The 106357-nt window shown below is 32.3% G+C and overlaps 11 protein-coding genes across 16 annotated transcripts; 6 read left to right on the top strand and 5 right to left on the bottom strand.

The window, feature by feature from the left end:
• Nucleotides 1–19274: 19274 nt before the first annotated feature.
• On the top strand, nucleotides 19275–23332 carry LOC100799031 (BURP domain protein RD22). Its single transcript, XM_003522636.5, has 3 exons — nucleotides 19275–19480; nucleotides 19908–20013; nucleotides 22243–23332. Exons 1-3 carry the CDS (start codon nucleotides 19442–19444, stop codon nucleotides 23121–23123), a joined length of 1026 nt encoding a protein of 341 aa, XP_003522684.1. The 5' UTR covers nucleotides 19275–19441; the 3' UTR covers nucleotides 23124–23332.
• Nucleotides 23333–35312: 11980 nt separating this feature from the next.
• LOC100807189 (uncharacterized) lies at nucleotides 35313–39213 on the top strand. The gene is made up of 4 exons (XM_003523680.5): nucleotides 35313–36494; nucleotides 36599–36774; nucleotides 37136–37359; nucleotides 38183–39213. Exons 1-4 carry the CDS (start codon nucleotides 35588–35590, stop codon nucleotides 38973–38975), a joined length of 2100 nt encoding a protein of 699 aa, XP_003523728.1. The 5' UTR covers nucleotides 35313–35587; the 3' UTR covers nucleotides 38976–39213.
• Nucleotides 39214–40076: 863 nt separating this feature from the next.
• LOC100798503 (uncharacterized) lies at nucleotides 40077–41123 on the top strand. Its single transcript, XM_003522635.4, has one exon. The coding sequence runs from the start codon at nucleotides 40288–40290 to the stop codon at nucleotides 40633–40635; it is 348 nt and encodes a 115-aa protein (XP_003522683.1). The 5' UTR covers nucleotides 40077–40287; the 3' UTR covers nucleotides 40636–41123.
• A 6286-nt stretch (nucleotides 41124–47409) lies between these two features.
• GLB3 (2-on-2 hemoglobin) lies at nucleotides 47410–48411 on the bottom strand. Its single transcript, NM_001250415.2, has 3 exons — nucleotides 48065–48411; nucleotides 47743–47887; nucleotides 47410–47668 (listed from the first exon to the last, which is right to left on the bottom strand). Exons 1-3 carry the CDS (start codon nucleotides 48330–48332, stop codon nucleotides 47563–47565), a joined length of 519 nt encoding a protein of 172 aa, NP_001237344.2. The 5' UTR covers nucleotides 48333–48411; the 3' UTR covers nucleotides 47410–47562.
• A 3596-nt stretch (nucleotides 48412–52007) lies between these two features.
• LOC121174775 (glycine-rich cell wall structural protein 1) lies at nucleotides 52008–53588 on the bottom strand. The gene is made up of 2 exons (XM_041014862.1): nucleotides 53116–53588; nucleotides 52008–53013 (listed from the first exon to the last, which is right to left on the bottom strand). Exons 1-2 carry the CDS (start codon nucleotides 53288–53290, stop codon nucleotides 52268–52270), a joined length of 921 nt encoding a protein of 306 aa, XP_040870796.1. The 5' UTR covers nucleotides 53291–53588; the 3' UTR covers nucleotides 52008–52267.
• A 3893-nt stretch (nucleotides 53589–57481) lies between these two features.
• Nucleotides 57482–61180, top strand: LOC100797975 (serine/threonine-protein kinase AFC3). Of its 2 annotated transcripts, XM_041014860.1 has the most exons (12): nucleotides 57482–57763; nucleotides 57845–57971; nucleotides 58168–58194; nucleotides 58287–58440; nucleotides 58541–58589; nucleotides 59007–59121; nucleotides 59294–59385; nucleotides 59471–59618; nucleotides 60259–60323; nucleotides 60415–60512; nucleotides 60698–60803; nucleotides 60927–61180. In XM_041014860.1, exons 1-12 carry the CDS (start codon nucleotides 57671–57673, stop codon nucleotides 61062–61064), a joined length of 1212 nt encoding a protein of 403 aa, XP_040870794.1. In that variant the 5' UTR covers nucleotides 57482–57670; the 3' UTR covers nucleotides 61065–61180. The 2 variants fall into 2 exon arrangements, with proteins under 2 accessions (XP_040870794.1, XP_040870795.1); XM_041014861.1 differs by lacking the exons at nucleotides 57482–57763; nucleotides 59007–59121 and having other exon boundaries at nucleotides 57849–57971; nucleotides 58168–58440.
• Nucleotides 61181–61997: 817 nt separating this feature from the next.
• On the bottom strand, nucleotides 61998–65282 carry LOC100806657 (putative pentatricopeptide repeat-containing protein At3g15130). The gene has a single exon (XM_041014859.1). The coding sequence runs from the start codon at nucleotides 64175–64177 to the stop codon at nucleotides 62114–62116; it is 2064 nt and encodes a 687-aa protein (XP_040870793.1). The 5' UTR covers nucleotides 64178–65282; the 3' UTR covers nucleotides 61998–62113.
• A 373-nt stretch (nucleotides 65283–65655) lies between these two features.
• Nucleotides 65656–68322, bottom strand: LOC100806128 (tRNA (guanine-N(7)-)-methyltransferase). Its single transcript, XM_003523678.4, has 2 exons — nucleotides 68168–68322; nucleotides 65656–66642 (listed from the first exon to the last, which is right to left on the bottom strand). The coding sequence occupies exon 2, from the start codon at nucleotides 66625–66627 to the stop codon at nucleotides 65860–65862; it is 768 nt and encodes a 255-aa protein (XP_003523726.1). The 5' UTR covers nucleotides 66628–66642; nucleotides 68168–68322; the 3' UTR covers nucleotides 65656–65859.
• A 6917-nt stretch (nucleotides 68323–75239) lies between these two features.
• Nucleotides 75240–75692, top strand: LOC106798460 (uncharacterized). The gene has a single exon (XM_014775046.1). The coding sequence runs from the start codon at nucleotides 75240–75242 to the stop codon at nucleotides 75690–75692; it is 453 nt and encodes a 150-aa protein (XP_014630532.1).
• A 6165-nt stretch (nucleotides 75693–81857) lies between these two features.
• On the top strand, nucleotides 81858–84803 carry LOC100805060 (NAC domain-containing protein 92). Of its 5 annotated transcripts, none has more exons than XM_003523676.5 (4): nucleotides 81858–82103; nucleotides 82346–82562; nucleotides 83092–83363; nucleotides 84021–84803. In XM_003523676.5, exons 1-4 carry the CDS (start codon nucleotides 82098–82100, stop codon nucleotides 84594–84596), a joined length of 1071 nt encoding a protein of 356 aa, XP_003523724.3. In that variant the 5' UTR covers nucleotides 81858–82097; the 3' UTR covers nucleotides 84597–84803. The 5 variants fall into 5 exon arrangements, with proteins under 5 accessions (XP_003523724.3, XP_006578207.1, XP_040870792.1 ...); XM_006578144.4 differs by having other exon boundaries at nucleotides 81860–82103; nucleotides 84018–84803; XM_041014858.1 differs by having other exon boundaries at nucleotides 81860–82133; nucleotides 84018–84803.
• A 4973-nt stretch (nucleotides 84804–89776) lies between these two features.
• LOC100797435 (uncharacterized) lies at nucleotides 89777–102190 on the bottom strand. The gene is given in 16 exon segments (XM_041014857.1): nucleotides 89777–89952; nucleotides 96345–96479; nucleotides 96603–96664; nucleotides 96766–96846; nucleotides 97533–97688; nucleotides 97768–97916; nucleotides 97919–97928; nucleotides 98076–98138; nucleotides 98297–98359; nucleotides 98440–98493; nucleotides 99655–99711; nucleotides 99805–99873; nucleotides 100887–101000; nucleotides 101079–101150; nucleotides 101361–101488; nucleotides 101939–102190. Coding segments are annotated over 15 exon segments (1335 nt in total). The 5' UTR covers nucleotides 102102–102190; the 3' UTR covers nucleotides 89777–89952; nucleotides 96345–96385.
• Nucleotides 102191–106357: the final 4167 nt, after the last annotated feature.

The following is a 106357-nucleotide window of genomic DNA, read 5'->3' as shown; positions in this document are numbered from 1 at the left end:
CAGAATTTTTAAAATATTTAATCTTTTCTAGTTAATACTTAACTTTTTAATTAATATTTCCTTCATTCTATTTTATATGATGTTTAAGATTTTAGTATAGACATTAAGAAATATAATTAATATTTTAAATTTCATACAATATATTATGCAACTTTCTATTATATTCTTTCATCTCCTATTCTCTGTAATTAATATTTTTTTGGGGGGGGGGGGGGGGGGGATTAATGCTTTAATGATTTTACAATAACTAATTTGAAACATTTTTTTATATTAAAACGTAATAGAACTGGGCAGTATTATATACAATTATTTATTTGTATATTGTCATTAAAAATATTTTTATTATTTAAAATATTTTTTGATGTTTTAAAATTAAAAGTTCTAAATTAATGCTTTAATACTTTTATGTGGTTTTATTTTTATAAATATATATATATATATATATATATATATATATAATTTTATTGAGTAAGACAATTAGTTTTAAATAAATTTTAAAATTTTAAATATTTTTTATCAAATAAATTTTAATTTAAAAAGAATTTTAAAACTGAAAAAAAAACCTTCCACTTTTTTTATGCTTAACCTGTACTTTATTTTTAAAGCTTTTATTTTAAACTTTAACTTTAAAATAGCTTCCTTTCACATGAAATTTTATATGCTAATTACTTTCTTATTCATATTCTGTATGGGTCTAAAGTATAAGTTTAGAACTTTATGCTCTATCTTTTTATATAAGCCAAAAATTTATTGATAAAGTATAAAGAATATTTCAACTCATATATATATATATATATATATATATATATATATATATATATATATATATATATATATATTTCAGAGTCTGTTGAGAACCTGCTAACTACATAAAAAACAAAGATACAAATCAGTCTATAAAAAAGGTTGGTGCAAAAGCTTGCTAAAGGAGCTTTGCAGCAATTTGAAAGAAAAAAAAAGGGAATTCTTCACTAAACTTACAAGAAATCTATGTCTATCATCTATTTTTAAAAAGATATAATAGATAAAGAAAAAAAATTGGTGCCTAAACTTAATATTTTTCGTAAGATCAAATATTCGAACCAAAAACTATTTACTTTTAATTTCTCAAGAGTTAGCATTTTTATAAACAATAAAAATTTAGCATGTGTTCTGAATGCATGTATAGGGATTATTTTAAGTGAAACATTTTTAGCTAGAGTACGTAATTAATTAACCTAGGAATGAGAACGTCTTTTGAGACATTAAGAAAATAAGAAAAATCACACTCTTACTTTATGAGGTTTAACAAATTATTCTATATAAATAAGGATAAAAATATGATAGGTGACTCATCAAGAATTTCTGGGCTAACTTACACAAAGTTGATCTAACCTATTTATTAGATAAGTTAAGTTAAGATGTTTTTTTAAATCTATTTAACGAAAAAAATGAATTTAGAATAGCATATTTTTTAATATGTTAATAAAACGAAGCAATCCCAGCTCAATGTAGTGATTAAATTTTCATTTGGAATCATGAATGTATTCGAAATATGTATTTTTTTTCTAATATAATTTATTTTATACCCAAATGTCAATTATGATTCAAACATTAAATTAGTTGGTTAAGAGATACAGACCATTAACACTTGTATTAACATTTGTTAGTTTTAGGATAACACATCTAAAAAAGATTTTTAAAGCCTGAGACCTATATAAAATTATAAATGAATGTAAATAAAATAATTTACTGTTATTGTTATATTATTTTTTTACTGTAAATTTTAATATACTTATTAATCTATTTAGAGACTTAAGCCGACAAGTTTATATGAGTTTCGGCCTATTTATTTATTTAAAGCAAGTTTGTAAGCTTATTTAAAAGTTCTTATGACAAATTAAGCTTTTATTTATTTTTTTTCTAGGCTAAATTTGAAAATAATAATCCATATCAAGTAAATAAGCTAAGTTCGAGACTTATATTTGAAAAATTTATTACTCAGTAAAGTATGACCCATTTTAATTAGAGGTGGCAAAATACTTGTTCAGCCAACCCTTTTAATCCATTCTTTTTGGCATGACAGTTTAAGATTGGCCAACTTGTTTAACCTGATTTTGGAGGAGCAGGTTAGTTCGATAACCTATTTTTTTTTCCTTAGAACAATTATTAATTAATAATTTTTAGACTTAAATACATATTTTATCACACCATTATTATTATTTTACAAATTTTATCACAGATTTTTTTCTCACCATATTTCAAATTTTCGTGTATTTTACCAATTTAAATATCTAACGAAGTGTTGATATGTCCCCAACAAAACAATGTATTTTTATCATCAATTTTTGTAAAATGATGTAATTTTGTTACCAACTTAAAATAAAATGCACAAAACTTGAAAAAATGTGATGATAAAATGTGCGAAAAAAATGTGAGTGATAAAATGCATAAAATTAAAAAATATGAAGGTAAAATGCAAAAAATAAAACTTGTAAAATAGTGATACTTGAATGGTAAAACATGCAATTAAATCTATTTTTTATGTTAATAATATTTTATACAAATTTAATCCTTATTATAAAGTCCAAATTAAAAGTATAATTTTATCATTCTTATAAGGTCTAATTTAAAATATCTCTTGCATTATTTTTTATTTTTTATTTGTAAAAATACTCTTTATTAAAGTCAGTTTTAGAATCACATAACAGTGAAAGAAATATAACCCATAAATATTTGTTATTTTTTTTCACATTGAAAAATTTGGAAACAAAATATATTAATTTAAGATAAATTTAATACTCTCAACTAAATCAATCAAAATCCTTAATCATGATAAATTAATTATTTGAACCTTATAAGGACCGAAAGTAGTAATATTTTTATCATATCTAATTAAATTTTACTAAAAAAATAGTTAATAGATAATTTTTGTATGAAAGTATGTATAGATTATTTATTTTTAGTGCAGGTGGACCATTAATACTCTAATAACTTTCTCTTCCTCTTTATCTTATTTTATGATATTATTAGTGAACCAACTCATCGTAAAATGAGGCAAACTAACTATTGTATACGTGGACCAATTAATAAAAATAAAAGATTGTTTCAGGTTAATAAGTGATGGTGAGTCCGAGTCCTAAACATATAATTAGGTTAAATTCTTAGGGAAAAAAAATTCACACATGATAAAAAATTCACTATATTTTTTAGATTTAAATATGTTTTTGTCTCTAATATATACCAATTTTTGACATCTAGTCCTTAATAAATTTTTCCTTTTAATCGGGTCTCTAATATTTTAAAAGTTTTGTCTGAGATCTTTGTCGTTAGTCAGAATCCATTAACTGCATACATGATCGTTAACGGAACATGTTGACATACAACGTGTGTTGTCACATGTAATATTTGTGTAAGTGAAATTACACGTTGAAATTTATTTTTTTAAAAGGTAAAAATGACGTCATTCTTCTCATTCTTCACTCACTTGTTATTGTGTCTTTGAAATGGGTAAACAAGTATTGAATTCCTTTCCTCCCATTGTTTTCTTCTTCATTTTGTTTTCCATTGTTTCCGGTGATGAAGCTTCCAAGACCTTCATCTTCTACGTGGATTCCCAATCCAAGCCCACCATGTTCCATAGCTTCTCCACAATTCTCACGAGCCAACAAGTTATGTCTATAAGCCAACACCCTTCCGTCCTTGCCGTCTTTGCAGACCATTATCGCCAGCTCCACACCATGCGCTCCCCGCAGTTCCTCGGCCTTCCCAATTAGTGCAACCACTTCTTCTCGGAGGCGAAATAACCTAGAAGTGGGGTTTGGGTTTTATGATGCAAAATAACCTAGAAGTGTTCATCGGAGGCGAGGGAGTGGAATGCCGAAGAAAGTGAAAATCGTCACCCCCTTCTTCTCCAAAAGGACCATGCACAACCATCACTATCGTAGGGCCCATCGTCCTTGACAAATCCCAAGCAATGAAACCACATGACCTCGTTCTCCTCGTCGTCGTTGCCCTCGATAAGCTCCGCAGCAGCACATGACCTTCATCAGGTTTAGTTGTTGAAGATGGGTATTTCGAGCTTGGATGTTTCTCTAATGGTGGCGTGGAGTGGGGTTGTGATTGGGGTTGTTGGGGTTTTGGGGGTGGTGGTGAAGACTTTGTTGGTGATGGTGAAGAAGAAAAGGGGTTGTGAAAGAAAGGGGTTGGAGGAGGAAGAGGAGAAGGAAGATGGGTTTGTGCCTATGTTGAATTTAAAGGTGTTTTCTTACAAAGAGCTTCAGTTGGCGATGCGTGAGTTTTTTGGAGAAGATTGAGGGTGGTGGTGAAGACTTTGTTGGTGATGGTGAAGAAGAAAAGGGGTTGTGAAAGAAAGGGGTTGGAGGAGGAAGAGGAGAAGGAAGATGGGTTTGTGCCTATGTTGAATTTAAAGGTGTTTTCTTACACAGAGCTTCAGTTGGCGATGCGTGAGTTTTTTGGAGAATATTGAGCATGGAGGGTTTAGGATTGTGTTTGAAGGGGAGTTGAGTGATGCTTCGATTGTGGTGGTGAAAAGGTTGTAGAGGTCGAGGGGTGGGGAGGAGGAGTTCAAGGCTGAGGTGTCCATAATTGGAAACATTCAGCATGTGAATTCCAAACACGATGTTGTTTTTACCTTTTTTTTAAAAAAAAAATCAACATGTATTCTCACTCACATAAATATTACGTGTGGCAGCACACGTCGCATGTCAATGTGTCCATTTAACAGTCACGTAAGTAGTTAATGGATCCCTACTAATGATGGGGACCTTGGACAAAACTTTTAAAATATTAGGAATCTGTTTCGAAAGAAAAATTTATTAGAGACCAGATGTCAAAACAGGTATATATCAAGGACCAAAAACATATTTAAGTTTTTTTTATATTCTAAAAGTTGAAGGAGGATAGTGTAATGTCAAATATGGGTGTTCACGGGTACGGGTCACTCGTGAACCCAAATTGACCTAAATCGATTCAAACAGTTTGGGTTGGGTCATTTATGTATTTGGGTTAAAATCGATCTAAACCAATCAAAACTGTTCATGTACGGGTTGAGTCACAGGTTTAGATTTATAGATTCGATCAAAACCAAACCGAACCAATCAAAACAAATCAAAATTTTCAGAGTTGTTTGATTTGACTTTAAATACTACTAATATTGGAATTCCAAGGGTTTGAACTACAAGTGTTGAAACTTCTTAAAGTATTACTTTCAAGTATATTGTTATTTGTTTTACCCCTTTTCATATTTTTTTCAGTCATGCTTATAATATTTATGTATCATTTTTTGTTCATTTGTTTCAATAAATCTAGTTGTAACAAATCTGGTTGTAGCAAAACTTATTGCAAGAAATTAATTTGTAGAAAATAGTTGTGATTCAAACTATTATAGTAATTTCGTTGAAGAATATTTTGTTTTAATTTGTATTAATCTATTTTAGAATATTATATTGGTGGTATTAAATGAATCAATTTTACTACTTTCAAATATTTAATAATATTGTGTTAATTGTATTGAATATTTGGATGGATCATGATATAACACAGTAGTTCTAAGAAAAAAAAAAGATCAAAATTAAATGGATAACCCGTTGGCCCGAACTAAACAAAACCTTTAACGAATGAGTTGAACTGAACAAAACCTTTAACGAATGAGTTGGGTTAGGTTTGAAAAAAGTTATAAAAACCAAACCGAACCGATCTAATTTGATTAGAGAGATCCCAAATTTGACCAAAATCGGTCCAAACCAACCCACGAATACTTCTAATGTCAAAAAGATATATACAATCTTTTTATAAAAAATAATAATTAATGAGTGTAAATTGCAGTAAAACAAGCATAATCAAGTAATGAAATTGGCATTCAAACGGCATATTAGAACTTGGGGATTATTTAGGGCGATGGAATGCTTTGATAAGTGATAACCGTGTCCATGCCAGATGAAATGTAGGGTTGTTAAAATAGCGTCCAATAGAAAGGGGAAAAAAAAGAAATGGGCCTATAGGAAAGTTATTGTTAACAACTGGACATTAAAATGTTTTAACAAATATTCGGAGAATGGCCAATTAATGGAATTAGAAGTGGCCACCATTTTTAAAGAAAAAAAGTGGCCAATATTTTTTTTATTTGTTATGGAAACTTAATTTATTTATTTCATTTCCGTTAATAAATTTATGGTTGATAATATAATGACAACCAACTGGGATAGAGCTAAAGATTAAGAAAGGGATAAAGTTGCCAATTAATTATTACAACACAAATAAAACAAAAGAGAGGAAAATAAAAAAGCGGACTGAACTTGTGTATTTTCTTTATTTATATTGAGTGTGTTTAGTTGAGAACTTATCTTATATTTTTTTTACTAAAAAATTATTGAGATTTAAAAATAATTATTAATAAAAAACACTTTTAATTTAAACATGTGTTTATTAGTCAACTCATATATATTGTCCCAATAAAGGGGGAGGGGCTATTATACTAGCCTTTTTCAATCAATATTAATCATCCAAATTTAATTAGATATGGCATGAATTGAGTGGAAGCGGGGTGGCAGCTGGCAAGAATGCGGCTAAGTAAGAGAAAAAAAAAGAGTGTGGCGGGACTGGGAATAAAAAGATTGAATAAATTTACTTTTTATTAAAAAAATCACTTACTCAAATAAAAAAATAATCTAGACTATAAACTCAAATAAATGTTGACTTATTAGTTAAGTTAATATGTAAGTTTTTTTTATCACAAGTATTCTATTTCAGAAACAATCCTATTTAATTTGAGACACAAACACACACTAAATATAGACATCTATTTCGTTAATTAAGAATTCAAAACTTGATTCTTCACATTATAAAGGACTAGCTCTGATCCAACCCTCATTAAAAATATATGTCTTTATAATTATATAACACCTCTGAATTGTCTCATTAATATGTTAGAATATTATTGTGTATGTTTCGGATTCACGTCAAATAATTCAAAATCGTGTTAAAATATACGTTGAACTGAATTTTAGATAGATTTTTACATGTTTAATTTCAAGTTAAGAACTTAATTTTGACTTGAAGCAGCTTATGTAATTTTTGTATTAGATTAAAAATTATATATTAAAATTTTCTTCTAGCTTATTGTTAAAATAAAAATATTCAAACATAAATTACATTATCTCAAAATTAATTTTAATTAAAATCAAATTTATAAATGTCCACCCAAACTCACATGGTTATAATTGGACACGGTTGTGAATAGGGTTGTGATTTGAAGAGAATATAAAAGATATTTGCACTAATTAATAGTGTATATATTATTCACTCAAAAAGGTATCATTTGCAAATTAACAAAAAAAAAGAGCAAGATTGTCATCGAATTCCCATAAAGAATACTTAGTCTCTCTATATAAAACTAATTAATTGTTAACTTCCGTGAAAGAGATAGATTGAGTTGTGAGTTCAACAAAAAGAGTAAATCGAAAGATACTGCTTGTACAAGCTTGAGTACATCTTTTGCTTTTGTGTATATTAAATTGAAATTTGTCATACAATTCTGAACTAGAACTAGAAGCACGACTCATTAAATCAATGCATCAATTACTGCGGAGTTATTTTGTCTTAATCTCAAATTCTAATTTTTGATATATATATATATATATATATATATATATATATATAACTGTATTACATATTTGAAAGAAATTTTTCATCATATATAATAATCTCATTAACTCAAATAAAATTGTATTATATAAAATATATCCGTAGTCTATTAAAAAAATATGCGATACAGTAAAGTGGCCTTTAGACCTTTGGATGTTATTTCTCTCTTTTTTCTTTCGGAGATTGTTGAATTTGCTTAAATAACTGAAAACAATATAAATATGGATTTCACTCCCAAAACGAGATAATAATGAAACAGGTTCATCGTTCCATTTTGTTTCCAAGAATTTTGTCTAGCTTTCGATCTTTGTGTTTGCATATTTTATAGGGATTTCAAACTTGTTTGGTTTAATGTTGAAAAATTAATTGATTAATTTTAAAATTGATTTTAAATATATTTTCACATATTTAATTTTATGTTAGAAAATAATTCAAAATTAATTATGTGTCTGAGAGTTGATTATAGATTGAAGTAATTTTTAATAACTTTGGTGTTAAATCTAAAATTTTATACTAAATTTTATTTTTAACTTTATTTTATAATAAAATATTCATACATAAATTATATAACTTCAAAATTAATTTCATTCAAAATCAATTTCATCAATATTCAAACACACATTAAGTTCACCTCCAGCAATGGCCAATGAGGGAGAAGCTATTGAATAGGCAAACCGCCCCACCATTGTTGGTCTGCCAAATGTCATCCAAACCACACCAATGACCAATTTAACTTGCTTTCATGGACTAATATAGCATGAAGGAACCAAAATAGCTTCAATTAGTGGGTTCTACTTTCCCCACCAAAGATAACCAATTTAAAATATAGGGTTTCACTAAAGCCTAACAAAAAGACACAATAGTGGACTAAAGTGTTATTTTTAGCTAAATACTTGGTAGTTATTAGCTGTGAGTCGTGCCCTTTATGAGTTAAAAGAGAGAGATATCTGTGACCGGGGGGAGTGGGAGGAAGGGTAGTGCCTAGTGTAGCTATTGTGCTTTGGAATAGGATGAGAAGCATGTTCAGTAATGTAAACTTTAAAATAAACTAAGTTGCCTAACTCATTGCTTGGCCACGTACGTGCTTTGAGTTTCATGTGAGGTAAACCACGAGTTATCTATAACTTGTTTGGTCTTATCTAGGGTGGTACTGATACTACCAAGCACCCAACTCAATATTAACCGTTTTTCAATCAATTGGTAATAATCAAAATCAACTTTCGATTCTGCAAAACAAACGGACAGAAGACGAGGGAGGGAAAAAAGGGTGCCATATTTTTTCTTTCTTGAGGAGGTACACAAATCAATCAAGCCAACCAAGGCCCAGAAAACGATCCAACTGCAGTGTTTTTTCTTGTGAACGGAAGCCCTTTTCTGATGGTTGGGCCATATTAGAAGTGTTACCCTCTGATTCAAACCCCGAAAATAAACGGCCAATGCTACTGACACTTCCTTTTTGATGTTTCATCCCCCACATGTTTTTGTACTTTTTTAATACACCTTAATATGGTTTAGGTATAACTGAGATACCTTGTTTTCAGCTATATAAGTAACATATAAGTAAAATATTGGCTCGTTTGGCCTGTGTTGTGATTGTTAATTGTGACGTTGTCGATCGTTGCCACCCTACGTTTTCCATGAGAATACTGAGTGTATGTTTGATTTACAGTTAGAAATGTTATGACACACATTCCAATGTAAATCCAATGGATAAACACAAAACAAGGATCATTATCCGTTGACAAAATTGTTTTTTACCTCAAACGTAATTTTGTAACTGAAACCAAACATGCTCTTCTATAAAAGGGTACTATCCATGGGCCAATGGCTCCTTTTAAGTACCTAAACTGTTTGACCCAAGAAAGCATAGAGTGAGGGCTTTTGTTAAACATACATTCCAATGGCTCCTTTTACTTATTTTATAATTAAATTTCCAAATATATCCTTCACATTAGAAAATTAGTGCACCCCCCAACTCCTTTTTTATTCTTCTTCACAATCAAGAATAGTTCACCACCTGGCTAGAATAGTAGAGAAGCCACCAAAAACATATTGGCTGCGCCACCTAAAGATTGCACTGGATGAAGAAACTAGAAACATCGCCTCCCCGCACCAACATTTGATTTCTAAAACATTAAACTTGTTTTTGTTTAGCATTTAGGTTTATCATTTTATTAATATAAATTATGCCTGTAAAGGGCTTCTTATATACCGCTTGAATTCAATTGAATGATTGAAATCAAATTGTGAAACTTTTCTTCAGTCTCGTGTGCGTTAGTGTGAAGCAATTTTCTTCTCTCTCGAATTTGTTCGTTTCCTCTGCGCATGTTTGTGGGCTTTTTAATTTCTATCCCATTGATATCACCAACATTTTCTATGTTGAAAAAAAAAACGAAGATGGAATGAAAAAAACAGAAGAAAGTTATTGAAATAAGATGCGATGAGTAGGATCGACATGGGGTGTACTAATTTCTAGAAGAAGAAGAAGAAGAAGAAGAAGGGATATGTTTAGAAAAACAATCACAAAATAAGTGAAAGGAAGGTATGAGATTAAAAGGGGAGTTATGTTTAGCAAATGCCTAGAGTGATAAATGTTGCTTTAAATTCTAATAGGACCAGGCCCATTTCAAGTCACCTCAACCCAAATTCTACTTAGACCAATTTGTCTGTAAGTAAGCGCTTTAGTTTGCTTTAGTTTAAAATGTAATTTTCGTTCTATTATTTTTTTTAATATGCAACCTTTGTCCCCTGTTAAAAAGATAAAGACATTTAGTTCCTTAATTAATTATCAAAAATCAGAAAATTCGGTCCTTATATGTATAAACATTATTAGTTTAATTACTATCATCATGCTATCATCTCTAACAGTCCTACATTCACTATTAAATTCCTTACTCATTTTTAATTTGATTCTTATATATTTAACGTAATTCTTAGTTTGATGCTTATATATGTAGCCTATTCTTACAAACAAGGGAAATTAATTTTCGTTGTATAGTTAATTGATGCAAAGAAATATCAACCTATATTATACAATAAAGTTTAGTTTCCATCCAAAATATTTTTATGAAATAAATAAATAAAAGGCGAGAGCTACAAATATCAAACATTACATAACTAACATACACTAGTCGTGTAGTGATTATTATTACGAACACTCCACTCTATTATTATTTTTTATTAGTCGTGTAGTGATTATTATTATTACCCCACAAAAGAACATAGACCTAATTTCTAAATACCGTAAGTCAAGCCTGTTCAAGGTGGACAATCTTTTATTAGCTAACAAAAATTGAATAAACTAGCTCATTAGTCAACCATGAGTACACGAAAGTGCCTAAGCGAAAAAAAGGGGAGAAGAAATATTTGACAGCAGTTGAAGTTTGCTTGAGCACTTCAAATTTAGTATTAGAAAAATGTTGTCCCCAAAATTACATTTGCCATCATAGTATATTTCTTCAACCAACTCAAACGAATGATGATGGAAGGGTAGAGCAAAGTTGACAACAGATGTCAATGTGTCTTAGTCATCTGTGTCATTTACTGAACATGGTAAAAGAAAGAAAATGTTTTGTTCATATCAACAGGACAACACATACTATATAGTATATAACAATATTAATTAGCAGGTGGTTGATTAGCCATTATCAAATAAATGACCGTATCAAGCTATTGGTTTCTCTGTAGCCACGTCCGTCACTCCATGTCCACGGAATCCTCAACTTAATTACAGGACAAGAAGTGCACGTCATCTCCACCTCTTCAATTGCCCAGAGATTTCTCTCTTTAGAAAGATTCAAAACTTAACACAAAACTGTTACATTTTTGTTGTTATTAAATATAAAATTATTTATAAGCTGCACCAAATATCTGATTTAATATAAGAGTATTTATACCTAAGTGTCGGGCATTCAATTAGATCTCTTAAAACTATAAATTTTCAGATTGTTGATTCTGATCACGTTTAAATTTTTTTAATTATGCATACATGCATAAGATGGTTTTCAAAATGTTGAGGTGTTTACGTGGAAGAAGATTCCACTTACTTGTATGACAGTTCACGATGATCCAAGATAAATGTTTCAAGTGATGACATACAAAGACATGAACTCTGACAATCAAGTCAAAATATGAGTAGGAATGAAGTTGTGTGTACTTGAAAACATACTTGGTGGTAGGAACAGATTCAAGAATACATCAAAGGGATGGAGGGTCAAAATATTTTTCATATATAATTATTTAAATGTTGAATTTTAATAAATAATAAATTTAACAAAATATTTATTATTAATTTTATGTGCAAAACAAAAGATAAGATTCGTTAGTAAAAGAAAATTAAGTGAATATTAACTCAAATTAAGTGAATATTAACTCAAAATCTATTTTTCCATAAAAGATAAGATTCGTTATTAATTTTCTTCATTAATGTTTTTTTGAATTTTAATTTTTTTCTCTCTCATATACAGAAAGAATTTTGAGGAGCTCCAACGTTCAATCCGCCACTGCTTTGGCAGGGAAAGCTGTTAGGTTTGTTAGATATCTCATGGGAAACCACGTGGCGAGATGCGTTTGGTTACTTGTTTGCACAAACTCATTATCTACTCTTAATATACTTGCACGAAGTGCATGTGTCGTCTTTAGCTATTAGACATAATATATTTTAAGGCGGTTTTCCTCTTGCTTCAATTGTTTGAGTATCTTGATTCGAGATAAATATGGAAAGTCATTGTAACCTTCATAATATTTGTTGCTTTTGGTCAGTTTTCCTCTTGCTACGGTTGTCTAATTAAGTATCTTGTTTTGGGATTAATATGAAAAGTTGGTGTAACCTCATAACAGTTGTCCTCTCAATATTCTCTTGATTAAACAATGTTGACTAAAGAGATCAAACAAATATTACTTCCATAACAATCATCCTCAAGTTGGTGTTGCATTACTTAAGGAATGTTGGCTTAAGAGATAAAACAAAATATTACCTTCATAACAATTACTTTCAAGTTAGTGTTACTTTACTTAAGCAATACCTGTTTACCTTAAGAGGCAAGATGAATATTACTTCTATAATAGTTGTCTCTTAAGTTGGTGTTGCTTTAACTTAAGAGATAAGATTAATATTAATTACTACTATAATAATTGTTCCAAAGGCAATGATGTTTTAATTCAGCAATGTTAGCATATGAAATAAGACAAATATTATCTATAACAAGAACAACAAAAGTTGCATGGATTTAAAATTTCAAGGTTCATTTAATCCTTATAATTGTTCCCATTTGAAATTTTAATCTCTACGTAACAAAATTTTGAGTTTTAGTACTTAAAATATTTTATATAATGATTTATCACTACATGAAATTTTACACTACCAACAAGTGTTCTCCAACGTTAGTAATGAAAATCAATTTTATATATATATATATATATATATATATATATATATATATATATATATATATATATATAAAAGGATTAAATTAAAACTTTAATTTTCTAATATAATAAATACAATATAAATAAAAATTATACACAAATAGTGTAAAACAATTTTTATATTATAATTTAATTATAATTCATTATATAAGATAAATTTATTGATTTTTATAATAACTATTTTGATAAGAATGAAATCAATGATAATTTATAATTGAGTAATAGTACAAAATTATTTTATACTGTTAATATATATATAATTATTAAACATAAAATAATTATAAAAACAAATGAATAATTCAATCATATTGTAAATTGAATTTAAACATGAGAGCATGAATCAATAAATTATTGATTAAAATATACTGAATTCGATTCTTAAGTAAATCTTAAATTTAAGGTTTGTGAATAAAAAAAAGTTGATTAAAAAAGAAACTTTTTAAAGGTGGTCAATTGATCCTGGTAAAGATTATACACCAATATCGTATTGGAAAAAAAAAAAAAACACGAGGGCACGAGGGAGTTCCGCAATTGTGGCTTGTGAGTGACCAGATCGATGGTAACTTGAGGTATTACATGGACGTCATGCTTATACCAATATATATTGCAAGACAGCAAAAAATAGAGAGGAAGGGCGGATTAGATTTTTTTCAGTATAATAATTTGATTAATGAAAAAAAATGCTTTTTTGTTATTTTTTTTGAAAATATGTTTGTTAATTTAAATTATAATAATTTTTATAATTTTAACAAAAGAAGCATTTTTTATGATAAATTAAATTTTAAAATTTATGATTAAAAAGTTTATAACTTATTTATTAGGTTTTTTTTTGTTTTTTCGTTTGATTTCCAAACTCCCATAATTAATCATTTAGAACAAATCAATGGTTATAAGCAACTTATGAAAGAGAAATTTTTTTAAATAATTCAAATAAGACAAATTAGTTTTAAATCATTAATTTTTGCTTAATATATTTAAATATAGAAATTAATTTTCTTTTCAAAAAAATAATAATTCATACAATTAATTAGATTTATAATCAATTATTAAATATCTTTTTTATGATTAATTCAAACACAAAGAATCCCATTAATGAAGCAAGACCCACTCCATTAAACAATTATAGGTAAATGAAGATTATTCTTACACCTTTCATATCTTAATAAACAAACAATGGATAAAAGGACGGAAACAAAAAGAATTGTCCATAAATAAGCCAACAAAATCTAAATAATAAATAAGGCTTATTCAACTCGAATCGGGGTATAGTAGATATGCAGAGAGTGAAAGAAATTAAGAGATAAGACTTTTAATTATCGTGAGAGATTGATAAAAATTAAATATAAATTATTATATTATATTTAAAATAAATACAAGTGTTTTTTTTTTCAAAATAGATATGTGATTATTATTAAATTATAACTTTTTTTTTACAATTAAACTAAATTATAACTTGAGGAAGCTATGTTTTAAGATATTTTTAAATAAAATTAAATTTATAACTTAGTTTCCGTTAATAAATATCTTATTCTTAGTAGAAGAAATGAGTGTCGGTATCCACTTTATTTACTTGAAAATAAGCACTAGCTAAAATTTTTAACATGTTTTTTAATTAATTAAAATTTATTTAAAATTATAAAATAAAAAGTTCATTAATAAAATGTGAGATTCATAAAATTATCATTTTTAATAAATTTAACTAATAAAAAAGTGTGTTCAAAATAATGTGTTTCTATCATTTAATGCTTTTTTTATTTTATTTTATGAGTCTTGCTAACTAGTATTCTTAAGATATTAGTTAAAAATTAAAAGAAAAAAGTATTTATTATAAAAATTATAAACTAATATCTCAAAAATAATAGTTAACATTTATTTTATTTTTTTACTAATTAGCATGTTATAATTATGAAGTATTTATCGACTTTTACTAATAATTATAATTTTTATCAAAAAATTTAACCAATTATCATTAATAATAGAATCTATTCTCCTAAATACATTTTTTCATTAATAAAATCAAATTTGAGATCTTATTTTAATCCACAATGAGTTGATTTAATTTCACTTGGATCAACAATGAGTTAGTAATTTTTCTCTTTAATTTGAATCAAAGGATACTAATATTTACTTTCTTTATTTCTAATTATAAGATGTTTTTAACTAATTAACTCCCCTTAAGAATCATAATTAATTTAATTAATTACATTAAAATTATCAATTATTTATACTATTAGTATAAAATTATCTTTTTTTTTATCTCTGTATTTACTCAATTGTTTCTTATTAATATTTGAATAAAAAATTATTAAATAATAATATATAAAAAAATAATTAATACATCTACAAATTAAAAAATATTAAAAACACAAATCAATTAGGATTACAAACTAGGACTGGGAAAGAAGAAAGCCACAGTGTTCGCGCAAATCATGATACACAACCCCTAGTGAACCTTTAATAAATTTTTGTAGTTGTTTGTTATCTGGTACATCGTAAATCATATAAAGTCAACAAAATTAAACCATGCTTTAATAATTGCCAGTGACATCAAATCAAATCAAATTGACGCTTTGATAAACAGGTTATGTTAATAATTATTTTCATGATAACATACGGTTAAGAAATTTAAAAACAATATAATGTTTTTTTTTATCAGTAAAGTAGTATAATGTTAGATGTTATAAATAAATTTTTATAAAAACTTTTAATAAATATTTTTTTATTATTTTGTAATATTATTTTCGAGATAATGAATAGTGAAAAAAATTATACATATAGTGGCCGTAAATGGCAGTTAATTAATCTCCAACCAATCAACAAATTGTCATTTGACTGCTCTAGTTCAGGGCTTAGTTTTATCATCAACGTATGATATATGTATTAGTTTTATATATTTAGTTACTTTTTTCACACACATAATTAAACTAACCATGGTTGCTCCTCCAAATGTGTAGACCTTTCATTCGTTTGATGAGTTGCTTCCATATTTGCTCGCTAGACCTAGCTAGTGCAATCAATTGAATGAGAAGACTCTTCACTATACAACTGGGAACAAATTGGGACTATTGAGTAAGTATGCACGTACTATATGACAGATGTTTGAAGCCAAGTCCAGGGGCATGCATGCAGTAACACCGATCCTGAGTCTTGCCTCTTGTAATATAAGTATATGTACAAATTTTTTTACAGAACCTGCTCTGATAAAGTTGAAAAAAATGAGAGTACAATAAGAGTAGAAAAGGAAATTAACATGATAAGTTCCCTAAGGCTCCGTTTGATTCACGACGTGATACAAAATTAAACTAAAGGAACAACACAGCACAACCTAGCGAGACACACAACAACATTTTAGATTGTACCCCGTTTGTGGAATAATGGACAGCACACAAGTAAGAATAATGAATTTACCAGTATATCTTTTTTTTTTTTTTTAATTTATCAAAAGACAGCGCACAATGTAGATTTTTACTTTGTCACTGGCGTTCAAAATCATAGGCGGTGAACATCGCCAGCTGCCAAACCACCGCTTCGACATCACCGTTCACGACTGCGGCGCCGACGACAGTATCTAAACCATTGTCCTGGAATGGGTTTAAATTGATTCTCCCTAAAGAATTATTTGGTAGATAATATCGATGAATTCAGTGCAAAAGCTACAACTTAAAAAATGGAGAGTAATTTGGAGAAATGATTTTAAATTTTTGTGTAGTAACCCCAATCAAATTGTTTGAGATTCAGAAGCGAAGGGAATCATTTTATCTACCCACGTTATCCGACAACACCGGAAAGGACACGCGACTCTTTATCTGGTCCGTAAAAGTCATGGGTAACAATCTAAATTCTTAGAATTTAGTTTCTATCGAATTTAATTGTTAGTTGTGAGCAGATTTTAAGTTTTATTTGATTAAGATAATAGACCTGTTAATTTTCTCTTTCTTCTATACATTTCAATCTTTGTCATTGTGATTGGCCATGATCGACGCAGGTTTCGTCATAAACGAGGCTATATCAGAATCAGCAAATTTATTAGAATGATAACGTGTTTCAGAATTTAACAATGGCACTCGGTCTGAGAATATGGTCAAGACCAATCGAACATTAGTGGGAACTAGAGCTGAATATAGTAGGCCACCACACAAAAATCTAATAATGAAAAAAAAAAAAAAGTGAATAGGTGGACGGTGATTAGGTTAACAAATTAAATAGCATCAGTGAGTCGTAGGTTTAATTAATACCAAAGAGTCACTTTTGTCTTTAATGTGTAATTTATTGAGGAATAACTTTGTCATTTTACGTGGATTGTTAGTATAGGAATATATTTGTGATAATATTTTTTTTTCATTTTTTCACTCTGCTGACAAATACATTCTTGAAAGATGAAAATATAAAATTTAGTCTCCGAAAGTATAAGAAATACGATAAATATATCCGGATGTTAATAATGAATTATATAAGAGAGAAATTACCAAAAAAGGGATTAAAAAACAGTAAAATAGAGCTTAAGATTTGAACTATTATACTTTGATTATCTATCTATTTATCCATCTATCAAATTGTTAATTAGTTTTTTAATTAATCAATATAACTACTTATTTTCCAAAATAAAATAAAATTCTTTAGTTTTATGATATTAAAAAATTGAGTTACCATTTTAAAAAATGAAAGCCTTTTATTTCTTTAAATTTTTTGTTTTTTCAATTAATTATTAATCTTTATTACGTACTATTCTGTCACAGTATGTCAAGGTCGTTGCAGCCCCTAAATCAGCGAGAGATACAACTCTACATTCCAAAGGCGGCAAAGAATAAACCTGTGTATTAGTTTTTTTTTGTTTTAAAATTAACTTTTGTATTAGTTTGAGCATTATTGTATTTTTTATTTAAATTTATTTGAGTTTTTTATTTGTTAGTAACTACTTTCATTTCATTCATATTATGTATAATAAGTGCAGTGTTGTCTCGAATGAAAGCACATAAATTTTATCCAATAGATTTTTTCATATTTGAGATATATATATATATATATATATATATATTATTGATTAAGGAAAAAGATTTATAATTTCACTTTATCTAGTTTAAATTTTGTGATATTTTTTTTAAAAAAATAGTTGATTAAATTCTTTTTTTTAAAAAATAAATAAATTTAGTCTCGTTGTCGGTTGTGTTTTTTCTACTCAAAACTTTTGATATATTATTTTCAATTTAAATATGAGGGTACTTAAGTTGAAATTGTAATATGGAATAATTTTAAAGATTAAAAGTGATAAATTTAGTAGAGATTTAATAAAATTATATGATATAGGATAATTTTTTTAACAACAAAGATTAAGGTTTGACAAAAAAATTAAAATAATAAAAAATATATATTAAAAGAAAATTTAAAAAATATATTACACAAGTATTAAACGAACAGAAGCAATAAATTATAAAAAAATAATAATAATAACAATTAGTCACAATCTATTATTAACGTCCGTATATATTTATTGCACTTTATATTTGTAGTAGAGTGAGAAGACGAAAAGTTAAAAAAAATATTATGACAAATATATTTCAAGGAACACATTTATCAATAAATTAAGATAAAAAAATGACTATTTATCCGTTTAATTAAATATAATCTAGACTAATTGAAGGCAATGTGAAAACGATTAAAACAGCTTGTTCCACGGTACACGAGTTTGTACCGTGATTCAGACAGTAACAAATTTTTTTGCTTTTGTTATGTCCCGTATTTATTTTGTTCTGTGCGGTAACCGCTTTACAAATCAAACGAGGGACAGTAAATTTTGTCCTGTCCTTTCCCCCAAAATTTTGCTAATCAAATGGGGCCTAAATATTAATGGATCCTTAAAAAGTAGTAAATATTACAGTAACTTTCTGATCCTAAATATTACAGTAACCTATTTATAAATTGACCTATTTTTAACCTGTTTTTAATTTTGTGTCATAATTATGCTAAAACCGTCGAACGTAGCATAATTAACCTAACTGCACTTATTAAAACATTTATAAATAGTGTCGCCGCCTACCCATTCAATTCTCATGTACACGTTCTCAATGACTATCTCTATCTTAAGTTCATTATCTCTACCTACTTATTTAAAGACACTACTACATCAGTGAACCCGGGGCAGTTGAGGTATTTAATTAAAATGTATGATAATATTGGTGGTAAGTTAAAGTTTAACTGTTTAAGAAACCGATTCTAGAACCTTTTCTTAATTAAGTGTAACTGTATATTCGGCATATAAATATGCTGTGAGGGCAAGCCTCTCTCAGAACATCTTTCTCCCCAGCTTTGCTTACAGTTCCTATAATTTTTTTTCTCCATTAGATTACCAAGCTCTGCAACTTTGCTTCTCAACATGGAGTATCGTCTCCTACCCATTTTTACTTTACTCAATGTGAGCTTCAACATCCAAACAACCGAAGCATGCATGCTTATTAGTACTTTATTTAGAGTTGTGGTTTCCTTTTTCTTCATAAACTAATTAATATAAAAGCTTGATTTCTATTTAGAACGGGGATTTTCTTACTATAGCCACAAGAGTTATAATATATGGGATTTTTTTTTGATAAATTGTAAACATTTACTGGTATTAATTTTATCATATATATATATATATATATATATATATATATATATATATATATATATATATATAATTAAATATGATCAACAACAAATTAATATTTAACACTGTATCCTACATATTTTTTTTAAGAGACTGTATCACATATCATGAAAAGACCAAGGGTGCTGCATAATCTGTTTGGAATGTATTAAATGTTTAATTACGAGATGTTTTTGTATTTGACTCAAACTTGCAGATTGCACTGGTGGCAACCCATGCTGCTTTACCCCCTGAAGTTTACTGGAAGTCGGTGCTTCCTACTACGCCAATGCCAAAAGCCATCACTGATATCCTTTACTCTGGTCAGTGCACCATAGTATACTGAATTTCAAACTAGCTCATATGCAATGTTACATATACATTTGAAAAATAAATTAGAGAATCTTGATTAGAAATACTCAATGGTGTAGTGAAATATTTTTGCTTAATTAAGCATATACACTCAATGGTTGTAGTTGAATTGAAAACATAAGTTGAGTTTCTAAAAAATGGAGTAGGTTTGATTCCGCATAATATATTTTTAGAAAGAAATGAAAAACTTTAAATGTGATTAAATTTTGAATAGATAATTAGTTTTATAATTGACCTAAAATTAAAGTTTATAAGAATATCTCATACTTCTAGTAAGGAACCTAAGACTCTAATTATAATTATTAAAAAAAAGCTTGTATATAATTACTAGTAGTATATTCAATCAACAAAAATTAGTAATTGACAAAACTAGTAGATACTATACAATTATAATATGATATCTAAAAAAATTAATCGTGTGAACACATTTTTGTTATTATTGATTGACATTAAATTTATCTAGAGTTATAAAATTTTAGGAATCTCACTTATGATTTAATAGGTTGTACTTATAATTTTGAAATTTCAAACAAATTTTAATTAACATTAGAAAATATATTAGAAAGAATATGGGCAGAAACACTTCTATTTAGGAAAATATTATACATATACTTTTTTTTTCTAATTTTTTTTTATCTTTTTCTTATTTTTTTTCATTGTATCGTTTGTCAAATCTATCCGTTTATCTTTTTATTAATTTCTTTAAAACTTAAACAATTGAATATACGAATTATAGAAAAATAATTTTTAATTTATCTTTCTAAAATATAAAAAATTAAAACTTCAAATATATTTTAATATATATATATATATATTATATAGAGTAAGATATAATATATTTGTATCTTAATTAGGGAGGAAAGTATATATTATAACACAACATCGAAGGGAAGCCAATGTAACACTTGCATGTTGCATCTCTTAGGAGAATCAATTTGTTTAAATTTTAAAAAATATTATAAACTGTGATTTTTAAATTAATAATTTTTTAAGAGGCGTATCATAGTTCTTCTTTAAAAAAATAAAAAAATAGTTTAAAAACAGTGTTGACAAATATATCGAAAAAGGGAAAAGTTGTTTATTTTATTAAAAACTGTTTTTTATTAAAAAAAAAAGCTTAACTAGTCCAATATGTGTAATATATACATGTATTTAAGTAATGAATTTTAAACAAAATGTTAACAAAATTTTGACAGAAAATTTAAAACTGGAGAAAATTATTATACACTCTAATTTATCAGGGAGAGAAGTGTATAATTAAATGTATATCTCTATGGAGAGGAGTGTAATTTCCTGTATATTTAATGATAAAAAATGCTTAAAAGTATTTAAAATATGTGTTATTTTGACTCCTGTCAACTTATTAACTAGTTTGTCCTACTGGTACGACTTATATGTACAACTTCACTGTCTTCACATGAACATATAAATCGACCCACATTAATAATCGGACCTAGTCACCATAAATGCTCTGCTTTTCAAATGTGCAATCATATAGTATAGTGAAAAAAGAAAGGTGCAGTCATACATGACGTCTTTAGTCGGGGATAATTAAAAATAAATGGTAAGTGAAGATATTCAAAAATATAATTATTTTTTATTGTTTGGTTAAAGGAAAAAAAATAAAGTGACTTTTATTTATGTCTCCTTTCTTTACTCATGTTATATTTGGTAAAAAAAATATTATATATTTATATTTGGTAAATAAAATAATATTTTATAGAGTTAAAATGAATATAAATATGATACAATGAGTCGAAGTTTAATGGTCATCATAGGTAATAATAGTTTGGTACCTCTCGGAATGGAATAAAATAGAAATATTAAAAAAAAGTAAATATTCTTGGAGTTTATCTTACATGTCGAATATGAATTAATATTCTCTTACATATTTGTCAATAAACAGACATTTTTTTGGAATATATTTAGAGAATTCATGTATAATTACTTGTGTGTACGGGAAGTAATAGGAAATGAGATCTCATTTAATTGGTTAAACATGTAAATTGTTGTAAAATTTATGGCATTAATTAACACATTGATTTTAATTCTTGCGGAAAAAAAATGGAAAGTATTAGAATTGCAAAAGAGTAAGTGGATTACATAGGGCATAATCATAACTCGTTGTAGAATGTAGTTCGGCTGTTAAACTAACAATAAGTTAATTGATAAATTTGCAGATTGGGTGGAAGAGAAAAGCAGCTCAGTGCATGTTGGAGGTGGAGGCGTGAACGTGCATACAGGAAAAGGAGGTGGCAGTGGCACCACTGTCAACGTTGGTGGAAAAGGAGGCGGAGGCGTAAACGTGCATGCAGGCCACAAGGGAAAGCCAGTGCATGTTTCAGTTGGCTCAAAGTCTCCATTTGATTACGTCTACGCCGCCACGGAAACTCAATTACACGATGACCCCAACGTGGCACTCTTCTTCTTGGAAAAGGACTTGCATTCTGGAACAAAGTTGGACTTGCACTTCACCAGGAGTACATCTAATCAAGCCACGTTCTTGTCACGCCAAGTTGCGGATTCGATACCCTTTTCATCCAACAAGGTGGACTTTATATTCAACAAGTTTTCTGTCAAACCCGGGTCAGAGGAGGCTCAGATCATGAAGAATACTATTAGTGAGTGTGAAGAGGGTGGAATCAAAGGAGAGGAAAAGTACTGTGCCACTTCGCTTGAATCCATGGTTGATTTCAGCACTTCCAAGCTTGGAAATAATGTTGAGGTTGTGTCCACAGAAGTGGACAAGGAAACGGGATTGCAGAAATACACCGTAGCACCGGGAGTGAAGAAGTTATCAGGGGACAAGGCTGTTGTGTGCCATAAGCAGAACTACCCTTATGCTGTTTTTTACTGTCACAAAACCGAGACCACCAGAGCTTACTCTGTGCCTTTGGAGGGTACTAATGGGGTTAGGGTTAAAGCGGTAGCAGTGTGCCACACTGACACATCAGAATGGAACCCTAAACATTTGGCCTTTCAGGTGCTCAAAGTTAAGCCAGGAACTATTCCTGTCTGCCACTTCCTTCCTGAGGATCATGTTGTTTGGGTTCCCAAGTAGATTTGCATTCAAGTCCTTTTTCCATATATGTCCTTGAATAACTAGCTTCAATAGCATCAGCTACAGAACTCGATGCATGTATTTGCTCGTACTATATAGTTCTCTAGATATGTATACTTTTTTGCTGTTTATTTAGATGCTATGTGTGGCTTCCTATGTATAAACCATGATGCATTAATTATATGCGACTTATGTGTTTGAATAGTAAATCGATATATATAGATGTAGTAATGCGGCGTCCTCGGTCTCTTATTTAGATGAGAGATTGTTGTTATGCAAATCACGTTATGAGTTTAAATTTGCCTCGATATATATATATATATATATATATATATATATATATATATATGCTCTGGATCCGGGATACCACATCGACCTGTTGAAATCCCGCGTAATTGTGCTGGCGAAGAATTTTACTCGTCTTGAAGTTTGACTCTAGTGAAGATTTTGTTATTGTGGCCCGTGGTGAAGGAAGCATACTTGAAGTTTCATATATATCCACCAAAAATTGATTAAGGGATTTTGTAGGTTGATCTTTCCAATCAAAATGACTTAAGTTTGGCAACAAATGAATGCCTAAATCATAAGAATTAAGAGACATGTTAAACCTATGTTGCAGAAAATAGATTTCTTTAAATCAGAAACTTGCATCAAATTTATTCTCTTTTATTCTTGATCCGAATGAAACAATTTTTTAATATATTGCTTGCCTAAGAGAGACAACTCAAATCTCTCAATCAATTGTAGAAAATGTAGACTCAAAGTAGAGATTGAAACAAATGGAATTTTGTAAAACCCGCAACATGAAAACATTTGATCATCACACACTCTTCAACCAAATTATTTGATTTTTTACAATTAATCAAAACACATAATAACAAAACCCCTCAGTCATCAATTTTAAGATTTATGAAACAATGTGAGAAAAATCAAACACAAAAATTTTAACATTATTTGAAAGGTGTTTTTAATTTTTATAATTTTAAATATTCCTGTGATAATTAAAAATGGTCACTTGTTAATTGAATGAATAGGAAAACATTCAGGCTTGAAGTATTATTTTATGATAATTTTGAATCACTATTGTATTAAATTATCAATAGCATTAATTCTACACTAATAAAATGATCAAATTGAATTAAATATAAATGATGAATGACTAAATATTTTTTAAAAGATAAAATGATCAAATTAAATCTAAACAAAATATAAATAACTAAAAGTGAAATTTAGCCAAATTTTTAGAATACTTACTTTGAATTCTTCATTAATTTTTTCCTAATAAATTAATCTCTAAGACAAATCAGCAAAATTCTATGGGTAGTTATGGTCCTGCTGCTCTTAATGATCTTACTGAAATTGCCTTTTGCTGGAGCCAATGATGGATCAATCCATACAAGATTGTTTCGTATGATTTCGAGTGTCCAGATGTATTGACTTTGGTTGTGACCTTTCAACAAGTTAGAAGAGACATGAGTTTTGCGTCCACGCAATTAGTCTAACTAGATTCATTGTAATGCAAACCCTCTAAAGAAGTTAATGTAAACACCAAACAGACAATTCTTAAAGATAAGGCGATTGACACAGACACACTATACAACAACGAGAGGTATTGGTCATAACTCACAAGTTAATGTTTAAGGAACCGATTCTAGAAGCTATTCTCCTAGGAACTAGTATATTCGGTATAAATAATCTGTGAGGACTCTGAGAACATCATTCTCTCTGGTCTTTGCTTACGGTTCCTATATTTTTTTTCCTTTCTTCTCTGACATCACTAAGCTCTGCAACTTTTCTTCTCACTTTCTCAGTATGGAGTATCCCTTCCTACCAACTTTTACCTTACTCAACGTGAGCTTCTTCATCTTGACAACTGAAACATGCTTATTACTTTACTTGAAGTTGGCTTCTTTTTTCTTCGTAAACTAGTGTTAAAACTCCTCTTCTATTTGGAACAGGGATTTTTCACTATATAGCCACAAGAGTTATGGGATTTATATTTTGATAAGTAGTAAAATATATTACTAGGTATTAAATATATGACCAACTAGACAACGACATATTAATATTTGCCTCTTTATCCTACATATTATTGAAAACAATAAGGGTACTGCATAATCTCTTTGTCATTTTCAATGTTTAATTATGCAAAAATTGATGCTAAAAACAGGTCTTTTTGTATTTTTATTTTTACTTAACTTGCAGCTTTCGCTGGTGACAACCCATGCTGCCTTACCTCCTGTTCCTGTAGTTGGAAGACCGTGCTTCCTACTACTCCAATGCCAAAAGCCATCACTGGTATCATTTACCCCAGTAAGTACATAGTTACTACATTTCAAACTCATCCTGTGTTAACATATGTATACATTTACCAGTGATACCGGAATTGATTCTAAGAAAGATTTTAAATTCAAAAACTTTTGAATGAAAAAAACTTAATTTGAAAGAATAAAATTCATCAAAGGTAATAAATTAGGTTCTCTTATAAATATTAATCAACAACAAAGTAAATAACATGATAAAAAAATATACATTTAAAAAATACTTTTTAGAATCTGGATAAGAAATTCTCAAGCACCACATCAAGAATATCGATATTTTTATTAATTAACTTTAATTATTTAAAAACGAGAAAACAAACTTTTTATATATCAATCAATTACTATTTTCTATTTTAATATTCCCGACTTATATTTTTTAATCTGTACTATTATGGTAGCGAATTCTTTTTATTTAAGCATATTATTACTTATATATGTTGGCAAGCGTAAAATATTGGACAAGATAGTTGATTAAATTGCTGGAATTGAAGGTATGTCATCCCATTTATTTGAAACTTATTATCTAAAATTCCTCAATTTTAAGATGAAACTACACTCACACTTGTGGGTATTTAGGAGAATTCCATACATACTGTATGGAATGAAATTGTTTTTAATGCACTCATCCCATGCTTTTCATAATTTTGTTCAAAAAAAAGAGAAAAGAAACGATTGCCACACATGACAGTCTCTGACCATTTTAAAAATGAAACTTAAATTATAATTTTGAAATGTTGAATGTAATTAATTAGAGGGAATTTGGAGAAATCTTCAAATATTGAGAAACTTGAAAATTGATCTTTTTCCAAATTCATGTTGAATGTTTTTCTTGTTTAATGTGAATCTTTCATTACATGGATATGTGTTTTTATTTTATTTTTGTTGAATATGTGTGTTTATTTGTGTATATAGATTGAGCCTTCAATTTATTTTCAATGTTTTATTGATAAATGTAACTGTTTTTGTTGTTGTACTAAAATTTCATTGATCTTCTTGACCCTAAATCATGTGCAATAAGTTTAGTTCTACTTAGTTTTAAATTTTTTAATATCTTGTGAAATTGTTTCTCTAATTGTTTCAGTTAAAAATATTTTTAACAATTTAGATAGTCAAAAGCTTGTTGGTCTTGTGAAACCTGGTTTAGACAAGAAAGAAGTTAGCGGAAACTTCATGGAAAATAATGAAGCGGTGGCTCTTTTGGGCCAAAAAAAAAGTCAACCTTTGATTGAAAAATCAGATGGCAAATGTTTTGGCACATTAGTTAGAGAAAATGCTGATTCTAAGTCGTTGTTGGGAAACAACCCTACTTGTAGCACTAGTGTAAAGGAAACAAGTAAACCTGCCAATGCTTTGCATACTATTTCCAACAAGAAGACTGTGCCTCACGCTAAAGTTGAAGAAAGTAGGGGTCGTAAGGATTCTTTGGTTAAACAAAAATCATTTGCTAAACTATCACATGGTTCGACAGCTGGTTTGGAAATGTGGGAAATAACTAAATTGGATGATGGGAGTGGAAATGGATCTATTGAGAAGAACATTTTGATGTCTAGGGTTGATTTAAAAAGGGGTGATCGCGATGATGTTGGTGTCCTTGCTTGGACAAAGTAAAAAGGGATTAGAGGAGGAAAAGGCTTCCAAGAAGGAAAAACATGGTGGTTTTTGTAAGGTTTGTAGTGTGAAGAGGAATAATAATGGGCAAAATCGAAGGCTTATTACCTATGATGATGACGACACGATGATGTGAAGACTATAGCTCCATCTTCATCAAAGGATAAATATAAGGTTCAACGAGCAATGGATTCTTGTGATGTGGAGGAACTCCCTTCCAAGATGTTAAAGATTGACAAGAAGCCAACGAAACTCACCCGAGGCAAGTTTTGCAAAGAATTTTCAACGATTTCACCAAATGTGGAACCTAAGCTAGATTTTCATCCAATGGAAGTTACTCGAAGACCAAATGATGTAAGTTGCACTGCGAGCACTCTATCTTTGTCTTCATAGTTCTTGTTCTCTTGGCACTTCTTGTCAAGAGACTACTTCACCGTACGACCAAATGAACAAGATAGAGTTGTCAAGATAAGGCCAACCTCCAAAGTTGGCATTTAGCCTAACCATGCTTTTAATGCCTAGCTTAAACAACGATCTTGTTGGGCTAGACTTTCATAACTAAGCTTGGCAAACTATTTTTGAAGTTTAAATTAGATCCCCTTCAACTCTCGAGCCAATTTAACTTGAAAGACAAAGGGGTTCAGTTGTTTGATCCTTGTCAATTCAGTTCCATTTACCCATTTAGGGCTTAATTGGGGCTTCCCCAACTAAAAAAGATGCGTTGCTAGGGTAAAAATATTGTCTAGCCACTATCAAAACACTAGAAATTTCCATATCGCACTTAATTCTTTTAGTTTTTTTTAAATGGGTTGCATCATATGTTACGCTTACAAGTTCATTTTACTATCAAACTAATAATGGAGATGAAAAATTTCTAGATGCAAACCCTTCTACCAAATGAGTGATTTGTTCAAGTGATACATTCATGATTCCCCTTAAGCATGGTCTTCAATTCAAGCACTGTGTATGAAAAAAAAAAATCCCTTTTCGAAGAGCTAGCCTCATTGTCTTGCGGATGTTTTTGCCTCGAACGAGATTGCCTCTTGTGGGAGATACTGAGGTTTAGACTCAGAAAATATACCCGGTATTGTGAATGTCCTAATTTGCCCAACATAAAACCGCGGTTTTGAATCCCAAATAATGGCCGACCCCAAAAAAAATGCTATAGCGGGATAGCCCCTATTTGGATGTTTTTTATATTATATATAATGTATAATAATCTGCTCTGCTACAACATCCCTTGTAGAGGGCAAGGGTCGGTCCACACCACTGCATTAAACCAAGCCCATACTTATGGAGCTTAGTTGGGCTGTTCTCATTATTTAATCACGTAAGCTTATGAAACGACTAACGACTCTTCTATAAGTTTTGTTTAGCTTTTTTCAATAAGTTTCTTGGTGAGATTTAACAAAATAAGCTTATGTTAAATAAATATTTAACTAAGCTTCCATAGTTTAGGTTCGCGTAAGTGCTCAACCCATTTGACAACTCTAATACAACTTCCAATTTGGGAATGGTGAAAAATTTGGTGCTCATTCATTTTGAATGCCAAAGCTACTATTTTAAATTTGGATCTCATTCATTTTGGCAATTTCTCATGAGTGTGTTTTCCATTGCTTTTGGGTTATCAATCTTGTTGCTTTGGAAAATTTGGTTGACTTCTCTGATGTTGAGTTTTGGTTTAGGATAAGTTTTATCAAGTCTTTATGAAAGATTGGAAGTCAAGAAGGAATGTTGGTTTGAATGATTAATGGATGTACTTTAAGGCTATCCTGACGAGCTTTCGATTGAATATATCCATGTAAGTTTTGAGGATACTTGGGGTGAGAAATTTGTGAAGGTGAGACTAAGAACTAGTAAAAAATGCTCTGAACTATCAAAATATGGCCGGAGCATGCCAAGACATGGCTCGGTTCGTTGGAAATTCATCATGAAATTGGTTTGGGCCATCGGGAATGTGTAGGAAAAGTTGGGAATAGATTGGAAAAGCAAGGAACATGTTAGAACCAGTGTTGTCAAAATAGGACCAAACTAGCCTGTCGGATCGGTTGATCTAGGAACCATGCCTTTGTGAGAGAAGTTTTCTCGTCCATCACTTGAGATCTCATTTAGTGCTTTGTCTTGTTTGAGATGGAAGGCACAACTAGAAACTAGTTGAAAATGGTGTGAACTATCAAAAAATGGCATGAGCATGCCAAGTCTTGGCTAGGTTCGTTGGAAAACCGTCAGGAATTGGTGAAGGCCATAAGGAATATGTAGGAAAAGTTGGGAATAAGCTAGAAAAGCTAGGAACATGTTAGAATCGGTGTTGTCAAAATCGGACCAAACTGGTGTAGTTGGATGGGATGACCTGGGAACCATGTCTTTGTGAGAGATGTTTTCTCTCACCTCACTTCATTTGTCATGTCCTTTGTCTTGTTTGAGATGGAGGGCTCAACTAGAAACTAGTAGAAAATGGTGTGAATTTAGTGGACAATCCTGTTGTGAAGTTTTTAAAAGAAATTGATAGATTTTACAATTTTTGTTTTCATATATTTTTTAGTAAATAATGGCATTTGTTTTTTGTCAATTGTTTTAATTATTTAGTTGATATTGCTGCATGCTTCTTCTTAACATCAATCCAAGTAGTTTGGTACTTTGTCTTTAGTGTTCTAATGCAATTTTCCCCGCTACTTTGTTACAGGAGGATAGAAGCAAATGGTTTAAGGATATTGTAAGTTCTTTTTCTCTCTCCTCTTTCAATCCCTTTCTTTAATTGAATTTGCTTGTAGGGTGTAATGAACTAAGTATCTCTCATTGATGTTGCCTGTTTTGGCTGATGATGTTTTTGACTTAGATAAAGTGAAATAAAGCTTAACATGTTATGGATGATTTTATATCATTTTCAGCTTTGGGAAGAAAAAATGAAAACTGCTTATGAGCAAGGAAGGCTTATGCTACTTCAAAACTTGGATCCATCTTTATCTTCATCAGAGGTACAGGTAATAAGCATTCCAAATTTATGGATTCTTATGGATTACATGGAGAGCTAGAATACAAATCCATAAAAGGACCGTTTAGAGTTAATGCGTTTAATCCAGTTGTGGAATGGTTAATTTGTGATTTAAATCCATGAATTGGTGCTTACTTGTAATTCTTTCTTGATTGTATTTGATTTGAAATTTGGAATAGAAATGATCTATTTGCCTTTATGCAAATTCAATTATGGATTTTGATACTTTTGAATTGATGCATTTTTGTGTCTTGTAGTAGGTTTCCTTTTTTTTTTTTTATCTTTCTAGTTTTTTATTGTTTCATTGGAGATATTTTTTTCCTTTGGTGATTCTGTTTATAGAACAATTTTTTACTACTCTTACGGTGATTCTGTTTCCTTATTAAGGCCTTATATGAATGCAATTAAGCTAAAAATTTGGACAATATATCAGAGTGCTAGAAATGAGACAATAAAAGCTATGAATGAGTTAAGACGCAACCCTGTTGAAGAGTTTTACTGATCTTGGGACAAGAATAGAGAATATATGATATACAAGGTTGCCAAAAATAGAGAAAGGAGGCACGACCCAAATATTTTGAAGAGTTTTACCAAGATCTTGGAACAAAGAATAGAGAACATAAGATATACAAGCTTGTCAAAATAGAGGAAGGAAAATAAGAGATTTGTATCAAGTAAGATTTATTAAGGATGAAGAAGAGGTAGTTTTGTGTTATAGTGTGACGGGCTACGGTGGCCACCATGCTGGAAGCAAAATAAAGGCTTTAGATTTTACAGTTTGCTGTGTGTCAATTAATGTTTTCATCCAGTTTGTTGTTTTGTTAATTTGCCGCCTGTTTACTAATATGGTTGACATATTTGTTCTAAATAACAGAATATTATTTGGATTGGCTTTAAAGAAAGTTGACTGCCTACTCCAGCCCTCATTCATTCTGGTTAGAACTAGAATCTTTGTTCATCTCTCTCTCTCTCTCTTAAAGCTTTTCAAACCCCCGTCATGAGCTTTGGATATGACAATGGTGAAATATTTTATTTATGATATACGTAAAGCTTTTGTTATATTTAAAAAAAGTGAAACAGCAGAGTCGGTTGTTAGAAAGTTAGACGAGGGCTGTCTCTTAATGTCAAATGGGCGGTATGTATACAAAACAAAGTTTATAAAGTTAGGATTGCTCTCCACTTATATAATTTATCTCGGTACTATCTTTATTCCATGGGAGACTTCAACATGTTCCATTTTTTCTTATGACTATCCACCATGTGAGACTTTCAACACACCCCTCTATCTAGGTGTGACCACTTAACCACCCTCTATCTAGGTGTGACCACTTAACCACTTAACTACATTGTCAAATAGCATGGATTCCACTCTCTCTCCTGTGTGTGTGCACATTGGAAAAGAGGGAAACACTTACTACTGCATTTGCAAGACTGGCAATTAAGTTTGGATGTTTTAAACACCAATTTATTATGTTGATTAGACACTGAACGGTAAATTTACTTTATCAGCTTTTAGAAGTTTTAAGTAAATATATATGAGCTAACAGTGTTTTACTTATAAGCGTCTAATTTTATTACTTGGTAGACCCCTTGTTGCAAGCACTGGAGTTCCTTGCTTTCCAAAAAAGAAGCCAATATTTTATGGTCATCATGTTGTCGATCAACTTCAAATGATGCAAATGCAATGAGAGATGGTACTGGATCTATCTTGTTGTGACCTTATTTTGGAAACGTTGGTTAAATAGTAGGTTCGTTTTCATTTATTTGTCCGTATGATTTTGGTTGTACAGAAAGATGCTGTATCTACTTCACATTGTTCTCGGCCCAACAATATTGAATATGATATGGGCATAGAGTGGTGCTTACTGCAAGAAAGAGCAAACAAATCATGGTGAATGTTGTATCAGGTATTTAATTTTTGAATAATGTGTCAGAGATCACTTTCATTTCGGTTTTATTTATTGCACGTTGATTTTTTTTTTATCATGTTTTTATTCTTAAAGCGACAAGGTGGAGAGTTGAGTAAACTAACAGCTAAGCTGAAGTCTAAAATTTTTGTTGGTAAGTTCTCCTTCAAAGAAAGTTTTCTTGCATCTTCTGTTTCTATATTTTACAGTGCTGGATGTTTCTTTGATTGATATCACTTTTGCAGCAGCCAACATTTTTTGGCTTATGCTTTTGACTTTTGGTTTCTGGAGCTAATGAAGTTGTAAGTTTTCTGCTTCTAGTAATGAATTTCTGCTAGTCTCATCTCTCTCTTGCGAACCACGTTTTGTTGTTTGTTTCCTCTTCGGTTCTCTGTTATTTGTCACTCTCACTTTAGTATTTAGTCAACTGGGTCTTTTTCAATATTAAATTAAGATGGACATTTTTAATCTTTTTTCGGGTAAATAGATATTACAATGGTATTAACAGTTTGATTATTGTTACTTAAACTTGTAGATTTCTCTCCTTAACACTGGCTAGTGATTTTTTTTTCTTCAAAGTTTTGTGATCTTTGATGTTGTCTATACACTAAAGTGAGATGATTTACAATACTAACATTATACATAGCTGATAGTTGGCTATTTTAAGTGAATTAGGTCTGTTCAATTAAGTATTTCTTAAAAACATTTTCTTTTAGAAATTTTATTATAATTAGATAATATTTTGTGACCCTCCAAATAAAGCAGTTTATGTGTTTGCTTTTTCTCATGTTGGAAAAAAGAAGTTTTGGAATAAAAAATGGAAAGAAAAAAAGATGCGCTAAAATTTCTGTTTAGTTTATCAAAAAATACACTAAAGGCGTGAATGGGAGAACAGGGTCTATGACTGGATTTGGATTTGGAGAGCTTGGTATTTGTGTTTTTTTATCCCCCATGATTTTTGAATTTTGAGAACTGTGTTTTGATCAGAAGCCTGCTCCTAGGTATTTTCTAATGGGTTTTCAAACTTTAATTTGTTTTGAATCTCTAACTCGCAGAAACTGGGATAGACTTGTTCACTGAGGCAGTGGCATGCATCTGGCAAATTTTGGTTTAGAGCAGTTGTAAATATGGTTTTATGGGGGGTTGGGAGTTTTAGGAATGAAAGTTTGTTCCACACTACATTGCAACTCCCTCCCGATCAAGCTGTTATTTTGTTGCCTGGTATAAATTTGCTGTTGTTTATTATATACATATACACTGTATGGCCTTTTGGTGGGAAATGTGAAAAGTTTGGTTATAGCAGCAGTTTTGCCTTTTTTTAATGGCTAAAATTTGTTTTAAGTATTTGATAAATTATAAATTTTATTTTGGGTCTCTAATAATTTTTTTTTAGGTTCCTGCTATTAGGATTAATCTTTTAAGTGGTGATGTGGTGGTTAAAAATTACAAATGACCGTCATCTTTGGCTGTTTAGAGACGGCGGCTTCATTTTGAAAATCAAATTACAATTTTTGACCGCTGGAATAAATTAAAGAATGAAAAACATAGAGGCCAAGCTTAATATATTATTCATTGAAGATATTTGGCAACGATTTTGCACATAATAATATACATTACACAAGAAAGAAAAACAATTACAAAAGTAAACTAAGACCATAACATGACATTCTCATATGTTTAGACATCAGATAAAACTAAAATCCAAATTCCTTACTCCATAGAATCTTCTTTTCCACAGACCCAGCTGAACTACTATACATTCATCAGAAAAAAGAAATACGCATACATTCATGAAATTTATCTAAAATAATGAAAGAAACTGCTAAAATTTTCCGCCTTTTCTGTTACTCTTGATCTCGTGATATTATTGGTTTGCTTTTGATTGCGATCATTTGTGCCCGTTTTTCAAATTTGCGTATTTTGTCGAGCATCTGGTGCATATAAATCAAAAGATTCGATGCAGACTAGGGACTGGGTGTAATTTTTAGAGATGAGAAAGGTTTGGTTGTGGCAGCAGCAACAAAATGGTTACCTGGTGAGTTTGAAATCCATATTGCCGAAGGCTTTGGCTTATCGTTGGGGGGCTGGAGTTGACACAACATCTATGTCTTCTTCGAGGGTTATTTTTAAAACTGATTGTGAAAGGCTACAAGTTCTGGAAAAGGAAGCAAGGGTCGAATAACAACTATTTGGAGTTTATTGCTCATTATTGTCGCATGTTGATGCAAGCTACTAATTGCACTTCTTTATGTCTGGTCCGTAGAATTGCTAAATAGTGTGGCACATGGTTTAACTCGTTCTGCTTTAAATTTATCTTCTGAGCAAATTTGGATTGAGGAATCTCCTCACCTGATTGTTTCGTTATTATTAGCGGATGTACAGGCTTTGCCTTTGGTTCATTCTGAAAATAAAAAAAAAAGTTTCACTTCTTTAAAGTGCTTTGCTATAATAAGTTGTCTTTCCGACAATTTATCAAACTAATTTAATTAACTTGATAACATGTGACAAATTATAATAAATGTCATTTCAGCCAAACATAATATCCTTAGTAAAAAAAAAAAAAAGCTTACAAAATGCTCCTTTAGTCTAATAAAAGGCCTAATTGTTTAAACTTAAATAAGTGCTTTTAAAAAAATAATTTTTGAAGAAATACATATTCTTAAAAAAACATCAAATAAATTACTTATTTTAGTATTTTTTTTAAAATAAACATAAACGAACAAACCCAAAAATACTTTAAAAAATTAAAGTGATTTTTTTTCATTTGAGAAATTTAACTAGAATAAATTCAAAAAGACCAAGGATATATTTTAGCCAAAATACTTTAATGCATAATGCATAGTTTAAAAACCCAATCTAATCAGATAGGCATAACCAGGATCCAGTGATATAATCGGTCGGTTTGATTATTGGATCGATCATGTATCTGGTCCAAAATAATCCTGTCGGTTTGGGATAAGCTTGACGATCCGATCCGACTTTTAAAATTCATTTCGCGCAAAATGAAAACAACAAAAAGCTCCAAAATGTTTCAGAAAAAAAAACCTAAGACTTGTATAATTGTATTATTGAATTATTATTTGTGGACTTATGTTATCAATTTTAATATTTCATTTGTTATTTTAAATTTTGGAATATAAATAAATTTTTCTTAATCTAAATAATTAGTTATATATTTATATATAATAAATATATATAATTTTAAATTTTTTAATATATTCAAGATGAAATCAGATCAATTAGTAATGCTGACTATCTCAGAGTATCTCAGCCGGATGAGTGATGGCAATGGATTTCATAACTTTAAAGTCATTAAGTGTGTTATTTAGAAGGGAAAAAAAAAATATGACCGTTAATTTAAAATTGTCTCAATAGGGACAGCTGGTATCGAAATTGGGCGAGTAGGATCCGAATTCTCAGTCGCAGCGAGTAACCGAATCTATGTTGTTTTGCACTGACTCACTTAGCAGCTCAACACTCTGCTACTTCCCACCGCTCTATGCTCTGCTGCCTCTAAGATCTCCCATTCCCACACGACGGCGTTTTGCTCCCAAACTCACATCTTCTTCGTGACAACTCTCACACACACCCATTTCATTCTTTGGCACCAACCAAACAACCTACGATTTTTTCGAAATGGGTTGCGCACAGTCCCGAATAGACAACGAGGAATCCGTGTCTCGCTGCAAGGACCGCAAAAACCTCATGAAAGATGCCGTCGTCGCTCGGAACGCCTTCGCCGCAGGCCATTCCGGCTACGCCTTCGCCCTCAAGAACACCGGCGCCGCCCTCAGTGACTACGCCCACGGCGAGACCTACGACCTCCACGTTCCCCCCCTCGACCCTCCCTCCTCCTCCGCTGACCCTCCGCCTCCGCCTCCGCCGCCCATTGACGACAGCCTCCCTCCCCCTCCGCCGCCTCTCCCGGAGTTCTCCCCCGCGCCGGCTCCGCTTGCTCGCTCCGTCACCATGCCCGCCGGTGTCATGCACCACCACCACCGCAGCCCCATCCCCCTCTCCATCGCCGAGGAGGACGAAGAGGAAGAAGCAACCCCCAAGCAGGCGAAGAAAACCGCCGGATCGCCGCCGGAGATGAAGACACCGCCGCCGCCGCCTCCGGAGTCGAAGGGCATGGCTTGGGATTACTTCTTCATGGTGGAGAACATGCCTGGACCTTCTCTAAGTGCTGAAGATGATAATGATAGTCATATTCATGATGATGATGGTGAGGGTAAAATGGAGAATGTGGTTGAAGATGAGGTTGAGCCTAAGACACCAGAGAAAGTGCAGGAGCATGAAAATGTAAACGTTCATGAAGAGCATGATGATGAGATAAGTGAGGCGAAGAAACACATTGAGCACTCTAAAACTGCTCCAGCTGAGTTTAGAAGAGCTATAAAGGTGGTTCCTTCTGTTACTCTTATGCAGATTCTCAATGTCCTTGATGATCACTTCTTGAAGGCCTCCGAGGGTGCTCAGGAAGTTACCAAGATGCTTGAGGCCACTAGGTTGCATTATCATTCCAATTTCGCGGATAATCGCGGTAGGTGTGGTTTGTTTGTTTCTTTTTTAATGATTTGAAGTTGAAGTTTGTTGAATTGTTGAGAATTGAGATTGTTTGATTTCATGTGGTGGTGATGTGGACAGGGCACATTGATCATTCTGCTAGGGTTATGCGTGTCATAACGTGGAATAGGTCCTTCAGAGGTGTGTCCAATGGGGATGCCGCCAAAGATGACATTGATTCTGAGGAGTATGAAACTCATGCCACTGTTTTGGATAAGTTGTTGGCATGGGAGAAGAAACTTTATGAAGAGGTCAAGGTAGGTGTCAATGTCCATGATCTTGTTGCCTTTGTCATTATGTTTTTTGTTTTCTATTCTTGGTAGAGTATTAAGACTATCTATTCAGTTCAATTTTGATGCACTGTCTGTTGTTTTTAAAATCTACCTTGTCAACCAATCAAAAATCATCGTTAGTATGATTTTTTAAGGTAATTTTTTTATAAGGTTAACAAACGTAACATACATACATGACGGGATTTATGATTAAATGACAGTGTAAAAATTCTTTACACGGCCTGTGCATGCACTATTTTCTCATATTTTGTTGATCTATGATTTTCTGAGTCACGTCAAATGTTTAGAGCTGATTTGTCTACGAAATTTCACTCCTTGTCAACAGCAAGGTGAGCTTATGAAGTTTGAATATCAGAGAAAAGTTGCAATTCTAAACAAGCAGAAGAAGCGTGGTGCCAGTGCTGAATCCTTAGAAAAGACTAAAGCAGCTGTTAGTCATTTGCATACAAGATATATTGTTGACATGCAGTCAATGGATTCAACAGTTTCAGAAGTGAACCATATTCGAGACGCCCAGTTGTATCCGAAACTTGTTGCTCTTATTATTGAGTAAGTATTGCCGACAAGAAATACAAGAGATGTAATGGTTTTATTATTGCCCCAGTTGATTATTTTGTGGCATTTGACATCTTAGTGGTGGTTTTTTAGTTGCTAACTTGCTATGCTAGTCCGTGGAAGAAACCACACATTATTGTGAGCTTCCTTTCACTGTTAGCAGCATCCTGAACTTGTAGCTTGTTGGCCGAAAATATTTTTAAATGTGAAACATTAGAACAAAAACACAATCCAGCATCCTAGTAATTAATGTTTCATCTTAAAAGCATTTTATGCTGCAGTTTAGTACTTGGCAATTTATGTGCCATTTAAATTCTGAACTTGGATACTGAAGTGCACTTTAATAATTATAAAAAAGATAATCAATCCGTATAAGAATTATGTTACTCTACATTTATAGTTTTCTAGTTGTGAATGCCCAGACACTACTAGATCCTTATTTTTTAACTAGTGCTTTGTGTTCGACTGTTTTGTTTTATCTTGCTACTAATTTTGTTTTATCTAACTTGTTTTTTTTTTTTTCTATTTCTGAGGGTATACACTGATGTACATTTCAATATTATTAAAAATATCAATTTATTATTATAAGAATAAGAATGATATGACATGTATACTTTCCTAGTTTTCAATTTGTTCTGATACTGACTACTACTGGATCCAAAATTTTCTGTGATTGTTTTATCTTTGCTACTACATCCACTGTGTTTTGGATTTTTATTCTAATAAAAGGGTAGTGTAAGGAATTGAACAGTAGTGTAAAATAACTATTTGCATCATGATTGGATCCTAATCATGAATCTACTTTATTTCTCTTCAGGATGGCAAATATGTGGGAAAATATGTGCATACATCATGACAGCCAGCTGAAAATAGTAACAGACCTCAAATCTCTTGATATTTCTCAAGCTCCTAAGGAAACAACCAAGCATCATTACGATCGCACTGTGCAACTTGAGAAAGTCATCCAGGAATGGCATTTACAATTTGAGAAGCTTGTAACTCAACAGAAACATTACATCAAAGCTCTTAACAGCTGGCTAAAGTTAAATCTCATTCCTATTGAAAGCAACCTAAAAGAGAAAATCTCATCCCCTCCAAAGGCACAGAATCCACCAATCCAAGCCCTTCTCCATGCATGGCATGATTATGTTGACAAGCTTCCTGATGAGCTTGCCAAATCTGCTATTTCCTCCTTTGTTGCCGTGATAAAGACAATCATACTTCAGCAGGAGGAAGAGATGAAGTTAAAGGAGCGATGTGAGGAAACCAGAAAGGAATACTTCAAGAAGAAACAAGCATTTGAGGAATGGTACCAGAAGCATTTAATGCGGAGAGGGCCTGATGAAGCAGAACATGAAAGAGGAGAGGAAGTAAACGCAAACAATCCTGTCTCAGAGAGGCAGTTTGTTGTTGAGAGCTTGAAGAAGAGATTAGAAGAGGAAATTGAATCTCACCAAAAACATTGTGTTCAGGTGCGAGAGAAATCACTGCAGAGTCTCAAAACTCGCTTGCCCGAACTCTTCCGTGCTTTGTCAGACTATGCTCATGCCTGTGCTGATGCTTATGAGAAACTGAAGTTAATCACACAGTCACGAGGTGGTGAGGCATGAAACATGAAGCTTTTTTTGTTGACTTTTGTGAAGTTTGTGTTTTGAACCTATGTAGTCTGCTGTTGTCCTCACACAAGAAGGCATAACATATTTTAGCTTGGCATGCAGATTTATCAATCTTGTGTGAATTTTTTGCCGTAGCTTTTAAAGTTCTAACCATCCTTGATGATGTAGCATATTGCTTAAGTGTGTATTATGTGTCTTAAGGTAGTTGCGTAATGAAGTAGTGATTTATTTCGCTCCGCAAGTTTATTCAAGTCATTTAGTCCAAATTCAAAAAGATTATTATCTTCACTTTAGTCGTATGCTATTACTCGTCATGCTATTGACATTTAACTCGAGGAATATTATCAACATTCTTTTCAACACTCTTTTTATTTATTATTGTTTAAAATTTACCATAATTATAAATTTTGGTGAATTTTATTTTTCATTTAATAACTTTCTGTGCTGATTCAAATGTAAAATTTACTAAAATTTGTAATTTTCAAAAAAATTAAGTCAATAATAGAAAGTGATTATCTCAATTACAGAGCATAGCTAGAGAAATCTTCCCTTGACTAGTGAAAAAATAAAGGTGGAAACGGAATCTCAACTCGAGCAGATGTATTTGTTTTGGCCATATAGAAAGTGACAGAATAACTTAAATTTCCCAAATGATGCTTTTAGCATAGTCCATCTGAAATTGATGAAAGGAATATATGTCATATAACATCTTTTGGAATTACATCTTGTGATGGTACAATCAGAACGCACTAGTTGATAAAAACACAAAATGAGGTGTCAGACTAAAATTGAGAGGTGTGCATGTGATTAGTATCACTCATGATAAAATTAATATTTTTAAACTGACATTTCAAATGATCCTAGTGTGAACAGAGAGGTAGGCAGCTAGCAAACAATGACTCTTGCGGCCGTTTTATTTTGGCACATAGATGATAGAGCCTTATATTTTTAATCCAATGGTTGACAACACATGCGTCTCTTCTAGAACTCAAACTGCTTCTTGTCATGGTTGGCGGCGGTTCAGACTTAATTTCACCCAACATATTATTATATTAGGGATAAGATTAAGAATAATACAACATCTTAAACAAGGGGACTTAGCTTAAAAAACAGGGTAGTTAGCCTTTGGAAAGCCTCATAAGAAAGGACCAAAAGGGGTGCCGAATAACCCATCTTTGGTCCTCAACAATATATCATCCTTGTATGCAAAAGCTCCATTAATATGCATGTGACATGCTTGATATCTATATAGAAAAAGTGTCACCTTGATTTAGAGCTTTAGGTAGTGTGAAGGAAAACTTGGGAAATGGATGTGAAGAAGTACTGGTTCGGTTCAAGAAGTCAAAGGACACAAAACATAAGGTTAGGTCGAAACTACACAAAACCCCACTATAGGAGCTATTCTCCAAGCAGCTGTGATGGCACAAAAACAACAGTGTGGCAGATGCTTTGGAGAAAGCTGAAAAGATCTTCAGATAAGAAGAAAGTGTTCAGTTCTCACACTACAATGGAGGGTGTCTATGATCAAGAAACATACTCAATGAACTTCGATCAAGGAACGGGATGGATGGAGCCAGACAATCTTCCTCGTTCCTTCTCAGCTCGGTTTGCTGATCCATCTAGGATCTTACCACCAAAACATTTATTGAGTTGAGAGTGATCCTCATGCATAAACAAAACTTAGATACAGTTGATTATATGTTTTCACGCTGTTTTCCGATCAGAATTGAAGTTTCCTCTCTATTAAACAAATTACCAAAAAAGTAGAACTTCAACGTTAATTGGAAAATAGTACCAAAACTGCATCTAAGTTTTGTACTTAATGCCACAGTTATGTGTATCTATCTATCCTCTCTAAACCCCACTTAGTGAAAGTCTCTGGATCACCCCTTCTATTGTCAGAAATGTAGAAAAATGTCTTTTTTTTTTCTTTCTCTTCTTGATTTTAGAGTCCAGTTGTGTAACTTTGTTGCACGTGACTAAATGCTCCTCACCCTCTTCCGACCTCTTTCTCTTGAGGTAGATCACATCTGTTTTTGAAATTTGGTGCTGCTCCGGATAAAAACTTGAATCAACTCTGGATGTTTGCAATGTATGATAGTATCTATTAGAGAAACAACGATATATACATAGTTTTATTCAGCATTAAACGTCCATTTATCTTTGCTCGTTTCCAAGTCCAAACAACAAATTGGATTGCACCATGACCCTTAATTCCTTTCGTTTTGAACTAAGAAAATAGAATTGGGTTATGGATTCTCTGTCTTTAAGTTTCTTAACTACAATTAGCGCCATTATATTGTATATTGAGTTTTGATCTTACAGTAACTTCTGGCTTGTGTTTGTTCTTTATGCCAATTCAATAATGTCTTCTTGTTGATAGTTGACTTCATTATTGCAATCAAAGGGAAACCGCAGCATACCATGATATAAATAAATAAAATCACAAAGCTTGAATGTTTCAACCTTCTAACTTTTGAGCCTTTAATGAAATCAAGATGCTGACGGAACTCCGAGTCTCATACTCATTAAAGAGAAATTGGATTAGTAAGTCATGTTTTGTATAACAAAGAAATATAGGAAGAGAAAAAAGAAATATGAAATCACTAGGCCAGCCTAGTGATAGTGATGGGAAATTTGAATAGCATGCGTGATATTATATACAGAAAAATAAAAGATAAGATAATTAGTATGATATTTTAGTAAGTCTTAGCTCACATTTATTTGAAATGTCACAACATTAGTCTCTAATATCACGTAAAAAAATGTCACGTAATAGGCGTATCACTACCATTTCACATACTTATCTCGTGAATAGTAGTAATTACTATATTTTGAAAATAATAACGATTCTATCATGAATCAATTTTATTTGCTTTATAAAACTCTTATATTGAAAAATTGCAAAAACAGGTGCATTCAGGACCTTTTGATCAGAAGGGGATAATTTCATTTAGAAATTTATCAAATACGGATGTTTTTGAATTAATTCCCAAATGGAATAAGTCATAAAGATTCTCACGACTTTGGGATATGAAGTTTTAAAAAAATTGACGACTTGTCTTTTTTTAGTAAAGTCATCAATAATGTAACAACTTTAGGGATATATTTTTTTAAAATTATTTATGTAGAATCACAAATTTTTCGAGACTTCAAGGTTATGCTACATTTTTTTCTTTTTTAATTTTTAAATTAATTTTGAACCACTCTAAAGTCATTTTAATTTCTACGACTTTTCTGTTATTGTTTTATTTAATATTTTCTATATTTTTGTTACTAATGTTAATGATTACTATTTGTTTTGTACATTAGAAAAAATGATGTAGACAAAATATTTAAATTTAAATAAAAAAATATTACACATAGATTTATTTAAGAAAAATATTAATAGTGAGATGATATCTCACAACGAGTTCTTTTAGATATGTATTATGGTCTTTCATCTTGTTGTACTTTATTTGTTGGTGGTTATCGTCCTCTTATTCTACATCCTCTTTCTCCTCTTGTTCTAAGATGATTACATGTAACAATTTGTTGTTATTAATGAACACTATCACCACCATGAGCATCGCCATGATTATCATCATCACCATTATCATTATTGTTGTTGTTATTGTTGTTATCATCATCTTCCTCCTCATCCTCATGACCCATGTCATGCATCTGAGTAGGTAATGATGGACGATAATAAGAGCTTGATAGTGGAATGTTGAAAGTGGTAGCAAACATTTTGAGTGTCATTGAAAAACATTTTAGATCGAAGGAACTTGAAATAATTATTGAGACATATATAATGAGTATCAATGTTTAAAAACTTTGTTCACATCCACATGCATATATCTAGAGAAACATATTTGTTTAAAAACTTTGTGCATGTGATTGATGATGTTGGGACATATATCCGGAAACATGCACCCAAGGTACACTAGGTTCAACATGTGATTGATGGTAGTGATGGGCAGGATAATATTGAAAATTAAGAATTATCAGGTTAGAAATAATAATGAATAATAATAACAATAATTTATGAAAATTCTTAAGTAAACTTACAACCTTAATAGATGGAGTCCCCTCACGCGATATATATATCATCTAGTTCGACATATATACTATTACATGTATTTTGAATTTTCATGCAAAATGCCATGGTAAAATTCACCTTGAACAATATAATCATTCCAATGATTCCATTTGTTAATCTAGTGACAATGATGGTAAGGCAACAAAAAAAATTATTCTCCCTCTCATATCTATGTCGTGGAGTTCATCTATGTTTGGTAGGTCATCTGAAATATTTTGTCGCATTTCAAATTGTCCTATGACCCTATCTACTACATGTCATTCCATAATTTCAAAACATATGAGAGGTACTTTTGCACAAACAACCACATATACCTCAACATTATTAATTAATCGCCTTATTTGAGGTGTCTTATAAGGTGTCCACAAGAACTTCAAGATATTTATTATTATTGTGACATATTTATTAATGAATAAGAAACACAAATAATACTTAATTTAAATAATAAAAAATGAGCATCATTCATATGTAATCTATCAAATATGATGCACATAAGTTTGATTGCATGGGTGAGAATGTTTGTTTGACTCATTAGCCGAGACCACCTTCATGAAAGAGGAAATCTAAGTCCTTGTTGCATTTCTATGTCAGATAGGTCATCTATGCATGGGGCAATACATTTAATGCAGTCTCATGCCCATGATTGTAGCAACAACAAACATCCTTCGATATCAGTTTATATGGGCCCGATCTAGAGCTCGAAAAAGGAAAGCTTGTACTACTGCACCCCAACTATAATAACTTGCCTTTGTAAAATTTGCTAACAAAAGGAGATACATAAAATGAACTCTTGCTCCCGATGTCTCAGGCATCAAACATCTGCCTATGAGCATCATGATATGAGCTCTAGCATGTTGTGCAATCACAACATCATCAACATCAATAGGAAGTTCTTGAAAATTTTGTCGCAACCACATTGAATAAATCATTTTTTCCTTTGTTATACTTATCAGGTGGAATGTCTCCTAATAAGGTTTGATAAGCAAGACGTACATCACCAATATTGGCACCAATTACAAGTAGTTCGTCAAATATTGAGGCCTAGCTATAATGCCACATCTTCTTAAGTTATGGTTACCTCCCCATGTGAAAAATGAAATGTGTGTGTTTCGGGCCTCCAACATTCAACTAATGCATTGACCAAATGTTGGTTAAAATCAATTCGCCTAACAATTATAACACTACCAACAACTAGCTTCATTCATTAAGTTTTGCACACGATTATCTATCTGGTTCAAATGCATAAAATTCCAAACAAAATTACACCTTGGATGAATCATTCTCTCTTTGCCTTCTCACACTTTATTGAGTATATGATTGTGTTGTAAGCACAACAACGAGCCATCAATAGGTCCAGGTTGTGCATGTGTCATTGCTTCACAAATTAAACACAAGAGATTGCAAAAAGGATGAAAAATGTGGGATGTGAGAAAAAGAAACAAGCTCCACAACAATAAAAAAGGGATGAAAGAGGTGGAATGTGAGAAAGAAAGTCCAATGTCAAAGAAGTAGCCTTTGGTAGTGAAGTGATTCATTCACGCGAAGATAAATATCTCGTGCATTTGTCATTTCATGAGAGGGAGTCTCATGCATTTGTGTTCATGTAAGAAAGGATCTCATGCCTTTAGTGTTGTACTTGATTGAACTTCACTTAAAGAATCTCGTGCCACATGGTAAGTTGAATGTGTAGGTTTGGTCTTTCTTGAACGTGTAGGTTTAGGGTTCTTCAAGGTCGTAAGTTTAACATGGTAAGTTTTTCACGAGCTTCACCATTGAACGAGAAAAGATTCTTGAAGGTGTAGGATACCCAAATCTGATATCTATTGTCATTTCCAAACTTCATATCATGTAAGCTAAGATTTTTCAACATACCATACATGAGCTTGGCAATATTCACGCATGAGCCTGACAATATGTGTGTTCTGCATGAGCTTGATTCCAAAAAGTGAAGCTCATAGTCACACGACTTTAAGTCTAACATAACACACGACTTTAGTTAGGGCACAACTATAAAGTCGTAAAAAACAACACCACTTCAACTATGTGAGACTTCAAAGTCATGGAGGGATATAGTGACTTTGAAGTGATGCTAACCCTACGACTTTGATCTCCATTATAAAACGCCTAACACTTGAGCTCGCAATACAATCTTCTCCAAGCGCATTTTCCATACAAGTCATTATTCATATTTTTACCATCTTCGTGGTATGTTTTTATTTAACATTAGTGTTCATAAATTATTCGTATTTTTACTATTAAATTATACTTTTCTTTGTTCATAGATGTTTGTTAAATTACACTTTTATTTGTTCACTTAATTCTGATGAAGAATCTATTATAAGAGATAATGTTAATGATTAAGTTATAACAATCTCTTAATATTAAAGAAATTTATCTCAATTAATATAATTAAATACACTGTTGTACTTTTTTAGTATTTATCTTGAATTCTTTTAAAAAAATCTTATCCAAACACTATAAGTTGTAATGTTTCAACTTGAATTGTATGTCACTAGCTATTATGGTCCTGAAAAAGATCTTGATGTGATCCTGATTAATGGTTGAAATTCGGCCAAAATAACGGTTTAAAAGTGCGAACCACAATAATAATTTTTAGTGCAGTAATATTCTAGTTTTTGCTATATTTTTTATGATTTCCCCCCTAATATTTTATAAAATAAATACTGTATAAAATAAAATAAAAATATTCAATACTTTAAACTATAATTCATTTAACTCTTGTAAATTTTATCGATTGCAAAATACCACTTGAATCAGCGTGACAACTTAAATAATTTGTTTGAGATCATAGATTTAAACTTCATTGTCGTTATTGCGTGAAAATAATATATTTACCAATTAAAAAGATTTATACATAATACTTTGATAAAAAAATATAATTATTCATTTATTCTTCTAATTTATGATTTTACAGGTTGATTAGAATACGAAAAAAAATTAACAAAAAATGGATAAAGTTTCATTTCCCCCCGTTTCTGTTCAGTATCATGCTGCTGCCACTACACACTGCAAAACAGTAACCGAAAGGTTCGAAACTTTGTGTGGTACTGCACGTGAACTAGACCATATCATATATTACAACAAATTCTATTGAATTACAACAAAAAAAAAAGACCATCATCATGCAGATACTTTTCAGGAAAAACAGTATTATTAGTTAGTTGATTAGTGTGATTTATGAACACCGAAAGTTGAAAGTACATTTCAGGTAAAACAAAATGTAAATGCTTTAACTTGAATTGCGCATCTTAACAGCTACTAAGTTTCATGAACTCCTTGACAAGGGAAGTAAATATAATGGACGCTTTTTCAATCCCTTTTCAATTCCATTAAAATGTGGTTGCTGCGTGCTGATTTTCGCATGAGAAATTCAATTTTTTTTTATTGGAGCCAAAATGTGATGCACAAATTCGTCCTACAAGGCTCCTCAAAAAAAAAAAAAAAAGAACGAAAATCGTCCTACAAGGCAATACGTCCATGAACAAAAAAGGTGTCGTAAATAGTAATACAAGGTTGGGTCCCCACTATCCGGGTGCCTTTGAATATGCCACTTTGTTATTTTCATTCCCATTTTTTGTTAAGTTTATAGTCCAATTTTCTAAAAAATTATTTGACAAAAATATCCTTGAAAGAAATATATTTCGAATTCCATTGTGTATTGTGAAGTCATTTCCTCTAATAACACAACAAAAATAATATGTTTCTATGGTATATCTCAACAAGTCCTGTTGAAATATACAGTAGAAATGTGTTCTTGCTGTGAATCTTGAGTCTCCACATATTTTGTCCAAATACATAACAATAACATTTGTATTGTATATCCGGACTAGAACTGTTAAGATAGAGATACACAATGGAAAAGTATTTCTCTTAAGGATGTTTTAGTCACAAAAAATTTCATTAGCAAGTTGGAGGTAAACTTCAGAAAAAAAGAGGTGAAAACAACAATCCCTGCCAATTTCATGTATATAGACCAAAATAAATTGTTGAAGAACTCCATATATTGTGGGGAAAAGAGTAGCCCACATGGTTTTTGAGACCACCTTGGAACAGCTGGAATATATAGTTGTCTATGTGCTTGGTTAATATGTGTATGATAGAGAATAACTTTTTTCCTCTTTTTTATTTTATTTTTTATGTGGGACGCATTAAAACATAGGGTAAATTACATTAAAATTCCTTGAACTTAAATAAAGTTACGCTCGTTACTCTTTTCTATCTTTTTTTTTTATGCACACTGACCACCTTACTTTATATACACATGCACCACAATATTAATTAGCACTTATTTTGTTAATCCTAACTGTTCCTGATTTGTAACAATTTATCGTAACAAACTAATTAACGAGATTCGTTTATGAAACATAATAATGCTTGAGTTTAGAATATCCTCAAATACAAACTGATCATCGAACATTGTATTTGACATCTGATATGATGATACCTTATTCTTGTCAACGTTGCACAAAGAGAAAAATGCTAAAAGTTTTTACATGGGTGCTGCTTCAGGGCTGCATCCTTACACGGTACGTGAAAGTTTTGATCCTTTTGCTCAACTCCAGCCACAAGGAAATATGCAGTGTGCCTGAAAAAGTAATTAAGGTTGTTATGAACGTGTTCTCCATGAAATGAAGAGGTACTTGGGGGAAGAAAACAAACCTGAAAAAGTTGATGAGTTTGATCTTTGAGTCATCATCTATGGCTGAGGTACTGTCCAATGCTTGTCCCATATGATGTAACCACCTGTTTGCAGCTTCATGCGTGAGAGGAAATGGTCGATGTCTAGCGATTAGTGCAGGGTGCCCTGACATGCACAACCCATATAGAATTAAAGGTTTAAACTGTGATTAGAATTTAGAAGCAGCAATTTTTATCTCTTTCATTAAACAAAATACCCCACAATATATACTTGCGAGTTTCATGATTTTTTTTATGATAAAACAGTAAGGTTGGTAAGAAATGAAATAAATGAGCAGAGCACCTCTTCTTTGAGAATAGAGAGTGGGGCCACCCATTCTCTGGACGAGGAACTCGATCTGGTTCTGAATTGCGTTCTGTTTGTCAGAATTGGCAAATATTGAACGAAACCACTCTTGGTCGTCGTCATACACCCTGTTGTAGAAATTGGTAGAGAGATTAACCAAGGTTTGAAGGCCAAGCTTGTGAAACAAATTGGCCTCGTCTATGGCAAAAGCATCAGCTATGGAAACTCCACTCCATTCAGAGGCCTTCTGTTGCAGACTCTGCATCGCCAATTATCACTCCCTCAATACAACATCACATCATCTTCTTTTCAACTACGCATGCCAATAGAAACTTCATTTAATTAGTAACTTGATTTATAACTTATTTAAAGTATATAAAATGAGATCTTCTCCACGGATATTCCTTATCCGACCCAACCCAACCCGTTGTCATTAATATTAAGTTAGATTAGAATAATAAAAACGGTGGGCGCGGCTACGTATTTTTATTTTTTATCTTAGAAAAACTCTTTAAAATATTAACTTTATTGTATTTTTTTTCTCATGGGAGTGAAGGGCCGCGGACGAGACGATACGGCACCTAGCTATGGTGCTGAATGTTTTTAAAATATTTATCCTCTAATTAAAGCTATCTATATATGTATAGGCTCATAATAAATTAATATAATAATTATTATTATATTAAATAATATAAAAAACTAACTAAGCACTTCGTTTTTTTGTTAATAGTTTCTCTTAATTTATTTATAAACGAGGTTGTGCGTACGGCAAAAGAAAAAGAATCTGAAATATAATAAGGCTTAATTAAGTTTAGAATATGTGAATATAATTACCATTAAAATATAAATTGACATCTGTTATGATACGTTGTTCTTCTCGATGCGGTACTAGGAAAATGCTAAAAAAAATTACATGGTTGGTGCTTTAGGGATGCATCCTTACATAGTTGCAAGAGATATATGTCATGCTCTTTACCTAAACCGTGGCTTTAGTTAGGAATATATAATTTAGTCTTTCTAATCTTCTGCTATATTATTACTTTTATAATTAATATTAGGTGTTCATTTTAATATTTTGTTAGAGTTTTAAACCAAAAAATAAGATACAGTTAATCTAAAGTGAAAATTGATTTTTTTTTACTAAGATTTAGGTAGTTTAAATGTAAAGTGAAATGTTGTATATTATTTAATGAAACTTTTTTAAATGAATGCATTAAATTTTTTTTTCAACTTTCAAGAGAATTTATTTATAAAAATTTGTGACAATTTTTATTTTCACTATAAATAGAGAAGATAACTAGTGGAGAAGATATACATGAAGAGAGTTTATGAGAAGAGAGATTATAAAACAAAGTCTGTGTTTGTGTGAAAGTGTTATCTTTTCTTGTAACTATTAAGTGAGGTAGTCTGATTGGTAGAGCAATATAGGTTTGGAGTGAGTTATAATCTTGTAATCATTTTTGTGATAAGAAAATATTTTGGTTTCGTAGATATAAGTAAAAAGTGTCAAATCATGTTAAATTATTCTTGTGTTTGTTTTTTTTTTTACGCGTTAAATTATTTTTGTTATTAATTTTTGTTGTGTTCTCAACATTGTGTGAATAATTTTATTTGTTGGACTGATAATTGCGAAAGAGGTTGAAAGTGCCTCTATTATCCACGTTATCTACTAAAACCTCGACAAGTGGAATGTTTTACGTGAAAGCAACATTAATTTTGTCAATTCTAAAAGATGTGAAGAGAGAAGGTTTGCACGCGTTGGAAAATTGTAATCAAACACTCTAAAATTTTGACCTTGCCATGCAATTATTGAAGCTAACACTTAAAGGAGGATGAATTTGGAGACATATTCGTTAGAGAAACAAATCAGGTTGTTAGATATAGCTTTAAAAAATACACATTTCGTTTTTTTATAACTCCTATTTTTTTTCTCTGTTTTTCATCTTTATCATCACATTACATATTATATTTATTATTTTTTTCTCTTTATTTCTTTTCTCTGTCTCTTAAATATTTTCTCCACGCCAATGACTTTAATTAAGAGCATATATCGGGGTGGACCTTTACCATTATTCTTTCATATCATATAGCTAGGTGAGCATATATTAAGAGCAATCAACAAACCACACTGACAGGAGGATGCGGTTCGGTCTTCCCGGTTTTATTGGGGGCTTCAATAATTCCGACAATTGTCTGATGGGCTAAGTGGTAGTTTTTTCTTCTCATTTGTTTTTTGAGTTTATGAAATTGAATTTTAATATTAAAAGGTTAATAAAATATTAATATGATGTGATATGATTGATAAATAATTTTATTTTAAGCATGTGATTATAGATTAAATCCTTGCTTTGTATGCATGGAAAAAAATATGTTAAAAGGAATTAATTTCTAAAACAAGGATTAATCATTAACTTTTATCAAAAAAATATCTTGGTTTACAAAAAAAGTGAATAAAATGAAATAGTAATTTTTTTAATTTTTTGTCTATTTTTGAAAGAAAATTTTATCTTATATTTATTCATTTAAAAATCAGAAAATTGATATAGTTATTATTTTTTTAATTGTGCATTTAATTTTACCTAATTCTTAAATATTTTACTTATATAACTATTGTAAATGGGAATAATAAGAGTGAAAATCATATTAATTAAAAATGATTTTAATATAAACGAGAATCTTAATTTTATTTATTAATCTAATTACTATCTTTAAAAAATAGATTAATAAAACCTGGGGGTAAAATAAAATGTTAATATATGAAAAGAAAAAAAAATTCTTCTAGATTTTATACCATAAACTAAAGGAAAAGAAAGAAAAAAAAACAGTACTGAATGTAAGTGCTTTTCATAAAATTCAATTTTTTTTAAACCTAATTCATTCTATAAACTTTTAATCAATTCAAACATAACCAAAAAAAATATTGGAAATATAAATATATTGAAATGGATAATGTTATGATGCAAAACAGATTTATACATATAGCAATATATCTTTAATAATCTTAATAAGTTATATAAAATTTTATTTGATTATTAAATTAACAAATAACTAAGGTTTAATTATTTGAATAAATTAAATTAACCATTTATAGTAAATTAGAAAAATGTACTTAAATGCACTTTTGTTACTTACAAAAATTATCAACAAACCAGCTTCCCGTTAAGAAAGTCATTAGCCGTGTTGACCCACAAAAAATGAGTCTGAGAAGTAGTATATTTTTTATAATAAAAAAATGTGATTCGCCTATTGGATTGTATAGATAAAGGTTAGTTTCATAAAAAATGTTATCCTTACTTTGTATTTTCACAACAATTGCTACAATACGGAAAAATATACAAATAAATAGAAGTATAATACATATAGATCGATTTTCTAAAAATAATATCATGAAAATACAAAGTAGAAATAACATTATTACATAAAAAGGATAATAGTTATATGATATTCTATTTTCGAAGCATACACGTCTCATTTTGTTGTGGGTGTGATATCTAAGCATATTTTGCCTAGTATGAACTAACCAAATTATGCCTTGTATGATTGACATTTTTTCGCGGTATTTTCTATTATAAGTACATGGTTTACTATCTAAACTTATTAAACATTTTTTCTTTCATATCCTTTTTATTGATGTGTTTGATCCTGCAAACGTAAATATAGGTAACATATATATATGAGTATCAATTGCAATATTAAATGAAAGGGTTTAATAATAGAATCCTCAGATAGCGTTGTCACGAGCCATGCTGGATGCTTCATCAGTTTCGATATTAGATCGAACAGAGTGACATATAATAGGTAAATTCATTAATAATTTCTTTCATTTAACCAGTTGTGTAATCATCTCAAATTTGGAAATGTAAATTGTCTAAAAGAAAAAGTGAAAAAAGCAGAAGAGCTAGCATGCTACACCTTGTACAAACTTACACTTGCACCCCACTAAAAACAATATTATATTATTGCCAAAAATTAATAGAGACATGCAGACATTACAGGCTACAAAGCTTTGTTTCCCATGCATAATTAATTCTAACAAGAAGACCTATATATATAGCATAGCATCATCTGATAGAAGAGTAGCAAGTAGCAACCACTATAACTTAAACCGAAATAATATTATACGCATTAATTAACTGCCGTTTTAACAGAAACATATGGAAAGTAAAACAATTTGAATGACTCGTGGTTACCATATTCAATCTAGTGGCCCCCACCAATTCCACCACCAAATCCAGCACCACCGCCACCCCCAAATCCACCCCCTCCACCACCGCCAACTCCTCCTCCTATTCCACCTCCTCCACCAGCTCCAAACCCTCCTCCACCACCTACACCACCTCCAACCCCACCACCGCCGCCAAATCCACCTCCTCCACCTGCACCACCCCCTCCTCCTACACCACCACCAACTCCCCCTCCAATGCCACCGCCACCACCTGCACCCCCACCAATGCCACCACCAACACCATGACCTAGACCACCTCCACCACCCACTCCACCGCCAATGCCACTACCGACTCCATGACCTAGCCCACCACCACCACCGGCTCCACCTCCAATGCCAAAACCTACACCATGACCTAGTCCACCTCCACCTCCTAGACCGCCACCGCCACCAGCTCCACCACCAATGCCAGCACCAACACCGTGACCTAGCCCACCTCCACCACCAACACCGTGACCTAGCCCACCTCCACCACCAACACCGTGACCTAGCCCACCTCCACCACCAACACCATGACCTAGCCCACCTCCACCTCCTAAACCACCTCCGCCTCCAAAACCACCAGCAGCTCCACCACCAACACCATGACCTAGCCCACCTCCACCTCCTAAACCACCACCTGCTCCACCACCAACACCATGACCTAGCCCTCCTCCACCTCCTAAACCACCACCCCCGCCAATGCCACCACCTACACCGCCTCCAAGGCCTCCACCAGCACCTCCACCAAAGCCACCGCCACCGCCCAGGCCACCTCCTCCACCTGCACCACCACCAAAGCCACCACCTAGGCCTCCTCCTCCTCCTAAACCACCACCAGCACCGAAGCCAAGTCCACTACGCTTAAACCCTCTCTTGATAATCCCAGGCCCTAACAAATGTGGTGGATGAATCAAATGCTTGTCATCCTTAACCTCCCCCACTACCAACGAGCCACAACTGGCAAGTGCAATGCACAAGGCAAACACAACCACAACGCCATTAGAATGAACTTCCATTGTAAGATGATCAGCTGGAGAAAGAACAAGAGACCGAGTATTGGTGCAGTGAAGGAGTAAGGGTATTTATATCTATCTATCTATATATACTGAAAGAGTAGCATATTTGAAGGTGAAGGGAATAAATGAGGCTCAGCTGTGGTTGGCTGAGAGATTTAATTGTTCAACTGTCCTCCTCTCCAACGCGCTCTGAAATGAAAGTCACTGTTTCACGATTCCAGAGCACGCTTTTGACCACTTGCTACCTGCTTTTCATTTTCAAGCCCTGCTTCTCCATCTACTAACATTTCTTCTTTCTTGTTTCTAGTATTAGACTAGACTATTAGTTGGCCATTATACTACTTGTACGTGCATGCATTATTGGAGCTTCTGTCACCCTTATTAATGCCTTGCTCTGCTACACATAAATGCAGCAACCAAACTGCGTTCTCTCTGCAGTATAGACTTCTGCACGCCACTCTCTCTCTCTCTCTCTAGCCAACCACAAGTCCACACAGCAGCATTTTTTTTTTTTGGTTTGAAGGAGGGCCCCCCCACAGCAACATATAAAAATGATTTTTCGAAAGAAATAATATATATATATAATCGGTATTTTAATTATTATTATTTTGGGTTGCTTACTAAAAAATGGAACTCCAAGGTTTTATGCATGTGGCCTTCCAGATAGAAATGTGTTCTTATACAATTAATTAGGATTAGGATTTAGGACCCATTAAATTCTCTTCTCACCTTTTAGTTTTAAAATGTACCATTATTTTCTTAAACAATTTTATGCTATACTTTACAATTAAATTTTCATTCAAAATCCATTATGTTTTAAAATGTATCCCAACCCATTCTTCCACACACCCTTCAAAACCTTAATTAAATTCACGCTCCGTGCACCACGTACGGCTCTGCCACCACCGTCAGCATATCCTCATACGCCTCTTTATAGTCGCCACTGAATACAATCCTAAGTATTTCGTAACCACTTCAACGACTCTGGAACCACTACTACATATAAAAGACTTTTTGCAACATTTGTGCGGTAACATTTGTAAAAATGTTACGATTTTTTGTTTAGTATAATTTTTGTAACATTTATTAAAAAAATGTTACCAAATGTCGCGTAAAAAAATGTTGAGAGCTACCACATATGACTACTTATTTAATTTCACTTTTTAATTCGCTAATCTCTCGTCTCACCTTCATTTTCTCCAAAACACGTTACAATGTGGCTAATCTATTTCTCTCTTATCCCACTCTCAATTTTTCATCCATCTCTCTCTGTCTATTTGCGCGTGCGTGTAGCAACTTCTCCCCTCACATCGACGAATCTCTCTGTCAATTGAATCTCTCTTGTTGCAACCTAAGTTGATGGGAATCCTCTGTTTGGTATGGCATTTTTGAATCACTCTTATGCATGCCATGCAATTTTGATTTCAATTCCAATTGAACAAAATGGTGAGATTTGTTTTCTGCATCAAATTTTCCTCTTTTCGAATTTTCATGGTTTACTCTTACCCACTCAGCTTCGCAGCGTCTTAGAACTCCAACAAACCCCCTTCTAATCGCAGTAATCTCTCCCAACACAAGGTTTCGGGTTTATGCCTGTTTATTATGCATTCAATCCTCCTAATACTAAATATAGAGAACTGTGATTTGCTTCATCACTTTCTATTCATCATTGCTACTTCTCTACTTGTTATAGAGAAAATCAAACTTTCCAAGATCATAATTTTGTCTTGATATTACTACAGGTTCTGAGTATGACTTTATTGAGGTTACAAGGTCATTTTGATTTCAAGAACACAATAGTTATTGTAATTTTGCCATCTTAACTCATTCTAGATGTTCATTATTGTGAATGGAGAGAACTTACACTTGGACAATAGATTTTCATTTTAACACAAGCTAGTGTGTCCATGCAGTGAACAACGATGATATCTTTCACTATTCTAAGAATATTAACTTGTATAGATTTTTATTATTTGATTAGTCCTTTTCTAACATTTATAGAACTATCTTAATATAGTAGTTATTTACAACTCTCTCAATTATGTCAAGTGATTAGTCCTTTTCTCATAAATAGATAATAATATATTGTTGCGTGCTTGCCATGCATATCCATGCACCATTCCTATGAGCAATGATCTTCAGACATTCCATTTTTTTAAATACTTCATCATTCAGCACCTTAATTTTATTTATCTCTATCTCTCTTTTTATTACCTCATATTACCTATTCTTTTTTTCACTAGTGTTGATTAGCATTTGGAATGTCTAAAAATCATTTTTCTTATACAACTACATGAGTTTCACAACATAAGGTAGTGCGGTGCCCCATCAGCCGCTGCCCCACCAATGCCACCACCCCCACCACCACCAAGTCCACCTCCTAAACCGCCACTGGCGCCAAAGCCACTCCACCAGCACCATCCCCTGCACCTCCTCCTAGATCACCTCCGTCACCCCCCCGGGAAGTCAATCCCACCAAGACCATGTCCGAAGAAAGTCTTGTCATCCTTAACTTTTGCTAGCTACCTCCCCCACTACCAACGAATTAGTGGCAAGCACAATGCATAAGGCAAACACAACCACATTAATGCCATGTGAAACAACTTTCATTCTGAGGGGAGGTGAGGTGAGGAGGAACAAGAAAAAGAATTAATGTGTAACTGGATGAATGCGTTTTTGTCCGATGAAGGAATGAACCTATATATATACTGAAAGAGTAGCTAAGTATAGGAAGGTTCACTTCACTCAAATTGCTCAACTGCCACTTGTAAAGAAGGAAATGACGTTCAGCTACCGATCGTTGCCGCCTCAGTGATTTAATTTCCGAACTGTACTAGTTTCAAATGAGACAAATTATTAGATAGGAATTAGTGTTTTATTATGAGAATTGTTATAATGAATTATAGAACTAAAAAACATCTTACATTCGTCTCTTTTTTATTGTGTAAAAATATTGTACAAGTACAAATTTTCCTTATTGTTCATGATAGTTTTTCTTGTTCATAGCTTGGTTATGCAATATCGGTACAGTTAGTAATTAATGCTTCTGTTTGAAATGGGATCGTGACAATGAGATCAATTCTGCATAGGTTTGCTGAGGAAGATACATCATACATGTCACAAAGGACTGAAGATGTGCGAGCTCATCCTACTCATTTCTTGCATATGTTTGGATTTGGAACGTGAGAAATTAACCTGCTGGAAGAGTAGGAGAGAGTGAGAAAAAAATATTAGGAGATGAGAAAAAAAAAATCTTTCATTTAACTTTCTTTCTTAAACTAGACACGTCATTGTGAAGAGAGTGATAAAAAAATATCAAGGTATGTATAACACGAAGTTTTTTAGTAAAGTATATTGGAGTTCCCTTTTCGACTAATAATACAATTAAATTAGTGTATATAAATATGAAATAATTTTTCTATCAGTAAAAGAAAAAAAAAAGTATTATTGATTGGGCACAAGGGGTACCCCCATAGACATCCAGTCTTAGAGCAGCTGATCAACAAAATAAATCATCATAGAAACATACAGAACAAAACCAACATCAATTTTGTTCCTTCTATGCAATCTTTACCTAAAGCTAATTTTGAGGCTGAATTAAATCCGAATTTCAATGATAAGAAGACATATGTATATAAGAAGAAAGTATGCACCACATGAATTCCTACCTCAATGGAATGTATAGTGACGCTCTTTGATGTTTTGTGAAATTCTACATTTTTTTTACACGAACTTAGATTCTCTGCATCCCTACAGCCTCTACAAGAATACATCAACTTTCATAATTATATATATTTGTTATACTATCATTGAAGATGATTTCCGTTTGTATTAGTTTATAACATGTTTATGTCTCTTTCAATCCAAACGAAAACACATTTTGTTTTGAACTAATACAAAATGAAAATGCGTACCCCAATACAAAATGAAAATATGTTTCCATTTTGTTTCAAAATCAATGAAAACGTGCCTCTCAAAAGGGTATTTCTGTCCAAAAAAATAGACTACCACAGGAGACATACTTAGCAACAAAAAGGTGTGTTTATTGTTTAACAATGTCCAGCAAGATTTGTTCCTCTTTTGGGCCTAGGCCCAGTTGAATACTAAAAACAAAAATATACAAAAAAACCATACAGCAGCGAACGCTGTCGTTTCACCTTAGTACGCACAGACCACAGCACAAACCAACGTAATTTTTTTAAGCAGAGAAAGCATAAAAAAAAAAAACTGAACCCTAACGCCTTTTGGTTTCACAATCATAGCCCAACGTGAATCCTCTTCCATTTCTCTGCAACTGCATTCTCTTTCCCTTTCCGCCGCAGCGATTTTCAGAGATTTAACCTTCTTTGTTCGTAGATATGCGCGGTTACTGATTAGTTGATGATAGCTGTCGACAAATTTCACATGGAAAGAGAACGAACACGGAAACGCCCTCGTCTTGCATGGGACGTTGCCCCTCCCTCAGTGTCCGAGGTAAGCTTCCATCCATTTCCCAATTCATATTAGATTAGGGTTTCTTCTTTACATATCTGTGTTCATCGTTTATTATTGTAGGCGCAACGGGCTCTGCCAGTGCCCGGTGACGAAGAATTCGAAAGAAAGCACGTTTCGCCTCCGAAAAGGGACGACGATCGAGAGGGCCATTATGTCTTCAATCTTGGCGAAAATCTCACTCCTAGATGTAATTTTTTTTTTTTTGCAATTTCGATGGATTTGGAAAGTCAAACAATTTAGATTGAGTCTCATTTTTGGTGCATGCTGTGTTATGGGAAACTTTAATCTGTTCTATTCTGTCATCACTCATGCAAGTGTTGATGGTTGTCCTTTTTCTGTTTAAGCAGCGGTTTTAATATGTTATGATTTTTTTTTTTTTATAGATAAAATCCTCAGCAAGATGGGTGAAGGTTAGCGGTCAAGTGTCCTCTGAATACGAGATTTTAATTTTTTTTTTTTTGTCACTGTGCTTGTGTCATTCAGCATATTGCTAGTGCTGTAGGCACATTTGGTCGGGTTTTGGAATGTTGGGACCGCCAAACCAGAGAATATGTGGCTATCAAGGTAGTTAGAAGCATACGGAAATACCGGGATGCAGCGATGCTTGAGATTGATGTGCTTCAACAACTAGCCAAGAATAATAGAGGAAGCTCCCGGTATGGAGCTTATGGAGTAAAATGGATTTTAAATTTTTTTTTATACCTTATTGTACCAAGGGATGACTAATATTTGTTTCATCGTGCCTGTCATTTGCAGATGTGTGCAGATCAGAAATTGGTTTGATTACCGAAGCCACGTATGCATTGTAAGTATATTATGCCTATAGTATTTCTTTCGACTATATATTGTGTTTGATTTACCAGATTCAAGTTTATTTTGAGAAAATTGGTACTGAGTTGGAGATACTTTATTACTTCTTTGGAGGTGGGGAGTGGGGGAGGGGTTAATTCTCTGTTGTCATGAAAATGAACAAGATGCTTGGATTTTTGAATAAATCATGATTTAGTTTCTTCTCCATCGGTATGTGCATGTCTTTGTTCTCTGTTCTGCTTCTTGCTCTTTAGAAAGGGTAGGTGATTGATCCTCATTCACGTTGCTAATGAATGAGTTGTTAAGTTCAGCTATAGTGGATTGTTTTTATATATGTCCATGTGGGCTTTATTCATGGATTTGATATCTAAGCGGAAACATTCCTTTCAATGCATTTTAATGGTGTTATCAGGTCTTTGAGAGGCTTGGACCAAGCTTATTTGATTTTCTAAAGAGAAATAAATACTGCCCATTCCCTGTGGATCTTGTTCGGGAATTTGGACGTCAGCTTTTGGAATCTGTAGCATGTCTGGGGATTATTCTTGGCCTTCAGTTTATTTTTCATGTTTCATTCTTAAGTCTCTTGCTTCCAAAACAAGCCATGGCTTTTCCCTTGGCCTGCTTTCTTTGTCCAGGGATGCAGTGTATCTTGGCTGTGTCTGCTTATTTAACTTGTTTCTTGTACTTTATCATATTCAGATATGCATGAATTACGCCTAATCCACACTGACCTGAAGCCAGAAAATATTCTTCTTGTTTCCTCTGAATATGTAAAGCTCCCTAGCTATAAGGTATTTAATATTTTTGGATGCAAACATAATAATGTTTGTAGACTCAGTTATAATATATTTAAGGAAAATGATTGGACTGGTACAGAGAGTTTCCTCAGATGAAACACAATTCAGGTGCTTGCCCAAGTCTAGTGCTATTAAGCTGATTGATTTTGGTAGTACCACATATGATAATCAGAATCATAGCTCCATTGTTTCTACAAGGCATTACAGAGCCCCTGAGATTATTCTAGGTAACTAAGTATAGTTTTGGCTGCCAAGAATGTTTACTTGTTTTTCTATTGCTGTGTCAGGTGTAAGTGTGTAACATAGAAAATATGTGGTGCTTGGGAACAAAAAATTATGGATGATAACTAGGAGAAGTATTTCAACCTGCCAAAATGTTATCAACAGCTTTCGGCACATCTCTGGACAAACTTTTTCAGGACTACATGTTTGCCTTTCAATTTTGTATCATCCTGGACTTTTTCTGTTGAATGTATTGGCTTGTCTGAGTCCTGACATTTTTCTTATTTTTTATTTCATCATGTTGGATACTTTATTATTTATTTTCTTACACTATTTTTTTGGTGCCCCTTTTGTTTCCCTTCTACTTTTATCATTTTCTACCTTTTCTTTAAGGAGTTTGTCTTTAAGGAGATTCCTCGTTCGGACTCTTTTCTTATGTTGATGTTTTGGGGCATGTTAAGAAAATTGGAAGAGCCAAATCTAGTTATTTTTTTATGTAATGGTGCCATTTTAGAGACTGTTTATTTCTGTTATTACTGGGATTGAGCCTTGTCTGACTAGATGAAATTAAAGACTACTGGGTCTGTAGCATATATTGTGTACTTGTTAATGCACTCTCACCTGCATCTTAAATGATAATTTCAGGTCTAGGATGGTCATATCCATGTGATTTGTGGAGTGTTGGATGTATTCTCATTGAACTATGCTCGGTTTGTCTTTCATATCTATCAATATGTATTAAGGCATGGCTTGAATATGGAACAATTAGTCTTAGTGTTCTAAATGTGAAACTTTTGTCAGGGGGAAGCATTGTTTCAGACTCATGAAAACTTGGAGCACCTGGCAATGATGGAAAGAGTTTTGGGATCTATCCCAGAGCTCATGATTCGCAGGTCTAAGTAAGTAGTGAATTTATAGAACGTTCTTTAAATTTCCCCTTCCAGTTTTGTTCTAGATACAACCAGAGTCGCAGCCTTCCAAGTTATGAATCAATGACTGGGGAAAAGCCAAAAGCTGATTAGTTATCACCAAATATACTAAATGTAGTAACTTCTTTTTTATTCATTTGCTCTTCAATATGTAGCAAGGGCGCAGAAAAATATTTCAAGCGTGGATCGCGTCTAAGATGGCCTGAAGGAGCTGTTTCAAGGGAGAGCATTAGTGCAGTGAAGAAGCTTGGTCATCTTAAGGTTTGTTGTGTTGCCTACTGCCTTGTCAGTAATTGCTGGGTTTGAATCTTCAATCAATTAGTGCACTCCAGTGTGTGTATTAATTTTGTGAATTGTAATGACCCATAATTATTCTTAATGCAGGATATTGTATCACGAAATGTGGACTCTTCAAGGTCCTCCTTGACTGACTTGTTACATGGCTTATTAACATATGATCCGACCAAACGCCTTACAGCTTGCCAAGCCCTCGATCATATCTTCTTTAGGAATCCTACTTAAGAAACCAGATTTTTGGAATGACTTCCATTTTAAAGATTGTCGGTTGCACAGGTTACAACTTTGAATGTATCCATTTCTTTATTATTTATAGCAGTGGCTCAGTCGCGTTGAAAATATATTTTAATTTTATCATTATTTGTTTTCATTTTGTTCATTTAAACCCACTGTCTTGTTACATGGTTTAGGGTAACTGAACTCGGTTTAGGGTAGCACAAGAATTAAGGTGTGCTGGAGTAGGCGAAGCGTAAAAATTAAATAAATGAAAAAGTATTTTTACTAAGGTAACCAGGGATCGCAATTTAATCCAATCCTATGGCTACTCGCAAAGCATAGGGACCTAGGGTAAATATTTTTAATGGGGAGCAAGGGATTTACTTTCAAAATTTAATGAGAATGTTTGAGGATGGGTCTTTTTTTTTTTTTTCTCAGCCAAAGTAGGAAAATATTATATATGAACAACGCGGGTTTACGAATGTTTGAGGATGAGTATTATAATAATATTAAAGAGAAGAAATTTCATGCAGTAATATATTAAAGAATTATGATATTAAAGATTTTAATATATTTTTAAGGTTTAAATGTTTTAAATTTTTAGTAAGTATTCCATTTGTACGTTTGCTGTCTCATAAGTTTTTGTTTTGTGTTAAGTTTTTAATAAAATAATAATTTTGGGTCTTGACATTGTTTTAGTTTATGATAAATTAATGAATTTGTGTTTATTTTTTGATAATTTTTCATTTTAAATTAGTTGAGATTAAAATAAAATGTTAATTTATTAAGAAGCAAATATAAAATTCTCTAATTCTCTAATTTATTAAGATTAAAATAAAATATCAATGATAAAAAGTAAAATTATTATTTTATTAGAAATTCAAGACAACAAATTTATTAATTTATTAGAAAATAAATATAAAGATTAAGTATTTATTAAAGATAAACATATATTTCAGTCTATTTTTAATAATAAAATATAAAGAAGTATAAAGAATAAAAAGTAGATAGAGAGTTTGACATCCATCAAACAAGGGTGTTAAATTTTTCGGTTCGGTTCACCAGTAATCTCCACACGAACATAAACCGTTCTCAAATCTGTGAAACCTATTTGCATCTCTCACCACAAATGCAATCTTCAAAACCTTTGACAAACCTTTGATGAATGCATGACAATCCCCACAAACCCTCAAGTTCTTGAAAATCCTAATCACTCTTTCACCTTTTAGTTTTAATCCTCGTCTAACCAAAACCAACCCAATGGCTAATTTCTCGCTATGAACCCTCAAACTCTCCATCTTCGACTCCTCTTCAACATCATGCAATGAAAAATTTATGCTATGAACATAGCCCATTTCTTCTTTCACCCTCTTCTCCATTTCTTTCAACACTTCATGAATTTCCTCTATGAGAGGATGCATGCCATCTCCATTATAGAAAATGTGGATTTCCTTGTCCATCTCTACCCAACTACGTCCTGCCTCTTTCTTCAATCCCTTTCTCTTCAGGGTTTCTCTTATTTTCTCACTCTCTTTCCAATACCCTGCATGAGCATACATGTTTGACACCATGACATAGTTGGCTGGATTATTACCTTCCCTTCTCAAAAGTATCTCTCCCACTTGTTTCCCCATTTCCACATCTCCATGCATTCTACAAACACTAAGTAATGTCTGCCATATGCCCACATTTGGCTTTAGAGGCATTTTCTCAATGAGATTCTTTGCTTCCTTTAGGCGCCCACCTCGTCCAAGAAGATCAACCATGCAAGCATAATGCTCTACTTTCGGTTTGATCTTCTGATTGCTACATAAAATAGAGAAGTATTTTTTACCTTCTTTGATGAGTCCAGAATGGCTGCAAGCTGAGAGCACAGCCAAGTAAGTCACACTGTCAGGTTCAATTCCATTCTCTTGCATTTCGTTAAAAAGTTCAACTGCCTTATTCCCTATACCGTGTTTCCCATAACCAGTGATCATAACAGTCCATGAGACCACATTTCTTTCTAGCATCTCTCTGAAAAGTGCATCTGCCTCAACTGTTAGTCCGCATTTCATGTACATATCCAAAACTGAATTAGCCACTGACATTTCCAATAAACCATACGGGACTTTGATGGTATAAGCATGCATTTGCTTCCCTTGCTCTAGAAGGGCAAAATCAGCAAATACACCTATGATGCTCGAGAGTACAAACCCATCCATTCTATGTCTGCTCTCTCTCAACTCCCTAAACAAGTCCATGGCTTCTTTCAAATTATCTTCCTGTGCATAACCAAGAATTAGTGTGCTCCAAGACATCACACTCTTCTCTTCAATTCGATCAAACACCTTCCTAGCTTCAGCCATGCGCCTGCATTTGACATAAAGATCAACCAGAGCACCTGCAACAGCTGATTGAGCCAAGTAAGGAAACCCATGTCTGATTAAGGCAGCATGTATTTGCATTCCTTCTCCTGCTGCATCAGCACAACTACACGCCTTTAATGAGCTTGAATATGTGTATCCATCAGGAACTTCTCCCTTCTCTCGCATTTCTCGGAATAGATTCAAAGCCTCTTCACCATTTCTTTCGTTGGTATACCCAGCAATCATTGCATTCCAGCTTATAACATTTCTCACTGGCAAAGTGTTAAACACTCGGGCTGCCTCACCAACCATACCACACTTGGAGTACATGTCAATCATAGAATTGCCCACAACGGGTACCCAATCAAAATTAGATTTTGCACAAACCCCATGAATCTGCATTCCGTTCCAAGGAATCCCCAGAACCCCACATGCTTTTAAACTCGTGGAAAGTGTAAACTCGTTCGGCTTAACATCTGAACGACCCATTTTAACAAACAACAGCAAAGTGGTTTTAGCATCACTATTTTGCAGGTACCCACACATGAGAGCCGTCCAAGAGACCACATTTCTTTCAGGCATCCGATCAAACATCATACAAGCAAAATCCACGGTACCACATTTTGCGTACATGTCAATAAGATCATTACTCAAAACCAAATCACGTCGAAACCCTAGTTTCTCCACCACCCCATGTACTTGCTTTCCCTGATCAAGCAAACGACGCTTCGAACACTTATTCAGAATCTTATTCAATAGTCGACTCTCGCTCATCGATGGGAGTAAGAGAGTTAGAAAACCGTTTCGATGGAAAAAGGGTATGTGGCAATTCGAGTTTTTGAAGATATGCAGAAAGCAAGAGTGGCTCCTAATTGGGTAACATTTGTTGGTGTTTTGTCAGCTTGTGCTCATGAAGGGTTATGGAATGAGGGGTTGAAATATTTTGAAGATATGATGGTGGATTATCATTTAGAGCCAGAGATTGAGCATTAAGGTTGCCTAGTTGATCTTCTAGGACGCTCGGGACAGGTTGAGCAGGCTCTCGACACAATATTGAAGATGCCGATGCAATAGATTCGAGGATATGGAACTCTTTGTTGAGCTTTTGCAGGATTCATCGCAATCTTGAGATTGCTGTTGTTGCCATGGAACAACTTTTAGAGCTTGAGCCTGAAGAATTTGGAAACTATGTTTTGCTTGCTAACATATATGCGGAACTTGGTAAGTGGGAAGGTGTATCAGATGTTAGGAAACTAACAAGAAGCAAGAGGATAAAGAAAACCCCTGGGTGTAGCTTGATTGAGGTTAACAATTTGGTTCAAGAATTTGTATCGGGTGACGATTCAAAGCCTTTTTCACAAAAAGTGTTTTGGATCCTAAAAGGACTGAGTTTACATCAAACTAGAACCAATGACTTAATAGAATTTGTCGAAGAAGATGCAGGTCAACTTTATAGTAAAGTTATTTAGTTTAAGATTTATCTCTTTATCCTCCAGTTTAGTGAGCTTGCAGAGCTAAATCTAATTGCTTTAACCAGAAAATTTCACACTCGTATTGATATCAAATTCAACCTAACCAAAACTGTCACCGTGAAAAATAAAATGGTTGAATCGTGAACTACACTCTCCATCAATTAGTGTGGATTCTGTGGGCAGCAGCTGTGGTATGGAACATTTGGCTTTTTAGAAATCAACGTGTTTAAGGCAGTGGATAAGTGTACTCTTATACAAAAGATTGTGTTCTCAGCCTGGTCTTGGATGAGGGGATATCTTGAGTCCTTTAATTATTCGACTAATCAATGCCCAGCATGTCCAGGAATCTGTTTTGTTGCGTGAAGCCATAGTTGTTTTTGGTTGGGGAAATTTGACACCAGCTATCAGGTTCTTACACTATGCGGCAGGAAGGTGATTGAGTTGGGTATGATGAGGTGGTGTTATTGGTGATCTGTGCGTTGGATTTTTTTTTATTAGTAGGACATGCGGCGGGCATGCATGGACTTTCTCGAGCAGTATTGGTTCTGCTTTCAGATTCTTAGGTTATCTCGGGTTGGTGTAACGGGAAACAACGGTTATTTTTTTGTTATTTCATAGGGTATAGTTATGTAGGGAAAGTTGTTGTCATGGTTGGAACTTCCTTCCCTGCTTATAATTTGGTCCTTGTGCTTGTATTTGATGGGTATCTCTTGTACCCCTTTTTTAATATATACTTTTTATTTGCTGATATTAAAAAAAAACAAAAACACTCCATTGTAGTTTTGCTTTCAATATCGAATAAGTTCAGTTAAACATGAAAATACGCTCATACATAGCAAATAAAAGATGGCAAAGGCCATGTGATCCTAATGAAGCCAATTGTATGCCAGTAAAGTAGACAGATCAATCCAATGCTTAGGCATGCATTTCTTTTCCTTTTTTTTTTTTTTTAATTTGCAGCACACTAGATTAGGCAGCAGAAGTCTAGGATGCTTGATCAGATGGTACAATGCGTCTGAATACAGCCTGGAAAGTTTGTCCTTCATTTCTAGCAACCTTTTGGCCTTCTTCAGTAGCAGAACTTAAAAGCTTCACAACTGGATCTGCTTCAAGTTCTTTCTCAGTCAAGGCTTCGAACATAGGGTGATTCTCCAGACAAGACTTCATCCAGTCTCCAAGCTCTTCTACGTCTGATATTGTGTATATAATTCCACCAACCTCAAGAACATAAGCATACTCATCTAGCAAGAATGGACTGATAACCCTACGGCGATGATTCTTCTCTTTAAAATGAGGATCAGGAAACAAGAAAAACATCTTTGAGAGCGTTCCTTTCTCAAAGTAATTAGGAATATACTTCATGGAGTTAGTTCGCACCACAGAAACATTTTGGTATTGACCAGGATTTGCTACCCTTAAAGATGAAATTCGCTCCTTGACGTACTCAGTCACTTTGTCTCTAAGTTCCATTCCAATCATCAATGTTTCTGGGAACAGAGTGGAAAGACTTATGAGCAGCCCTCCAAAACCACAACCAACATCAGCAAACTGGATCTTTTTGGAACTATCAGCTTGACCAGACAAGGGAAATAACTGAGGGTAATGGAGAGAATAGTCAACATGGCTGGGTGAAATTGGCACTGGGAAGTGAGAGTCACTCAGTGGATTGCTGTGTGCTCGTGCTCGATAGAAGCGCTTTCGAGGCAATCCAGTTGACTTGCTGATAGTTGGATTTACCTCAGTCTCAGACATGTCTATTTATTCAAACTGCAATATGTTAAAAGTTAGAATCCTCAGAATAAAGAAGATTGAAAGAGAAACATATATAGTTTATTACATCAGTGACATAAATACAAGGAAAAAAACTTGTGAGAATGTGAACAAATATCAAGGTTCCACTACTTTTCATGCCATTGATTTTTAATCAAGCATCTTGGTGTACACGTTGCTAAGACATTAATATCAAGATTGAATATTGAAGTTAACATAAACTAATTTCATCCAACCTACTAATACATTAAAGTATGTCACAAGTCTTATTGTCAAGTTTCATTATCTTCATATTCAATTTGTCATTTTAAATTTATCAGATTCACAGTAGGGTTGGATTTGTTCAATCACAACAATGACACTTGGTATCTCACTATCACGTTGCTAACTAAAATTTGTCGTCTCATTAACAATTGGGAAGGCAACATTGGAAAGAAAATAACAAAAAGGCATGGATCTCTTCGTGCAGCAACTTCTGAAGTACTCAAATTTCTTTAGCAGATATCATAAGTTGATGTCATACTGGTCCAGGAAGGAATATCCCCATTATTACAAGTCGAATGTCCATATGCACATATTTAAAAGCATACATCTTTCACAGATTGTTAATTTCTAACTGAAGTATGGATTGAATGGCAAAGTAAGAGTTCCTGCTAACACATGAACAGAATATTATCTTCCAGAAAGAATGCAGTAACATGTAAACTTGCTTTGAGGAGGCTAGAATAGTCATAGGTATTAAGACAAAAAATATACTACAAATAGATAAATGTACATGGTCAATCATAACTGATTGTCTGATTCTATGACTCTTGAATTCTTCAACACCACAAATTACAAAGAAACCAACTTGGTTCCAATGCTATTCCCATGCTGTTATAAAGTAATTGATTATTAATAAAAAAAAATGGAGGACTACAATCACTACATCAATGAACTTTGAAGAATCAAAAATGTATTTTGGTATTTCCTACCTATGGCATAGCACGGACAAATAGACAATTATTGATTTTTGTATTAATTACTTTATAAGTCATATATAAAAATCTATAATGTATCAAAATTAAACTCAAATTACAATACCCCGGGATGACTCCCTTTTCAGTAACAACAAAAAACAAAACCCTACAATATAGTATTGTTTAATAACAAAATCATGAATTTATCAAATACTAAATAACAGATCAAAATAACAGAATGCCACCTTATTTCTTATTTTTCGAAATAATTAAGAAATAAATGACAGTAATTTGAGTAAGCGACAGTTGAATCACGCAAGTTTGTGGTGTAGACATTATGGCAAGCACCTGGTGTGCATATCAATTTGCATGACATTCCACGCAGTGAATAATCACATACGTGATTCGTAAACAAACTCCAAGTTCACCCTATACTAAACTCAAAGGAAAAGAACCGTAACCGATTGACTACAGAGAACAATCGATCACGATAATAAAAAAAAAAAACATATAAATCATTAAAAAGAAAGCACGAAGAAGACGTTTGCGATTAATCAGGTTACCTAACAGAGAGATTTAGAGAAAAATATAAAATTCTCCGATACTGATTCTGAATGCTGTGACTTCGCTGAGCCTCTATAGGTAGCGGTTGTAGCAGCAACGAAGTAAAGAAGGTAAAACCGAAACAGAAGCAGGCTTTGAATGGTTGAAGCAGAAGCGAAGGAGGGAACAATGTTTGGGCTCATTTCACTGGGTCTGCTTCAACCTGGGCCCAAAATATCTTTGTTCCATGGGTGATGCTAGGTGCACCAGTTTTATTGTTTGTGCACCCAGCATTTTTTGTTAATTTCAAAATTACCTTATGATTGATCTTTATGATTTGTATGGATGAATTTGATCTGTAAGTATAATTTAAACATATGGATCAACTTGATCCGTATGAAATTCGTATGATTCATACGGATGAACATGATCCGTATGAGTCGAATTAAGTTGATCCGTATGAGTCATACAGATTAAGTTGATCCGTATGAGTCATACGAATCAACTTGATCTGTATGAAATCTGTATGATTCATACGGATTAATCTGTATGACTCATACGAATCAAGTTGATCCGTATGAGTCATATGAATCAACTTGCAGATCAACTTGATCCGTATGACTCATACGGATCATTTTGATCCGTATGATTTATACGGATCAATTAACTTGATGTACCAACAATAATGTTGGGTGCACCTAGTATCATCCTTGTTCCATATTAAATTACCAAAAAAGACCCAAAACAAATGGTTCAAACATTTTTTATTTTTTTTATAAAAATTCCGATTGATTTCACAAAAATAGGACAACGATTTAATTTTTCCTTCCATTAATATTGCTTCAAAGAAAAATACTTCCCAAGGAATTTTTTGGATGCTCAATTTGAGCATAATCTAAGTATCATATGACGAGTCAAGGGTTGAGATGAAAGATTTTAAATGATAATTCTATCAACATTTGGAATTAGCCATAACTTCACCCTAGCACCAATTCAATCATTACCTCCCCTCCTATTGCTGAATAGGAAAATTGGAAGTTAGTAAATTTAATTGATCAAATCTTCGGGCCAATGGAACGAACAACTTCTTCATCATCTATTTCTCGAAGAAGATATTCTCATAATCCACCAAGTGCCTCTTTTCAACATCATGGGAGAAGACCTTGAAATTCAGCAACAATGGTGTTTATATGGTACGCAATGCTTATCATAATATCATGGATTCAAATATTGACAATTAACACCTTAAAGCATCTGGACCCTGGACGATTATATGGAAGCTTAATGTACCCCCTAAATTCAAACACTTTCTATGGAGATTACTTAGGGATTGTTTGCCAACAAGACAAAGACTAACTCATAGGGGCGTCAATTGTCCACATGAGTGTGTGTTTTGCTTGTCCAATGCCGAAACAGATTGGCATCTCTTTATTGATTGTCCTATAGCAAAATAGTTTTGGTTATTATCTAGTCTTTGGAATGAAGTGGAGCGGAACATATATAATGCAGCTAGGTGATACTAGGGTATTTGCATACTTTTGGGTGCACCTAGTATCACCTTTGGAATTTCCATACTTTTGGTGTAGGTATTTGCATTGGGATTCTAAAGGCCAAATCTTTCGTGCATGCACTTACTTCCAGAACGGCATCCCATCTCTACAAGAAGCAGAAGCTTTGACTCCAAAATGTTGTTATCTTTGAATCTGACAGCAAGATGGTTGTGGATAGTTTCAACATTAATATCTCAACTGATTACTCTGATTTTGATGTAATACTTGCTAAAGGGAGTGCAGATCTTTCCATAGTTTCAATCTGAAGTGAGTTTTATAAGGTGACAAGTTATATAATCATGTTGCCGACTTTTTAGGTAAAGCATCAAAATTTTATGCTTGAAGTCATGTTTTTAACAATATCCATACTTGCATGGGATCTTTGCTTTGTAATGACATACCATAACTTTCTTTCCTCTCTCAAAAAAAAATAAAAAAAATCATAGGTACCGGTAGTACGTACCAAACTTACATCCAGAGAACAAGTTATCTTATATTTATATATGTATCAAAACTGGACACAAATATTAAATAACCTAAACTCAGAATTTCTGATACAAAATATTATCCTATCCCTCCATTACAATAGTGCCTCCCACCAGCTTTAAATTCCCCACCCTTTAATTGACAACTAAAATTTTTACAAGCCTGTACACAATCCAAAGATATTACATACATACACACTAGTTAATAATTTAACCTTATGCAAAAAAAAAAAACAATGTAATAATAATTCTCTTGCTTATAAAAGAACTAATCATGTAATAAAAAAGGTTATGTTTAGTGGATATACGTAGTATAGCAAAAGTAATGATTTAACACTGAAAATGAATACTCAGGTACGCTTCAAGTATACTTGTCATATAACATTATACATAATCTTTTATTAAGGCTTGTAAATTTTTATATGATTAGAGAGAGAAAAAATCGCTGTTAATTTATATATATGTAGACAGTAACAATTAGATAATGTTTTCTAGGACCTGAAGGCATCATATATCTCAGTGTTGCCCACCTATTTTTTCCTTCTTCTCTCACTCCTTTTTTCCCTTGTTTCGGAAACGTGTATATACACGAATGTAAAATATATCTGTTCTATCAGAGTTGAAAGTTTATTGATTAGCTTGCTGATATTCAAATACAAAATCTTAGTTCTTGTTGTACTCTTTCTGCAATTGTCACATATAAATCTGAAATCACCATGCAGTCATGAACCTATAAATTCAGACGCACATATATATAATGCTGGATTTGTATTGGAGTGTAATGATCATAAGTACATTTGTTGCCCTCTTGTCCAAGTAAACGCTATATAGCAGAATCGAATTTCAAGATGCATGTCCTCATGTACGCAAGAGTCACCTTTAATTAACATGGGTGTTATATGCGAAAAAACAAACGAGAGATTTAGATTGATTTGTCAGTGTACTGATTTATATTTTGCAGCCTCTTAATTTGACAACTTTCGTCAACGGTAGGTCAGTTATCATGTAATCTCAAAAGATCGTCAGAGGTTTAGCATTGAATTATTAAGCACTAACAAAAATGAAAACTTCACTTGTACAAACACGTTGTTATTTATCAAACACAACACAATACAGTTTTTGCGTTATACGCTTGAAGTCTTCAGATTACAAGTGTCTGAATCATTTTTGTTCTCTATACGTTCTGGATGGGACACCTTGGTAATCTTTGCGTGTGAAAGATTCATATTTCTAATCAAGCATATAGAGGATTCTAATCCAGAAGATAAACTGATTGTGAGGGTGCTTCCCAGAGCGCAAACAGGTATAGTACATGAAGTTTATTTTGGGAGCAAAATGAATATTTAATACTGTGATAATTGGTTGCTAATAATCATAATCAATGCTTGTGTAAGTATAGACTGTATCTTATTGAACGTTGTCGGAATGAAGAATGGACATATTTTTAACCTGAAATATATAACTAATAAGATTTCAGTTATTCGATCGAATGGATTTTTTGCAAGAATATTGTTAAAAGTTCCTAGCAGCTTTGCTCCCAATATAAGGCATAGTGGTATATCATTATTGTGTATAAATTTGTTTTTTTCTGAAGCTGATCAAGGTTTAAAACCTAAAAATTAAAACAAAAAACTATTTCTAGTAAAGTGAATATAATTGTACCGGCTTCAATCGCAATTCTCGTGAATGTCGTCCTTTTTTTTCTGAAGCCCTACTTCTAATTATTATATGTTGTTACTTTGTCATCAACATTAATTAATCATTTCCTCAAAAAAAAAAAAATTGACTAATCATGACAAAAGCAGAAGATATATCTATATCATTCTTTCACGATTCTAGAAGTATAGATAGACAAGAACGATAAGGGATAGCCTACTTGTGCTTCACTTAAGCTAATATAAACATCATTATTTTGAAAAATGTAAAATATACATATGTGCTCAGTGCTTTAGCTAAATAAGAGAAAAACATGTGTTTAAGCTTCAAATATACTCTGTTATAATTAACGAAAATGCAAGATATTACGGTTATACACTATCAAACAATTTCCATATCTAACCTTGCCCCTTGTCATGAACTTTTTTGTTCATTTGTTATGTACATGTTGGTATAACTCAAGCTATTACAAGATTTTTAACAATTTTTTTTACTTTGCATTTAGGCGTTATATATCTTTTTTTTTTTCAAAAACATTATGAGTAAAATATAGTTTTCATTCTTTAATTTTTAGCAAATTTTGTTTTTAGTCTCTAAAGAAAATTTTGTCTAATCTTATTTCTTATACTCTTCTCTGTTAATTATATTAAAACTCACAATGAAAACAATATTCCTCAATGACTAGTTCACGTTAATTACCTTTTAATGTGACCATGTTATAAATTATGTAATATTTTCAAACAGAAGAAAAATCCACATCAATTTGTTTTGGCTACTTTGTCAACTATTGGACATTGCAGGATATTGACCAAAATGAAAAAAAAATGTTATTTTGCTTGTTTAATCTGGGACCCTTGGCAAATGGAAGTGATGACAATTAATAGATGTCGACTAATCTAAATTGAGCTGTGTACATAGACTTAATTATGGGAGTAAAAATCCAAAATTAAAGCATTGAGAGGTTGTGGACAGATGGCTCTGTCATGATTTGGATTAATTACCATATTTGATGAATGATCACCGTTAGTCCATCACTTGAGTTGTTCAGTAATTATTCTTGATTCATAACAAAATAATTACGCAATGGACACAATAATAAGTACATTTCGTACCATTCCATCAAGATTCAATCTTAATTTAATTAGCTTATGTATCTTGAAACGACTTTGTCAATGCTAATGGTTAAGTGGTTGACGTGCATTTGTCACGAAAAAGGAAGAAGCGAAGAAGTAAAGAATAACCCTAACTCTAAATGTGACAGGTTATGCCTGTTATCTTGTCAAGCACTTCAAAATAAAAATAAATCAAGAAATATAAAAAAAACGGCAACCAATAAGTCATTTCATACTTATATAATAATCATGCTAGTTTAATACATCAATCAGAAATACGTATATAATTGATGTTGAAATAGTTATAGCTAGATATGCAGGAAAAGTAAAAAAAGGATATTGACGTTGCATATAATTTTGTTTCCAAAGAGGATACAATATACATATTCAAAAGGGTAGTTGTTTGGACAGAAAGATTTTTACTTAATTTAAGCAAGAGAAATGTATAAAAGAAACAGTAAAACTTGATATACTAGAAACTACGTTACGAAGTCTAGTCCTCTTCACGTTTCCTTTCTTGTACAGATGATGATGATATATATATATATATATATATATATATATATATATATATATATATATATATATATATAACACTGTGCATTTATAGAAGCCAATCCAACCTTTACTAGCTAGCTAGAAGCTTAGACTTTAGCTGTAAAATTTTGCATAATCTTAAAATCACTTTTTAATTAACAAACTTATTAAAAAAATAATATATTTTTCACACTCATCCTAAATTAAGATAATCCACCATGTGTTTAAGCCAGGAAGTTCAGTAGTCAATTTCTTAAATTTCGGCACATGATATCGATTAATGTTTATCAAAATCAGCAATTTAAGATTTTTATTTTGTTTTTTTGTTTTCTGAAATTTATACTGAAAAAGGTGAAAATAGGAAATAAAAATAATAAATAATCAAAATTATTTTCACCATTTCATATAAAAACTTCTGAAAATAGAAATTAAAGTAATAAAATAAAAATCCCTTGAAAGTTTGTTTTAGTTTACACATGTTCACTTGTTAAGAAGAAAAAAACTAGACAGCTGACATGCGGTGACATATACCAGCAGCAAGAAGCCTCTACAACATATTTAAATGGACACCTATATTCGTAATTGGTCATCACAAAGAAGAGGTGTATATTCATACTTACCGGATACTTATCCTCAAGTCAATTTCATGTCTTTCAGCTTTTACTTTTTATGAATTTCAATTTCTATTACCTTATCGATCGTCACATATCAGAGTTATATCGAATCACAGTCAAAGACCATTAATTTTTTATTTATTATCCAAAGTAAAATTTCTTCCACAACTCACATATTGTTAAATCATGTTATTAATGCCACTAGAAGAGTCTCAGAAATTAAGATAAATATTACTATGTGGCATCACGAATTTAACTATAACTTGATCATTAGTTAAATCCCCACGTCACCCGCACATAGAAACCAACGCACTACTGTCACCGACGAATTCCAATTATTTCTTGAATTTGAAGCTTCAATGAAAAGATTAGTTGAACTTTTCAGAACAGGTAAACAAGATGGAGACAGTTAAATTAAATTATTTTGCAGTGAATGATAAGTAAGAAGCTGGTTGTGATAGATGGATATTGGAACATTTGTATGAGCTCTGAAACTCAGTTATTGCTTTGATAATTTAATGCTAAAGCCGTGAATCTTTCCAATATCATAACTACCTACCTTTGAAAAAATACCAACAATTAAAAGACTACAAATAATTCACAATCCTCTTCCGACAATTTAAACTACGTATGAAACAAGTAAGGCAACTTTCTTATTTGAAGACAAGATTAGTTATAAACCTACTGTTTAATGAAATCTCTCGTTGGGTCTTTGTATCACACACACGTATAAGCCAAAACCCTGTACTGGATTTTCTTTTTATAAGCCAAAGATTTTATTAAAGTTAAATGAGAGCACAAGAAATACTCACTTAGCATAAACCACCAAAACAATGCAAACCTAAAAGCTGTAAAGGCCTTTATGGATATTGGTTCATTTAGTAACTACTATATCTACAAACAAATGTTAAATGTATATAGTTGTACAACACAATTAAAAAAAATAAAAAATAGTTTCCCCTATGCGTAGAATCTTTTTAAGCAGGAGTTCAACAACATCTCCAACTGAATAGAGCTAGTTGAGGCTAAATATAACAGTGTGCTTAATTCTCTAAAGCAAAATCCCCAGGATCCTTCCCTTCTTACTCTGGCAAACCGCACTAGAGGGCAGACCATTATGCTTAGAAAAGCGGAGTCTATGAAATTTGCTCAACTCATCAAAAACAAATATCTCCTGCAGGCTGATAAATGCTCCAAATTCTTTCATGCTTTAATCAAGCGCAACAGACACAGCCGATTTATTGCTGTCATAAGGCTAGAGGATGGGCATAACACTTCCTCCCAAGATAAAATTGCCCTTGCTTTTGTGAATCACTTTAGGAATTTGTTTAGTGCTCATGAGCTGACCCAAACTCCTTCCATTTCGATATGCAACAGGGGTCCTAAGGTTCCCACCGATTGCTTTGCGGTTTTACTTTGTCCTACTTCTAAACAAGAGGTTTGGAACGTTATTTCTGTGATGGATAACAATAAAGTTCCTGGGCCAGATGGTTTCAATGTTTTATTCTTCAAGAAGGCTTGGAATATCATTGGTGATGATATCTTTGCAGTGGTTAATGAATTCTTTACAACTGGAAAAATTCTAAAGTAGCTCAACCATGCTATTATTGCGCTTATTCCTAAGCATGAGCAGGCCTCCCAAGTTAACAATTTTAGACCCATATCTTGCTGTAATTTGTTATACAAGATTGTATCTAAAATTCTGACCAACCGCATAGCCCCAGTGCTTCAGACTATTATTGGGGAAACTCAAACTGCTTTCATTAAGAACAGAAAGATGATGGACAACATCTTCCTAGTTCAAGAGATTTTGCGCAAATATGCTCAGAAAAGATCCTCTCCGAGATGCCTCCTGAAAATTGACTTGCATAAAGCTTATGATTCCATTTTCTGGGAATTCTTGAATTGAATGCTTAAGTTCATTGGCTTCCCAGCCCAGTTCTGTACTTGGATCATGGAATGTGTTTCTTCCACTTCCTTTAGTGTGGTAGTCAATGGATCCATTTATGGTCACTTCAAAGGGCAGCGGGGTCTTAGACAAGGGGATCCTCTCTCCCCTTATCTGTTTGTGCTCTGTTTGGAGTACTTTTTCAGAGATATGAGCAGCCTCAAGGATGATGTCAATTTTAAATTTCATCCCAACTGTGCAAGTATTCAGCTATCTCATTTGGCTTTTACAGATGATATTATGCTTCTATCTAGAGGAGATATCCCTTCTGTGTCAACTATGTTTGCCAAGTTTCAGCACTTCTGTAGGGTTTCAGGGCTTTCCATCAGCTCTGATAAATCTGCCATATACTCAGCCGGTATTAGGCCTCATGAGCTTTCTCATATTCAGCCGTTTACTGGATTTAGTTTGGGTGACTTTCCTTTCAGATACTTGGGTGTTCCCCTTTTATCATCTAGATTAAATGTATGTCATTATGCTCCCTTACTTTCCAAGATTACTGGCCTGATTCAGGAATGGAGCAAGAAGTCTTTATCTTATGCAGATAAGTTAGAGTTGATCAGAGCAGTTATTCAAGAAATTGTGAATTTCTGGATGGGGATTTTTCCTTTGTCGCAATCTGTTCTGGACCGGATCAATGCTTCGTGCTGTAATTTTCTGTGGGGCAAAGCGGATATTGGCAAAAACAAGCCCGGTTGCTTGGTCAGTGGTTTGTTCTGCGAAAAAAGAAGGAGGTTTAAGCCTTTTTAATCTCAAGGACTGGAACCTTGCACTTCTTTCCCGTATCTTGTGGGACTTTCATTGTAAGAAAGATTCTCTATGGGTTCGGTGAGTTCACCATTACTATTTCAGAAAGAGCGATGTGTGAAATTACAATACTTTTTTATCAGATTCAGTTTTGATAAAGAAAATCATTCAAATAATGCATAGCATGGCTATAGGCATGGTCGGTCGTGTATGTGCAATGTAATTAAATATAATATAATTTCTCAAGGCATTCGGTTGAACATTTGATGGCTGCTAAGAAGCCAGAGTTTTGTTTCAAACTTTCAAACATGATGTCACGAAGAACATTTACATTCTTAATTATCAATTAATAAAGATAGAAAAAAGAATGCTCAATCAATATTTTCGTCCTTTGTCAAATATATGGCTTTTTAGTTATTAAAATTTTGTTTGAATTAATATTTGTAATATCATTTTTTTTTTGTTTTAATCTTGGTCACTAGTTTCCGTTGTGTTCACCACGCTCATAGAAAGTCATTTCAGCATGCCTACGTAGAATTACACGTCATATAACATTTTAAGGACTAAAATGGAAAATAAATACTATTATATAAATGATTTTTAGTAATATTTTTTTGTCTAATACTTAATAGATAATATTAAAAACTTTTGACAACGTTAAAAATATGTCGTAAAATATAAATAAATATTATTAATATGTTGCACAACATTTTAAAAAAGAGATTAATTATCTGATGTTATGCTAATTAATAGAGGTATCTGACGTTAGTATATATGCAACTATTAATTAAGTGTTAGACATGTAATCCTATTTTTTGGCATGTTACTGGCCTTCTATAAGTCACGTTGACGGAAGTTAATTAACAATAGGAATCAAAATATAAAAAAAAAACTAATATTACAAGAATTATATAATTTGAACAAAAAAGTTTATAAGGACTAGCAAGAATTATATATAAAAAATCATGCATGTGTTTTGTAGATACCAAATGTAGATTAGGCCGAAAGCCAGTTTAATGAAATTTATAGAGTACTCCAATTAATATAATTTTCTTTGGCAATCAAACAAGAAAATTACACATGTACAGCATACGTGCAATTTTGCTGAATCCTATTTTCCATCATAGAACAAGTAGTTTCTATATAATGAGAGATAATGCATGTCTTGATCTCTTATTACAGATGCTTTTAATAATTTATTTATTTTGAAAATTTTAGAAAGCTAATCGTTGCCACTATTTACTGCTGGTGGAGAAGTTGAAGGAGAGGCTGGAATATTAATGTAATAGCCATTAGTCCATTACTAATGTCACTTTTAAAAGCAGCACAGAATTTACTTAGCACTTCAGTATTCTGTTGTAGAATACCTACCAAGACCCAGGGGGTCATCTATGACATATATTTGACGTACAAGTCTTTCCCAGATATACACTATGATATTTCCTATTGTTTGTAACTTCCTCACATTTGTCAAACAAATTAATTACATCTACCTTAAGGAGCAAAATGTCATAAGAAAACCGGGAAAAAAAATCATTAAGAACCATATATAAACGGTCAAGGCACGGAACTTTGCAGCATCTAGTCAGTTCACATACGAGCTTTAGCCTTAAGAAGAACGAACGCCATTAAAATTAAGAGGAGTAATATTTTGTACAATAATTTTGTGATAATTTTTTATTCTTTTAATTTTGTAAAAAAATCAAATCGAAGTATATGATTTTTTTTTTAAAAATTAAGTAAAAGATAAAGATAAATATATACAATTACGAATACATTTTTCAAAATTAATGTTCAAATGATAAAATTCAAATTAATATCATTGGATATGGATACCAAATTAATATCATTGCATACAACAAATTAAGTCGTATATATGAATCATCTTGTTGATTTTCAACTAGATCTCTTACACTTATAATTCATGGGATTTTTTTTTAGTGTATCTTAGAGAGTATGTTTAAGATTGTGTATTAAAGAAAGTATTATTAATATATTTTTTTCTTAAACACATTTAAAATGCACAAGCGTGCCTACATATATATATATACACTCTCATCTTTAGACTTTTGACAGCTAATTTTGAATTCAAGGGCGCTGGGCTGAATCATGACCAAAGCAAGAAAAACAAGGACCACCCAAATGTAAAATAGGTTCATATCCTTAACTTAGCATGCACACACATATTATATATATATATATATATATAGAACATTGTTACCCTCGAGAATCGAAATTTCAATATACCTTGAAGTACTGTACATAAGTCATCATTCCTTTTTCAATCATGAAAATTCCACACCCATAGAAGAGAAAACAATTTAAAAGGATAAATGATTTCTACATTGTAGCTAATAACTTTGTTTTATTTTTTTCAAAAAAAAAAACAACAAACGAAAATAACTTTGTTTTATTTTTTTCAAAAAAAAAAACAACAAACGAACAAAGCGCTTGTCTCGGCATCATGCAGGAGGGAAAAACCTCAGTCAATTGCTATACACCAGGACATGATATATGCGAGAGATCATATCTTGCTTTATTTTGTAGCCCAGTGTTTTCTAATAAATACCTAAAGATAGAATACATAGATACTATATAATAAGAGAAAAAAAAGATTATATATTAATAATGTAAATTTTTTTACATAATTATTTAATTATAACTCATAACATATAATAAATTTATTGATTTTTAAAATAATTTAAACGATTGAACGAGTACTTAAATATTAAACTCAATAGAGAAGTGTTTTGTAATATATAGGAGTCTATAAAGCCAAAAATATTCCCAGAATCCTGGCGATAATGTAGCTTGCCGTGCTTTTAGCTTCCGCTTCCTCTATATCTTTTAGCACAAGCAAATTTAACATCAATTAATTTATTGAAATTCAATTTTTTGCATATAGTGTTCTAAATTATTAGAATTATATAGAAACCATTATTTCAGTATAACTTTAAAGTCTTATGTGTATTATATATTTTTTAATCATATAGTATCATATGATTTATTTTATCACATCATATGATTAAGTTTAATTTTTTATTTTTTGCAATTAAAGTCTAAAGATCATTTTGCAAATTTGATATTTTTTATTTTTTATTTTTTATTTAATATATTATAAAAGACACTTTAATCCCTAATTAATTCCTAATCCTTCTAATTCTAAACCTAATCTTTCCTACATTCTATCAATGTTTCTCGGGCATTTTCTCAGCTGAGCTATGATGGAACAGATCATAGAATGGCACTTGATGAGGCAGGGGCAATTCCAATTCTCATTGACCTGATGAATGATGTTGATGAGGTTGAGGAACCAAGGGATAATGTTGTAGAGGCTCTTGTCATTTATTATGTTGATCCATTATATCATGATAGAGTGTCTGATACGATTAATGTTCCGTCGTTCAGAAATATGTAGAATAGATTTACTCATTCGTGCATAGAACGAGCACATGGCTAGACCCTTGAGTGTTGAGCAGCTCACCTGGAATCCAAATCTTGAATATAATCATTTGAAAGGTATGTTTTGATAGAACGATTGATAAAACGTAGGAAATGTTAAGTTTAGAATTAGAAAGAATAAGAATTCAAGTGTCTTTTTAAAATATATTAAATTAAAAATAAAATGTCAAATTTATAAGAAAAATCTTTAAGCTTTAATTAAAAAAATAAAAATTAAACATAATAATATATCTAATGTGATAAAATAAGTCACATGATATTATATGATTAGACAATACAGAATACTTTGAAATAATGGTCTTATATATAATGATTTTGATAATATCATATTATTTATTTAATAATTAAATCGATAAAGTTAAATAGTAACTATTAAGTTTTTAGTTAAATTTGTCAAATTTAAATGTGGTGTGTCAATTTATCCTGTCACATACATGTTTTTCATTAGCTTCCAATGCTGATCTCCTTAATTAAACTTCATGATTCAGATCATTAATTGAGTTGCAGTTTCCGTCAAATTGCATGTAAATGTAATTGAGTGTGTGCATAAAATTTACCGTAACTAATTATGGTACTTTTTAATCATTTAAATGTAGTTAATGATAATGAGAACATTGGGATATGGATACCAAATTAAAAGTGGAAAATGAAGGCAAAAGAAAGGAGAATTCAAGGACGACAGGGATTTCTGGAAATTGGTCAGGGAGAACAGAAACGGTCTTCCATGAAATAATTCATTTTTAATATGCAGAGGTTGGCGACACAGGGAACCCTATCTAATAACATCTTCACTCATGTTCATGTTGTCTTAGTCCTATTCCTCGTGCATTTTGACTTTTTGATTGTCCTCACTTGTATACAACGCGCGGCCATGTACAACGTGGCTCATCCCCGTTGGTTTTTGTATAAATCATTCGTCGCAAGTAGGGCCCACTACATCACGTGTGCATGATTGTCTACAATGCACGATGCCTTTTCTGTTGGCTCTGAAATCAATAAGTGTGATTCAAATTCTTTTTGTTTATATTAGTATTTTTTTTAAAAATTAAGAACTTTTATTATTTATTACTTATGATAAGCATGTAAATTATTCAATAATTGAAACAATATATAATCAATACTATTTGCTATAAAAATTACTAAAAAATTGAAGGAATAATGTTTATATTATAGAGGGAAGGGTAAAATGTGATCATATACATATATCTCTGTAGATCAAATACATCATCCATCAAAATTTATTATTTTATTTTATCTTTTTTTATCAAATCATGTTATGTACTGTATTGCTTTCTCTTCACTCTCTTTTTCACCGTAGGAGTTAACTAACGTTTGTTATCTACCATTTTTTTCCGTGAGTAAAACCATCACCATCGAATAACTTCACACATTTACTATCTTTGTTTATCTCTATTAGGTATTGCTCAATATAAAAATTACCTTTGTAAAAGCAGTCAGCAAAGAAAATTAGTATTCATTTATCATCTGACATATACATATATAGTGGCGAGGTCAAGATTGTCATTCTAATTCAAGTCGATATAGCTATCCTTCTTGGTATTTACAGCTACTGGTCTATATGCAACTTGAAGGTGAAGACCCACATTTGGTGGAAGCTTCAGAAACACACTCCTTGTTTTTCTTCGTTACCTTTGTACTTAAATTTCCCTACCCTCCATGCACGGTGATTATTAGTAATTAGAAAGCTCTCTTCCCTCATTGATCTTCTTTAAATTTATCCTATTTTGCAGTATCCCTCAAGTCATTGTTTCGTTTCCAAGTGAACCACATAACTTATATAAACCATCAAAACTTGATTCAAGAAGAGTTTGTCTCTCCATGCAAGTAAGCAACTGCTTAATTTATTGATCAAACGTACAGCTCCTAATTTTCAAGTATTTTTCTTTCTCTTCTTGAAGAATTAAGAAGAAAGTTTTTGTAGTTAATTTTTCTCCAAAGGGTATGCATGCCACCTCCTCTTGAGTAGTGGAATATTCATAAAACGAAGAGCTTAATTGAACTTTCTTTCAACATTTTCTAAAGTTTTTTCCTAAGATGTCTATCATGTCACTTTTTGTATGGTACAGAAGGAAAAGGAAGCAATTATCAAGGAGGGGACTACGGAAATAGAAATGGAAGGAACTCGTGCAAAAGAGGGAACCCTACCACCGGGATTTCGATTTCACCCTACTGATGAAGAACTTGTCACTTGCTATCTCGTAAATAAGATATCAGATTCTAATTTTACAGGCAGAGCAATAACTGATGTTGATCTCAACAAATGTGAGCCATGGGAGCTTCCAGGTATATGTATTTTTGTTATTTAATTAATTATCTTCTGTTTATTTGAGATTCGTTTTTATGCATGCATATACTATATAGTTGCAGACTTTATTTATTTGATTTTGGGTTTTTTCTTATAGATGCGTGTAATTATATGTTTGTTCATATTTTTTTCAAGTTATCATTCAGTCTTAATTTTCATCCATTATTTTTGCTAGTCAGCACAATACATCTAGGGTTTCTTCTTAATACACGCATACAATTCTGGTATCCTTTTTTACGGGAAAGTGATTGATACACTTATTCCAGATCCATTATATTTTTTGTTATATAACACGCTAAGCTAACTAAACTAATTATTTCCACATATTAAGGTAGACGTTTGTCTTTCGTGTAATATGGATAATATATACGTGCTATATATATAATAATTTGAATGTATATATTTCCTCCATTTTCTAACCGAATACAGCAAAGCAAAATATTCTCATCCAATAAATAAGGTCTCATATTTATGTTTTTTTTTTCTATAATTTTTGTCATGAAATAGGGAAAGCAAAGATGGGAGAAAAAGAATGGTACTTCTTCAGTCTGAGAGACCGTAAATACCCAACGGGTGTGAGAACAAATCGAGCAACTAACACCGGGTATTGGAAGACCACAGGGAAAGACAAGGAGATCTTCAACAGTGAAACATCGGAGTTGATTGGCATGAAGAAGACTTTAGTTTTCTACAAAGGCAGAGCTCCCAGAGGAGAAAAAAGCAACTGGGTCATGCATGAATACCGCATTCACTCAAAATCCAGCTATAGAACTAACAGGGTACATATTTTGCTTCTTCCACTAACCTTAATTTGGACAATGGATTCAAATTACTTCATTTTTTTTCTCTCCTTCCTATTCCTCAAGTTGAAAAAATAATGCCATTGCAAAATAATATTATTCAATTTTTTTCTCCTAATTAATTTTTTTATCAACAAGTATTAACTTATTAAAATATTAGTTTTAATTAAACTCACGATTTTTTTTCTTTTTTCTTCTCTCTTAATAATCCAACATACCTTATATTTTCTTCTCTTAATTAATTGTTAATTTTTCATGCTTCTAATCAGAGAGACAAAGAAAATGGAGACCTAGTCCTAGAACAATATCTTATGTGTGGCCAAAATTCAATAAACAACATAAGAATTAGGTGCCAATTTTAATGAGAAATTGTTATATGATGCTAGATCACTATAATTGCTGCCAATCTCTATTCATCTCCTACATGTGATAGATAATTAAGTTTATTAATTTCTTTTGCAAGTTAAAAACTTAATTATGTATATATCATGTAATGATTGACAAATAATAATCACATGATGGTCTCAGACCATATATATAATAACTACTCCGTTTTGAGAAATAATAAGTTCTTACTCAACATTTGAGGGGGGGGGAAATGAATTAACGTAACATTCACTTTCATACATGCAGCAGGATGAATGGGTGGTTTGCCGGGTATTCAAGAAGAGCGGTGGTGCAAAGAAGTACCATTCCTCCAACCATGCAAGAACAGTGAATCCATACAGCTTGGAAATTGGACCAAGTATCATGCCACCACCAATGATGCAACTGGGAGATCCTAGTGCTCATTTCCTTTATGGAAGAAACTACATGAACAGTGCTGAGTTAGCTGAACTTGCTAGGGTTTTAAGAGGGGGTGGATCAACCAGTAGTGTCAACCTCCCAATTCAGTCTCAGTTGAGCTACCCTACATCATCATCAGCTGGAGGAGGAGGATTCATCATTTCAGGGCTCAATTTGAACCTTGGAGGAGGAGCAACAGCCACAACACAACCCATTTTAAGGCCAATGCAACCTTCTCCTCCTGTCCATACAATGGCCCAAGTACTTGATGTGAATTCCAGCATGATGACAACCAGTTCTCTTGGTGCTGAGAATAATGTTGGTTATGGAACAGAAGTGAGTAACAATATGAATTCTCATGGGAATAGGTATATGGGCATGGACCACCATTGCATGGATCTTGACAACTATTGGCCTTCCTACTAAATTATGATGAGAGATTTTTATTTAGTTAATTAGGCATAATCTATTACTATATATTTAGCTTTAGTTGGATCAGCTACCATAAAATTGAAGTTCTGCTATTTTCTTGTGTTTCGAAGTTTTATGCCGGAAAATGACGACCGGTATGGTATTCTAGTGATCGTGTACCTTTTCAATCCAATAATATTTTAAATGTTTGTTTATCGATTATATACTACTGTCTTTTCTTCATTTGAATATCACTATATGTTACGTTATTGCATTACCTTGTCCCTGATTACTTGCGAACTACCGCATTTTATTGATTTTCTTTCTTTATTGGAACCCGCTTATAACATAGATAGAATTGATGTATAAGGGATTTTGATTTTGTCGAGTGATTATATTTTTACAATAAAAAATTTCAAACATCCAATTAATAATTCTATTTTTTTTTCTATCTTTCTTCCTATCACACTAAATCATGAATCACTTATCTATCATTTATTATTTTTTCTCTTAAGTTATAGACAACTCATGATTATTGACCGCAAAGCCCTTTGGAATAACATTTCCTTTCAATATTTTGCAATTACATACTGAGAGACACACACTCACATGCCACTGTTCTTAATAATCCTATCAAGGTTAACAAATAATTTTTGTTACGCCACATTTTCAAAATTTAGTAACAATTGCAATCCTGTGCATCACTTTTAATAGTTGACAATAAAATATTAATTATTTTGTACTACCTACGCAGCTAAGATTTTCAGTTTTTTAATCAAGGCATATTATAAAAAAAAAAAATCATATTCTAATGAAAAAATTAGGCATTGAAATTGTCTCCCTTAATATAGTTTTTAATGAAAATTAAATTAATTAATATTATGTATTTATATTAACATTATAATAAGCCTTTCAAAAAAATTAACAATATAATACATTATACTAGTGTAATATGTAGTTAATATATATTTTTATGCAAACCACAAATTCTGTGTTGACGTGATTTTTTTAACAGCAAAAGCAAAACTTTATTCGCAGACATGACCAAAGTTCATTGCTAGCAACCCCCATTACACAATAGTTAAATTCCTCCCTGACCCACACTAAACCCACATAACCAACTCAAATAAACTGCTTAACTTACATACCATTACAAAGGGAGAATAGCATCCCATCTAATCAACCTTGAATACCCTGCTACTACCCGAAAATAACTACACCATGTCAGTTTTTCCAAAAGGAAAACCCTTCACAATTACATTATATATCACTACAAGTAAATCATTAAATACAGACCGATTTAGAGATCGAATATATTCAGTCACTACATAAACTGAGACGAATTTAAACACTAAAATACGTTAGTCTCAAAATCGGTCACTAATAGTCATTAAAAAAAATATTTACTAATTTAGAGGCTGATAAATTCATTTATAGTTCAAATGCATTCAGAAACCAATTTTTCATTATTTATACACCAATATTTTGGTCTCCACTTAAAATATAATTATACACCAATATTCAGAATGATGTTTTGAATTTTTGCGCAACCTTAATTAGGGAAACATGCCTAAAGGCATTAACTTAAACTTTTAGAGAACATTTTTACTTAAAAATTGTATTTTAAAAATAAAAATAAACAATGATTACTTGATAAATAACGTCAATAATCTATTAAAAATAATTAATTTTTTTCTTAAAAAAAGACTCTTCATCCTACCTATTACAACTTTCTCTCTCTAAAAGAAGCTTCAGTTGTCTCTAGCTTCATTTTTTTCATTATCATTCCTTTCCTTAATATTGCCTATGATTTTATTTTCTTTTTTCGGTATTTTTTTTAGAGTGTACTTTAGTGATTGAAAAAATGTTAAACAAAATCTAATAAAATAGTTTGATAAGAAATTTTACATCTTAAGAGATTGAAAAAACAATCAAATAATATTAGATAATTTTAATAAATCATTTTAAAATTAGTCTCTCATTGCACAGACTGAAATACTATTTTCTTTAAGTTTCTTTGAAAACCGAGTCTAACATCGCTTGACGGGGGTAGGTAAAATGGGGAAGTTATTAATTGATTTACGTCAAGTTGCTTTACAACCGTGGGATACAATACAAAATAAGCGAGTGAATATCATATAGCTGAACAATTTTAACGAGAACAATGTTATCATATACAATAGAGTAGTTTCATCAGTCTTCGAACACCCTTATCAAATATAATTAATTACTAACCCCCTTATCAAAATCTCGGGAGTGTTGCTAGGTGCATCCAACAACACCCAATAATTATATGATTTTTCCATTTTGTTTTTTGGTAAAAGGAATATGGATTAATTAATTCATAAACCTTGACCAATTTGTATCTGTAAGTCTCATACAGATTAATGGCTCAAGCAGGAGTCGAACCTATGAGTTTCGCGTTATTAGGACGATGTTCTAGCTAATTAAGCTAATAGATCAATTATGTTATAAAATAAATGTTGCTATATATAACACTAAAACTTTTAATATATATTTAATGCGTATGTAAATTTAAATAATAAATTTTGTGAGAATAATTTTAATATAATAATTAATATGTTTACATATATGAATTTTTATGAAACATATAATTTTTATTTAAAATTTTTATATATAAAAAAATGCATTATAAGATCAAAATCAATTATAATAAGATCATTTATAATTTATATATGTAAATATATTAATTATTATATCAAAATTAATTGTCATAAAATTTATTATTTAAATTTATATGCGCATTAAATATAGATTAAAAATTTTAGTGTTATATATAACAATATTATTTATTTTATAACATAATTGGTCTTAACTCAATTGGTTAAAGCGTCGTGCTAATAACACGAAAGTAATCGATTTTACGGATGAGCTAATCCGTTGCGGGGTGTACCAACTATTTTGCTGGATGTATGTAACAACGTTCAAATATCAGGTGTCACTTGTTATTTAAGTTCAGAAATACATTAATCGTTTCAGTCCACCAACCCACCTTAAAAATGTATATTATGTTTTTATCAATATTGTATTAGACTATTAGTAGAAATAATTAAGACTTATTTACTTAAGGTTTAGTATAACACAATATTCTTTATGTGCATTTCGATATTATTTATTTTGATATATATATATATATATATATATATATATATATATATATATATATATATATCCAATAAAATGTCTTAATTTTAGTGTTATAATTTTTTAAATTTTACAATTTAACTATACATAATATTAAAATTAATAGATTATATTGACAAATTGAATTGATCTAGTTCATCTGTTATCTTGTTTCCAATAGGTTGAGTTCAAGTTTAAAATTTTGGCTTCAATAGAAATAAAGAAGCATGTGTCATAAACAACTTTGTATAAATTGGTTTATTGTTTATCGATGAAATAATGAATCAAAATTTGATGCATGCAAGTGTAGAATTGAAAGCAAGGGTACACAACAAACATCAAATAAAATAATGTGATACAAATAATAATTTACAGCAGTGAAAAGAAAGGTAAATCCGCACATCACATAAATTATTTGATAATTCTTTAATAATAATGTAGCTTCTTCTAACACCGTTATCGAATATATGATTTAAACAAATATCATCAGTCTTCACATTCTCACTCCAGCATCATTACTAAATATCATCATAATTCACAAACAATGAAACACTTTCTTCACGTATTTTTTTTTTTAATCTTAAATACGACTTGTTAGAACGTGTTCAATAAAATGAGTGATGGGCAAAACTCAATAAAAACAACTGAGAAAATAGGGAGACAAGCTTAGCAAGTGCTGTCGCGTGAGTACCAAGAACCAGAGGTGACGAATGACACTCCTTTGAGACTTTAGGAGACAATTTAAAATTGAACATTGAGACATTGTGTTATATCAGTATCACTAGGTTGTGATCTATCACTAAATATGATGACAACGACTTATATGATGTGTATCAAGGCGTGAATATAGGAAGAGAGTATCAAGTTGCAATATTCACTTATATGAAAAAGGACAAAGAAATTAATGTGACAATGAACAATGCATGAGTGACTAAGCTTAAGCCATCAAAGATACCTAAAATAAATTGCTTAAGCCATCAAAGCAACAAACGAGGCAAAGGGTATATACAACTCCACCTTTTTATTTATTTAAATTCATTTTTTAACATTTATATTAACCAACTTAACCAAATCAATTGCAACACGGATCAATAAATTAAGCAAAAAAACTCATTTAGCCCAAGATTTGAGAATGAGCATAAGACACTGACACTCACCAATTGCAAAATTTTCAAAGGACCTTGGATAAATCATACATGTTACCAATTAAAATAAGGCAAGATCAGTGTTCTTAGAATTCGATTTTACAAAACCATTCAAAGCAAAACAGTCTCTGTTCAATTCACTTATAATTCAGTTCCAATTGAGTCCACCAATATTCATCCAGTAAAGCAAACTCAATCAATCAACCCAGTGTGTAATGCAACAGATTTTGAACCAGAGTAAATTATTTTGTAGATACTAAACTACATATAATGCAAAACATCATTTACATCCTAATTAACAACTAGGAAGTATTTCCGCCATTACATATAGATGTTTGGGACAACTTATTTTTGAGATTTCAGCTGATTTTTTATCGTAAAAACACTGTTTGCAAGACTGTTCATTCAAATTTGTGAATTGAATCGTACAAATCTTCCTTTACTCCTAAATCAAATCAAACCGTAATTTGTGAACTAAACCATACTGACTTCCTTTCCAACTAAATCAAACCAAACCTTACACAGATAAATAAACAAAACTAAACCAGTTGTCTCTTGTTTCTTTATAAAACACATGCAGATCAGGAAAGACAATATAGCCCTCACGTAACAATAAGTCAATTAGTTCTCTATGTTGCATAATATGAGATTACAAATGTTTTGCGATTTTCAAAGGATAATTCAAGAAACTTGAACAGAAAAGAAGGGAGAGGGGGGGAAATCAGCAAGTTCCAAAGAAGAATAACTCATGAATTAATTTCTTTTAGTAATAAATTTCAAGTTCCACAGACAACCGCAATAGACAGAACTAGTTCTGATTCTGATAAACATACATTAAGTGGAAACATTTCTACTATGTCAAGAATTTAAGAAAATAAAACCAACAGGAAAAGGGAGTGCAAGGAATTTAAGAAAATATAACAGTGATAATACATGAACATCTAAACATACTGTGTGCCCTTTTCTACAGTGAAACATCCTAAAGTTACCTCACCCAAAAAAAGAGAAGTAAAATATTCGAAACCCCACACGACAGGAAAGATATATCCCCTCAATAAGCTCATGCGAACAGGAAAAATTATCTGCAATAAACAGAAACGGGTATGTTTAGAGCATTGCATTTCAATATAGTTAGTGGGGGAAAAAATGATGTTAAAAACTAAACTGCACAATAAACACTAAGCCTGTTAATGAAAGAAATGTTGCATTGCATCATAGTTTCATGCTTCCATTTATGACAATATGATAGACCACCATCCAGATGTCCAATTGTCTCACTACATATGGAATTTAAGAAGACTTATGGGCACCGACCCCAAAGTAATAGGACTCATTTCAATCAACTAAAAGTGATTTGTTACCCATAAGATGCTCAGACAATGTTGCCGATAGCATTCTACTTTCCTTTCTTCTATTTTTGTTGGCCATCATTCCTCTGTTCATATCAATTGTCAAATTCATATAGCTTTGAGCATATGAAGTATCCTCTAAAGTCTAAGACTCTTGATGCTCTTTACTTGTTTTGCTTAGATTAAGAAAATATTAAAAAACTAGTTTTGCAGAAGGGACTTAACTCAAGTGGCACCTAGCCCTTAAGAGATTGTTTGATCCTGGGACCAAATCCCCTTTTTTTCCTCCATTTTAACCTACTCTCCCTCTCCCTACACTAGGTCATAGACCTCCTTTATAACACTCCCAAAAAGTATTTTCAAGATACTAATTTCACAAGGTAGGTGGTCATTCTACTGTGATGTATCTCCAAATGTGAAACAAAATTATGATGGTCATACAGATATTGGTTTTGTTTACCCTTCCAAATGGAATCACATAAATTGACATAACCTAAGCACATTAACTAAATAACTTACACGTGCTATGGAACTTAACATTTTACCCTTATCCTCAAAAACAATTGTACTATATGCCAGCGACTTATTAAACACCACAACATGATATCAAAGCAGAAATTGAGGAGGAAAATGAGACACTCGTTTTTTTCTATTGTTAACACTTTGATCCAGGAGGAGTGTTAAAGAGGCTTCGTTCCAATCTCACAATTTAGTGAATTAAGAGATACAATGTCTGTTTTCCTCTCAAAAATATCAATTCACAATAAGGTGGTTTTGGTATTTAAAAGACCAAACAAAGCTTCTCAAGGATGTTCAGTTCAATACTCAAAATTATTTCCCCTTTAGTTTTCAATCTTTATTTCCCCTTTAGTCTTCAATCTTTGAAGAAAATCAAATTAGCCACTCAATTGAAAATCCAAGATGGCAAAGGAGTTCATTATATAAAAATTGAGAAATGTCATCAACATACTCTTTAACATACTTTGTTGTACCCCCAACCAACAGAGACTAATCCCTTTTGAGGTGTAGAGATCATCAATGTAGGCTTTACCTTTACCAACAAAAACATTTCCATATACACAGCTAATAGAACATATTTTTCTAAAGGACTCCATCATTACACGAAAATCATGTGGAACCTGTTAAAAAAAGAGTAGGGCTCAAATCATTTAGTAGAATCCACATTGAGTTTGTCCCTGAGAACTTCAAATCTTGCTGCAGAAAGGGGCTTAGTTAGTACATCAGCCCATTGATCCAGAGCTGGAATATGCACAATGGAAAGCTGCTTGGCCAGAATCTTTTCTCTTATGAAGAAGACATCAATTTCCATGTGTTTTGTACGGCTGTGAAACACAGGATTGCGAGCAATAGACACAGCACTCTGGTTATCACAAAAGATTACAGGAGTAGTGAATGGAACTTGCAACTCTGTTAGAAGAGCATGAATCCATGTTAACTCGGTGGAAGTTTGAGCTAAATTGCAATACTCAGCTTCAGTACTAGACTTGGCAGTGACCTTTTGTTTGCGAGACCACCAAGATATTAAGTTTGGACCAAGAAATATGGCAGCCCCTGAGGTGGAACACCTGTCATCCACATCAGATGTCCAGTCAGCATCACAAAAAGCGCGAAGAACCAAGGGCTTTGTAACAGAAGTAGGCTGAAGAAGTAGTCCCTGAAACAAAGTACCCTTGAGATACCTCAAGATTCTTTTCACTACTGCCCATTGAGAGTCTAGAGGTGCAGCCATAAATTGACAAATTTTATTGACAGCAAAGCTGATTTCAAGTCTAGTAAGAGTAACATATTGTAAGGCACCAACTACAGATCTGTATAGAGTTGGATCGTGAAAGATATCAGCACCATGTCGAGATAACTTGCAATTAGAGACCATGGGGGAAGAAATAGAATAAGCTTCAGCCATGTGAGTTTTGTGGAGTAAATCACAAATATATTTACTTAGAGTCATCAATATAGAGTTATTGGGTAGATACTTGATCTCTAGACCCAAAAAATAATCAAATGACCAAGTTGCTTGAGAGAGAATGCAGTGTGTAGTTTGGTTGTGAGCTGCTGAATTAGAGAAGCAGAGCTACCCGTGATGATGATATCATCCACATAGACTAAAGATAGACAATATGCATTTGTTGCCTGTAGATGAAAAGGGAAGAATCACATTTGCTCCCAACAAATCCAAACTGCAGCAGAGTAGTTTCAACCTATCAAACCATTGCCTTAGGGCCTGTTTCAAGCCATAGAGAGCTTTGTTGAGCTTGCAGACTAGGGACCTATTTGCAACTTCAAAACTAGGAGGCTATGTCATAAATACAGATTCTTCAAGAAGCCCATTTAGAAAAGTATTATTCACATCAAGCTGAAACAACTCCCACCCATGTGGCAGAGCAAGGGTGAGAACAATACGAATGGTGACAGGCTTGACCACAGCAGAAAATGTCTCATGAAAGTCAAAGCCATGAATTTGATGAAACCCCTTGGCTACCAACCTTGCTTTGAACCTGTTGATGGGCCCATCAGCATTTTCCTTTACTCTGAAAACCCACTTACACCCAATAGCCTGTCTTTTTTTTGCTCAGCAAAAGTAGGTGATATATTATAAATAAGTACCAGAGGTACTAAAATACATAAAAGGATGGGTATACAGCAGGTTCAGAGCGCCATACAAGGAATACTAAGAACCTGATTGAACCCATAGTAGGAAATAAAATACCCTGCATGAGCTATTGGAATTACTACATCTGTCGTCACTCCCTAATTATAGAAAAATGCTTTGAGGTGGGAGGACCAGTGACTAAAGTGCACTGTGAAACCCTTCTCCATTGCCTTAAGCCAAGACCATAGTAAGAATAGTGCATCATCCATCACTTTGCTTCCGTCGAAGGATTTGTTTTCAAAAACTACCCCGTTTCAATGCTTCCAAATGGTCCATGTTAGCGCTACCCACCAGCACTTCCATCTTTTAGCTTTAATTCCAGCAGCACATCCATTGTCATGTTGCAGAAAGTGGTGTTTGGGATTTTGTGGGAATACACCCAATGAGTTCACCCATGACAGAGATTCCCACCATAGAGGTAGGGTTTTATTGCAATGGAAGAATAAATGTGCTGCATCCTCCTCCGGGCTGTTACACAGTAGGCACCGTGAATCATTTATCTCCACTTGTCTGCTCCTCAGGTTGGTCCTAGTTGGCAAGCGGTCTCTAATGAGCCTCCATGTGAACACTGCTGCTTTAAGTGGGATCTTGAGCTTCCATAACTCCACAAAGGTCTGATCTTCAGCAGCCCCCGTTGTTGCTTCCACCAGTAGCTGGTATGCAGATTTCGTTGAGTAGTTCCCACTCGGGTCATCCTTCCATACCCATAAGTCTGGTCTGTGTTGATGAACTGTTACTTGTGCTAGCTCCTCTAAAAATTCAGCAGCCATGCCAATTTCGTTTTCAAAAAGAGATCTCCTACAACTCAATTCCCATTCCCACCCTGCATCCTTTTGACTCCCCACCCCAATAGCCTGTCTATTAGAAGGTAAGGGAACTAAGTCCCAAGTCTTGTTTTTCAGAAAAGCATCATACCCTTGTTGCATAGCAGCAAGCCAATCTACATTTTCAAGAGCCTGTTTCACAATTTTGGGCTCAGAATGTAAGAAATAAAGAAGGATGTAGTCTAGGATTGTGAATTCCAGACTTGGACCTTGTTTGCATAGCATGTGTATTAGCTGGTATAGAATTAGGTGCTGAAATGGACTCAAAAGAGGATGCACTAGGGGTTGTGGATTCTGAAGTTTGAGGATGAACAAAGGTAGGCTTAGAAGATGTGGATGGATGAGACATAGAAAGAGAGGTTGTGGGAGAATGGATTGGAATAGGGGGAAAACCAGGAGGAACAAAAGGTACAGAAGGAGAATGAGAGGGAGACAGTTGAGAGGATTGAGGGGTGGGAATAACAAAAGGTGAAGATAGGTTAGGATTAAGGCTGAAATAGGAATCAAGATTCTTAATGGGGTTAGAAGAGGAGGGAAACAGGTTAGAATAAGGGAACCTTAATTCATTAAACAAAACATCTTTGGAAATATAGACTCTGCCAGATGAAGAAAAACATTTGTGACCTTTGTGGGAGGAGGAATACCCCAAAAATAGACACTCCTGGGATCGAAAATTTAGTTTGTGTATGGTAAGGCCTCAGCAAGGAAAAACAGGCACAGTCAAAGGTTTTAAGGAAATGAAAATCAGGATCCTTGTTGAAAAGGGTAACAAAAGGAATGGCAAAATTGAGGGAAGCAATGGGAAGTCTATTAATCAGATAGACAGCAGTAATAAAGGCATAATCCCAAAACTGTAAGGGTAAAGAAGCATGATGCAACAATGTAAGGCCCAAATCAACTATATGTTTGTGTTTTCTCTCAACTACACCATTTTAATGATGAGTGCGGGGACAGATTAGTTTGTAAGAGATGCCATAGGAGGTTAGGAGAGCAGAGAAAGGTTTGTATTCACACAACCCCCCCCCCCCCCCCCCCCAAAAAAAAAATCAGATTGAATACTTTTGATTTTAGTATTAAGTTATAGTTTAACCATAGATTTAAAAGCTTGAAAAACAGAAAGAGTTTCAGCCTTCTTGATAGGAAATATCCAAGTGTACCTGGAAAAAGCATCAATAAAGGATACATAATATTTATAACCAGCATCTGAAGTCAAATGAGAAGGTCCCCACAAATCTGTGAAAATAAGCTCCAAAGGAAAGTAAACAGAAACAGAAGTGTGAGATGGTAATCTATGAGACTTTCCCATACAGCAGGAAGAGCAAAAACCTAAGAAATTTTTATTTGATGGAGAAATGTTACAATGATTGAAGACCATTAGGGTGACCTAATCTAACATGCCAAAGACTAGCAGTACTAGAAGAAGAAACAACAGAATTGGAAACCGCACTAGAGTTATTATTAACAGTAGCAGCTGTACTAGGCAAGCCAGTATCTGAAATTGAGGTTGAGGTAGACAACAACAGAGGAGAGTTGTCTTGAAGCTTGAGATTACAAAAGGAGTAAAGACTATCAGCACCAACAACTCCTTGAAGAAGTACTTTATTGGTTTCCTGAGATTTCACAAGACACAAGTGAGGATGAAATTCAAAGAAAACATAGTTATACTTAGCAAACTGACTCACACATAACAAATTTTTCGAAATTGAAAGAACATGTAATAACTTGTGAAGTTTAAATGTTATGTGAGAAACATTGGGGGACACAAAAGAAGAGAAACCAACACCAGAGATACTCAAACCTTCACCATTGCCTATGAAAATTTGATCAGGTCCATCAAAGTGAGTGAATAGCTTGATATTTTGGGATTCACTAGTTTAAAGTACTCAGCGATGGATGGTGAACATCACGAGATTTCGTATGGAGACTAAAGTACTCATGAATCTTCTCCCAAACTTGATAGGAGTGATTCGAGCCAAAGTACGCACGACAGAACTGATTTCGAGAGAGTAGATTGAAGCCAAACAAGGAGCGTTTGGTCTTGAACTTCCCAAGCTTCATACTCAGGATTCACACGATCTGCAATGCGATCATCCTCCGTGAGATAGCGAGGCAGAACGATGGGATTGACGACGAAACGCTGCAATTATACAACTTGATAACCAGTTCTACATGTTGTCGCTAGTGGAGATAGTTTAAGTCATCAAGCTTCTCGGCAATGGAGTTTGGGAACGACTGAGAAACGAAATTAAAAGGAGCGGAAGCCATGGATGCACAGATCTGGAACTTGTGAGAGAAAGTGAGAGAAAGAGAGAAAGGAAATTGATATTATTGCAATCTGAAAAATTGGTTAGAGTAAGTTACAACAAAGGTCTATATAGACCTCTGACCCTCTGAACTAACACTAACAGAAATTGACTTCCTAATACTAGTGAGGTGCTGTTAGCAAAAGCTAACAACCCTTACATTCATTCTACAAAACTGTTTTCACAGTTATACAAGCACATACTCTAATACTTTGCATCATTCATGCCGCATAAAATAATTAGTATAAGATGAAACTGGGCTAGTCATTACATTTATAGTAATGAAGGCATCCATAATCAATTAAATAATAGAATACAATAGCATACCTAATTTCTTTCCAAGAAAAAAAATAAAGCAGGAACCAACTTCATGTTGTGTGCTTGTCTAGATGCCCTCGCTTAGGTTTACGTCGTGCATGGTGAGTGTTTCCATTTCGAGCAGGTTTACTCACTTTTTTGCTACTGCAGACAATAAAAGTGTCTGTTACTATAAGTTCCAATCACACACACATATATCAAGAGGACATACACATCAACAAAAAGCAAATCAGTATATGGATTTTAAAAAAGACATTTAAGACTGACCAGAAAACAGCTGAAAACACTCTAGCCATTAAAACAATAGGTAAAGCCAGAAGGGCAGAGGCCTGCAAAAGTGCAAAAATTGACAATATTATTTGTCAAATCAACTGATCACTGTCAATTTCAGTAATATTAATCAGGAAATAGAAACTCATTCATTGCATACCGCAAACCATTCCAACTCTTTAGTAGCAAGAGGTCTAGTAAGCTCATGCTTTTTCAGTGTCTCTTGGACAGAAGCTTGGACCTTCATGAAATAAAAAAATCAATACTCAGAAACTGCAATTTATCCTTATATCAATACCAGGCCTAATTTTCAGCATTTCTTGATTAAACAATAATTAAAAAGTTAACAGAACTTTTTACTAATGCCGTGGCATTGAAGGAAAAGGTTATTCCAGATCCTGGAACTGTCATGAAATTCAGTGAATATGCAGTCAAGAAAATATAATCCTAGTTTTATAAATCACAATCACACTACATGATAAGCGAAAAGGAACTTAAGAAACACTTTTAACCAAATCTGTCTTCAACAACATCACAGCTATGTCTAAATCATGTTATGATCTCCAAACTAAAGAAATGTTAGCATGTAGCAGTCACGACTAATGAGCAGACACTCATACTGCCCCCTAAAATTAATAAATACACAAATTTAGTTCTGCAACAATATTAAGTTGGTTTTCACTATATTTCGTCATTGATAAACAACCAAGACTGATTGCACGAACGGGCAACTATAAATTTCAAAACACAGACTGCCAACCAAAGTTCATATTTCAATTTTCTTAAGAGTAGATACAGTGCAACAGGAATAAATGGAAGAAAAAAAAACACAATAAAAGCATTGATATCAGCAATGAATAATGAAAAATACAATAAGGATTTGCATAATTTTTTTCAATATCTTAAAAAAAAGATGAAGCTTGAAACCTGGCGATGATATGTAGTAGCTGATTCCAAAAACTTCCCATAAACACGAACAACCTCCTTTGTGTAGGGCTTCAAAACCTCTTGTACTTTATCAACATGAGGTTTAGCTGCAATAGCAATCTGATCAATGTATGGCTTGCTGAACTTTCTAGCTTCCTGTCAACCAGTAGTGAATACCTTAAGAAACACATCAGCAAACAAACAAACCATGAGGATGAATTGAAGAGGTTTATACCTGATAATAAGGATCTACAACTTCTTTTGCCTTGCTTAAGTGGGGGGAAATTGCATTCTTTGATGCCTCATAAACTTCAACAGTTTTCGTGGTCAATAATTGCACATGAGGTTCAGCATTTGTTTTCACCACAGACCACTGTTCTTTTACGGGACCCATTTCTTCAATTGAATAAGAGAAAAAGTGAGGAAGAAAATAATTAAATTTGGCTGGATGTTAAAGAAAATTTAAAGTTGAAAGATATGAAAGATTGATAACAAACAAGCAAAGCATAGCAAATAACTGAAAGATATAAAAATGGGTCTTACAGTTTTAATGGTTTCCACATGAGGTTCAGCCCACTTTCCAGCTTGTGCCTTTTTCTCTAGGGCCTAGAATAAATAGGAAAGACAATGAAATGAAGAAGCCAATATGACTTGCTTGTAGTAATAAAGAAATAAAATAAACCTTGTATCTGTAATTGATTAACATGTCAAAAGAAATAACAGATAAGAAAGATTGATAGCCAAAATGAAAACCAAAACATTACCTTTTGAGTAACCATTTCCAAAGCAGGTTTCCCATGTTTGTTCCAATGACTATCAACAAAAGACTGGCAGAAAGATAAAATTCTCAGAACTTGTGAGGAAGGCTGCTTTAACAACCATTAGAGGAGATACAACATAGACACACCTTACTATGAATATAGTGAACAGCAAGCCAAGGGGGAAGCCAAGCACCATGAGCCTGAGTATAACACCAGTGACCAGTATGCGTCAATTCAATGCACATAATTATAATTATTCGTATTCATATCATCAAAATTTCATGAGGATGGAATGGTTTTCTCAAATCTATCATTCATCGTAGCAATAGGAAGCTGTTGCTTACAAAACCAAAATGAAAAATCTAAAACCTACAATTTAACAATTATAAAAAAAAATATGGTAAAATAATTATAGAATGCATTTCAAAACAATAAAATTGTGAAAACCTGGTTTCAACTAAAGATTTTACATTTTCATATTTGAAGGGTATTTGGGCTGGGTGTTCTAGGTTATGGATATTAAACTGGATTTAAGCAAGGCTTAAAGCAGTTTGGCATTTGTTTGGAGCAACATAAAAATTCACATCACAGGTTCAGGTCTTACCCTGGCTGTCTGTTAGTGTGACTCAAACATATTAAGGCTGACCTTTCTATGATTGAGTCACATGCTAGTTTGAGTTACAGTGTTCCACAATGGTTTGAACTTTCTAAAGTCCTTTACTGGTGTTTGCTCTGTTTTCAATAAAATTTTGGAATGTCAAGTGTTGCTGGTAATAGCAGCTCTCTCCAGGCTAACCACACTCAAAAGATCAAATAAAGGATGAATTATATAAGATTTTATAGCTTTTCTATTTTTGTGAAATACAAGTGATGAGCTTATGGAGTCCATTCATTTAGTACTTAATATAATTTGGAATTTATACCTCAGAAACCAGCATTTTATGTACATGTATGTGTGTAATTTTAAAAAAATTATTTTACATAGTATGTAACATCTATACTTTTACAGTTCACTTTTACTTGACCCTCCAGTGTTTTTAGGTAAAAGAAAAAGGGGTTTTGAGAACCCCGGTCAGTGCCACCATGTTTATCACAAAGAATTTCCTGAATTTCTTGTTAAGATTTTGACATTGTAAGTAACAATCCGAAAACCTTAGCCACCGAGATGAACTATTCACAATTGTGCAAGGCTATAAAATGAAAAGACAGAATTAAAAGAAATTCTTTGGTTTCAAATAGAAGGCACAACATTGATAATTAACCTGGACTACTTTGGAGGTTCTCAACTGGCTATCAAAATTTACAGACATATAAGAAAGATAACATTGTTTAGATAGTCAACTGAATTGATGAATTATTACCTCCCTCAGCTCTTTTTCTATGGCAGTAGCCTCAAACTTTGCCTTTAACATTTCTTCCTAAACAAGAATATTAGGTGAAAAACAAGAGACTTCCATTAAAAACATCATCAAGCATCCTGCAACATAGATAAGATCTATGCACTAACATACCTCAGCAACTTTAAGAGCGCGTTCACTTTTTTGAATTTTTGTCTTCTGTTCCTCATTTATCTTTTGAAGCTGTGAAGAATGTACCACTCAAGTCACCACATCATCCTTAAAGACAAAATGTTTCGATAACTTGAAATTTAAATTGATTACAGTACTGCAGGTAACTAGTGAAAAATAATAGCATAATGGTTTTTAATTTAATGTTGCATGTGATAGAGCCAAATAGCTGTAATAGTAATTCTCTTTGATCTACAATGAGTAGGATCATCCTAAAGCCAAAAGCAATAAATATTATACTGACTAATACGACACTAACAGCTAATTACAATGCTGCAGTAATACACAATACATTAGAAGAGGAAGGCACATCAAAACATGTGTAATTCAAAAGCATGCACCAATCAGGAAAAAAGAATAGTAAACAACCAACCAGGTGCTGCTGAGTTCTAAACTTACGTTGCTTAGACCTACAGAAGGATCCTAAAATGAAATATCCTAATTCACACTTGTTTGTCATTAATGGCATAAAAAAATTTACACCATCAACAGGTCAAATTAAACTCAATAAAAATTGCCTAATTTGAGGATCAATACAACATATATTAAGTCATAGTGGGAGGGGAAAAGTAAAGGTAACAGGATTACACAAGCAAAAAATTAGCAGAGAAGTATTTTTTTAGCATGTTGATCACAACTAGAATAATACAGTTATAATCACAGTACCAAGGAAGAATGGAGAAAGAGAATAACATGTGAAAAGCTAAAACTAGATATGGAGAAAGTGGAGAGTAAGATGTCCTTCCCATTGTGAGCATTGAAAATGATAAGCTGCATAGGGTACTCCTAGGACAGATCAAATATATATTACTGGGCAAATTGACGAGAAGGGAAATGAAAAGGGAATATAACTCAGTATAAGTGTTTTCAAATGAGTAAACTAAGATACATTAGTAATGACTTTACCAAGAACAATTACACCAAAATCAACAGTAAAAAGTGAAAAAGTAGTTCCAGAGACAACAAACTTAAGATGTAATTGAAGCAGGTTTGGAAAAAAAAATGTAGCCAAATGTAAAACTTACATCTTCTAATTTTGAGTTCAAGTCATGAATCTTATTCTCTAACTCAGGTACTCGAGTTTCCCAGTTCACTTTCTCCTTGTTTTGTGTTTCTAGTTCCCTTTTAAGTTTGTCCACCTGCATAAAGAATTTCAGAGTATGCACTATAGAATATCGATCATAAATGATACATCTACTAGCTCATTCATGTATAACCTGCTTCTGTAGTTCACCAGCACGTGCATGAGCCTTTCCAACCTGCTCCTCAGCATCCAGTGACCCTTTTTTCTGGGAGGAAAAATTGTTATCGAAGGTTTTTTATAATACAATATATAAACAGAATAAGAAAAGATACTAATAATAAAGTATGAGAATAACATACTAACATTTACTACCGTTACTCAAATTATTAACACATGAAGTAAGAAATGCAACAACCAATATTTAAAAAAAAATAATACAATGAAGAAAAATTGTAAGCCAGTTCTAGTCCCACACCTGGAGAGAAGCAATCTCATTCTGCAAGGATTGTATGGTAATTGATTTATCTTCAATGGAATTTTCTTTTTCTGCTATAATTTTGTCCTTCTTCTTCACTTCTTCCAACTTTTCACTGATTTGAGACTCTTCAAATTAGGCACGACATGTATTAGCCATAAAAAGAAACCATCAGAAACCACAACATAAAATTCGAAGTATATATAGAGGTCACTTCAATCGTAAATCATTAGCCACTACGCAAAAAAGTGACTTGTATAGAGATCATTCAACAACACTTTCGCCAACAACATAAATTAAACTCAAAAAATTGTTTTTTAAACACAACGCTTTCTCCTATTCAGTGACTGCAACTAATAGAAAATTGTAAACACGACAACACAACGACTCGCGATTATAACACGGTCCTTATTTCCTAAACAAAAATAGCACAGAAATATAAGAAGAAGAAAAATCGTAAACGTGGACTTCTCTCAACGAAACAGTGTAACTACTAAAATTGAAATCTAAGAAAGGAAAAAAAAATCGAGATTAAAAATATATTTAGGTTTTATTTCGCATAGAAGATGAAAACGTACCGAGAATTTGGATCTTGGAATTGAGTTGATCTAATTGGATCTTGATGGCGGAGGTATCAGGCTCTGGAGTGGCTCCTTCGACGGAAACATCGGCTTCGGCCCCAACGATGGCAAAAATCAGGGTTACTGAAAGCGCAAATACGAAGAGCTTCGGAGGCGCCATCGCTATGCAGATTTGCTTTGCCGCCAACAAAGCTTCGGAGTTCGGAGAACAGAAAAAAAAAAAACTCTTCTGTTCTGATATTTATAACACCGTCGTCGTTTACAAGGAAGGAAGGTTTCTATTTTTCATTTTCATTTTCATTTTTTAATAAATAACATATTCACTCCTTTTCTTTATTTTTAGTATATTCACTCTACGCTATTATTGAATCAGAAATCATCATAAGCAGGAAATTTAATTAATTTTATATTAAACACGTTAATAATAATGTAAAAATTAGTACCCATTCAAACCTAGAAATTAAATTAGACTCTACTTTTTTTTTTTCTCGGGTGAATTAAGAAATTATAAACTTTTATAGTAAAAAGATGAAAAATAAATAAAGAAAAAAGGAAACACGAGGTGGGCGTGCGTGGGTTGATTCTTCCTTGCGGGTCCAGTCTATGTTCTAAGAGAATCTAACCTGATCTTTATTTATGGTTTTTTCCTTTTCTTTTCTTTTTTTGTGACAATCTAATCTTTATTTTAATGCGATGCGATGTGAACATGTGGCAAGCCAGGGCCACCAAAACCCAAATGATTGATTGATAATATTATTGATGGAAGACCGTTTTCTTCACAATTAATTAACTTCTTCTATGTTGAAAAAACCTTTTAGCAAAGTAGTATATCTCTCGCTTACCCAATACCAAAATTAAACCAAGTATGTATCTCTGTTAATAATATTCATTTTTTACTGGTAATTAATACTTTTAAGTCTTTTTTCAAATGTTTATGTTATAGTTATAATAAATTATTAATTTACCATTCAATTTTTTATGACATCATTTTTAGGGACAAGACAACATTTCATTGCACATTTAATGGATCGATAAAATATGGGGGGGAAATTTGGTGATAAAATTTGAAAAAAAATGATAATTAGATGGTAAAATATGTAATTAAGCTAAACATAAAACTTATAAGAAATTCCTTATATAATTTCAGTGTTTTTCTCCGATCCAAAATTGGAATTCACACTTGTAATATAGTTTAATGAACTTAAATTCTCATTATCAACCAAAAAACTTAAATTCTCATTGAAAGAGGTAAAAATATGTTTAATGATCGTATTTTTATAAATAAAAGAAAGGTGAATATTGTATTTTTATCAAGTGTAAAATTACCAGAGGATAAAGTGATTTTTATTTCTTTCAAATAGACTTAAAATAAGGCGGTATTCTGTGTAGATTATTTTCCAAGACGAGGTGAGCTAACCTAACCTAACCTCCTTTTAGCGAATCTAGGTAGGTTAACCCAACTTCTTATATATCCTTAACATGCATATAAAATGTAAAGACAAAAACTTAACATAATAAAATTATTTTTAATAATTAAAAATTATAAGAAGTAAATATTAACTATTATAATTAGGATATCAAAAGTATTCATAGATAAAAGAATTGAGATAAGAAGTATAATTAAGCTCACATTGTTTTCTTGTTTAAAACTTTAAATATAAATATATATATATATATATATATATTAACAAAATAAATCTTTCTTACCTCATAAAAGGATGTGAAGAAGAAAAAAAAATGTTATATTGCCTTTTTTATTGTTAGTTTCTCCAAGTATATATGAGTATAAATGAGAAATGTGGTTGAGTAGTTGTGTTCAGGGGTAGGTGAGGACACATGAGTGCCGCCGAGGAAGGTCTGAAATGTATCGAAGGGATCAGCAAAAAGTAGTAGACTAATAATAGGATCTGAAGAAGAAAAAAAAAGTTATACTATTTATATAATATTTTATTATTATTATTATTTCCATTACATTATTTGTACTATCACATATTTTAGTCTGTTTTATTTCTTTTTTTCATGTTTATAACTTTTTAATAAATTTATATTACCAAAATACTTTTTCTTAAAAAAAATAGCGAAGTCGTTGGCAAAATGCTCATACGAATTTTATTTAATTATGGAAGTCATGGCTACTTATTTATTAAACGGGAAAACATTGATATTTTACGTGAGACATGGTGAGTGTGATCATATGAAAGGTTGGGATTTGTGGTTCTGGCGAGTGAAAAGGGGAATTCTACGGATGGCAGCTTCTTCTTGTTTATTCCATATTCAAACACAGGTTAACGTAACAAAGACGACGACGACTCAAGCAATTAAATCAGATAGATAACCTAAAAATATGACAGTGTCCTTCCGTTGAACAAACTTATAAAATAAGTGGAAAATAGACATAGGCCAAACGTTTGTTGAAAAATATGCTACGAAACATGATAGGGGAAAACAATCTTCTGTTGTAAATGTTGAGTTTAAAGTTGAATAATTTATGTATCTTAAAAGTAAACTTGTAGAATTTTTAGTGCAAAAACTACATAAGATTTCTGTTAAATCACGTCTAGCTATATTTTTATATTACTAGTAGTTTTTCCAAACAAGATTGAAGATAACAAAACAATTATCCTGATGGCAAGCTGCAAATGTATTATTATTATTATTATTATTATTATTATTATTATTATTATTATTATTGCATATCAACTTGTTTGGCAAAAAAATCATTTCTCAAAATTAATTACACCGTGTGTAGAGTTGAATTTAAAAGGAAAAAAAAGTATAAATTGAAAACTTTTCAGGTATAAAATTATTCTAAATGTGAGACCTTTTGAGAGAAAAAATGTCTATACTTATCGTTCAAAAGCAATTATAACTTTATTAAAAAAAATAATTCACTTTTAAAATAATAATATTCCCCAAATGCAAAACTATTTTACTAAACTACAAAACAAGTTGACAGCATTTATCTGGACAACATCTGTAAACATGATGCAGGTGGCAAAACAAGTTTTATCTTCATAATTTTCACGAATGTATCTGGACAAGTTTCTCCAATGCATGTAAACATGGTTTGGTGGCAAAACAAGGATGCAGGTGGGCTTGAAATAACAAAACGAGAATTTGATCCTATGTTTTAATCTCTTTTTTCATGTTCCTTTGTTGTCAAATAAAACTATTTTTGTTCGTAAAAGTATATTGAATTAAAGTGTATATTACTCTTAGAATGTGTTAATTAAGATTTTCGTATTACAGATATATAAGATCGATTTTGTAGTTGAAAAGGGATAAAGAAAGAATACAGGAAAAAAAGATTTCGAGTTCAAATTTTCTCAAATAATATTTTAATAAAATTAATATTTATGGATAAAAAAATATTTATATTACATTTTATAACAAGTTGTTCATAAAAGTAACTCGTGTAAAAAGAGAAAGAAGGAGAGGAAAAATAGTTAAACAAGACCTTATTATAACAATCAAATCATCAGTACAAAAATAGGGTTTTTACATTAAATTTCTTAAAAAATCAAATTAAATTGATTTTTTATTTATTTGGATTTTTTTAAATTGATGGTTTAGTTTGGTTTAATTTGTGGTTTGTATTTTTTGAAAACAAATCAAATCCAACTGTTGTTATGTGTATATCATTTGAATTTCACACTATCTTATAATTTTATGTATATGAAATTTATAATGTGTATATCATTTTAGACAACTTTTTAAACATATGTTTAATTTAAAGTGAATAAAAATTTGATAAATTTTTATTTTAAAAGGTTTAACATATTAATATTCATAAATTATTATTAACAATTTTTAATGTAATTTAATTTAAAAGATGAAAAGAAAATATATAAATTTCAATAAAATAATATTTTAATAAAAATCATAGTAACCAAAATAAATTAAATAAAAAATATTAGTTTTATTTTATTCGAATTTTATTTTAAATAAAAATCAAATCACATATGTTTTTAAAGTTTAGTTAGGATGAATTTTTTTAATGGAAAATGGAATCAAACCCAACTACCAACTATGTAAATATAATTTTTTTATAGACTCACAATATTAATATATTATTAATTATTTAATAAGATATTATTTTACACAATGATAATATATAAAAATTAAACTCACCACATTGATGTTAAACTGTTTTTTTATTGTGTACAGTACAATGTATTTCAAAGTAGAGTGTTGTTAGAAATTGTTTGAGACATTATATGATAAAAGCACGTTTTATATTAATAGCTGAGTTAAATAATTACACACTTTCTTGGTGTGTGATTTATTTAAATGAATAATAGTATTTTTTTATTTATTTATATTAGTTATTTTAATTTGAAGGAGAAGTCCTTAGGAATTGAATGTAGGTTGTCGTGGGCCAACTCATGTGGAGTAGCTCAGTACTTAACACCAACA

The sequence above is a fragment of the Glycine max genome, chromosome 4 (assembly GCF_000004515.6).
Source record: "Glycine max cultivar Williams 82 chromosome 4, Glycine_max_v4.0, whole genome shotgun sequence".
NCBI classification, from domain to species: domain Eukaryota; kingdom Viridiplantae; phylum Streptophyta; class Magnoliopsida; order Fabales; family Fabaceae; genus Glycine; species Glycine max.
The sequence above is the reverse complement of the archived record's forward strand: the minus strand, read 5'-3'. Positions and strand labels throughout refer to the sequence as shown.

What these genes read in the sequence shown, in the direction of transcription:
- LOC100799031 (XM_003522636.5), top strand. Translation starts at nt 19,442, where the DNA reads ATGGAGTATCGTCTCCTACCCATTTTTACTTTACTCAAT. An exon ending in CCATTTTTACTTTACTCAAT is followed by an intron (nt 19,481 to 19,907) that starts GTGAGCTTCAAC and finishes TCAAACTTGCAG; the next exon opens with ATTGCACTGGTGGCAACCCA. An exon ending in CACTGATATCCTTTACTCTG is followed by an intron (nt 20,014 to 22,242) that starts GTCAGTGCACCA and finishes ATAAATTTGCAG; the next exon opens with ATTGGGTGGAAGAGAAAAGC.
- LOC100807189 (XM_003523680.5), top strand. Translation starts at nt 35,588, where the DNA reads ATGGGTTGCGCACAGTCCCGAATAGACAACGAGGAATCCGTGTCTCGC. An exon ending in AACTTTATGAAGAGGTCAAG is followed by an intron (nt 36,775 to 37,135) that starts GTAGGTGTCAAT and finishes CCTTGTCAACAG; the next exon opens with CAAGGTGAGCTTATGAAGTT. An exon ending in CTTGTTGCTCTTATTATTGA is followed by an intron (nt 37,360 to 38,182) that starts GTAAGTATTGCC and finishes ATTTCTCTTCAG; the next exon opens with GATGGCAAATATGTGGGAAA.
- LOC100798503 (XM_003522635.4), top strand. Translation starts at nt 40,288, where the DNA reads ATGGATGTGAAGAAGTACTGGTTCGGTTCAAGAAGTCAAAGGACACAA.
- GLB3 (NM_001250415.2), bottom strand. Translation starts at nt 48,332, where the DNA reads ATGCAGAGTCTGCAACAGAAGGCCTCTGAATGGAGTGGAGTTTCCATA. An exon ending in TCTCTATTCTCAAAGAAGAG is followed by an intron (nt 47,888 to 48,064) that starts GTGCTCTGCTCA and finishes TGTGCATGTCAG; the next exon opens with GGCACCCTGCACTAATCGCT. An exon ending in AAACTCATCAACTTTTTCAG is followed by an intron (nt 47,669 to 47,742) that starts GTTTGTTTTCTT and finishes TTACTTTTTCAG; the next exon opens with GCACACTGCATATTTCCTTG.
- LOC121174775 (XM_041014862.1), bottom strand. Translation starts at nt 53,290, where the DNA reads ATGGAAGTTCATTCTAATGGCGTTGTGGTTGTGTTTGCCTTGTGCATT. An exon ending in GCGTAGTGGACTTGGCTTCG is followed by an intron (nt 53,014 to 53,115) that starts GTGCTGGTGGTG and finishes GCTTTGGTGGAG; the next exon opens with GTGCTGGTGGAGGCCTTGGA.
- LOC100797975 (XM_041014860.1), top strand. Translation starts at nt 57,671, where the DNA reads ATGATAGCTGTCGACAAATTTCACATGGAAAGAGAACGAACACGGAAA. An exon ending in GCTTTTGGAATCTGTAGCAT is followed by an intron (nt 59,122 to 59,293) that starts GTCTGGGGATTA and finishes TATCATATTCAG; the next exon opens with ATATGCATGAATTACGCCTA. An exon ending in CTCATGATTCGCAGGTCTAA is followed by an intron (nt 60,513 to 60,697) that starts GTAAGTAGTGAA and finishes TTCAATATGTAG; the next exon opens with CAAGGGCGCAGAAAAATATT.
- LOC100806657 (XM_041014859.1), bottom strand. Translation starts at nt 64,177, where the DNA reads ATGAGCGAGAGTCGACTATTGAATAAGATTCTGAATAAGTGTTCGAAG.
- LOC100806128 (XM_003523678.4), bottom strand. Translation starts at nt 66,627, where the DNA reads ATGTCTGAGACTGAGGTAAATCCAACTATCAGCAAGTCAACTGGATTG.
- LOC106798460 (XM_014775046.1), top strand. Translation starts at nt 75,240, where the DNA reads ATGAAATTTGCTCAACTCATCAAAAACAAATATCTCCTGCAGGCTGAT.
- LOC100805060 (XM_006578144.4), top strand. An exon ending in TGAGCCATGGGAGCTTCCAG is followed by an intron (nt 82,563 to 83,091) that starts GTATATGTATTT and finishes GTCATGAAATAG; the next exon opens with GGAAAGCAAAGATGGGAGAA. An exon ending in CCAGCTATAGAACTAACAGG is followed by an intron (nt 83,364 to 84,017) that starts GTACATATTTTG and finishes TCATACATGCAG; the next exon opens with CAGGATGAATGGGTGGTTTG.